Below are 144,179 nucleotides of genomic sequence, written 5' to 3' on the forward strand. Positions count from 1 at the left end.
CCATATTTATAAAAGGTTTTCAAATTGCATTTATAACTGTATATATTTTCTCAATTGCATTTGTTACCACTATATATTTTACACATACGAATAGACAATCCATGTGTCCCTGACACTAAATGTGCTAATTGCTCTGGAAAGCATCCATGTTATAGCTCGTAATGCCCGGTTTATAAAAGACAATTAGAGGCTAGTTCGAACAAACATAAACAATGAATGCAACTAACTCGCTTTATAGCAGAAATTTAAACGGGCACGCTCCACACAAGCTGTCTCTTTTAAGTGATCTAGTAACCAAGCATAGCATAATATGCATTCAGGAACATTTGGTAACAGCCGATCATTCAGTAATCCTTGACCGATTTCAAGGAAAGGACTATTTTTTGCAGCCTGCTATCCGCAACAGCTCAGTTGGAAGGCCGAGTGGTGGAATCTTGATCATTGCAGACTCCAATTTGCAATGTACGCTAATTGATTCATGTGATTATTTTTCTGCCATCAGAGTTCCTGGTCCAAATGGCTTTATAGTCATATCAGTGTACCTCCCTACAAATTATCGTGATGTCCTCTCAGAAAGGCGTTACACTAAGGCTTGTGCGAGACTCGGGAGGTTGGCCGAACAATACAAGTCAGAAAAGATTATTATCTGTGAGGACTTCAACTGTCAGCTTCTAAATGATGATCGTTTTTTCAACATATTAAGGGATTGTCTGCGAGACACTATGGCCCCGGTTCCAAAATCCCAGTCCTTCACGTTTGTCCACAGCGCATCCCTGGCTACATCAGATATCGATAACTTTTTCGTAAATTTCCTAATTCTGACCGGGATTAAAGCCATTGTTGACTCGGAACACAATTGTAGCGATCACCTTGGGATTAGCTTAATGGTACCATTCTCCATCTACAAGCGGTGGCCCCGGGCGATCATGGTTTATCAAGTGAGAAGGTCGAATGAGAGATCAGTACTTGTGCAAAGATATTCTTGACTCAACTGTTGCTAAAACCAAAGTACAGTTCCACCTGCTTACTCATGGCCAAAATCGAGACAGACGAGACCTGACTATCTTTTGCTCTGAAATTGTTAATTTGATGAATCTTGCGGAATCTGCCGCTGTTCCGGTGGCAAAAGTGTACCCCAACACTCGTAAAAAGGGATGGGATAACCCAAATGTCAAGTTTGCCAAGAAGAGATCCAAGTTCTGGTACGAATTGTGGAAGGACTGCGACAAACCCCGCTCTGGAGTAGTTTTTCAGTGCTTTCGACATGCCAAAGGAGAATTCAAACGTACTGTCGAGAATAAGCAAGTCCAGCAAGTGGAGAAGTTGTCTTGTGATTGCAGGAGTGACCCAAACATCTTATGGAAGCGATTCCTATCTAAAAGGGCCGACGCTGATGTGCAAAGTTCCCGATGAAAGTTGGGTAAACCATTACAAGGACGTGTTTGCGCCACCACCCAACGAGCTGGACTCCGTATATAAATCTGAGTTAGATAGGCAATTAATCAGCGCAAAACTCCGCCGCACTGATGTCATTGTTTCCAAATGGCATATTGAGATAATTGTGAGAAAATTGAAAAAGAACAAGTCTCCAGGGCTCGATGGGATCACTCCGAGGCACTTACAGCACGGAACAGAACGTCTACATGAGTACTTAGCCTTACTATTCCAAATGAGCATCGAGCAGGGACTCACACCTGCCAACTTTCATGGTTGCCGCACATCTAATATTCTGAAAAAGAATCGAGACCCCTTGCTTTGTAATAGTTACAGGCCAATCACAGTTTCATCGGTTATCAGCAAAGTATTTGAGAAGGTACTGTTGCCTCATATTACGTTGCACGCTCTAATGGGAGACAAACAACTTGAATTCAGAAATGGGTTGGGCTGTGGACACGCCCATCGGCTACTAAGAAGAATAATGAGGTCTACATCTTTAGTTAAAGAGCCACTCTTTGTCTGCAGTGTCGACATTTCCGCTGCGTTCGATTCTGTCGTCCACTGGCAAGCACTGTGGTGCCTCTTAGATTCAGGAGTCGACCCCCGCATTGTCCTTGTTTTCCATGACTGGTACTCCCACACGCATATTCGTCTAGCTTTGGGATGGGAAACAATCGCCGGTTACCGCAAGCAAAAGCTTTCTGAACCCATTCGGCTCTTCAAAGGAGTTCGGCAAGGATCTGCTCTAAGCCCTATCATCTTTAATTCTGCGATTTACTCTGTAACTAGATTTGTTTGTGGGACCTTCTTTGTGGAGGGCTTGGATCTAAGTTTTATTTCTTATGCAGATGACTTGTTGCTCCTAAGCAGCACGCTGAGGGGTCTAAAAGAGAATCTTCGTCTTTTAGTGACCCTATACAGAAGAATAGGACTACGAGTCAACATAGAGAAAACCAAATTTATCGTTTTTAGCGGCACCAACTCGACCAATTCCAATCTTGTCCTTGACGGTGTCAGAATCCAGCAGTCCCAGTCCCTAAATTACCTTGGTATCACGTATGGCCAGACGCCTAAGTCCACTAGAGGCTTGTTGGCTGAATCAGTCTGTAAATCTATCCGCTCAGCATTTGGAAAAGCTGTCAAATGCAAGTGGTCATTTAATCGATTTATTAAGTCAAAACTATTCAACGCCGTCGTCTCTCCTGCCATCTGGTATATATCACCCTTGTGGGAAATGTTGTACCTCACCGAGCGTCGAAAAATACGAACCACGTACTACAGATTTGCAAAATTTTTGCTGGGACTTCCACTGAGATTTTCTAACACGGAGATCTCATCCATATATGGGATCCTTGATCCATCAACCAAGGTGATTGATCTAGAACGGAGAGCCTCAAGACGATCCCTCAGTAAACTCTACGACTCACCGCTGACTCAACTGTTTCTGTGAATGAAATACCTGTATTTAATTTTTAGTGTTGAACATGTTTTTCTTCTTTTTTTGTTTCATTTTGTACTCCGCTTTTTTTTTTTCTCCATTTCTCCATTGTAAGCGGGCATAAATAAATATATATATATATACATTTTCTTATCTTTGTTTTACAACTTTGGTTCTATTTCGAACCAACTTGTGTCATTAACTGTTTTTAGCTTACTATATGCTTACTATATGCGTGTTTGTTTGTTCCAACTTTTGATCTTTTTAATTCTTTTCGAATTTTTAGGTACTTGAGACAGTTTTATAACGTTTTTGTCTGTAATCTCTCTTTTTCTGCTTTGATGTCCTTTTGGTATAAGGCTCCATTTACAGCTTAGATCTGACATGCTAAAAAATTAGCCATTCGTGTTTTTACCTGTTATGACACTCTCAATTGACTCGTGCCTGCACCCTGAAGGTTTGCATACCAGGGCTTCTATCTAGTGGCTTGCTACAGCGTTTCTAGGGTTTCTCTCATCGGCTACAGCTGAAAAGACTACTTTAAACCTACACCCACAATAATTAATTATTTATAGTATTGCCACACTTTTTGATTTGTGGCCACAGTTTTCTCTTTGGCTATCCTTTTATCAAACAAAGTGGCCCTTCTGCAGAAAAATACCTTTCCTTCATGGGTCACAGTAATTTATTTTTTGACATACAAGTGACAATGATTATTTTCACTTTAACTTCCCAACTTTTATTGGTCTTGTCTTAGGTTTCAACTTCAACTTAGGTTCTTAAGGATATTATGTGCCTAATTTAAATTTTTCATGCCATGCTAGACATTTTTCTGAACACGACTCCCTCCTAAGACAGCAACATTTTTCCTGTCTGCTTGGAGACTTTCTCGAATATTTCTATTCTTGTCGGCCCGAGTTAACCCCTTTCACGGTGGCTCCGTAGTATTAATGCTACTTATTTTGTACTTATCGTTTGGTCAGTTCAATATGCACGTATAACAGAGTTGAACTGACTCCCTTCAATTTCTTTTCCTTTAATTTTGTCTGGCTATATTTTCAACTCCAACCCTTTTATTCTTCTTTTTGATTATTTACTTCAATGAAGCCTAAGGTTTTTTTTCAAGTCTTTTTCAGCTTTTTCGGAATTATAGGTCTCTTCTAAGCCTATATTTATATGTTTCATGTTTTGTTCAATAGCTTTTTCAAGCTTTTATGCTGATTTCCATTGTATGGTCAAATTCATTATCTCCTTATTTTTTTCAAGAGCTGGGTGTTGGTGTCTATTGTTGCAACCTGTATTATTTTTGAAATCATTTAAATTTCCTCGTCCGAGAGTGTTTGTCTTAGAAAAGTACTGTATTTTTCCGCTGATGTTTAGAACAATTTTGATTAAGTTTTGCCCCGCATTTGCCAGTTCTTATTTCTTCATAAGGTTCTAATTTTTACGACATCCTGATTTCCGCAAAATTGTGTGGTTTTCATTGCAAACACAATTCTTTGTCTATGGTACTTCACAAAAAAATAATGCCTAGTTCGTGGCAAATTTTGTTTTGCGATAGGGGTTATCAGTGCTCAATGCGGTTTTCCTGTAATCTCTTATACTATTAGTGTCTGGTATTTATCCTCAGTTTAATTTTCGCCTTAGTTTTATATAGTAAGTGAGTGCAATTGTGCCTGTTTGCTTGTCTATTTAGGGTTTGACTTGTGTGACCGTAGTAGCGTTGGCTTCGCTTTGTTTCTTTTTCAAAGTCACTCCTCACGATCATAATAGTCATACCCAAAATATCTACTTCGATATATTGATTATTACCTTCAACTTAAAGGTTGATTTTATCCAAATTTCTTATATAAATTTGGTATTTGGTGAATCCCACAAACGACAAAACAATCAGCAGTTTTTGTATCTAAATGCTGATCGTTTTGTCGGTTGTGCCTTTCGCCTGCAATTTTCTCGCCCTGATTATTTCTGTTAATGGTGTTTCTGTCCTTATTTGGTAAGTATTCATTTGTTATATCTTCTACTATTTATAAGAAGATTACAGCTAGCTTGTACATGTCGCGACTTAATGTAAACTCTTGCTGTTTTTCCCATTATTATTATTTAAAATTGTTCAAAAACAATTTTTTTCAAATTCGACTTAAAGTGCCACCTCAGAGAGTCAAAGTTCCTTCGCATTTACTTAACAACGAGAGATCAGCAGTGAAGGAGCTCAATTCCAAATGTGCTACCTTCCAATGACCCCATTTCAGTAGACTACCCTCCTTCGTTTTTTTTCGTTTTTTTTTAATTATCCCCCGAATATTTTTACAATGTACATATCAAAAGAATTGCCTTTTAATGCTGATTCTAAATATGTATAAATCAATTAGTTTCACTTCGCCCATTAAAAGTTACGAGTCACCCATTAACGCCCTGTGTAATTGTTTCCGTGATAAGGTTTCTGTTGGCTTCCTAGGCACAATCTATTCGTCGACTAATTGGGATAAAAGGGACTATTTGCTTCACTCTATTTTATTTCTACTATCAGACCGTATTTATTTAATATATTGTGAAGGAAATTTTGACGGCATTAAAATATAGATATTTATTTAAAGGCTCTTTACTCGTTTTACTTTATTTTTTTCCATTATTATTATTTTATTCAAATATTAATCTACTGGGAGCTACGCTTGTTCTCCCTTTCTCCGTTTCCTGGTCCAAATTTTGGACTCCAAATTTTAGTTTCTCTTCCTTATAATATTTGCAAGTTTTTCCGTGGTCTCTATAGTGTGGTTCACAAGGTTCTGAATTCGAGCGCGGTTTTGCTGCCTCGTCAAATATCTTTAATCTTTGTTTCTCATGACGTTTGGTCTTTCTCATAAGTGATTTAGCTACTTGTGCTGCTGAAGAAGAAACTTGTTTCTGTCCTTCTGGTTTCTTTACTTTTCTCCATAATTTCTCTCTTAAGGAGGATTTTCTTAACGATGGCCCAGGTTTAGTTATATCTGTTTCTGTAGAAGAATTATCGGTGTCACATTCTGTTAGCTCGCGTCTGGTAGATGGCTTTTGTTCCAAAAGCTGTTTTTGTGTTAAGACTGTAGGTGAGTCTAATGTATGAAAATCAGATAATTCATTGGTTCCTTCCACTATTTCTTCCTATTTGGATTTCACCTTTGGTTTATCACGTTTTAAACCATTAGGTTTTGTTTGAGGCTCTTCTCTATCGCTTTCACCGCTAGTATCCGATGAGCATCCAATATTTCCCTTTTTCTCTTGTTTGCTTTGGAGAGTTTGTGGCCAAGACTGGACTAAATACTCCTTCCACTCCTCCCAACCGTTGCGGTTGTTAAAAAGATCATAAAATTCATATGGTCTTCTGATATATACTGGTGAAATTGTTTCCTCTATTTCTTCGTCTGAAGGAATAGGCTTTGATTTCCAAGGTTTTGAAAAAAATCCTTTTTTCATTTTATTATGGTGTACTACTTCTTCCTTTTCATTATACTGATGTTTTAGAACATAAGTTAAGTTATTTGGTAGAATTTTTACAATCCTGTAGGGCCCATCCCATTTCGGTTTTAATTTTTTTGTCCCTTCCATGTTGGTTTTGTATACATAGACCAAATCTCCTAAACAATAATTTGTCTTATTTTTGCTTGTTCTGTCATATTTTTCTTTTTGTTCTGTTTTCGTATCTTACAGATTGTTTTTAACTTGTTCCATAGCTTTTTTCATTCGCATCACCATTTCTTCCTTATATGGGGCTAGGTTGTAATACATTCTATCATTTTGTCTTTAATCTAAACATATTCTGGAATCTCTTAGATGTTGTAAAAAAATGGCGTTTCTTTTAATGAACGTGAAAAAGCCTATTTACTGCAAAAACTACGAATGGTAAATGTTCATCCCAATTTTCAATTTCCTCTCTTGCATGTATCCCCAACATGTAAGCCATTTCCCTATGTTTGCGTTAGACCCTACTATCGGAGGACTCGAAAGTAGGGATTCGGCAAACAGGTCATGATAGTAAAAAACGAGTGGATTAATATGATCCATTAAGATCATATTAGGAACTAAAAGAAAATAGTCGTGTTTAGTTCAAAATATTCGAACTGACATTCAATTCGCTGGCCGTCCTCCTCAAAGGAGAATTGTTGAAAGCGTTAATAAAATTTAACCAAAGTCTCGGGTGGTCAAAGCCCTCATTAAATCAAAAAATAAATTACAAGCTAAGATTGAGATTTACAATCTCAAATTAATATAATCTTAATCTTAACTAATCTTATCTTAGTTAATCTTAACTTAATATTAATCTTAACTTTACTAATTATAAGATAATTATGTCTTTTAAGAGAATTAAAAGTATTTTACTGTTTCTTTTATTTATTTTTTAAAATTTGTCTTGCTGAGGACGGCCTTTTGATTTAGGATCAAAATATTCATTTAAGTTCGCATTCCATTGTATTATAGAAAAATCTATACTTTATCAACAAAATTATGAAAATTACAACAAAGAATTATGGGAGGGGGGCCGCCCAGACCCCAAAAGACATCCAATTAAAAAGACATCCAATTAGGTTAGGCTAAATTATTTTTAGGTTACGCATTTAATATAATGCGGTCTGGGCGGCCCCCTTCCCATAATTCTTTGTTGTAAGTTTCATAATTTTGTTGATAAAGTATTAAGTTTCAAAACGTCTTTTGTTTTTGAAATCCCCCTTCCCCCCCAAACTCAAAATTTCCAAAATTTTACTTCAGAAGTTTTTTTTAAATATTTCTAAAGCGCTAAGACATAGAGTATTACAAACATCAGAATCAACGTTAGATAGAAAAGTCAGTTATGGTAAGAAATTTCTAAAGTCCCCCTTCCCCCCAAACTCAAGTTTCCCAATTTTTTTCTAAAGCACTAAGACCTAGAGAATGATGAAATATGTCTATTTCTGCTCCAAAAATCTTCCAAAGGGGTTAAATGATGAATGAGGACAGTGACTTTTCTAGATTCCTCTTCCTTATGATTTTCGTCTGATTAACAACAGGAAATATGCCGTTATTACTGTATATTATTAGATGTTTGAAGGTTTTAGCTCCAGTGCAGGTTGAAATAAAGATTGAAAAAAGTGATGAATACCTCAAATGAAGTCCTCGATTCTTCAATGGCCGATGTAAGTTTAAATAGCTTTTTAAGACATGATAGAATTTTTGAGAATTTCAGTGGAAATCTTCACGGAAAATTTCAGTGGGTTTAGGTCACGAACTCATGAGGTTAGGTTAGGTTACGCAATCATTTTCTCGGAAATCCTCCCCCCTCGAGGGATTCTATGCCCATATATGGACTCCCGTCACGAGCTCATGAGGTTAGGTTAGGTTACGCAATCAATTTCTCGGAAATCCATTTCCCCTCGGGAGTCTATACCCATATATGGTGTGGGGTTACGAACTCATGAGGTTAGGTTAGGTTACGCAATCAATTTCTCGGAAATCCATTTCCAATAGGGAGTCTATGCCCACATATGGTGCCCCGTTCGGAGTTAGACTCAATTGTAGATGGCAGCACGGTGTTCGTCCCGTATTCAATAAGGGGATTAAAAGTATTTTACTGTTTCTTTTATTTATTTTTTAAAATTTGTCCTGCTGAGGACGGCCCTTTGATTTAGGATCAAAATATTCATTTAAAGTTCGCACTCCATTGTATTATAGAAAAAAATCACCAATTGTTCTACTTGTATTTTATTGTTTATGATGGAGAGGCAGTGAGGTATTCGTCGCTATGTAGGTCTAATTAAAATAAAAGGGTAAATACTGGAAATCATCATCACACTTCTATACCATACGAAACTAACCCCTTATTGTCACCAAGGGTGAAATAAGGGAGAGGAGGAGAGGATCTTCTCTAAGAAAAAAACCTTGGAATTTAGATGATGTTTTTAGTTTAATTCAGGCTATGTGTCTGTATTTGTTGGCACACACGACGATTTTGTCGGCACATTCTTTATATCCCTTCTCCAAACTCAGAATCCAAACTGCGCCCCTGATTGTCAATGATGATGATGAGTAAATCGTGGCAATCAAGCAAGTGGGGGTTAACGGGGTCTTTTAAATTGGATTAGAAACTAAAAAAAATTATAAAAAAAACTAACCATTGCCAAAGAAGTACTTTTTTTGTGAAATGCAAAATAAGACTTGAAATTGAAGTTAACTCAATAGCCCAAAGGTAATATTTTTCCATAAATACTAAAAGCTGATTGCAATTAGTTTACTCTATTGCTAATTATGCTTATTTACCTCAAATATTATTCATGATTAATATTACCTAAGGCTAGACATTTATTTTTGTAAAAATGTTACAGTAATTAAATACATTCAATTTAATAAAATTATTTAGCGAATTGATTAATTAACCAGAATTAGTGAATTGATCAAATAGGTAAATTAATTAAATTCATTCACGTATTCCAATCAAATTAACACATTGAATTGAATTGCATTCGTTAAAAATCAAATAGTTCTTGGTAAAAAACTGTAAGTGATACAGTTATGCAGTAATAGTACAGTTCGTGGTAAGAAACTGTAAACTGTAAGTTTAATGTTGCCGATCAACAGCTATGAGCTTGAGAAAATTTGCTGATTTTCGATAAAAGGGGAAAGACACCCCAAAAACACAAGCAATCTTAATGAAAATTACAGGATTAGATTCAACATATCAGAGAATTCTACTGTAGAGGTCTCAAGTTCCTATGAACAAAAAGGTGAAATTTTGGACCTTTTGTCGGAAGAAAGATCACGGATGCGCGTTTATTTATTTTTTTTTTCCACGGGTGATCATGTCGAACCAATGGTCCTAGTAGATCAAGAGAGGGCTTATTTGAAAATTTCAAGTGCCTTTTTTATGTCATCAAAAGAATTAGGGGGCAACCAGCTCCCTCCTCTGCCCTTTTTCCCAAAGAGACATCCAATTAAAATTTTAAGCTAGTCATTGGATTCAACATGGTTGAAAGGTCTAATAATTATGCCTTTGTGGATGACAAGACCCCCCATTGTCCCTGAGGAACAGGCTGTAAGTTACGCAATTTGCCCATTGTTTACATATAGTATTTGATAATTGGAAATTTGCGGATATTTTTTGGGAGGGAATTTTCTGCAGGGAGAAAAGTTTCCTAGAGGATTTTCTACGGTAAATCATTACGCGGGGGGGGGGAGTAAGAAAGACTGCTCAAAAACAATTGCCGTCGAATCAGAAGTATTCTTAAAGAACTTAAAGATTTTAGCATAAAAAGCAAGGGTTGAGGAAGGGGCGGACCCCCTGATAGAAGGAATAATTTCTGTTTGTTTTAAGTTTGAATGTGGCTAATTACTTTCAGCCGACAATACGCTCTTTTTTAAATTTAATATTTTAATTTAATATTGCGGGCAACTTGTATCCATTTAATTGTTTTTTTTTTTGTTTTTTTTTCAAGAATAAATAATTAGAGCATACAGACCTTGGAAAATATACTACCTTTATTTAGTTTTATATGGTAGTAGTAGGATATAAGTACTGCTGAACTTAAAATTCACTTAATGCGTTAAAAGTGTTGGATGTGAAGACCGGAAAATATAAACTACTTTTATTTATTTTTGCATGATCAAGTTGTATAAATAGCCAATATCGCGATTACACTTTGAACATGAGTGCTGCCACTTGTGAGGTTATGTCAGAGACTATAACATTGATGACACTAAAATTAAATAACGCTGAAAGTAATGTAATTCCTTTTCCTATTCTTTTTTCTAGCTTCTTATAAGTACTTACTTAAATACAGCATTTCCCGAAAAGGGATTACACCCTAAGACAGAGTTATTTATATTTTTTTTCTGGAACGGACTTTTTTTACAGAGTTCTCCCCTAAAATAACGATAATTTGACCTAAGAACCTGCAAAATTCAGTACGAATAATGAGTATTGTAAACTGCTCACAGTGGAGGTTTGAAGAGTTGCAGCTCATTGGAAATAAAACTGTGAAAAACTGCGTTTCACTAGAACTCATCTTCAGGTTACTACTTATTGCCCTACTGGCCTATTTGCATGGGTATTTTTATTCCTTACCAAGAAAAGGGAAACTAGAATGGCAGCAGTGACCTGCACATCAGTTCTTCGTCCCAGTTTTCAAGAAAACGCCAAATGTAGACGCGGCTTAAGGAACGATAAGACAAAATTTGCGTTCTCATGGTAGTCAGCACATGAATAGACAGTGACGGTGAAAATGATAGGAACAGGCATATTTCCTTACAACTTAATTACAAAAAGGCACCTTAACAACTACCAACTGTCATTTAAAAACAAACCTTTGATTTAAAATAAAGACAGTCCAACTTACAGTCTCCTAAAATTCAATAAGCCTACTCTTGTAAAGTTCAGTTACAGTGCCAAAACTTATCGGGGCCAAGTTGAATGACAGCATGTACTTCGACTTAAGCACATTTTAAAGTGTACTCACAGGAGTTTTCGAAAATTTACAAGTTTTATAGAACAATATCGCCATCTACTTTTTAGCTGTTTCAAAGTAGATTTGGCTACCAACCACCCTCAAAACTGCTGAAAACTAGGCATTTCACAAATGAAAACTTCGTCGAATGTTCGAAGGGCGCTGAAGATATCTTCGATGACGGTGGTATATGTTGAAAGCACAGTAGAAAGATATAGCAGTAAGTTTACCGCAGATAATTTCTGGCTCTTCATTCTTGGTGCGAACAAACAGCTCCTCCCACTTGTTCTTGCATTCGTGCATACAAACAGCTCCTCTCATTTGATCTGCCATCAGCCGCCAATTACCCTGGAACGCGTATTTTGGCAGAAACTTTCTCAAAATGCCTTTGAAACCAACTTGAGACTTCGAAACCTACTCTTAATTCCTAAAAACATCTAATAATAACATTGCACTACTAATTACCGATTTTCATATATGTATTGAGATATATTAATTTAAAATTGGTTAATAGTGTTCCAACGTTGAAGCCGTTTCTCGCTCAAGAGAAATCTGACTTGTCTACCCGTGAACAGATCTAATGTCGCTTATGTTTCTACGTTCTCTGGAGCACTCGCACCGCGGTCCGGGTTTTTATAATGGGTGAGATAGAGAAAGATCAAACAGCCTATAATTTATATACTATGGTTGAAAGGTATAATTATCTATTGAATAAGCAGTTACTCAGCCGACCAATTTATGTTTATTAGACAATTTTAGGTCTAAAACTAAAAAGTAATCACAAGGAAATTTACAGTTATAAATTTTATTTAATTTTCTTTATATTTTAGTAAAGGTTAAATGTTTTGAATAACCCGAATGAACTGTCTCTACCTCATCTTAAGCACAGTTTAATGTGTAAAAACAGGAAATTCTGAAAATTTATACTGCTTATAGAAGAATGCTGTCATCCAGATTTTAATTGTTTCAAAGTAGATTTAACTACAAACCGGCCTCCAAAACTGCTGAAACTTAGCTTTACACGGGCCCTATCGAATATTAAGCGGACTTAGGAGCTGTTTATGATGACGGTTATGTACGTTTAAAGACAGTATTGTACTGTTTATTGAATAAACAATTGCTTTGTTTTTATTAAGTGATTCTAGGTATGAAATTGAGCAATCTCGGAATTTTGATCGTCGGTCTTTTAGAGGGTAGGGAGAACTGGTTAGAAGAAAGGGTATGGGAGGGTTGCCCTTCAATCACCTTTGGCTCTTCAAAATGACACTAGAAATTCCGATTTTCAATCAAATGACCCCCTCTCTCAAAATTCTAGGACCAAGTCTTTCATATGAAACAGCGCCGGGGCAAAAATGTAACTATGCAAAATACAAGTATTTTACTTTTCAAAATTTTAACGCACCAAATATATTTAAATATACTTTTATTTAGACACGTTAGATTCTTATGCAAAACCGTGCATTTAAACCGTCACGGCAATCCTAAAAAAAGGGAAAATACAGAGACATATTGTGCCATTTTATATGGCTTCTTTATAGTACCAGAAGACCTAGCTTCGCTTGACACAATTTTTCCCAGTAAATTTTACATTTTACATTTTAATACGTTGTTACATATTTCGCTAACAATCAGGCGTTTTCCATTGCAAATACCCTCCAAAATAATTAAATTTTTTGTAAGCATAATTATCGTATTGTTCCTTAGTTTTAATTCCTAGGGTGAAAAATACGTAATTTCAATCGAAAGTTCTCCCGGGAGACGATCGACGGTTTCAGCATTAATATTACTTAATTCAATAAATTCAATTCAATTAATTAATTGACCAAATACACTATTAAATAATTGAAATAAAGTAAAATTGCATAAAATGAATAATTAAAAATAGAAAATTAATTAATAAATTAATATATTTATTCCTTTTACTAATAATAATATTACCTCTTTTTCAATGGTTTGATAATAACACTGTCTTAATTCCATCGTAACTTTAATTAGCAAGGTAATTTCCAAACATTTTTCAATTAAATTACAAGTAAAAATATATAATACGGAGATTTTTCAGCGAAATTCGATTTCAGCAAAATGAAACAAAATATATATTCTTGTCCGAGTGTTTTTTAATGGAATCCGGCTAATATCCTTCGGCAGTCAATCTCCCTCCCCCTTCGGAAAGTTCTGACAATGAAATTAAATTGTAACGATATTTTAAAAATATTTAGTACATAAAAACAAAGAAAACGACGATTAATCTTGTGAAAATAATGAATAACTAGGTGAATAAATAATGAATAATTAGTCTTCAGTGAATGAAACCTAAAAAATATTTTGGATGCATAACTAACAGCCGTCATCAGAAAAAAAAATATTGAATCTAAAATTTCCAACTAAAATTAAAAATAAACTTTGAAAGAGACTCAGCGTGTTTACCTCACAAAGGTTCAGGGAAGACTGATAAAAAACATATTAAATCGTGTTATTTGAACTGACTAGCTCTTCCTACTTATTCTCAAGTCTTTCAACCTTCATGGGTCTTTAATTTCAGTCAGCACACAATTTGGGAAAAGTATTTTGGGGGGTAGGCCGCGAAGACAAATTTTTCCTAAGTCGTGACCTATCTAGAACGCATTTCACAGTTGAAAATGGTAGTATGCCTATTTTTAGAATAAATATAATAAGTTTTTGAAAAAAATTTTTACATGTCTATACATATGTACAATTATTGCTCGCTTAATAAGATAGAGAAAAACCATACAATTTTCCAATCTTCTACAGCCTCAAAATAAAAATAATTAAAACCAAATTTTATACACAAAATGAATAACAAAATAATAGCTATATAAAGTATGTTTTACGATGCTAGTCGTTCATAGAATAATATATACGCAGATGTCGAATGAAGATCACTTATTAATGCCTTTTTAACTGTAGTATCCGAAGTTAAATACCACCTAGAAGAAAAAAAGAATTCAGAGTTACAAGAAAAAGGAAAGCGAAATTAAAACAAAATCTTGGAAAAATAAAACTAATGAATAGAAAAATAAAGACAAAAAAAAATAATTGGGAAAGAATCTGACGTTATAATTGAATGTCACCCGAATGAGCCTATAATTATTGACTTACCCAGCTTCATGTCATTACCCAGCCAGCGCCCATTGGCATAGTTTGGGTGAAGAAATGGTTCTTATATCGGATATATGACGCGAATTATTGTAAATATTGACAAAACGCATAAAAGCTCCAATATCTAACGTTTTTTTTCGATATTTAACGTTAATGATAATTTTGGATTTTAAGAATAGTAACGTTTTTTAGTCGACATTTTAGTATCCGACGTTAAGTATCACCTAAAAAAAAGAATTCGAAATTACAAGAAAAAAGAAAGCGAAAATCAAACAAAAGATTGGAAAAATAAAAAGAATGAGGACATAGAAATTAATATAAAAATTTACTGAATTTTTTCTAAATACACGTCTAAGAGGTGTCAAAGTTTACACTCATTTCAAAAAATGCTAGAATTTTATTCAAGCAACGCCTACATTAATAGTTTATTAATTTAATTAATTAATTTGAAGTCGAAGATACAAATTGAAGGGTTCTTATAGTTATTCTTAAACTCAGAAACATCTTGTGAATTTCAAAAAAAATCTGTTGATTAATTTAATTATTTTTTAATCGATTAATTAGTTTTGATTTTTAATTTTCTCAGTTAATCTCGACAGCACTACCAAAAATTATTATATTTTTGAAAAGAAAACGAAAAGAAAAAGTTTTACAAAACCGCTGTTTTCAGGGGTGGGGGGAAGACATAAAATGGCTCAAGGGGGCAAAAATATTTTGAAGTCTTTGGTACGATTATACTTTAATAATTCTTTAACACAATCGTAACTCTTCAAAAAAAAAAAATGTTCTGCGCAAAAGCACCACAAGAGCCTTGGAAGACAATAGAATTAAAAGTCAAAACGAGGATGGACCAAAAATTGAACTCAATATGAACATACCAAACATAACAAAGCACAAGGAACATACCGAATATCTAAATTACCCATAGAACCTCTAACACCATATGAAAACCGTATCTCAAACAGTAAGCTGTACGAGAAATACGTTCAATCCCAATTTCTCACCCCGAATGGGGTGAGAGGATGTCATAAGGAAAGATTTAAGGAAATGGGATCTTCTTGGGAGGGTGTAAAGAGGGATGCTTTGAATAGATTGGGATGGAGGTAGAGCATCCGTAGATGAGTTGGCTTCAGGCGACTTGGTGCTTGAGTGAACTGTGAATAGTAGAAGCAAGAAAAAATTTCGCGAATATAACCAAACAAAAAAAAATTTCTTTGAGCTTAAAATTTTATATTTGAAATAGAGTAAGAGAAACAAAAAATAATTTTTGACGCAAAGAAGCTAAAACTGTCACAAATTCAAATCCACAAACTACGTGGCTAGCAAACTCCCGGTATATACCAGATAGCTGAAGCACTTTTAAATGTATAATCAGTTGGTTTCAAATCATCACAAGTGAGGATATGTTTCCCTTTCTTTTTAATACCTGAAGCTTGAAAGCAAGCAAGTTTTTCTCATTACAGGTATTACATACAGTTAATAGGCTTTATTAAAATGTGGTGTATTTTATACTCATTTTTGTTAGTGTACCCTTTTTGTCTCAATAGCAGGGAAAATCAAGTTTAAAGTTTCATGATTTTTGGAGAGGGGGGAGGGGAGGCTGGTATAGGGACTCAAAAATATGTGTTCCGGGGAGTTTTTTCTTCGTTTTTAGGCTTGTTGTCGGAAAAGATCTTTGTATATTTTATAAGTGCTAAGGATTTAAGTAAAGGCCTAAAGGGCTAAGTTACAAGTATTGGTTATGCAAAACAATAAACATAGAATGATTAGTCACTATTAATAGTAAATACTATGAAATTGGCGATTTACATTTATTTATAAAGTAATAACATGTGTCTGCTCTATTGTGCTTAATATGTCAAATTAAATTATATAGACTTGAAAACAGGGTTCTAAGCAGACTTATTCACATATGAAAATACTGGCTCAAAACCGACCAAATAAAACTAATAAATTGATTTAAAAAAAAATTTAATTTTATTGTATTAAATAAACAAAATGCATAAAGATAAGAGAGGTATAGTAGATAGAAATAATAAGAGAAACACACCTCGGTTTAGCATTATTATTTGTATCAATCCTGTACGTGAAAAAGTGACCAGAAAAGGCGTCCCCAGAATGCACAACAACAGATATTAGCCTATATAAGTTTCTCATTAGGGGTAGACCATGACTGGAAGACTGCAAAATAGAAAAAAATGGAAAACCAATTAGAAAGAGAAAATTATAAATGTGAATTACCCGACGCCTCTCTAATCATCTTTGCTAGTTTCCTGCTAAGTTAGGATAAGACATTTATTTAAAAAAATCACTATCACAAGCCTTAAAGGGCCGAATTCTGACTTTGGAGTCAAAAATGTCGATAAGAAAACACGAAAAAAATTACAAAAATTTCAAAAAAACAACGAAAAAGAAAAATCAGAATGAATAATCAACCGTAAGTCAATAATTTAACTGTAAAAGTCAATTGAAAAGATAAAACAAAAAAAAAACACCAGGTAATTTAAAGGAAGGCCCAGACATTTCAGGAGGGATATGATTTAGAAAATGGGGCGAAGATTTGAGGACCAAATGGGCATTTTCATGGACTTAGAGGTGTTTACTGTTACGTCGAAGTCCGAGGCTTCGTCTCCAATTTATCTGAGGTTGCTCATAGGGTTGCTTATTAAATTTATGAAGCAAGTTTCAACAGCCGTTAGGTGTTAACTAGTCATTGACTAGTTAACACAAGAGAATTGTATCATACTTTTTTGGATATTTTAACTTGGATACTTGGTAAATTTTCCATTGGCTGTTTTCAGCTCTACCTTTTTGATCCCGCCCACTGTCATCAGTCGCTGCTAGGCATTCATGCACAGAAGGTTTGCGGACGTTTTGAGAGAGAGATTTTGCTTTTTTTTTCATTTTGTCATTTGCCGAAGCTATGCAAGTGGGAAACAGGGCGTTTGCTCAAATTAAATATTACAATCGGTGGACCTGCAAAATTACGCGGGTGAGACCTGTGAAAGATGATGGAAGCAATTTTGAAGTTTTCTGTTACGGAACTGACGAAATTAAAATAGTAGGCCTAATGTCCGAGACTATATGGGCTTACGTGGAGAACTATGAAGAAGCGCTGAGAGATGGCAGAAAAAATGTTCAGAGAGCGATAAGGCTGTGTACAGAGGACTCGGAAGGTTTAGCCGGGGATTTATCTGAGTCGGTTAACTTGATGGAGTCAGAAATTGTTAACCTTCGTGACGGCATACAGGATGAAATTCGTAGGAGAGTGGAAGAGCAGTGCAGTAGATTAGGGAGTTCTCCGGTGACACAGATTAAGTCAGATTTTCTTGATACTGTTACGCAAGCTGTCTATGAGGCGATCGATCTGCAATTCAGGGGTAAATTTGAACTGCTTGAGAAATCACTTGGCGATTTGCGGGCAAGAATTGTCCAAAATTGCGCAAAGCTCCAAAAGCTTGAAACTAAGCTGGATGATATAAACCAGTCTTCTCTTCTGACTAAGGTCATTGTATCTGGGATAGACTCTCCCGCGCGTTATTTGCCTCTCCTTGGTGGGAAAGTATTAGCTCGACTTAACAGTGGAATGGGACTTAATCTTGATAAATCCATTATCAAGGGTGCAAGGCGTTTGGGAGGTGCCTCGAAAATTAAAACTCCGATTGAACTTGCATTTTTTACTGAGGCATCTGTAGTTGAGATCCTGCGCAATCGCAAGAATTTGAAAGGTTCCCGAATCTATGTAAATGAGGCTCTAACCAGGGAAAGGCAAGATATCTACAAGCTTGCGCGCAAGAAGTTTGAATTGAAAAATGTATGGACTTTACGAGGTGTTGTTTATGTCAAGTGCGGTTCGCAAATCAGTCCGTGTAAAACGATTTCCGACGTAGTTCAGATTCGAAATGTGTCATATGAACCTGTTGTCTAAACTAAGGAGCTGTGAATTTTTCTTTTCTTTTTTTGTTTTATGGATCGTTTTCAGTGTTTTCTTGATTCTCGTTTGAAATTAGATGTTATTCTAAATTCAGCTACCGGAAGTGATAAAGATATGCCGTATGTAAATAATCTACCTGAATGTGATTATTCTTCAGGCGAGTTTCTATCGGATAAAACAAAAAGTTGTGATTTTCCGATCAGATCGTTACATGTAAATGCCCGGGGGATACAAAGTGCATTCAATGAACTGAAGCTTTTGCTTGCATCTAGTCCTATAGACATTGTTGGAGTTTGCAAAACTTTTCTGTCTGCTAATACACCCCTTACAATGTTAGATCTGCCCGGGATGAAGTGTTTTTCACGTAAAAGGTGTCAGAATGTGAGAGGAGGTCAGATGCTGTATATTCGTGATGACTGGTCTTTTAGTATTCTCAGTGATTTGTCTGTATTTGATGAAGGGTTATGTGAGACTATTTTTGTTGAAGTTGTACCTTTGGGCTGTAATCCATTTATTTTCGGGTCTGTTTATCGATCTCCGTCGGGTAACCCATAAATATTTTTTAAAGTTTTTGAACCGCTGTTGAAAAATCTGGAAGCGTTGAAAAAAACGGTTATTATTTCGGGTGATTTTAATTTTGATCTTTTGAATCTCGATGTTGGAAATAATAAGGAGTTTTTAACTATGATGTTGTGTTCTAATTTTCTTCCAAGTATTTCTCTGCGGACAAGAGTTACAGCTAACACAGCTACATTATTAGATAATATATTTTTTTCTCCTGTTTTATTTGATGCTGAAAAATCGTCAGTAATTTTGTCTGATATGTCAGATCATTTTCCGGTGAGTGTTCTTTTAAATTTAAATAATAGCAATAAACAACATCGAGATTCAACAATTGATAATTCAAAAAAGTGATATACATGGATTGATTGTAAAGTTCTACGTCAGTTAATTGGTGACCATGATTGGAGTTCGGTTTATGGCTCAGATGACGCAAATTTTGCGTTTTCAGATTTTATTGATCAAATGATGCGTCTGCGGGATTGGGCTTCTTCAACACGAGTTTCGCATGGAAAGTTTGTGCAGAAATTTGACCCATGGATTACTGAAGGTATTTTGGCATCGTTAAAACATAAAAATAGAAAATTTAAGATTTATTTAAAATTACAGACACCTGAGTCGTTTGAAGAATTCAGAGTTTATAGGAATAAGTTAAATTAAAATATCAGACATGAGAAGAGAAAATATTATAAAGAGAAAATTTTTGAGTATAAATCGGATATGAGAAAAACATGGCAATTGATAAATGAAAAGATACGTCCTCATAGTCGTAAGAATATTAGTGTTAATTGCCTTGTTTTAAATGGGGAAAATGTTACAGAGCCCAATGAAATTTTAAATGCTTTTGGAGATTATTTCAGTCATATTGGTTCTAGACTTGCATTGACTATGAATATGCAACTGAATTCCCCTTCTGTTCCAGTTAATGAGCAACATGCGGAAAATTCGTTTTCTTTTTCTGAGATTAAGCCTCATGAGATTGAAAAAGTTATTCTGAAGCTTAAACGGAGTTTTTCTAAGGACGAATTTGGATTTTCGGCTCAAACTGTTAAGCAAATAGCGTCAAGTATTTCACCTTTGCTGGCACATATTTTTAATTTATCACTTATGCATGGGGTTTTTCCTGAGCTTTTAAAAAAAGCAAATGTTATAGCATTACCTAAAGCTGGGAGTTCAACTCACCCTTCAGATTATAGAGGCATTTCTCTACTTTCGGTTTTCAGCAAAATTTTGGAAAAACTTGCAAATAGTCAATTACAATAATATTTATTTGATAGTAAGATTTTACACACGTCTCAATATGGTTTTATAAAAGGAAAGTCAACTGAACTGGCAATTCATGAGCTTTTACTAAATATTAATGATTCACTAGATGATGTTCAACACGCGTTGGCGATTTTTCTCGATGTCGCAAAGGCGTTTGACACCGTAAATCATTCGTTGCTTCTTTTTAAACTAAAGTCTTATGGGTTTTCAACACAAGCTCTTAAACTTTTTTCATCTTACCTTTCTGGGAGACGACTAGATTGTGTTGATAAATCTCGTGATTCCGTTCCGAAACTTTTCCAATTAATTACGGAGTGCCTCAGGGCTTTGTCCTTGGGCCTATTCTATTTATTCTTTTTCTAAATGATTTGCCAGAAGTTTTGCCTCTTTGTAAAATTATGATGTTTGCTGATGATGTAGTAATTTTTGCTTCTCACCGGGACCTATCAGTTCTTTTCCAGAACCTTGAAAGTACGTTACTAACAGTATCTATTTGGTATTCAAGGAATTTACTAGCTCTTAATGAAAAAAAATGCCAGTATATGTTATTTTCGCGAACTGGATCAGTAGTGTCAGATACCTTCTCTCTTTTTTTGAATGGTTATGAATTAAGACGGGTGGATCAGTTCAAATATCTTGGGATTATTTTAGATGAAAATTTGTCGTTTCATAATTATGTAAAAACACTGTCGTTAAAAATTTCCCGAAATATTGGCATGCTCTCTCGTCTTTGTCACTTTTTTCCTAAATCTATTCTAAAATATATTTATTATTCTTTTGTCCACCCATATTTTCTCTATTGCATTTCGGTTTGGGCATCTACCTTTCCGTCTGTTTTCAAATCTCTTCAAATACTTCAGAATAAAGCAATGAGGATTCTTTTTAATATTGATTGCAGAACTTCAGTTAGACACCTATATGGGACTTCAGGAATTTTCTCTTTGGACCAACTTCATTTAATTTCTATCTCTAGTATTTGTCATGATTATCAATATAGTAATTTACCTGTAAATTTCTCTGGCATTTTCTCAACTAATTCTCAATTTCATAATTATCCTACTACGCATCGTTCAGACTTTTCTTGTGAAATTCGCCCGACATCGAGAGCGGGATTCAGCATCCGTCACATTGGCCCAAAAATCTGGAACTCAATTCCTGCATCAGTTCGAGAATGTAGCAACAAGCGACATTTTCTAAGACTGGTGAAGAAATGTCTTATGACATGCTAAGCATTTTTTTCATTAGGATTTTCTTTTTCGTTGTTGTAAAATTTAGTTAGAAAATGGCTGTGTATTTTCGTTGGCAATATTTTCAGCGCTAAAGTATGCCACCAGGCATGTGCGCTGTTTTGTGACATTTATTTATGTACGTGTTATAAATAAAAATATTCTACTCTACTCATTCTACTCTACTCTATGAAAACTAAGTTATTATGCGTTTTATTGTTTTTGTGATGTCCACGTGGTCAAAATCAGGGCATAAAGGAAAAGTGGATCTTCCATGCCTGCCCTTTTAAATCTTATTATTATAGGATTTTCCCCGCGTGTTTAATATAATCCACTTCTTTCTGCTTTATTGATGAATAGCTCCCCCTACCAACAATTTCCGCGTATATACTAGATATAAAGTATGCTAAAAAGTAACAGCTAAAATAATAAACCCTCTAGAGAGGTATAGTAATATCAACAAGTGAAATGACATCATTTTTATTCAATTCTAAAAAAGGCTTATGCCAACTTTGTCTCTCCCTCAGACTATCTGTCTTGGCTTTTTCTTCAATTAGTCACGGCTTGATGGCAACTTGCTTCTAATCGATTTCACTTTATATTCTATTTACTTTACTCTAGAATTACTTTGAATTCATGCATTTCACTTCTTTTTTTACACTACCCAGAATAGTGAAAATTAAACATGATCATTTAAATTGGTGAAGTTGAAACATCCAGATCAATATAGTGAGACAGGGGTCAGAACTGACACGTGTTTTATGCCTAAATTTTTCCTTTTTAATTTTTTTCCCTTATCCAATGTCTGATTTACCCTTTTGATACCCCAACCCGGTCCCAATTTTGCAATGCCAGACACGTGGAACGTTTACAAGAGATAAATTTTGAGCACAAGACATATTGAGTCCGATCCCGGCTCGGCTTTCGAATGTTTTGCCCTTTCAGTTTTAACTTTTAGTTCTACCCTTTTTTACTTTTAATTTTTAATATTAATGATTACCGGCCTCCTTTTTTGGGTTTCAGACATTTTGATAACTAATCCCTTCGCATTTGAAGAAATTCAGGCTTTATAACAATTTCAGCCTTCTAAGATTTTTATTTCTCAGAACTTGGTAACTAAAGCACTGGCTTTTCTGCAATTTATACTTTTTTCATATTTTCATAGTTCCAAGGCTTTTATTTTTCACATTTTCACGACTGAAACCTTCAATTTTTAAGGTACACTATATATTTTGATAATGTCTGACTTCTAAAGTCTTTCGTTTTTCAGATTTCGCTAAATAAATACTTCACATTTAAAAAAATTGAACTTTTTTCATTTTCAGACTTCAGAGCTACAAGACTACTGTCTTTCGAATTTACATAACTCAGCCCATTATATTTCAAGAAATTAAGGTTTCTTAACAATTTCAGAGTTTAAAGACTTTTAATTTTTCAAATTTCAACAAAAAAACTTTACATTTCAAGTTATTCAACTTTTTTCACATTTACGGAGTTCTAGGAATTATATTTTTTCTAGGACTAATAACACTTTTTATTTTAAAATTGTTATAACTAAACCTTTTTATTTTCAAGAAACTCTTTTTTTCGTATTTTCAGTCCTAAAATTTTTATTCTTAAGATATCGAAAGGTAATCTTTACAAAATTCCAAAAATACACTATTTTATCGCATTTTCACAGTTGTAAGACGTGAGGTTCATATTTCACAATCTAAACACTTAATATTTCAAGGAACTCGACTTTCAAGGAACTCTAAACGCTTAAATTCATTATTTCAAGGAACTCTAAACACTTAATATTTCAAGGAACTCGACTTTTTCCAAAATTTCAGAGCTCTAAAAATTTTGTTTTTTTTTATATCGAGACTAAGTATTAGGCGCATTCCTACCACAAAAAGTTTCCCCTCGGTGACAATTGGCCCCTGGAAAATTCTCCTTCCCGGAAAATTCCCCCCACAGGCAAAATTGAGCAGCCAAAGAGAAAGTATGACAAATAAAGATAATAAAAAAAAGAAGAAATTTTGGAATATTCTACCTGTATTCCGAAAGACAGGCAGAACATAAGATGTAGAATATACTATACGGTATACGGTATACTATACGGTTTTTACATTTTCGCGCATTTTCATTTTTTTCCAGGTTTCGGGGGGCTAAGCTATCATAGCAGGATAATACGATCAATACGATCAATTACTTCCATGGGCTTGGTCTGTTACCAACCAGAAGTGTCACAGGCCAAAATTTCGGGCAAATACGGAGCTAGGTTCGGGCAAATACGGGCAAATACGGTTCGGGCAAATAAATTTCGGGCAAATACGGAACTCCATAGGGCAAATACGGAGCTAGGTACCGCAAAATAGTAGACAAGACCACTTTTCTGAGGCATTATAATTTTGGTTACTCTAAAACGGCACTACAACATTTGATTTTCGTTCAAATGAGCCCTCTCCCAATCTTCTATGACTGGGTTAAATACCATCACCCCTGAAAAAAAAAAACAAAGAAAAAAGAAATAAACACGCATCCCTGATCTTTCTTCTAGGAAAAACAAAAATGCAAGATTCTCTAATTTCCTGAATCTAATGGTGCAATTTTTATTAAGACCAGTTGCCATTTTTCACCATTTTTCGAAAATCTGACAAATTTTCTCAGGCTAGAGTTTGATGTATAACTTTAAACTTAAAAGAACTTTATATATTGGGAATCAACATTAAAAGCTAATTCTGATGATGTATACCAAAATTAAATGATGTATATCAAAATTAAATACAAAAATTATGTATATCAAAATTCCTCTTTTTTAGGGTTTCGGTTTGGTCCGAGTCGCTCCTTACTTACAGTTTGTTACCACGAACTGTTGGTTCGTTCACAAACACAGTTTGATTCTACACTATACATTCTATGTACTGAAGTTTATGAAATGATTTTGGAAATTTTTTTGAATGAGTTTAGGATTTTTGAAACCCCTCTGTAATAAAGGTTACAAGAACGACTCCGCTAACTATAACGGCTTTAGCCTGATTTCTGTAGGAAGCATATTACTTAGAATGATGAAACTTTTAAGGCTGATAGATACTGTGGTTAAGTTTTAAGAGAGGAACAATGTGTTTTTAGGACACATCGAAATTGTGTTTTGAAAAACACAATGTGGATGTGTCGACCACATTTTCATCTTGGATTAGTAATTCAGAAGTACCTCAATCATTAAACACCTTTAGTCGTCAGTTTTATAAAGTATGAGCAAATTTTCGATTCTGCTGATGGATAAGTTTTAGCAGAGTTCTTAGCCTTACATTGTAAACCAGAAAAATCCGTTTGATTAGTGCAATATAAAAGAACAGTATAGCAGTGGTTAAGACAGGAAATAAGGTTAGCATCTGGTTTCGTATTTAATCGGGAGTTAAATAGGGTTGTATTCTATCCCCCTTTATACTAATCATTTTGATGGGCTTTGTCTTAAGGAACACAAGAAAGGCAATGGCAAACCACAGAATCAAATGGGGAGGAAGAACTCTCCTTGACTTAGATTATGGCGATGGTTTAAGCATCCTTGATGAAAATATTAGCAAAATAAATGAATATTTGGAGGTTTTCATAGGCCAGAATGAAAAAAACAGGTTTGAAAACTAATGTTAAGAAGACTAATTCGCCAAGACTGTGGGTAAGGGATGGTGAATAGGTGATGTTGGGTAACGCGAAGATCAATCAAGAGGATAGCTTCACTTACCTTGGTAATATTATTAGTAAAGACGGTAGGTGCGGTGAAAATGTTGCAAGCAGAACAGCCAAGACCCAGCGGGTTTATTCTCAGTTAAAAAAGGTTTGGAACAAAAGGAAGATAAGTCTTCGAAACAAGATTAAAATATTGGAAGCTAGAGATGACAGTTGTCAAGTATGGTTCTGAAACCTGGGCGCTCCGAAAGAGGAGTTGCCCTGGGCACTCCAAAAAACGGAAGAGGAGTTGCTAGATGTTTTCCAAAGAAAATACCTACAGATTTTTTTGGAGTACCCGACTAACTCACCATGTCTCAAATAGTAGGCTGTAGGAAAAAAAGTGGTTTAATACCACTTTCTAGGGATATAGAGAAAAGTTGAGATGACTAGGATACTTTTTGCGAATGAAGAATGACAGGTTGCCAAAAAGCATCCTTTTCAGGTCTATCAGGTCTATGGCCAAACGAAAAGCAGGTCATCCCTGAATGGGGTTGAAGGATGTCATAAGGAAAGATTTAAGGGAAATAGGAGCCTCTCGGGGGAGTGTTAAGAAATAGGGCTTTGGATAGAATGGGATGGAGGAAGAGCGTGCGGTTGGCCCCAGGTGGCTTGGTGCTGCAGTGACTTCTTAATAGCAGTAGTGCTAGTAGTATTTTGGAATATAGGTAGAATATTTTAGAAATCTTTCTCACCCTCATTATTTTCTTTGTCATAATTTCCCTTTGGCTGCTCAATTCTACATCTGGAGAGACTTTCAAGGGGGAGTTGTCAGGGGCGGGGAATTTTTCCGACCGAATTTTCCACAAGAGATACGCCGGACGCCAGGGACCAAAACCCTTGAAACTTTAAGGATTTCAGTTTTTTTTCTACATATTTTCAGAGGCGTAAAACTTACTTTTCAGATTTGGGCAACTAAGCCTTTTACATTTCAAAAGGTTTAACTTTTAGTAAGAATTTTAGAGTTGTAAGAATTTTTATTTACAAAAATTGATAACTGAATGATTTCTATTTCAGGGAATAAAATTTTCTTTTGCAATTTCAGACTTCAAAGACTTTTATTTATCAGATTTTGGCAACTAAATATTTCACACTTCAACAAATTCGATTTTTTTTTATATTTTCAGAGTTCAAAGACATATTTTTTCAGACTTCGACATCATAACCCTTTATATTTCAATAAAATTCATTTTTTTTCTATCAGTTTAAAAGTTCTAAAACTCAATCTTCAGATTTTGATAAGTAAGCCTTTCAAATCCCAAGAAATTCCACTCTTTTCATATTATAAGAGTTCTAAGCCTTTTAATTTTAAAATTATGATAAATAAACTCTTGCCATATCAATAATTTCATTTTTTCTCATTAATATTTCAAACCCGGAAAAAACTTAGAACTTCGAAATTGTGAAAAAAGTGCTTTCTCAAAATATATGAAGGGTTTGGTTATCAAAATCAGAAGAATAAAATTATTAGAATCCAGAAACTGTTAAAAATACAGTGTTGCCGAAAGATTTGGTTGCCGAAACCTGAAAGTTTAAAGTCGCAGAATCCTGAAATCGTTGAAAAACTTCATTTGTTTAAAATATGAAGTTGAGCTACCGAAATCCTAAAAATAAAAGTTTTTGAACTCTAAAATTGTTAAAAAACATTGTTCTTCTTGAAATATTAAGGGTTTAGCTGAAATAGCATTACTAATGGCTAATGGATATTTGTCAGCCAACGAGACTCCGAAGGCCAAGGGAAGAAATGGAAGAATCGAAACCTCATGTTTCTTTCATTTTAGGAGGAGCGTACCGACTTCGAGCAAAATCTGAGAAAAGTCAGGGTAAATATATTGCACCTCGGCTTTATACGATATACAGAGGCAGTTTCGACATTACCGAAGACTCTAAAACTGAGGGGCAAAATTAAATAATTAGGACATCCCAGCCATATATAACCTACAAAGGCAGATTCCAACATTGACTGAGATCCTAAAATATGGAATTGAAAAATTGAAGAATTTTTACAAGGATTTTACTTGACAGACGAAGAAAATTTTTACTTTGGCCCAAAATTTCGAATTGGTATAAAGTAAAAAAAAAGGCACTGCTTTGGCCAAAAGTCCCGAAAAAACGAAAGAATTTGCACTCCGTGATTTATGTTACTTACGGAGACAAATATGGAGACCTATGGAGGCCAAATATTTATTAAAAATATTAGAACAAAAATACTTAAATTTAAAAAAATATAAATGTTTTTTTTAATAAAAAATAGTTAAACTTAAGGATTTGTTAGACCATTATTTTTAGTTTTAAACGCCACAACATGTTCAACCTGGGACATTTCGCACAATTCTCGTATAGCTTTTATAGTGCAAATTTAAAAATTTATAAAATGAAACAAAACGGCATTTTGCGGCAACTTAGCCGTTTTCCTTAGGTCCATCAAAATAATCCGTTTATATAGATTATTTTCATAAACGTTGAAAGGAACACGACAAAGACTATGGGAGAACATAAACGTCAAATTACAAGGTAAGTCGCTGCTTGACTTGGATTAATCAGATCAGTTACAAAAACATAACATAAACGTCAACATAACATAAACATAACAAAACATAACAAAAACACAAACGTCAAATTACAAGGTAAGTCTCTCCTAGACTTGGATTAATCAGATGAGTTAAACATTCTAGATACAAATATTCGCCCAATGAACAAATTTTTGCCGTTTCTCACAGTCCAGACCTGCAAAAATTGATTTTAAAAATAGGGTAAGAAGATGAAGTTGCTTAGACCAAGAACATATGAAGAACATATGAGCATATGAGGCAACATACGAGGAACATATGAAGAGGTAATGCTACATATTAGGAAAACCGATCAACTTGATGGCTTCCTTAATTTGGATAGTAATATATTGTGCTAAATCTAATTGATAATCACTATACTAAGTTATATATAGATAGATCATACTACGTTTTACTATTCGCAATCAAAATTGTAGGGTTAGGTACAACCTAGTAAAGAACGAACTCTAGCCAACAGTAACCGAAAATTTAAAAACGTGCTTTGAAAAGAAAAAAACTGTCCGCTGAGAAATAATCGCCATCGATAGCTGATCCGAAAATGTGACTTTTACTCCCATTAATCCCCATTTAGACATTAATCCATAAGAACATTAATCCTCCATTAATCCCATTAATTCTATTTACTCCCAAAAATGGTAAAAGTTAATTGCGAAAGCAAATTTATGGGAATTTCGAAAAACACTTTCGAAATGCAGAGTATTCTCGGTTTTCAGGTTATTTTTCAGAAAACCCATGAAAATGGTGTCTAATCAAAACGAAATCTACACCATTAAAATCACCATTGCTGAAAACCCCATTTCGGAGACTTACATTCCTCAAAGAAGGAAAATAACTTTTTTCCAATGGGAAGCAGTGGTGTGTCTTTCTTTCCTACACTGCTAGTGGGGCACAGAAACATTATTGAGAAATATTAGATTCGAGTGAACTTACGCTCGGCTTTCTCTCTTTGTGTGTAACGGCAGAGTCACCCCAATGACACATATAATTCATTTATTGTTTGTATTCGACAAACTACTATTCCTATTATACCGTCAATACCTAGCCTGATTAGTAATTAGCTGAATAATACGTTGGCTTTGCCTCGTGTGTGGTTCCTAGCACCATTTTGGGATCTTCTGAAAGCCACGGATAAGAAAGAGATTAGAAAACTGTTTTTAAATTTTCTAAGTTCCTTCTTCAACTCCCTAGTTGGTCTCAAAATCGTTTCTTTGATTTTTTTTTTTTATTGCTGAACCTATTCTTATAGTTGATGACCCGGCGTCTAGCCTGTGTAGTAAAGACCATCCCATGATGGGTATCCTTTTTTTTCGTCGGTGTTACATATTTTTGTGTATTTACTCATATTACTTATTTTCTGTCTTTTCGTATTTTATTCATTTACTAAAAAATACAATAGACTTAGCCAAGTACCTTCTTTCCCATTTCCTTTGTGAGAGTATAGTCTCCTAGGTCAATAATCTCAGGAAATCCAATAAAATCTGTTCTCTTCGCCAATGTTCCAAAATCTGTCCAAAAGTTTCGCTGAATATGTAGGCATAGGCATCTTGGCAGCTAAAATTTTATTTATCTTTTATTATATTTATCAAGGTCAAAGTCTTACTTTGTAGGCTACTTGGTGTTTACACAACATCTATGTTTTGGTTTTTCTCCTTGATCTTCCAATAGATATAGCTTTTACCCATACCTCCAAGATTATTTTGCAAAAAATTCACGTTTCTATCTCAAATAGTTTAGCTGTTTATTTAGCAAAAAGAGCGACAGAGACACAAACACACAGGCAAAAAGGTTTTTTTCTAATTTTTAAGACATCTAATAAATGTCAAAACTAAAACTTGAATTGAATAACAAGGAAAAATGAATATGAATAAGGAAAAATGAAAGTAATAATTGAATAACAAGGAAAAAAAATCTCAATCAGTAACAAACTAGCGATTATGAAACAAAATAGGTAAAGATTCACTTAAACCTATTGATTTCTGCAAAATGTTCGAGCACCGAACTTTATTTTGGCCTCTCTTTTTTTGAGGGGGGGGTCGAAGATAAAAATTCTGAAAAAAAAGACATTATAACCTAATTTAAACCTAAATAATTGCCAAAGCCTCGTCTTGATTTACACCATTCACCCTGGCAACAAAAAAGGCAGCATTGACTGGACAGCCAATCATACTCTTCGAAATTTTCGAAGCCTGTGTAATTAAAGCCGGCACCCCAAAAATGATCCACCAAAAACAAATGCTGCTAGCAATATGAAAGATGTAAATCACGTCTAGTCTCAAAGATATATTTCAAGCTACCGATTCGTTAAATCAAAGGGAAATTGATAAAATCAAATCAAAAGAAATGGCCCCCATGTGTTATACTTGTATCCACAAACTTTCCCAACTTCTTAATTCACGTAAAAATGCTACTCCTCCCTATTTTAATTAATATAAATTCCGCCATTATATACCAACCCGGAAAAACGTCGTCCATCAAGTCCGTTTAATTTCTTACAGAAACCCCAAAGAATAAATTAGCTCATTATCCCAATCTCTATAAATTGAACAAAAATAAAGACCAATCTTTAACTTGACCGTTCCCAAACACATTATCACCAAGTGGTAACAAAGTCCCCCTTGCCAACATTATCTAATTAGTTCCACATTATTATCTCTTACCTTAAAATAAAATCCCTCCTCCGTGTTTCCTTAACCATAGAATACGGAGAGAAACATGGGAAAACTGTAATCTCATAATGTCATTTCAAGATTTCCACGTTCTCTAAAATAGTACTTAAGGGACAAACTTGGGGGGACAGTTTTCTCAGTTCTGAAGTGCTTCTAATTGGCTTCACTATTAGAATTTTCTTGAATTTTTTTTTAACATCTTGAATAAAATATTCCCCCTTTTATCAAGGATAGGGGGTCTAAAACAAACAAGGAGGGTTGGTCACCCCCCTACCCTAATTCAATGTGCAACATGACGTAATCAAAGCCACTTGTTTGACTACCACCCCTTTTTCTAGCCCTAATCTTTTTCGTAATCCCACAGCCTAATTTCTGCATAACATCCTAAAATATATCTGACATGGCTAACCCAAGAACCTTGTCTCCTATCACTCAAGCAACCTTGTTATGCTGCCTTTAATAGCCTATATATTCCCTATATAATATAATAGTCTATATATAATAGCCTATATTCTTGTTCAGATACTAAGTTTCTCTCATTACCTAATCATCCTAACTAGTTTATTTACACTTACAAAAACCAGTCCCAAATCGTTCCTTCAAATAATAACTACTACAACTAATAACTCGTTGCGGCACCAAGCCAACATAACTACGCACGCAACCTCCTCCACCCCATCTCTTCAGTCTCCTTTATACCCTGCCAAGAAGTTCACAAGGACTATCTCTGGCAATCTGTTATCCTTCATCCGCAGAACATGTCTTAGCCATCTCAACCTTTCTCTCATTATAGCCCTAGGATTCAACCCCATTTTCGCACAATTTACTGTTTGAGATGCGCTCAGTCAGTCGGGTACCCAAAACAGCCAGTTGGCAATTTTTAAGGAATACATATAGAAGATCCTCCTCTGTCTTTTGGAGTGCCCACGATTCAGAACCATACGTCTGTCATCCTGGCTAAGTTGACGTGCGCTGGGTTGAGAATTATTTTTCCAAGGGGCAAAGGTTCGATCCCTGGCGTGACCAGTTATTCGGTTTGGGACGCGGGTCAGTGGTGTGACTCTGTAAGCTTAGCCAGAGTCGACCGAGCTCTAAATGGGTACCTGGAAAAATCTGGGGAAGGTAAGCAAGAAGGGTATGCGAAAGCACAGGATGGCTGGCCCCCAACACCCCATTGCACTTCCTGGCTGAAGGGCCACGAAACGGAGATCAGCACCACCGGTTTGGACCTTAAGGGTCTAGTGCCGTCATACTTACTTACTTACTTACTTATTGTAGCTTCCAATATTCCAATCTCGGTTCACAGACTTATCTCCTTCTTCTTCCAAAAAATGTAACTGTGAGCAAATGTCCTAGGCCTTGGCTATTCTACTTTTGACATATTAACAACGTTACTTCTCCTTACTCTACATCACCACCTCACCTTAATTTATTCTTAGTCTTAGCAACTTAACCGTCTTAACATTAATTTTCAAACCTGTTCTTGCACCCTGAAAGTTCAAAACCTTTAAAAATTCATTCATTTTGCTCATTCATTCATCATCATTCATTCATGATTCATTGATGAGCTCATTCATTCATGATTCATTCATTCATCTAGGATGCTTAAATCATCAGCATAATCTAAGTCTAGAAGAGTTTTACTTCCCCAATTAATTCCATGTCTTGCCATTGCCTTTGCTGCGCTCCTTAGGACAAAGTCTGTCAAAATGATCCATATAAATGGGGATAAGGCACAATACTGCATAACTCCTGGTTTAATACGAAACCAGCAACTAACCTCATTTCCTACCTTGACTACAGAAATTTTTTTCTCGTACAAATCACAAATCACTTTAATGCGTTTATATGGTATACCGTACAAGGATAGCCCTTCTCTAAAGCCCTTCTATCAGCTGAATCACACACTTGCTCATAATCTATAATACTGAGGACTAAAGAGGTTTGATAAATCAGGCACGTCTCAATTATTGATCTCTATAAGAGTGAGAATATGGTCAACGCATCCTCTAACCTTACTAAAACTTCGCTGTTTATCTCTTAAGACTTTATCTATAGCATCTCCAAGTCTAGAAAGTATTATCATACCAAGTAATTTGCCCAACTAATTTGCTTCCTAGAGAAACCCGACTAATGCCTATATAATTACCATACTCACTCTTATTACTTTTATTATGGAGGGGTTTATTTAGAGTTTTGACACTTCTTATTCAGATTGTCAATTTTTTTTATTGAGTCTCTATATCAAATATTCAATACCTGGATTCTATATCAAATATTCTGTATATAACTTATATAGGCCTAGTCAGTGAGTTACACATATTTATAAGTAGTAGGCTAAATATGTCACTCAGTTATATATTTCTGTATATAACTTAGATAGGCCTAGTCAGTGAGTTACACATATTTATAAGTAGTAGGCTAAATTTGTCACTGAGTTATGTATTTCTGTATATAACTTATATAGGCCTAGTCAGTGAGTTACACATATTTTAAGTAGTAGGCTAAATATGTCACTGAGTTATATATTTCTGTATATAACTTATATGCCTAGTCAGTCAGTTACACATATTTATAAGTAGTAGGCTAAATATGTCACTCAGTTATATATTTCTGTGTATAACATATATAGGCCTAGTCTGTGAGTTACACATATTTATAAGTAGTAGGTTTAATGTGTCACTGAGTTGTATATTTCTGTATAACTAATATAGGCCTAGTCAGTGAGTTATGTATTTTTATAAGTAGTAGGTTAAATATGTCACTGAGTTATTGCCTTTGCAAAACAAAAGTGATCCGTTTATCTGACCTCCCCCAGGCCATTCAGCATGTCCCCAGGTGGCGATAGGGGAAAGCTCCACAGATATGTAGGGTACCTCCATAGGAGGCATGGACAAAGGGGGGACCTTGTCCCTGGGGGTCCATAATAGAATCTGGGGCACCCTTGCCCGGGGTCATAAATACAGGCGGAGGAGGAAGAAGGCCCCTCAAAGGTACACTCAAAAGGGCCCACTTGTTTATCCACAAGTTCCATGAGTTGCAAACCTTCTCCCAGCACTGGGTTAAATTGCATGGTGATGCAGAACACCATCGCGGGAGGATCCTCTATAGGAGGACAACTGTGGCAGGGCGTAAGATCCAGATCTATGGACAACGGCCTCCGCAAAGGGCTCCTCGAACTTTTCGGGCTACCTACAAGACTTGTTACCTTGTCGTGAACTCTATTCCCACTTGAGAAGTGGTACCCCTCGAGGAAATTTTAGCCTAGTAAACGACACAGCATTTGCACGGGATTCGGATGAATGGATGATTTTTCTGGGCTTTGTTTGTTTTGGTGGGCGTTTTTGGGCTGAAAAACCTCTTCCTAGCTAATTTATCTATTACGGGTTGCCTCCCCGTAGTAGCATAATATTTGTAGGCATGAATATATAATGAGTCGGAGGTAATAGGCTTGAGATTGTCTGTGCAGGATTTCGACTCTTGTTGATAGAAGAGCATCGCCAAGCGCTGAAAACCATGTTGTGACCAAGATGTGCCCAGGATTGCACAAAGCCTCCATTCTTGGAGGTCCCAGGGACTTCTTGCTGTCCGGTTCTAAGCCGGCTTAAGCACTTCGGTGTAGACTTGAGAAGATATGTGATTTCCGTCCTGCACTGGTATCTGGCATCATTGCTTTTCCTGAGGCGAAAATAATTTCAATGATTTAAAGAACATGAAAATTGGAACTTGGAATGTTAAAACATTAAAAAATGACTATCGTATCGACATTTTGACTGATGAATTCAGACGATTCGAACTGGATCTATTAGGAGTTTCAGAAACTCATATCCAAGGGGTAGGAAGCATGAAATTAGGTGATATAGAATTTGTTTACTCAGGCAGGAAGGATGGGTTACATAGACAGGGAGTAGGGCTCATGATGAATAAGGAAGCTGCTAAGTCTTGTTTAGGCTATGAAGGTATTAATAATAGAATACTAATTGCTCATTTTATGACTAGTAAGTTCAAGGTATCAGTTATAGTAGTATACGCCCCTGTAGAACCGACTGATGGAGATACTAGTGACTCAGACGAATTCTACTTACAGTTACAGGATCAAATAGACAAGGTCCCACGTAGAAATATGATGTTATTGCTGGGATATTTTAACGCCCAGGTTGGTAGAAATATGGATAGATGGTATCCCAGCTTAGGTAAATTTGGTGTAGGAAAAGAAAACAGTAATGGATACAGACTTTTGCAATTAGTTATAACCAATACGGTGTTTGGTCATAAAATGGCTCATAAGCTAACATGGTATTCACGTGATGGTAAGACAGCAAACCTTATTGATTATGTTATAGTAAATCGAAGACTGGCAGGATCAATACAAGATACTAGGGTATATAGGAGTGCTGTTATTGATGTTAAAAGTAAAGATCACCATCTAGTATTTTCAAGGGTTAATTTAAAGCTGAAATATCGGAAGGGTAAGTACCTCCCGGGAAGTTATGATGTTAGTAGACTCCAGGATGAGAATTTGTGAGAAACTTTCCAGGAACAGTTGAATACTAAACTTGAGAGTTTAAAATTTGAAAATGTGGAAGATGGTTGGAATAATTTTAGAAAAATAATTTGTGAAGTTGCTGAAGGTGTATTAGGGAAGAAAGCTAGAACTGTAGCTAAGAATATTAGTGAAAAAGCTTTAAGTTTAATAGAAAGGAGAAAGGACTTGTACAAGAATTATCTGAGTGATGGATCGCATGAAAACAAAAGAAATGTAAAGAAAGTGGAGAAAGCATTGAAATATGAACTAAGGAGATGTGAAGTTGAGGCTATGGATAAAATTGCCGAGGATTTAGAAGATGCAGCTAGACGGCATAATAGTAAAATATTGTACTGGCACGTTAACAAATTGAGAGGTAGTAGTCAATCAGGACTTGTCCCAGTTAAAGATAGGAATGGGGTGGCAATTAGCGATAAGACAAAAGCTAAAGCGAGATGGGCCGAACATTTTGAGAATTTGCTTAACCGAGATAGAGTTGCAGGAAAAAATATAGAGGAAAATGAAAAAGTTTGTGATACCTTGGATGTGAAGGAAGATTTGTTTTGTGAGGAGGAATTAGAAACAGTACTAAAAGGATTAAGGAATAATAAGGCTCCAGGTGCTGATAGGGTAGTAAATGAGTTTCTTAAATATGGTGGCTCTGAGGTTAGAAATAAGTTATTGGAGATTATGAATATGATTTTTGAAAAGGGGAAGTACCTAACGATTTTAGGAAAACCTTAATTAAGCCACTGTATAAGAAAGGTAATAAGAGTGAGTGTGGTAATTATCGAGGTAATAGTCTGGTCTCTATAGGTCGCACATTACATAGTAATAAGATACTGTTCAGACTGCGAGATGATGTAGACAAATAGAAGAGCAGCGTGGTTTTAGAAAAAGTAGAAGACGTGTCGACCAAATTTTCACTCTTAGGTCAAAAATTGAGAAGTGCCTGAGTTGTCAAACACCTTTGGTACTCAGTTTTATAGATTATGAGCAAGCGTTCAATTCTATTGATAGAAGAGCTTTAGTAAAGGTTTTATCCTTGTATGGTATACCAGACAAATACATTAAAGTGATTAGTGCTATGTACGAGAATAACACTGCTGCGGTTAAGGTAGGAAATGAGGTTAGCAGCTGGTTTTGCATTAAATCAGGAGTTAAGCAGGATTGTGTTCTATCCCCTTTATATGGATTATTTTGATGGACTTTGTCTTAAGGAGCACAGGAAAGGCAATGGGAGACCACGGAATCAAATGGGGAGGAAAAAGTCTCCTGGACTTGGATTATGCTGATGATTTAAGCATCCTAGATGAAAGTGTGAGCAAAATGAATGAAGTTTTAGAGGTTTTGCGAGTTCAGGGTGCTAGCATTGGTTTGAAAATTAATGTTAGGAAGACTAAGTCACTAAGGCTAGGCATAAGTGAATATGACAAGGTGAAGGTGAGTGATTCGAGGAGTGATCAGGTGGAAAGCTTCACTTAAATGTGTAGGATCATTAGTCGACATAGTGGGATCAGTGAAGATGCTCAAAATAGAATATACAAGATACAGGGTGTTTTTTCACAGATAAAAAAAGTATGAAGGATAAGAAGATAAGTCTGCAAACCAAGATTAGAATCTTAGAAGCTACAGTGATGACAGTGGTCAAATATGGCTCTGAAGCATGGACGCTCCGAAAAGCGGATGAAGATTTGCTAGATGTTTTCCAGAGAAATTGCTTAAGGATTGTTCTGGGTACCCGGCTGACTGACCGTATTTCAAACAATAGGCTGTACGAAAAATGTGGTTCAATCCCGCTTTCTAAGGCTATAATGAAAGAAAGGTTGAGATGGCTAGGGCAAGTTCTTCGAATGAAGGATGACAGACTGCCGAAGATTGTCCTTTTAGGCCAACCATCTAGGGTTAAACGGAAAACAGGTTGTCCCCGTCTGGGTTGGGAGGACGTCATAAAGAAAGATTTAAAGGAAATGGGAACTTCGTGGACGGGTGTAAAAAGGGCGGCTTTGAATAGATTGGGGTGGAGGAGGAGCGTGCGTAGCTGTGTTGGCCTCAGGCGGCTTGGTGCTGCGATGAGTTGTTAGTAGTAGTAGTAGTAATACCTGGATGAGGGAGGGAGGGAGATAAAAGGGCCATGAACCCATTTTCTCAAAATCAGAATTTTTGTATGACTTAGACTATAACAAATTCTGAATTCCCACCATTTTTGAAGCAAGTATGAAACTTAGCATTTTTCGATTTTTACGATGTATAATGAGACTCAAATAATTAGACTAAAAAATAACCAATTTCATCCACACTTCAGCGTCTGCTTTGTATCATATCCAGACTTATCCTCGCTACAAGGGGGAGGAGGAACGACTTCCATCTTGCTCTAATTTTTATGATAAATTTAAGCTTATGTATACCGATAGAAGGTTCATTGAACTGTTTTCTATAATTATAGTCTATACAATCCTTGAAATATCGAAACTAAGGCGTAGAAGGGCGATTAGTCTAGATGGCGGCTGTCCCATCCCAATAATTTGAACACTAACTTCACCTTTTATTTTCATCAACTTAGAAAAGACCTTCTACATAAAAAAGTGTTTCACCGAAAAGTAAAGAGCCATATCCACAAAATGAATAGGAAGATAAGCAATATAGTAAGTCGAACTTAAGAATAAAAAAAATCCGTAAGAATAACAAAATCATTAATTGTAAAAATGATCAAATAGGGTTGCCACACCCCCTTACCCTCCAAACGCTAATTTTGAAATGATTTGTGATTCTCATCAAATTCCCACCCCATTTTAGAATTTTTTATCCTTTTTCTAAAATTACACAAAATTCTTATGCAAATAGACATTGGTGAATAAGTTTAAATTTAACAATTTCATATAATGTAATGAGCATTAAACACAGATTTTTTTTAAACATATATCATGCTTGACAGTTTGACACATATGTTCCGGCAGGCTCTTTTGACACACATATGTTATAATATCCCGTCTATTAGAGTTTCAGTTACTACTGCCAAGGTTGAGCCACTTGTCGTTCACTACCCAGAACGGCTTGAAACAAATGTCGATTAAGGGGATGGCAAGTAGCCATGGCATATTGCTACTTGCACATGGCATATGGCATATAATCTTGAGATATCTTCCAAAATGTAAAATTTTGACAACTGAGAATAAAAATATTGGCCTATTTCCCAACAAAGCCAAAAAATAAGGCTTATAGTCAAACAGCAGGAAATACTACTTCAGATTCAGCAAAAAAGCGCTTCTTTCTTATCTAAGATCTCTCCTTGACATACTCATTTGCAATATTAATTATGAAGACAATAAGAAAATTGTCATTTACCTTTGCAATGTATTGACGCTTTACGGACTGTTCACCAATCAGCTTAGTAAATGGCTTTCCTTTGCAGCCTTCACATTCTGCACCAGCGACCGACTCCGGTTCGAAATAGGATTTTATTAAGTCTTGAATGTTAAATCCCATGGCGGTGTAAAACATGCCTTGTGGAGGGAGTGGTAGTGAAAGACTTTCAAAGGCATCGTATCGAAACGGGGTCTGAAAATGATAAAACCACATTAATTGTTTCACCATTAACCATAAAGCACCGTAACGTTTAAGTTATGCTGTCATAGAAAAAGGAAATTGCATTATCGGTGCCTTTTTTCGAGAGAGGCGAAAGCTGATATTTTAAATGGCCTACTGAAAGACTTCATTTCATTTAATATTCTAGTGTCAAATCAAGGCGAGACTGATTTCAAGGGCTTCATTTTAGTTCTGCCTCAGCTCAAGTTTTCCTTTCGTTTCTTTTGCACAGCCCTTGAATGTGGGAACAAAAATGAAAATAATCAAAAACGTAGTAATGACTGGTAATCTTTTATTTGCTTGGGAGGCACAGGTTGTTCGCCCAACTCGGCATCAACGATATATTCTGTCTTCTGCTAATAGTGATACTCAGCAGCCCAAGACAAAATTACATAAATGGTCTTATAATCTCAAATGTAGACAACTCTTCAGCTGTCAAGAAGTTGCCAAATAGGAAAGAGCCGAACGATTTATTGCTTAAACATTCATTTTAAGATATTAGAATTGTCCGGATTCTTAAAATAAATCCCCTTCTAATCGAGAGCTCTCCCTTGTTCAGCAATCAATGCATTTTTGCTGTCCAAAAAGGCATAATTCAAAGCCAATAGTTATCTACAGCCTACTTTTCCGTCTGTTTGTTAGAAAACTGATTCAAAGGATAAGAAAAACTAAGAATTTCAAATCCCGAAAGAAGTAGTTCTATTAATATACACAGAAAAATAGTACAATTTTTTTTTACTACAATACCTTTATTCGGATCACCTTAGCAAGTGCTCCAGATGCTCACAATTCAAGTCAATAACATGGCTTGGAACGTTCTTGCATACAACGTTGGGTTCGACTTATTCTTTGTAAAATGTTTATGCGAATTAGCCCCCAAATGACAAAAAGGGGCTCAATACGTACTTTTACTTTTACTGTCTATTCTTTATATTCGTGAAGCCATCCTTATCTTAAGCCCTAACAGGTGCCATAAAGATACCAAGCTCTCCAAAGGTTACCCGGTTTCCAATGAAGATGGCCGCCCTCCCCAAGTTCCACCTTTCTCTCACTCCCACCTGGCCCCAAAAATTATTGAAAACTGCTTGATTCAGTTGTAAATAAAAAAAAAAAATCAAAAAAGAAATGTTTCAATGAAAATTAAAGGTTGAATAAAAAAAATTAACCAAAGACGAACCGAAATAAAGTAATATAGTAACTCAAGCTTAAAAGGAACATAAATCACTGTCAATAAATAAATAAAACCCAAAACCTTCGTTTTTTATAAAATTAAAATTAAACATTGAATGCTTAGTTTGCAAGACAAAATTCATAAACAAATTATACACATCTCTTTATTACAAGTATGTTGATATGTAAAAACTATTGACAAAGATAAGATAAACTTTTGCTATTCAACTGGCATTCATGCACAAATAATGCTGAAATAGCAGCTGTTATCTTCTAAGGAAGTGGGAAGTTCAAATAATCGAGAAATTAGTCCTAACTGCATTAAGTGCATCAGTCATGACGATCCAATAAGAAAAAGCCACATTACACAAGGCTAAATAGAGATGGATAGGAACCTTTGCTTTGACAAAATTTGTTCATTAACAGATATCAATATCGAGTCTCTAACTCTTCTACTCCTGCACACATATCGTGAACATTTCCCCACTAAAACAGTTTTGGTAAGCGAGAGCGACAATCCTTGGATAACTAAAGAGTTAAAAAACCCTAATTATGGCCCGCTGCAAGCTGCACGTTAATGGTTAAACCGTTGCTGCGAAGAAACTCCGTAACCACGTCGTGGAAGATAACGTTCGTGGGTAAGTTTCAAGCATACAAATTTTTCACAAACATTATTGATGCTCCCTGATCATTTAGAAAATAATTTAACACAACTTGACATTGAAAATAATTCTGATTAATTTATGAATTATATATTTTTATGAAATTTATATACCTACATATATGTCATTACTCATTCATTTTCATTGCTCCTAAGGTTAGCTAATCTTCCTCCAACCTAAAATTGGCAATAATAGCACAAATCGGATACGTTTGTTGCATTTAAACTGTGACAACTTCCATCAGATTTAGGCTTCTGGGTTCTTTAGGCTTTGTCTTCTAAGAAAAATAAATTATCATGATGATGGCCATGACGTGAAAGGTATACGCCAAAAGATCAGTTATGTGTTTTCAACTAGATATTCTATTGCATTTTGGCATATTCCTAGCCATGAAAAAATTAAATATAATGAAATGGCATATAAATTCGCAAACAGGAATGCAGATATCCCTCCCCCAAGAAATGTAAGGACGTTAAATTTTAGAAAGGTTATTAGAGTCTGAACAACTTCCATCAGATTTAGGCTTCTGGGTTCTTTAGGCTTCAGATTTAGGCTTTGGCTTCTAAGAAAAATAAATTATCATGATGATGGCCATGACGTGAAAGGTATACGCCAAAAGATCAGTTATGTGTTTTCAACTGGATATTCTATTGCATTTTGGCATATTCCTAGCCATGAAAAAATTAAATATAATGACATGGTATATAATTTAGCAAACAGGAACGCAGATATCACTCCCCCAAGAAAAGTAAGGACGTTAAATTTTAGAAAGGTTATTAGAGTCTGAACAAAGATTACTTACATGCGTTTTGTGCATCCTCCTTTCAAGTTTAAGGACTTTAATATGCTCTTTGGACTTTAATATGGACTTTAATATGCTCTATGGACTTTAATAAGCTAAAAGCTGGAACTATTTTATTTAATACTGATATTTTTAAATGGGGAATCCACCACACCCCACTATGCAGAAATTGCTATCAGACTTTCCAAAATATACAACATGTTCTCTTTGATCTAAAACCATTGGATGAAGGTTCGAGTAGACTGAGAAATTATTGTCATCAATTGAAGATCCCCATATCATTTGATACTATTATAGTTTCATTAATTGCTCTCTTTCACATGATTCGGAAGCCACAATTTATAGTTTGATGAAAAATTTTTCATCACAATTTATAATTATAATTATATAATTATAGACAATTTATAATTGTCATGACACCACAATTTATAATTTATGAATTATATATTTTTATGAAATTTATATACCTACATATATGTCATTTTTTTTCATCACAATTTTCATCAAAATTTTTTTCATCACAATTTTTTCATCACAAAAATTTTTCATCACAATTTATAATTATAATTATATAATTATAGACAATTTATAATTGTCATGACACCACAATTTATAATTTATGAATTATATATTTTTATGAAATTTATATACCTACATATATGTCATTACTCATTCATTTTCATTGCTCCTAAGGTTAGCTAATCTTCCTCCAACCTAAAATTGGCAATAATAGCACAAATCGGATACGTTTGTTGCATTTAAACTGTGACAACTTCCATCAGATTTAGGCTTCTGGGTTCTTTAGGCTTCAGATTTAGGCTTTGGCTTCTAAGAAAAATAAATTATCATGATGATGGCCATGACGTGAAAGGTATACGCCAAAAGATCAGTTATGTGTTTTCAACTAGATATTCTATTGCATTTTGGCATATTCCTAGCCATGAAAAAATTAAATATAATGACATGGTATATAATTTAGCAAACAGGAACGCAGATATCCCTCCCCCAAGAAATGTAAGGACGTTAAATTTTAGAAAGGTTATTAGAGTCTGAACAACTTCCATCAGATTTAGGCTTCTGGGTTCTTTAGGCTTCAGATTTAGGCTTTGGCTTCTAAGAAAAATAAATTATCATGATGATGGCCATGACGTGAAAGGTATACGCCAAAAGATCAGTTATGTGTTTTCAACTGGATATTCTATTGCATTTTGGCATATTCCTAGCCATGAAAAAATTAAATATAATGAAATGGCATTCAAATTGCTATTTTCGTTATTTGCCAAATTACTGAAATACCTTTTTGAATTTAAAGATTTGTCTTTTCATCGAAGGAGATCCATATTGAGCCTCTATCTTTACAGATATACCAACGTACCTCCGATTTTTAGCTAATCTGAGTGTCAAGGAGACTGGACAACATCAAAAGACGATTGAATTATCGTTCGTCTTCAACTTTTATCTCCAAGACAACGGTTAAGAGAGTACCGTAAAGAGAGTAAATTTATGGAATACCGATAGAAAAATAAATATGCTTGAGATACTTCGGTTCAAGAATTATGTAAATTTCATTTACATAATTCCCACACAGAAATAATTTCATTCACAAACTGAGAGCCTCCCCCAGATATCCCTCCCCCAAGAAATGTAAGGACGTTAAATTTTAGAAAGGTTATTAGAGTCTGAACAAAGATTACTTACATGCGTTTTGTGCATCCTCCTTTCAAGTTTAAGGACTTTAATATGCTCTTTGGACTTTAATATGGACTTTAATATGCTCTATGGACTTTAATATGGACTTTAATATGCTCTATGGACTTTAATAAGCTAAAAGCTTATTTCTGTAATTTTAAATAATTCTTAAATTTTCTATTTTTATGTTTTAACGATCATCATGTAATTGATTTACATAATAAGATTGTAAATCTTACAATCCCTAATCTAAGACAGGACATTATAGTGAAAATTCTCTCATGAGTTATTTACAGCTTTATTATTACTGGTTCTGAGAGTTAAGGGTCCAAAAATAAGTTTGAACATTAATGTTAAGAAGACTAAGTTACATTGAATAAAAATTAATGAAATTTATCCTATGATAATTCAAAACATCCAATCAAAATTTTGAGATAGCCATTTTTTCAACGTAGTTGAAAGTTCTGGAAATTAGGTCTTCCAGATCCTTATATGAAAGCCAGTTTCATTAATTGCTCTCTTTCACATGATTCGGAAGCCACAATTTATAGTTTGATGAAAAACAATCCTAAAAGACGCCATTATTACTAGACGCACGCGGATTGTAATCAACTGGCAGATGTTTTTTGGAACATAGTTGGAATAATCCATTAGCCAGTTAATGTTTTCCTGGAATTCCAAAGAGGAGAATGGACCTCCAACTGGATCCAGAGACCTCGTAAAGTCATGAAAAAGAAGATTTTGAATAATATCATTTATAAGCTTGACTTCTTTCATCTATTTAATTGATAAAATAAATAATGCAAACTCTGTTTTCTAGCTTGAAAATTATATAATGTTTCAGAGGTTATTACTTGGCGAGAAAAAAAATAGAGAGAGAGAGAGAGAGAGAAGAAGAAGAAAAAGACTGTCATCCTAATCCAGCAATTGAGATAAATGCGCACTTGAACGATGTTTTAACCTTACTCATCAATCCAACTACCTAGGACCAAACAGTAATACCGAACCATCAACCAAATAGAAATGTCCAAATCCATGCAAAGTCGTCACGCTAAAGACACATCTTTCAAGATTTCTAAAAGAGGGACGTGCTCTTTTGTCTATGTTATAACTTATTAGAGGAAATTTGTTTGAATGTCATTGAAAAATGTTCAAATCAGGACTTACTTTGAATCCACATTGCAGACAAGTTCGCTGACTAACAACAGCTCCTTTAAAAGGTGATTGCAACAAGCTAACGCGCTTCAGCATATTCAAATTCTTATTTTCGCCTTTTTTATTCACATAGCATCGATCTGATATAGACTGAGCAGGTGCTGCAGATTCAACAGCTGAATTGTGATGCAAATCAACTTCTTTAGGATGATGATGAGTCTGTGCTTCATTTAGAACAGTTTTTACTGATTTCTGACGACATTTTGCAAGCTTATCAGCTACTTCTGAAGAACATTGGGGTGCCATAGAATCGTCAATAACTCCATTATATCGAACATCATCATTTTCGATCTCACCAGCATCTACATAGGCTTCTTCCTGCATGTCTTTTATAGGCTGATCATCATTACAACTTTTATCTAAAGGACTGTAGAGAACTCCAGAGCCTGCCATACCTCTATTACACTGATCATTATCATTAACCATTTCATTGCCAACCCCATGGACGTTTTCTAATATCTTACCGTCCTTTGCAAGGTTCCCATATCTAACAGCTTTATCCGAGCAACATTGAGCTTCTTTAACAGCTTCAACACGAAGATCATCATTTACAATTACATTACCATCCAGCTTAATTCTCTGTAATGGAAATTGATCAACATGATCATCTATGTTCAATTTGATTTCTTCATTTGATTTTTTTATAGAATCTGTCATTTCTTCCTCAACTGAGGAAACAATGATATGGAATAACTCATGACAATCTTGTTCTTCAGAGGGGCGAATTACCCAGCCATGACGACGCAAGGCATGGAGGATAGGAGACGGATCAACAAACTCTTCCAAAGAATCTGCATCTGAACAGTTAACTCCTAAAAAAGAGTTGGGGTGTAAAATTGAGGTAAATGAGCTGGATATAATCAGGGCCGTCCCGAGGGGGGGGGGGTCATGGAGTGGCATTCAGTAAAATTTTCGCCGAAGGCATAAATTTCGGCAAAAATTTTGCAAATTGCCCGAAATTTAGCAAAATTCTTGATTTCTTTAGAAAATTTACAATTTGCGAAGATCTCCCCACCCCCTATGAAATGAGTCTCGGGACGCCCCTGGATATAATAGAGGCATAGAATCCATATTTTTAGGTAGAGAATCAAGGGGTCATCGCTATAGAAGAGGAGGGGATAAGATATTAAAAAGGTGCACTTTTACATACCAGAAATAGACAAAAATGTAAAAATAAAGCCTTATTCAAAGTTTAATTCGATCAGTTATCCTAAAATAAACATCCATAGTTTAGGGAGATGGGTCTCTTTCGTAGATCTGTTCCTTTTTGTAGTAGTTTCAGTTTGTTTCAAGTTTGGTTTTGATTTTTTTCTGTAATATTTCATATATTTATTGATAATGATTTGCTTTGGTTTTAAGGTCAAAATATTATTTGACTTTATTTTTACTAGTCTTTGGTTTAGATTATCTCTTTACTTTTCGTTGAAAAACCATTTTTATGGAAAAAGATTTTTTATTAGTAAATTCTGCTTGCTGTTTACCCAGTTTACTGTTTATCATTTACTGTTAATTTCTTTCTTTTTGTTAACTTAAAAACTGTTCAAAACAAAACAAATATAGTATAAAAAATGATGATAAGACCCTTATATAATTAAATAAAAAAAACAAGTTTTTTAAACTGAAAGTAAGGAGCGACATTAAAACTTAAAACGAACAGAAATTATTCCGTATATGAAAGGGGCTGTCCCTCTCAACGCCTCGCTCTTTACGCTAAAGTTTTTTATTGTTTTAAAAAATAAAGTTGTGAGACAGAGTCAAACTTTAGCGTAAACAGCGAGGCGTTGAGGAGGGGACAGGCCCTTTCATATACGGAATAATTTCTGTTCGTTTTAAGTTTTAATGTCGCTTCTTACTTTCAGTTTAAAAAACTTGTTTTTTTTATTTAATTTCTGATCGTTTTTTTAGTTAATGCAGCTTTATTTTGGCTCGCCGTCATTGAATAAGTAAACAAAATTTGCATAAAAATTTTACTTTTCTTTTGCTAAATGGCTGTCTCTAAATTTGGTTCTGACGTAATTTACAAATTATCTTACGTAACGAACTTCTATATTCGTATATTTTTCTTCTGGCAAAAAATACAAAGTTGCAGATTTTTCCAGATATGAGCTTGAAACCTATGTTATAGGGTTTTCTGATACGCTGAATCTGACGGTGTGATTTTTATTAAAATTCTTTCACTTGTAGGGGATGTTTCCCCCCTCTTTAAAAAATGGGTAAATTTTCTCAGGCTCGTAGCCTTTGATGAGTAATACTAAACTTAATAAAATTCATATATTTAGAATCAGCATTATAAGTCCATTCTTTTGATACATTTATTGACATCAAAATTCCGTTTTTAAAAGTTTCGATTACTATTGAGCCGTATTGCTTGTTTTTTTGTATTATTTTTTTTTATTACGTATATGTTATTACGTATATGAGGGGGTTCTCCCTTTGGTCGATACCCCGCTCCTTAAGCTACAAGTTGATATTTTTTTTAATTCACAAACCCCTGAATCAGAAAGACCGTTTAATTAGAATAGATAGCTGTATTGAAAGCACTAAAAAAAACTGTAGCGTAAAGAACGAGGTATTGACTTGGGGGATAACCCCCATATATACGTAATAATTTCTGTTCATTTTAAGTTCTAATGTTGCTTCTTACTTTCAGTTGAAAAAACTTGTTTTTATTTATTTTATTTCTGATCGTTTTTTAAATAATGCTTGGAAATATGGCGCCCCCTTCATAGAAATGTCCCTTACCCCAAAGAAACATCCTCCACGGAAAGATTCTCCCGAGTAACTGGCCTTGGAAAGGCATAGGGGGTTTTGAGCCCAACTTATATTAATTTCTTTTCGTTTTGAGTTTGACTCTGTTTTTTATTGTAATTTCTGTTCGTTTTGGGTTTCATTTATTTATCGATGCTGATTTGTGGTAGTTTCATGCTTGGTAGATTATTTGATTTTATTTTTGCTCATTTTTTGTTTAATGGAGTTCTTTACTTTTCTTTGATAAACTTATTTTGTGGAAAGTCTTTTTAATTAATCACTAAAAAGCCTTTATGCTTTATTTGGGGATGTTTGGTTGGTTGATTTCATATTGCTCAAATGCTTAACAAAAGATATGTACAAATAGCCTATATAACAAAGCTGTTATAAATAACCTATATAACAAAGCTGTTATACAGGCTATATAAATAGCCTATATAACAGCTTTGCATATTCTATTGCCAATTAAATTACTCAGTGAATAAACTGTAGAGAAAATTCGAGGAAAAAGTTTACTGCCAGTTTTGACCCATCCTTCATCCCTTCTCTAACCTCTTGACTATATTCTTTTGAATTTAGGCAAAATCTAATTCCAAATATCATATTAAATTAGCCAATATGTAGTGTCATATTTAATACTAAATGGTTTGTTCTCCATCAAAGCCAGAATATTGACTGGCTAACTGAAGCATTTGAATAACCAGACATAGGTTCTTTTTATAAGACTTACTTGTGATTACTTTCAGTAGTTGATGTGACAAATCAATATCAGGATATTTATTATTGACATCTTCTAGCCAAGTACAAACTTCCTTGGAGGCAGCCAGACATTGAACCAACGAATTTAAAAAACAGGAATTTCCGACATTTTGCAGACCAAGGATTTGAACTTTCTTTACTGAAAAATTGTTAAATTATAAAATCAAACATCATCCATGTTTTTTAAGGATGAAGAAGAGTACCTATATTTGGTATTCTTCTGTAAAGTTTAACATTGAACATTCTATGCATAATTGCTGACAACAGTGTTTTACATTTGATTCTACTTACAACTAAATTACAACCATCTTTCAAAATACCAAGGGCAGTGACAATGAAATCTGATTGATGAATTGATTCAGAGGAAGCTTGTACAACCATTTATATTTTTCAAATTAGTAAAAATCCAGAATTAATTTTTAATGGAAAGTAACTGCATATGCATTTATGCAGTGTCTGGCAGTAGCAGGTGCAAAATTAAACAAAAGAAAAGAAAGGCAGGTGAAAAATTGGCAAAAATAAGCTAAAACATATGGTACAAAAACAACTTAATAGTATTGTTAAGAACAGCAATATATTGTCAGTGTTTGAATTTTTACAGATGAATAGCATTATCAAATTTAACTAATTATTTTACTTATCTGTTTTCACTATTAAACATAGCAACACTGAGCAAAATGTAGTGCTGTCATAATTACTCCATAATTTTTTTAAAAACCAAAGAAAAATTTTAAAATTTTTATTTTTAAAATTAAAATTTTATTATTAAATTTTAATTTTTTATTAAAATTTTATATTTATTAAATTTTATAAAATTTAAAATTTATTTTTATTAAAATTTAAATTAAATTTAAAATTTTTAAATTTTATTTTTAAAATTTTAAAATTAAAATTTTAAAAACCAAAGTAAATCACGTTTTCCCTGTATAAATAAACTCAAGACGGATCCATGGTTTATTTTTTATTTTGATGTTTTATTTTATTTGAAAAATAAATAAGCTACATCTCAAATGTAAAAGGTTCCATTGCAACTACTACTGGTGCTACTAGCACTGCTACTAAAACCAAGGGTATTAAGGAAAAATTTTGGGCAATATTGAAACTGTTTTGAACTAAATAAAAACACACTATGCCCACACAGGTTATTAAGAGGACAAATTAGCAATGCTTCAGGAATGGTTGATGGTATCAAGCTTTAATTTGAAGCTTAATCAATTTTGTTGAAGCTTTCAAGGAACATATAGGCAGATGTTAAACTAAATCACAACAAACTATGAGTATGTAGATTGTCAAGAGGTTGACAAAGCAATATAGGAGCAGCATATATTACTAAATTAGAACTTTCATGGTAAGTTGTGGTGGACTTTGAACTAGCAGGATGACACTACATGTATACTTTTAATACTTCTTCTACAGTTACTGTAACTAGTGATGCTAAGGGTATTAAGATGAAACTTTAGGGAATGCTTAGGGCATTTCAATTTAACAAAGACTATATGCATGCAGGTTTTCAAAAGGGCATATAAGCAATATCATAGGCAGCACTGCAAAAAAAAATATATAGCAGCACTTTAAAGTATAGGCAGCACTTTAAAGTATTATTAATTTTTGGTTTATTAAAGTTTAAAAAGTTGTAGTCTTTTCGTTAGGTGCAAATTATGTTCTGGTCTTGAGAAGGTATGGGGTTTTTCAGCACTACTCGTGTTAATTTCTGATCGTTTTACGTTTGACTTGGTTATTTATTGTAATTCCTGTTTGTTTTGGGTTTCATTGATTTATTGATGGTGATTTGTGATAATTTTGTGATTTGTAGATTATTCAATTTTATTTCTGCTCATTTTTGGTTTAATGGAGTTCTTTACTTTTCTTTGAAAAACATATTTTATGGAAAATTTATTTTTTAAATTAATCATATAAAAAGACAACTTCATACAAGCTCTTTTTTGTGATACCAGTCAGTGGACAAGTTCAGAATACAAATAGTGACAGCTTCAAGTTTTCAAATTTCACATGTGAGTTGTGCCCCAGAACCATTTTTTGGACAACACCCACAAGATGAGCTTGAACATGCTATAGGGCAGGTCAATGAGCTTTCTGCATTTACATTCATTTTTGAAATAATTTTGTACATAAAAATTAGAAAGCAAAAAAGTAAACATGGCCATTATTTAATTCCTCATTCAACCCTCTTTCCAATGTAACAATTAAGCAGCGTTCACATGCGTGTCTAGCTAGAATCCCATATCTAGACACGTGTCTAGCCAGACTTCAATGTCTTGGCAACGACCATTCACAAGTAAAAATTCGGTGCACGCTAGACAGGGTGCTTACCTAGATTTTGAGTTCTAGACTCTAGAACTCAATGTCCGAATTTTGCTTGCAAATGGTCATTGCCTAGACATTGAAGTCTGGCTAGACATAGGATTCTAGCTAGACATGCATGTGAACACTGCTTTACTGTAATCTTAATTGTGTCCACACCCCCCTTTCCTCAATATCTGTAAGTAACCCAAGACTAGATATATTTAAATTTTTAGTTAAGTTTAGAATTTTGTATTTACTATTATAAAGCAACAGTTGATGTGAAATAATTACTAAAGAATGGAAACCAACAAAGTCAGCAAACTTCTATGCATAACTTAGGATTATTTCCAGGCATCACAAGAGAGGAGGGGGAGAGGTATTTGCAACAGTAGTGACATTACATTATAGTAGTGATATAACAATAGTGATTTGCAACAGTAGTGATTTACAACAGTAGTTATATTGGGAGCCTGATGGTCTCAAATATGGGTCTAGTAATATACTTCTCCATTATTTTGCATCTTGTTATTTATCATGTCTTCTTTGTTACCTGTCTTTTTTTTGCATTCTTAACCTGGTAAAAACATTTCACAAATAAATTTCAATGCAATAGTTATAATAATATATTATTTTAAATGTTTTTAACATATGGATAACAATAGAACAAATTTGATGATGCTATTAATAGAAAGATGCTGCACATTATAAAAACAAAAATTTCATTGCTTTAGTGAATTCTTTCAGATTTTATCTATATAGAACCAGCTTTTAAAAGACACAGTATCTACTGAATCAGCACAGCCATTTAAAAGCAAAATTGACAAAAAGTAGCTACCTTAAGAGTTCAACTGGGAGTTAGCTGAACCCTCAATAAGGAAGTACTAAGCAACTAGAAAAGAAAATCATTCCTATAAATGTCATCACAGAGCATAATAAGGATCTAAAACCTTAACTTGCTCCAATCTGTTATTTAAGGTAAGGCAGAACTATCAGGGAATGATGTGCATTGCCTGAGAAAATTACCATGATATTTGGAAAGAGCACATAAATGGGATGTGATGGTACCACTTTCATTAATTTAGTATGTTTCCTTTACATGTGGCCATGCACTAGATACTTACCCAAAGTGGTAAAGTTCTAGTTGAGGGGCTTCTTGCTACCTTTAAAAGCAGCTGAGTTAGGCAAATGAACCTTTTAGGAATGGTTCCAGGACCTAAAATTTACTCCAGGAAGGAGCTATCAAGTTGCTATCTTTTCCCTTTCCTTATTTCTAGGGCTTAGATGATTGCATAGCCTTGATGACAGATTTATACTTATCAAGAATTTAACAGATAATTTTTTACCTACCTTGATTTGGGATTATCAGTCTCTTTTTCATTTATTAAGATTTGAAAATGCCATTTCTATTGTTTCATCAGGATTTAAAGCCATGTCAAGATATATTTTTCTAAACTTAAGAAATAGATTTCTAAATCTTTCATACCTTATAAATTACAGTTAAGCAAGGATATGAGTCTCAAAACAATTTTGTTACATATTTATTTCTTGAGCTTTTACTTTTATAATAAAAAACTGGGAAATGTCATCAAAGGTCACTGCTCTTTGGAGGGAGAAGAGGCAGAGGTAGGTACTTCTAAACACCCTTGCAGGAGATTATTGGGGCTTGGGATTCATTGCTGAGAATTTCATTTATCTTCATTAACTGCTTTCCAAAATGGTCAAAAGCCTCTTATCTAGAAGTTTACCCCCAAATCCCAAAGATACAAAAAATGATAGAAGAATGAGTATCAATTTAGTGATTTGCCCAATTGAAAGAAACTACATTTAGGTTCAAAAAATTTCTTTTAAAGAATTTCAAAAACACCAAATCATATAATTCCTTAAGGGTGCTTCACTTTTCTTACCTGTAACCACTAACCCACCCTAACAGTCAACATATAACAGCCACTCTAACAGTCACCCTAACATAACAGCCACCCTAACAGTCAACAGTTATCCAGTATAGACCTTAAGTTTGCTCCAAAGTACAAATTAGGGTAATTTTTCCATATGTTACTCTTTTGTTCAAAAAGGCTCAATGGCAAAGAAGCAATGCTAACAAAATCAAAAACCAGAAAAAAAGCATAGGCCAGAGGGTGGCCAGCATTTACCCCATTTGGAAAATACCCCCCCCCCCCAGAAAATACCCTCCCGTGGAAAATCAGGCTTTCCAAATTTGAGAATTTTATTTAACCCAAATTATATATTTTCTGTAGATTTTCCTGTTACTTGATGGGATTGATGTTGCTTGTTTGCTGTGAAACTAATTTCAAAAAGGAATCACAAAAATAGGGACTAATTTACAATCCAAGCACTGGAAATTACAAAAAAATTACTTATGAAAACAGAGAAGGAGGTAATTGTTCCCCTTCCTCCTGAGAGGAGGAGGAGGGGCTTCCTTAGATGCACCAATTATAAAAACCAAAAGTTATATATACCAAGAAATCCCTCAATTCTTCCATCCAAAAGCCTTTTCAATGATAATCCAATCCTACATACAAGGCTGTATTCAGGGGAAGGGATAGGGTGTTTGAACTCCTCCCAACCAGCATTTTTGTTCGACTTGAACAAACGTTACAAAAATAAATAAAAACACATTTTTCATGCTTTTTTAAGTTTTTTGTAGCCCCCCCCCCCCTTCCCGAAACTCAGAATAAAGCACTTTAAAATTTTAAAAACAACTAAAAAGACTCAGAGCACTACATTTTACTTTACCCTCCCCTTCTAATGGTCATGTATATTGCCCAAATTATACAAACTCTTTCTCAAAATATAGATGGTCATTACAGGCCATACCTATCTTGTGGTCACTATTACCAAGTGGGCTTAAATGGCATATTTCCAGTAGAGCTCTTTTACATCATGTCACTGGACCCTAAGACAGAGAAAAAAATTTGACCATCCTCAACACCCTCCCATGGAAAATACCCTCCCATGGAGAATAAGGCTTTCCAAATTTGAGAATTTTATTTTAGCTTTTTTTTTTATTTCTGCAGGGGGAAGGAATTTTGGTACTTGTGTATTATGGGCAACTTATCAAGTTTATGCTGTGTAAAACTCAAGAACAGACCAGTTTTTGTTTTTTTTTTTTGTTTTTTTTTAGCTTAGTGCAAGACAAGACAAAGATAAGTGACAAAATATATGGGAAATATATAATCTGGGCTATATATTTGAACATAAGGGGGGTAAAGTATTTGGACAGTTTGAAGTCAGAAAACAATTCTTTCTAGGTATAGCCACTATAAAGTAAATGTAATTTTTCATTTAAGTGGGTTTTTTTCCAAGTGTTAAGTGTTTTTTTCCTATGACCATTTTTCCAAGCATTAAGTACAATTATTAGGTTAGTGTAGTGCTTGCTTCCTTTAAGTGTTTTATTATGATTGTTGATCAAAGTTTATGTTATTTATGCCTTTCATGGAAAGGTAAACGCCTAGAACCAGCCTAGAGATACATAACTTGGCTATATATGTCCCGCGGCCCTATCATCACTAACTGGCGTACACTGGACTCGTCCATATCGCTAGCAAGTGCGATTTAAGGTAATTTAAGGTAATATATCTCACCATTAAGGGATAAGGATGGTAAATTTTGATACATTTCCAATATTTAGCTATGAATCAGGTGGAGATACTACTTGCTACTTGATGCCTTTTCTTAATATAAAAACAGTTTTACTTAGAAAATCAATTTTAAGCCCTTTATGCATCCTTAGAGATGATACCTTTCTTCTTATTTTTGGCAATAGAAAAGGGTTAAAAACTTATAATTTGATTATAGCTCCATTTTGTTAAATTTTTATATCCCAGAGGCATTGCTTCATCATGATCTAATATACTCTGTTTATTGTAAGCCACTACCATTAATCAGTACCGCATTGGAAATATCTTGAAATTTGCTAGGAGATTAGAGCAAAGTGAGTACATATTCAGCAATTTATATAAAGGTCCTACAAATAAAATGAGCATACCATTTGATGGCTTTTTAATTCTCTTTCCAAATATAATAATTGTTTTTGTGACAAATTCAATTTTAAGCCATTTATGGACCCTCAAAGACAATAGCTTTCTCTCTTATTTTAGATATGGCTTATATACCTCTGTTAGCATCAATCTTATTAAAATTGGTTTAACCATAAATTGAATTGATGGTGACAAAATCAAGAATCAATAAATACAAACAAGATATATAATGTGGGATATGCATCTCAGTAGGTCTAGAAAGGTTAGGTTAAAATTAAATTTGCAACAAAAACAATTATTATATTTGGAAAGAGCATAAAAAAAGCATCAGATGGTACATTCACTTTATTTGTAGGTCATTTATGTGAACTGCTCAATATTTAATGGGTAAAACTCTAGTTTAGCTACTTTTTGCTATCTTGGAAATAGGTTAGATTAGGAAAATCAAACTTTCAGTAAGGAATCCAGGGCTAAAAATATACTCTGGGAAGGCATTGCCAAGCTTCCACATTAACCCTCTTCTGATGTCCAAGTCTTAGAAAATTTGCCTACTGACAGATCTTGGCAGATCATACCTATTGAAATTTTGACAAGACAACATTTAACTTAATTTTCAGTTAACAGTTTCTTTTTCTCTGGTTTTAATTCTGAAAAATGCAATTCCTGCTATTGGAGTAGAATTTTAAGCCATATCAATGTTTCTTTTTCCAAATTTTGGAAATATATTTTCAGATCTTTGAAACCTTGTAAATTGGGATTCAGCAAAGTTGTGAAGCTAAAAAGGTTCCTTGTATTTAAAATTAAGCATAAGATCTGTTTTCAAGATTTCACATTTATAACACTAAGTTTTTAAAGGTCATCAAAGGTCATTGCTTTCTAGAGGCAGAAAGAGTAGAGGTGGGTACTTCAAAATACAATCCTAGGACATACTTTAGTCTGTAGACCCCTACCTGAAAGTTTCATTTTTTAACCTAACCCCTTTCAAGATAGCAAAAATTAGCTAAACTAGAGTACCATTTCATTTAAAGTGAAATGGTTTTAGAGATGATATAAGAATGTATATTATAATTTGTTAAAGTTGTTTTCAGAATAGTGTATTCTTTGGTAAATTTGTAGGTGGGACTATAATTTAGCTAAGATAAAATTGAAAACATCATTTGATGCTTTTTTATGCTCTTTCTTGATACAATAATTGCTTCTGCTGCAAATTGCATCTTGAGCCCTTAAAGGGGCCCATAAGACATTTAATATGAATTATGAAAGAGCATAAAAAAGCATCCAATGATGTTTTCACTCTCACCCTAGCTAAATTATAGGGCCCATGGCAAATTTACCATGAATTTTATCCCCCCCCCCCACACCCCAAATGTGCAAATATATACCCTGAATTGGAATATACCCTGAATTATCAACAGCAAAGTTTTTGAATTGCAAAATTCAGCACTATTTTTGTCAACAGTATTTAAAAAACTTGAAATGATAGGAAAACGGTTTGAATTGAAAATTAAGTATTTTGCAGGTTACGCTGTAACTTACTTGTGTGGTTACAAAAATGAAATATCTTTTGGGTCCCTTTTAGGACTCAAGATGCAATTTGCGAAAAAATCGATTACTGAATTATAAAAGAGCATAAAAAAGGCAGCAAATGATATTTTCACTTTTATCCTAGCTAAATTATAGCACCACCTAGAAATTTACCTATTCTTCTAATAAGGAAACTAGGCCTATAAAAAAAAAGAAACACAAAATAGGCCAGAGCTGTTTAGGAGTATATCTAGCATGATTAGGGAGGTGGGGGGGGGGGGAGTGGGTCCAATACCACAAATGCAAATACAACATTTCCAAAAGAGTTGGAATGTTCCTAAAATCACCTAAAAAAGGGCATCCAGGGAGCAAATGCTAATCTAGGCTTTAGTTAAACAACTATTTTTCTCATTTCTCTAGGGTGAAGTTTTGGACATTCTCATTTCTTTTGGAATACAATCATAGCCATTGCTGTAAATATATACCAAATCATATTATTGAGTTAGGAATAAAGGGAATACATTATTTGATGCCTTTTATATGCTGAGTACAAATATAATAATCATTTCTATCAGAAATGAATTTCAGCCCCCCCCCTGCTATATATGCCAAGTCAGGGTACATATTTTTACGTTTGGGTGGTGGAGGTAAAGTTTAAACTTACCTCCCATACACACCAGAAATAAAGTTCTCCCCCACCCCTAATGCAGAAATATATACCCTGAATTGGCATATATAGCAGGGGGCTGAAATTCATTTCTGATAGACATGATTATTATATTCGTAATCAGCATATAAAAGGCATCAAATAATGTATTCACTTTATTCCTAACTCAATAATATGATGGTAAAGTCCTATGAAATCATATTATTGAGTTAGGACTAAAGTGAATAGGCCTACACCATTTGATGCCTTTTTTATGCTGATTACAAATATAATAAGCATTTCTATCGAAAATGAATTTCACCCCCCACCTATATATGCCAATTCCGGGAGAGGGTAGGTTGGGTTAGGTCTAACCTTAATAGGGGGGGGGCTGAAATTAATTTCCGATAGAAATGCTTATTATATTCATAATCAGCATAAAAAAAGGCATCAAATGGTGTATTCACTTTAGTCCTAACTCAATAATATGATTCTGTAGAACTTTACCAATATGATTTGGTATATATTTACCGCCATTGCTATAAGTCTAACTTGAAGTGAGTTAAAATACCGAAGGGCAGCAAAGCCTGAGCTAGCTATAGAAAATTACATTGTATAGGTTTTTTCTTATGCTTTCCATTATCTTGATATTTGGAGAAACAGCTATAAGCGTAGTATGCACCACATCCCGCCAATATTGCTGACGCAATACACAAATCATTTCTAGAAAATAAATGTGTCCATTTTTCAAATTCTATCATCATTTTTTGCACGTTTCACAGTTTCAATTTTTTATGGCATTGATTATTGAGTTTGAAATCTATGTCGCGCATACTAATTTCAGCCGAATATAAAAATCCTGCCAAATATTCCGTAGTCCATGCGGTTACATGAGGTTCCATAATCCATGAGGTAACAGAGACAAAACGAATAACCTGTTACCAGCAGCTAATATAAAAAGAAAAGATTTAATTGATATAAATTTAGTGTGATTTGCAATCCGTAATTCGATATGAAAAGAGATATTCCTTTAATAAGTGCACCTACAAGAAACTTTGATGATTAAAAAAAAATATATAAAAAAAAAAAATATATATATATTTTTTGTTATTTCCCATTGTTTTTGTTTTGATTAGTTATTTCCCACTGCCACTAATTCCTATATACAGGGGTCTAACCTAAATGGTTTCGCGGGAAGAAATTACCCTCAGGCTGCATTGATGAAAATGGCAGTACATTATAAAAGACTATACATGTTTATTGCCTGGAACTAAAAAAGTTACTTTTTGCTTGTGATTGAGAAAGATTTCACATGCGGCATAGGAACTGAAATGGATTTTATATATGTTAGAAAAGACTATTTCAAGTGTTCCTACCAAGCTTTCATCTTTCTGAGCCATGATTCTGTTTTTGAATTTAAAGCTCTACTTAAGCTGAGAAGAAAGCAGACCCCATGTGGACCTTTATTAAAGTGATGTACAAGCTTTAGAAGTTGACCTGACACACTTCACATTAGAGATACTTTAAATGTCCTGTAGATACCTAAAATTCTATGGATCATTTAAAATTGAATTTGAGGTTTGAGTTTAATATATTTCTACCGTTGGGATTTAGCGTGTTAATCGAATTACATTGCGATAGATTACAGCTTGAAAATTAGAGATTGTAATTAGAGTGTTGTATGTTCAGTCCCCTGGCTGAATGAAGGTGTCATATATTTGTATTAATTTAAAAAACTATCCATAGAATAAGTTCTCAAAGAAAAGTAAAGAGCTCTATTAAGCCAAAAATGAGCAGGAATAAAATCATATAATTTTCCAAGCGTAAAACTACCACAAATCACTCTCAACAATTAAATGAAACTCAAAACGAACAGAAATTATAATAAATAGCCGACTCAAACTAAAGATGAGCAAAAATTAATATTACTCGGACTGACAACCCCCGTGCCTTCTCAAGACCAGAACATAACTTAGGCTTTATTGAATAAAGAAATGACCGTCAATTGTCAGTTTAATATACGTATACTGATATTTATTCCTTAAAATAAAAATGGGTAAAAACAAGTAAGGAAAAAAGGTTTTTTACTTATTTAAGTTAAATAAATGAAAACATTTAAACATGTTTTGATTTCTGTAAAGCGCAAATCTTGTTCTGGTCTTGATAAGGCATAGGGGTTATCAGTCCTACTAATGTTAATTTTTGCTCATTTCGAGTTTGAATCGGCTATTTATTCTAATTTCTGTTCATTTTGAGTTTCATTTATTTATTGATAGGGATTTGTGGTAGTTTTATACTTATGCTTGATGATTACTTGACTTCATTTCTGCCCATTTTGGCTTAATGGAGCTCTTTACTTTTCTTTGAAGAACTTGTTTCGGGAAAAGTTTTTTTAAATGAATTTCTGTTTGTTTTTTATTGACAAAGTCATTTTCATGAAAAAAAAGTATATCTTTTTGTTTTTTTTGTATAAGAATCCATAGTTTGGCATATTTGTAAGGGTTTGACATGCCCAATATCCCTAAAGACATAGTTGCTGGACCGTTCTACTATGCTGAACAAAATAGTTGTCTCAAAATTTCGACTATATGTGTTTTGGAAATAAATCGGTTTGAGAGACGGGCTGATTGCCTTCCAATCTCTCTAATGGGGGGGTTTTATAGAAATAAGTTTCAAATGGGGGTTTTATGGAGATAGGTTGCTTGTTCTTATCTTATCTGGTGTTTCTTCATATGGGAAATTTCAAATAATTAAATCAATGAGTAAAATTAGTTAAACTTTTAGCTGACGGTTCGCATGTGGCTTACCTGAGTGGAGGCGGAACTTCTAGTGTGGGGAGCTTAAACTAGCGGTGCAAATAGGGAGCTTATATTAACGGTCACACTGAGTCGAAATCAGATTAAAAAGTTTCAGGTCCCCTTGAGAGCGAGTGGAGCCACAAGGACTAACTATCTTGAGAAATACTAACATAGAGAGAATAAAATAAGAAAGTAATGTGTTTATTCTTACTCACATAATCGTTGCAGAGTTCTGGTGGTAATATCAAAGACACTTTACAGTCAAATGCACTTAGGCTAAATGGTTCACTTGGGCAATACAAATAACGTTCAATAAAACTGTTTTAGGTTTGCATAATGTTCACATAATAAACTGACAATGAGTCTGTAATAAGATTCTGCTATGACTGAAAAAGACTGCAAAAGACTCCTGTAAGACTGGCGCAAAATTGCTAAGTCTCAACTATCTACTCTCTGCATTTTCGCCGGAGGTTACGTTTAGGCGTTACTAAAAAGTATATTTTACAGTTTCTATGGTTGCACTATTTGTCCTATATTACTATTGGACGGGTATACACCAATGGGCTACTTGGGTTTAATTAAAGTTTATGACTTTTAAGATATCACTTTGGAATTTTTCTAACAACTCAAAGTTTTACACTGTAACATTTTCCTAGTATGGTGTCTTTTAATTTTCAGGAGACTTGTAATTTATTTCTGTGGAAGTTGGCATATGATAAAACGATTTAAATATATTGAGATAGCCAGTTTTGAACCTAGTCTCAAGAAAAATGTAAATAGCTTATAACCAGATATTTATCATCTTGAGTGACTATTTTTTTTGTATAATAAGTCTTACCCTCTTGACATCTTGGTATTTTCAGCTCTTAAGATTCAAATTACATTGTTCGTTGCCTGTCATATAAGATTTGGTCAAGCAAATATTTATTGCATAAATTGTTGATTCAAAAGTGGATTTATTTATTAGATTTTCTGTGAGAAAGATTCTTGTAATATATTATTTAATAAGATACATTTGTTTCGCTATTTTAAATTGGAACGCTTGTGACTTGGTTACTTGAATTTTTAGATTCATATTTTTGGATGGTTTTATTTTTACTTGGGTAACTTTAATTGGGGAATTTTGATGTTTCTTTTTAGAATTGATCCCATTACTCTTAGAAAGGACCCTAGAACTTTTAATTTTGAATCGAATTAGCTTCTTCAAATGTTTCACTGATATTTTTAGCTATTATAAAGTGGTGCTGCCTATTATATTGTTATACGCCTTTTTGAAAACCTGCATGTATACAGTTTTTTCGTTTAATTGGAACGACTCCTAAACACTTCCTAAAAGTTTCCCCTTAATACTCTAAGCGTCATTAGTTACAGTAACTGTGGACGTAGTACTAACAGTATCCACATAGCGGCTTTTGGATAGTTCGAAATCCCACACAACGTGCTCTTAAAAATCGAGCTTAATAATACAAGTTGCACTCGAGAGATTGCATTGTCACCTTTTTGAAAATCTACATGCTCATTGTTTGTTTTGTTTTAGTTCTATGTCCGACTCAATATTTCTTCTATTTGATTACTGAAGACACTGCTATATTCTCTTTGGACTATTGACTACAAAATAGCTGTCTCACAATTTCGATTGAATGAGTTTGGGGAAAAGAGTAAATCAGCGAGAGGGGGCTATTTTCTCTCCATCCCACTTGATTCTTAAAATGGAACTAGAAGTATGCATTCCCAATCAAATGAGCCTCCTCTAAAGTTCACAAGACCCCCTCTTTATAAAAACCTTACATCCCCCCGGGGGCATAAGTTAAAACTCGTATCCCCACACTTTGGGGGGCTGTGTCAACCCCAAAGGCCGTGCTATGAGATCTTTGGACTATTTTTGAAAAAATCGCTCTCTTAAAATTTTTATCGGGTGCATTGAGGGATATGACGTGGGGGGGGGGGTTATAGCTGTCCTCTGATAAATTTAACTGTTAAAAATGGCTCTTCAACTTCCGATTTCCAATCCAATGAGCCCCCTCCGAAGTTTATACGACCACCGTTTCCATAAAAACCTTAAATGCCCTCGGGGCATACCGTAAACCCTTGCCCTGAGGACTGTGAGGGAGTTCTCATCATCAAAGACATAATTTCTGGACTTTTAAACTACGAAAAACAAAATAACTATCTCAAAATTTTGACTGGAAGTGTTTGGGAAAATGATGGGCGTGGGGGGCGTTTGCCCTCCAATTACTTTTGACTATTAAAGAAGGTAATAGCCCTTTCAATTATCAACCGACTGAGCCCTTCTCGAAGTTTCTACGACAACAAGTGGCCATCTTAAAATTTCTATCAAATGCATTTTGGGAAAACACGACGTGTGTGGGGGGGGGGGGAGAAGGCTATTTGCCTTCTGATCACTTTGACTCTTAAAAAGAGCACTATAACTTCTGATTACCAATCCGATGAGCCCTCTTTGAAGTTTACACGACCACCATTTCTATAAAAACCTTATATGCCCCCAGGACGTAATTTACAACCATTGACCTGATGGCTATATGGGAGGAGGGGGGGGAGTTATCCTCAACGAAATAATTTATGGACCTTTCAACTACACTGAACAAAATGGCTATCTCAAAAATTGTGATTGAATGTGTTTGGGGAAATGATTGGTGTGTGTGTGGGGGGAGGCTGGATGACCTCCAATCACATTTGACTGTTACAAAGGCCGATAGAACTTCTGATTACTAATCAAATGAGCCCCGCTCTGAGGTTTATACGACCACCCTTTCTATAAAAAAAACCATATCCCCAAAGGGCATCACTTACAACCTTTGCTCTGAGGGTTGGGGGGGCTGTCATTCTCAAAGTCCTAATTTCCGGACCTTAAAACTACACTGAACAAAATTGCTATCTAAAAATTTTGATTGGATGTGTTTGGGGAAGTGATTGACGTGGGGGGGGGGGGAGCTGGTTGCCCTCCATGAGCTCTTTTGAATATGCTATGACATTTCTTTCTATAAGAAGTGCCCTGGTCTAAAAAAAAATATATATTGTGCCCACGTTGCTCATTACTTAGGCAGCGCTATCGCGCTGTCTATGATATTTTGTCTTGAGATTTCAGTTATACAGCACTGAAAGTGCCGATTAGACCAGGTAACCCCCCCCCCTGAAATTCAGTCTATGGACGCCCATGTTAGTGAACCGCCTGAATTTTAGGATTTTTCATTCATAATAGGTTCGGTGAATGCAGGCACCGGTTTTTATGAAATTTTATGAAAGTTTAGTTTGCTTAGGTGCAGCAGAAAGTAGATCGATAACGCTCAAATTTAAAAATGTTGTAGAAATAGTGAATTTAAAAGCACTGATTACACAATATTATATTACTAAAGACTTTTGGTTATACGAAAAACAGGGTCGGTCGAAAACAGGATCAGCCGCTTTGTGGCATGTTTGAAACAGGTTTGATGTGGCATGGCCGCATAGAAACAAAAATGAATTCTTGTCGAAAAGGGGCATGTTTAAGAGCTGACGTCACAAGACTTGTTTTGTTTCTTAAGCTAATACGAAGGTGATGACATGCCAATTCTAAACCAAAAATGACTCTATGGAAATGTGGCACGTATAGGCATCATGTCAAAAAACTTGTTTTTGTTCTATAAGCTAATATGAAACCAATGGCAAAAGTTCATTTGCATTGACTAATTAAGGGTTTGCTGGAATTCAGTGGTAGAGTAAGTACTTTGAAATAAAGATGGCAGTGAGAGATAAGCCCCTTTTTCAAAAATGGACGTCTTTTCAACTTAGGATTTATAAATACCTACTTCTAAGGTGTAGAATGTACAAAAATAAAAGTAGACATTTTATTTGTAAATATATTTGTTTCATTTATGTATAAATTATATTTTTTGGAAGGAGATTGTATAAAACATTTAGTTAAAAATTTTAATGGTTTTCGTTCAAATAAGAAATTTTGTTTATCACTGATTTCATATCAAGTGGGACTCTTGTTAAAACGGATTTAAATGGCCATGTTCACTGGAAAAGGGTGATTCTAACCCTCTAAATAGCTCCCTCTGGAGCTATTGTTTTATCCTTATATCTTTTCACTCTATACCTTCAACTCTGTTTCTACTTAGCCTTTTGTGTCATTCCTATCTAGTATTCATTCATATAGAAAAAAAAATTACAAGAAACGTTGAATCGATAAATACTTTATTTTAAATAAGAGATTATTTTATAAATTACATGGTTGTGTCTTCTTCCACTGTCAAATCCATAGACACTTTGAGTGTCTGTTTTGTCGTTGTCGGGTAAACTTCGAAACGTTAAATTTTCGTTGTTTTTTTTATTCTTTCTTTTTTGTTTATCAATGAGGACAGCTTGAGGGAGGTCCTTGTAGAAATATTTGCTTGTTTCTTCGTCATCATGGTTTGCCACTGGCTGACAAAATCCTTGTTTTCTCACCTCTTTTGATTTTATTTTTCATTTTATTATTTTCTGATTAGAGAGCCTAAGTGTAGAAGTTTCAACTCCTATTTTCTATCTAAAATCTTGAATTTTGTACTTTTTCCTTGAAGAGATACGGTTTTATATGTTTCGTTCCCCATGCCCAATTGTAGCAAACCAAACCTAGAAGATTAGAAGAGGGCTTATTTGATCGTGAATCACAAATATTAATGACCTTTGAGAATAACCAAAAATTGGAGGGTAGCTAGCAATTGTTCCACTCCTCTTTTTACCCATATAATGACATATCAAAATTTGGCATTATTAATTTGATTTAAACAGTAGAAAGGTCCAATAATTTATCTTTGGGGAGGAAATGATCCCTTATAGTCCAAGAAGAAGGAACTACAAGTTACGCAGTTTGCCCACCGTTCACATATAGTATTTTTCATTGCAGAATAGGAAAAAAATTATAATGGGAAGTGGTATTTTTTGGTGGGAAGGGGGTCCTTGAGTGGTATAAAGCCCTTCCGGGGGAATAATTTTTCATGGTAAGATTCAGGGAAATTTCTGAGCCAAATTTTACACAGAAAGCAGGAAAGGATTTCTTGTCAAAATTTGAAAAACAATCAGAAATTCCATTTATAAAACCAAGTTTTAAGCTTAAGAGAAACAAGAGCCATTTTAAATATGAGTGGAGCGGCTCCTTTTCTCAACCCTTGCTCTTTAAGCTAGTCATATTTCGTTATCGTTATATGACTCGTTCCCTTAGTATTGAGTCATAGAACACACGGGCTGTTGAATTTTAAGTATTTTTTAAATAACTTGCTTTTCCAACAGTTCGTGGCAACGAACTGTCAGTAAGGAGCGACCCGGCTCAATGGTAACCGAAACTCTAAAAAACGGAATTTGGTACAAATAGATACATCAAAAGAATCAGACTTTAATTCTGATTTCAAATATATAAGTTTCATCAAGTTTAATATTACTCATCAAAAGTTACGCGCCTTAGAAAATTTGGCTGGTTTTCGAAAAAAGGGGGAAAGACCCCCTAAAAGTAATTGAACCTTAATGAAATTCACACCATCATATTGAGCATATCAGAAAACCCTAGTGTAGAGGTTTAAAGCTCCTATCTACAAAAATGTGGAATTTTGCATTTTTTGCCAGAAGAAGGATCACGGGTGCGTGTTTATTTGTTTTTTTTTTCCAGAGGTAATCATATTGACCCAGTGGTCCTAGAATATCGTAAGAGGGCTCATTGGAATGGAAATTAAAAGTTCTAGTCCCCTTTTTAAGTGACCAAAAAAATGGGAGGGCAGCTAGGCCCCCTCCCACGCTCATTTTTTTTCTCAAAGTCACCCACTTAAAATTTTGAGATAGCCATTTTGTTCAGCATAGACGAAAATCTAATAAATATGTCTTTTACGATGTCTTAAGCCCCCCCAGTTCCCCAGGTAAGGAGTGCAATTTAGTACAGGGGCAATGGTAGTAAATAGTTGTGGTTTTAGTGTGCAGTTTCACGCAATTTTCCCGCCGAATTTTTTTCTGGTGGGGGGGGGGCTGGATGCGGGGCGCTAACTTATCAATATTAGGCCTGGTGGGTTAATGGATTTGTAACAAAAAAAGTTTTTAAATACTATAGGCATGATCGTTGTATTTACTAAGGGGAGAACCCCATCATATAAGTAATAAAAAAAAACCAATAAAAAAAAACAAGCGATATGGCTCAATAGTAATCGAAACTATTAAAAACGGAACTTTGACGTCAATAAATGTATCAAAAGAATGGGCTTTTAATGATGATTCTAAATATATGAATTTTATTAATTTTAGTATTACTCATCAAAGGCTACGAGACTGAGATAATTTACCTGATTTTTTATTGAGGGGGGAAACATCCCCTAAAAGTGAAAAAAATTTAGTGAAAATCACACCGTCAGATTCAGCGTATCAGAAAACCCTATAACATAGGTTTCAAGCTCATATCTACAAAAATCTGCAACTGTGTATTTTTTGCCAGAAGAAAAATATACGAATATAGAAGTTCGTTACGTAAATTAATTTGTAAATTACGTCAGAACCAAATTTAGAGAGCCATTTAGCAAAAGAAAAGTAAATTTTTTATGCAAATTTTGCTTTCTTATTCAATGCCGGCGAGCCAAAATAAAAGCTGCATTAACTAAAAAACGATCAGAAATTAAATAAAAAAAACAAGTTTTTTAAACTGAAAGTAAGGAGCGACATTAAAACTTAAAACGAACAGAAATTATTCCGTATATGAAAGGGGCTGTGCCCGATTTTCGACTATGTTGAACAAAATGGCTATCTCAGAATTTTAATTGAGTGACTTCGGAAAAAAATGAGCGTGGGAGGGGGCCAAGTTGCCCTCCAATTTTTTTGTTTTATTTCATTAGAATTAATGACACTCCACTTCTCGCGTGTGTACCTAGATTCTAAACAAGTACCGTTGTTTCTTATGAAAAAGAAAGCACGAACTTGACAGCTGACAGTTAAAATTTGGGATTTGCAGGTTGCACAAAATATCTTCAAAGTTTTCCAATAGCAAATCCTATCTGTAAGCAGTGGACAAATTATTAACTTAAAAAGGCACTTCAACTTCTACAATAGAATCCTGTGAGTATTCTGCAGTTTGGGAGGGAGGGGGATATCTCAAATGGTGTATTTTAATGCCAAAACATCACAGTTCTAATTGAACCATCAGATAAATACAGAATTAGTTCTAAGTGAGAGACAAGGGCATTGCGGGAGTAAAAAACGATGTATAATCACCAGGGAAATAACCAGAATTTTATTTTTTGGGGGATATGTTTTGTTTGAGGAGGGGACAAGAGAACATTTATAAAAAGAATTAAAATTTGATTCTATTGATGTATCTATTGGTATCAAAAATCTGTTTTTTAGAGTTTCGGTTACCATTGAGCCGGGTCGCTCCTTACTTACTGTTCGTTACCACGAACTGTTTGATATATTTTTTGGGTTATTCAACTATGCTGGACAGAATGGCTATCACAAAATTTTGATCAGACGAAATTGGGAAAAAAAGGGCGTGGGAGGGGGCCAAGTTGCCCTCCAGCATTTTTAGTCCCTGAAAAGGGCACATTAAATTTTAATTTCCGTTCTAATGAGCTCTCTATCTATGTTATAGGGCCAATGGGTAGGTATAATTACCCCAGAAAAAAAAATAAACACGCCTCCATGATATTTCTTCTGGCAAAAAATACAAAGTTGCAGATTTTTGAAGATATGAGCTTGAAACATATGTATTAGGGCTTTCTGATAAGCTAAATCTGACGGTGTGATTGTCTTTAAAGTTATTTCACTTGTAGGGGATATTTCCCCCTCTTTCAAAATTCAGGCAAATTTTCTCAGGCTCGTAGCCTTTTATGAGTAATACTAAACTTAATAAAATTTATATATTTAGAATAAGCATTAAAAAAAGTTTTTAAAAGTTTTGATTACTATTGAGCCGTTTCGCTTGTTTTTTTTATTGTTTTTTTTTTATTAAGTATATTTTATTAAGTGTATGAGGGGATTCTCACAATACTCAATACCAAGCTCTTTAAGATAAATTTAAAAATTTGTTTAAATACCAAATCCCTGAATAACAAAGGCTGTTTAATTAGAATAAATAGCTCTTTTGAAAGCAGTAAAAAAAAACTATAGCGTAATGAGCAAGGTATTGACTTGGGGATGATCCCACCCATACACTTAATAATTTCTGTTCGTTTAAAGTTATTATGCTGCTTCTTACTTTCAGTTGAAAAAACTTTTTTTTTTTTAATTTAATTTCTGATCATTTTTAAATAATTCTGGAAATCCGGCGCCCCCTTCCGAGACATTTCCCTTACCCCAAGGAACCATCCTCCACGGACAGATTTTCCCGAGTAACCCCTCCTCCTGCCCCCCCCACCAGAAAAAAATCCTTCCTGAAAATGGCTGTAAACTTCATAATAACCAAAACTATATCTAAACAACGGGCAAGGTTCATGACTTGCAGCCCTTCCCCCGGGAACATTGGGGAATTCAGTCATCTTAAAAGACATATTTATTAGATTTTCGACTATGTTGAGCAAAATGGCTATCTCAAAAATTTGATTGGGTAACTTCGGGAAAAGAAATGAGCGTGGGAGGGGGCCAAGTTGCCCTCCAATTTTTTTGTTTTATTTCATTAAAATTAATGACACTCCACTTCTCGCGTGTGTACCTAGATTCTAAACAAGTACCGTTGTTTCTTATGAAAAAGAAAGCACGAACTTGACAGCTGACAGTTAAAATTTGAGATTTGCAGGTTGCACAAAATATCTTCAAAGTTTTCCAATTACAAATCTTATCTGTAAGCAGTGGACAAATTATAAACTTAAAAAGGCCCTTCAACTTCTACAATAGAATCCTGTGAGTATTCTGCAGTTTGGGAGGGAGGGGGATATCTCAAATTGTGTATTTTAATGCCAAAACATCACAGTTCTAATGGAACCATCAGATAAATACAGAATTAGTTCTAAGTGAGAGACAAGGGCATTGCGGGAGTAAAAAACGATGTATAATCACCAGGGCCATAACCAGAATTTTTATTTTTGGGGGATATGTATTGTTTGAGGAGGGGACAAAAGAAACTTTAAAAAATATATCTGGATTACTTTTTGGTCTGCATTCTGTGAATATTTCTGGTCTACGCTGTTATCATGAAATGAAATTAGAGTATCATTAAATCCCAAAATAAGCAGGGATGTATTACACATGGAAGGGGGACTGCCCTTCGTCATCTGCAACTCCACCTTGTGATCACTGATACTTCTGGAGGATGCTGATTAGATCAGCAATTGAGAGCTCTAGTCCAGGGGCGGATCGATAGCAAAATATTGGTGGGAGGGGTGGGGCAATGTGACAAAAGCGCCAATGAGCAAAATTTTTGGGGGGGGGCAATTTGACAAAGGGGCCAATAATTGACCAAATATACAAGTTTATTCTAAAGGAAGAGTGAAAAAAACAGGGAAAGAGGACGCCAGAAAATCGTGGGGGGGGATGGTTGACTTCAACAAAAATTTTACACGGGGGAAGTTTGCCTGAATTCATAAGCAAAATTTACTCATTTACCTCATGAGAAGTACTCCATGAAGAACTATCATCAATAATAATTCTCTGCTGTAAAATTTTCCACACAAGAAACTTCCTGTTGGAGGGGAAGAACCTTTGAAAAATTTTCAACATAGAGGTGATTTTTGGTATGAATTAAAAAAACGATCATAAATAAAGTTAAAAACAAGTATTTTTTTCGAGTTAGATTATGTTCAGAAGAATTTTTCGTCCAGAATAGTGAACAAGATTTTTTTTTTTTTGGGGGGGGGGATGGGCATTTGCAGTACGCATGAAATGGGAAGAGGTAAAATTCATGGGGGTACGATCTTGCGCGTGGGAACTCTCCTTGGGGGAGTTTTTCTTTGGGAAATTGCCATGAATGGGGAGGTGTGTGTCTCGTTATTATTCGAAAAAAGATCTGAAATTAAATTTTAAGAAAAACTATTTTTCAACTGAAAGCACGGAGCAACACTAAAACTTAAGAAAAAAACAGAAATTAATATATTTGTGCGGTGCCTCCTCCTCAAGACCCTGCTCTTTACGCTAAAGTTAAACCTTTTTTCCTAAGTCTTAAAAAGGGCCTCCTGAGTCAACTTTCCCAGTTAATAGTGTGTGACATGTGAAATTTTGCTAAGCAGTAGAGATTTTCAGGGCAAGTTTATTCAAATTTTTAATTAAGAACTACTTTTTAACCAACCCTCTAGATTAATAAAAATACCGTTTTCAAGAATTCTTATTGAAACAACCTGTTTTGGTATTTTATTGGAACAACACAAACAGTGGAAAATATCCCCCGCCAAAATTTTCATAAATTGGTGCTACCGGTCACTGATTTTCGCTGTAAAGGACACATTAAAACCTGTATATGGGATAATCTGCAGTACCTGCAAATATTTATCTAGATCTGTGAACGTTTGACACATCCAAAATTAGACTTCAAAATAGCACTTAAAAATAAGAGATTCGCGTCTCATATGCCATCTTCTATTCAAAGTACAAACTCCATAACTCGTAATTAGCAGACCCATATATACGATGGATATGTCTTTGTATCCTTGGCAAAAGCCAAAACAAGAGACATTCAAATTTGTGACAGAAACCAGTTTCTTACGTAATGCCTAAACGTGCCGCATTTCAATAGAGTAATTTTTGGTTTAGAATTGGCATGTCATCACCTTCGTATTAGCTTAAGAAAGAAAACAAGTCTTGTGACGTTAGCTCTTAAACATGCCCCTTTTCGACAAGAATTCATTTTTGTTTCTATGCAGCCATGCCACACAAAAACCTGTTTCAAACATGCCACAAAGCGGCTGATCCTGTTTTCGACCGCCCCGAAAAACAAACCAATTACCCACAATCAATTAGCCTGTAACTAAGATAATTCTAAGATTATTTGCAATCTTTGAAATGTATATTAAACTTTCATTCTCGTTAAATTTCTGACCGTATGGGGTCTCATGTGTGAAAATAAATTTTGTAGCAAAGCCTTTGTGGGGATCAATGCATTGCATTTGTTGAATGATTTTTATTTTTCTGGAAAACATAAACCATCTAAATTATCTTCTAGCTTTTTTATCTTCTATCTTAACTATCTTCTATCTTCTATCTTCTACCTTTTCTATCTTCTATCTTAACTATCTTCTAGCTTTTCTATCTTCTCTCTTAACTATCTTCAATCTTCTAGCTTCTATCCTTTCTATCTTCTATCTTAACTGTCTTCTATCTTCTATCTTCTATCTTTTCTATCTTCTATCTTAACTATCTTCTATCTTCTATCTTAACTATCTTCTATCTTCTAGCTTTTGTATCTTCTATCTTAACTATCTTCTGTCTTCTAGCTTTTCTATCTTCTATCCTAACTATCTTCTATCTTCTATCTTCTAGCTTTTCTATCTTCTATCTTAATTATATTCTATCTTCTAGCTTTTCTATCTTCTATCTTAACTATCTTCTATCTTTTCTATCTTCTATCTTCTATCTTCTATCTTATAGCTTTTCTATCTTCTATCTTAACTGTCTTCAATCTTCTATCTTCTAGCTTTTATATCTTCTATCTTAATTGTATCCTATCTTCTATCTTCTAGCTTTTCTATCTTCTATCTTAACTATCTTCTATCTTCTAGCTTTTCTATCTTCTATCTTAACTATCTTCTATCTTCTATCTTCTAGCTTTTCTATCTTCTATCTTAACTATCATCCATCTTCTATCTTCTGGCTTTTATATCTTCTATCTTAACTATGTTCTATCTTCTATCTTCTAGATTTTCTATCTTCTAGCTTTTCTATCTTAACTATCTTCCAGCTTTTCTATCTTCTATCTTAACTATCTTCTATCTTTTCTATCCTTTATCCTAACTATCTTCTATCTTCTATCTTCTAGCTTTTATATCTTCTGTCTCAACTATATTCTATCTTCTATCTTTTATATATTCTATCCTAAATATCTACTATCTTCTATCTTATACCTTTTCTATCTTCTATATTAAATATCTACTATATTCTATCTTCTAGCTTTTCTATCCTTTATCCTAACTATCTTCTATCTTCTATCTTCTAGCCTTTTCTATCTTCTATCTTAACTATCTTCTATCTTCTATCTTCTAGCTTTTCTATCTTCTATCTTAACTATCTTCTATCTTTTCTATCTTCTATCTTAACTGTCTTCTATCTTCTATCTTCTAGCTTTTCTATCTTCTATCTTAACTATCTTCTATCTTTTCTATCTTCTATCTCAACTATCTTCTATCTTCTAGCTTTTCTATCTTCTATCTTAAATATCTTCAATCTTCTATCTTCTAGCTTTTGTATCTTCTATCTTAACTGTCTTCTATCTTCTATCTTCTAGCTTTTCTATCTTCTATCTTAACTATCTTCTATCTTTTCTATCTTCTATCTTAACTATCTTCTATCTTCTATCTTCTAGCTTTTCTATCTTCTATCTTAACTATCTTCTATCTTCTATCTTCTGGCTTTTATATCTTCTATCTTAACTATGTTCTATCTTCTATCTTCTAGATTTTCTATCTTCTAGCTTTTCTATCTTCTATCTTAACTATCTTCTATCTTCCAGCTTTTTTGATGCTTTATAAAAGCTTTCGGTGTTTGTTTGCACTGAGACAGCGATTTCCATGATCTAGTGACAGCTAATCAACTGAGAGATCTGATAGAACAATAGGTATCTTTGAAAAATCCAAGAAGATTTATTGAGCGGGGATGAGTTAGACACAGTTGTAAATAATAACAAACAGTATAATTAAAAATATACTATACTGAATTGGATTGAATTTATTTATAACCGTTGAAATACAATGATGAACGGAGTATAAAAAAAAGAAAAAAGAAGAAGAAACGAAAAAGGAAAAGAAAAAGACGGATAATGACAATTAAAACGAAATTAAAACTCATAGAACAATCACATAAGCATAGAAATAAACCAGAAAATGACAACACAAGCCAAAGTAAGAACCACATAGACAAGCACGAATAAAACAAAGATAAAACTTGTGGAACAAGCACACAAGCATAATAATAAACCGAACAATCATACGGTATATATAACACACAAAAACAGTAGACGTGAAAGACCTATTGTTTTAAAATGGAACACCATGGGTGTCTATTTATTCCCCTACTATTGTAAGCTGCAATGCATATGCCGATGGCAGCATTGGGGTAAATTAGGCCGTATTTCCTATTGGCCCAAGAATTACTTGCCCGGGGGGGGGGCTGAGAAGATATTTAGAATACCGGTAATAAATTTGTCAGAGTTGCTTTTATTCCGTTGCCGAAAAGGTACGCCAAAAAGGTGCAAGGTATAAAAAATTTGGGAGCGTATATGAGTTATATAATTTAGCTAGCAGCTGGTGATTAAAACGAAGTTTATTGGAAACTATGCCACCGTAGGCACTGGCCGTCCGGCGCTGGAAATGGCAAATGAGAAGCTTTTTAGTTGCTTTAAAGGAGTTACCGATTGGGAGGCCAAGATAATTCATTTCCAATTTAGGAGCAACCAATAATCCATTAAGATCAATATTAAATCCTTTGGGAACTGGGCCCCAGTTGAATAGTAATACTTCCGACTTTTCAGCGTTAAATTTGAGACTTATTTTTGAATACTCTCGACTCAAAATGGTAAATTTTTTCTCAAACGCCAATACCGTTCGGCTGGGGTTAAAGACATCGTCCGCATAAGGAATAAGAGACACGTCTATCCCTTCTACAATACAGGAAGAAACTGCTTGAGATTGTGCGTCGAGAATACAGTTGTTAAACACAATTGGGGATGTAAGGGCGTCTTGCCTTACTCTGTGACGAACAGGCATGGTTATCTTTGTAATTACTCCATGAGGCGGATTCACAGTGACAGTTAAATCATTATACATATCATACAAAGCACGAATAATACAGGTACTGACCTCGCGTTTATAAAATTCAGTGAGGATATCCGCGCGAATTATCGAATCAAAAGCACGACTAACATCATGCCTCCCTAGAATAAGAGGCTCTCCAGATTTATCAGCATCAATCAAGACCGACGACAGTACCGTCAGTGCATGAGCGCACCCTATTCCTTTCTGGTTCCAAATTGGTGTGGGGGCATATAGCATTTATCAACCAGCTCAGGCATTATCAACTTCTCACAAATTTTACAAAAAGTTGTAGCTACCGTTATTGGCCAATATGATGAGCACTCATTTAGGGTTTTATTTTTTTAGGGACAGGATTAAGACGGCCAGTTGAAAACGTGGCAGGAACTATGCCTTTTATAAACACCATTTGGAAAAGTAGGGCAAGGCGGGAAAAAAGAATAGGGGTTCCATATAGGAGGTGCTTGGCGCAAACGTGATCTGTACCTCTTGAAAAAGGTTTCTTAATTTTACGAATTATATTATAATCATCCAAAACTGTTACAGTAAACATTGATTTGTCCCCTATCGAAAGTATCTTTTCGAGTGTAACTTTGGAGGGATTTTCTATTAGTGGGCCTGGTTCAGAAAACTCTCTGGAGAAATGTTGTTCCCATAGTTCGGGAGAGATATTAAATGATTGGTTGGACTTTTGTTTTTTTTTATGTGTTAAATTTTTACATAAAAATCATGCGTTGTTAAAAGCCTTTTTAGAAAAATTAGATCAAATAGTAGTTCTATGTTTCTATAGCTCTTTTGAAAAACGACGTTCGCTGTATGAATGCGTATGGTTTACGGTACGAATGATAGGGTGGCCATAATCTATCCAGACATTTATCCAGAATTGTGTCCTTTTATAAGCCTCAAAAAGTGAAGGAACCTGGGACCAGCAGATTACTTGGAATCCGACTTGTACTTTAGTGCAAGGGACAAAACTGCTTTTCTGCTTGTAGTAAAGCAAGTGAAATAAGTGACGCATATATATTTAACTTAATACTTTTTTCATTAATTGAAGACGGAACCGAATTCTGGAGAAGCTCAAATGATATTTTTATCTTTGCGAGAACATTATCAATACAATGCTTGTACTGGAGTATATCAATCATATTCCGTTCTACCACAGCACACCACTTAGAATCTTGGATTACCCATGCACTGTTAAATGGAGCCAAAATACTGAAAGACAACGCCAAATTGTCAGATACTACAAACTCATTTAGCACGCTTACACTTACTGCAGGACTGGCAATACTACCGGAAACAAGCACATGATCAAGGTTTGACGCTGATCCTGACGGTGTATATCTGTGAAATCAGCAGATTTTGGTAAGAGAGCACTTTCATTTGGAATCAGGCTAAGAAGCACAGCCGCACGTGGATTATCACTTTTCAATAAGTCACAATTAAAATTCCCCGACAGAAACCAATGGAGGTGCGAGGCTCTGATTTTACTCAAACATTTACCCAATTTACTGCATGCTAGAGCAGACTTCACTTCAGAACTTTCGTCTCTACAGTCTGTTGGCAGATATATGTTTGCAATGAAAGTATCACCCACTTTAACTGCAAGGAAATGGTCAGATTTTGCAAACAGTTCGGAGTTAGTATGTCGATCTATTATTGTAGCAAGTCGACCTGAGGGGCGGCCTCGTTTTCTGGGCCTTTTAGCGGCTACAACGTGGAGCACATGTGACGGCACTATATCCATTAGTTTCATATTATCAGCAGAGAGAAAATGTTCCTGAAAGCATATGATTTCTTTAGTAAGGCAAAGTTGTTCCACCACGGCAATTTTTGCACTGAGATTACCATTTACGTTCCATGACAAGAGGCTTGTTTTAATATAGGGCTCAACCATTTAGAACAGATTGGCTTTTTGGTTTCAGAGTCTTGTTCAACGGGCAGTTAGCACAGTAGTACGTGTGTTTGGTGCTTTGACAATTCAGACAGCAGATCGGGTTCTGGCATGGGATTTCTTTCGTCGCACCCTGGTAATTTTGGGCACAACTTCCGCATTTCTTGGTATTTTTGCACAGTGTCGACAAATGACCGATTTCCTGACAATTAAAACAACGTTTCGGGAGAAAAATAAATTCTTCTATTTTGAAACGCTCGAAGTCAATTTTAATCGTCATTTGTGCGGCGGTATCAAAAGCATCTCTACTTGAAAAATACAGCTTGAAGGTGCGTGATTTCCCACATTGTTCGACTTTCTCACAGCCGGCTATTAATCTTTGTAATCCTCAGCACTAAGAGACTCGGGAATCCCTTTAACTGCTTTTTATACTGCTTGTTCAGCCTTTAAATTTCCTACTGAATCTTATGTTTTGAAAGAATATATTTTCCAACATTCTTAAAAAGTGTTAGCTCAACTCATTAATAAGCTGTTAGAGCTTACTTCCAATTTCAATGCTACAAGTCTTTTCCAGAACTTTCAGAAAGCGGATTTATAAGCAGATATGTAATTTTCTGGAACTTAAAAGATTTCTGAATATTAAAAAATTATTTATGCAGGGTAAAGTAAGTTTTATTAAACTGTGAGGTTAGCTCTCTCTGTGGTTTTGAAGTTCCCCGAAATCAGAATATAAATTGTAGGCAATTTCGATGTTATAAGTCTTTTTTTTAAATTTTCAGAAAGCGGATTTATAAGCAAATATGTAATTTTCTGGAACTTGAAACATTTCTGAATATTAGACGATGAGTTATCCATGGTAAACTAAGTGTTATTAGAATGTGAGGTCCCTCTATGGTTTTGAAGTTCTTCGATATCACATTATTAGTTGTAGGTAATAACAATTAACTTTCTCTACTGGTAAATTTTGGGCTTGAAATCCCTATAGTAGGATTCTCTGGTGCGCTGAATCAGATTTTCATGAAGATTCTATTACTTTTAAGGGGTGTATCCCCCATTTTTTTCAAAAATAAGGCAAATTTTCTCGTAGCCTTTAATGGGTAGGACTAAACGTAGGGAAACCTACATATTTGAAATAAGCAGAAAAATCTGATTCTTTTGATATATCTATTGGTATCAACATTTCTTTTTTTAGAGTTTCGGTTATAATTCAGCCGGGTTACTCCATACTTATAGTTCGTTACCACGAACTGTTTGATTATGTATCTTCTGATAACGTGAACCATTGAAGAAAATCACAATTATTCATGGTGCTGGATAGAACTATCCGTCCTGAAAGGGTTAAATAAGCTAGTATTTTTTTTCCAAATTACAAAAATAGAGTTAACCCTAGCACGGACCGCCAACATTTTACCGACTCATTTTTTTTTTATTGAGCCCCACAAATATTTCGGAAGGGCAACTCCCTACCAGCATATGTAACACCCCTGTTTTACTTAACTGTCTATATACCCTTTTAGATGGAAAATCAAGGTACTCGGATTAAGTACTGAAAATCTCCAAGTTTAATGAAAAGAAATAGATATTAACATATCTAGTTGGGTTATTAAAATGGCTTCATTTACCAACTCAGATTGGGATTTCAGAAGGATGAGGTTTAAGCGATTGTGTAGTCAGTATTTTTCATCTTCGTATCTTACAAAAATTATTCTTCCCATTTATTGAGTCTAAGCGACGAACTAGTAAAACCTTATTCTTTTCATGTCTTGAGTTTAAATAATTAGCTCGTAAGGCCGTAGCGCAGATCGCTGACATTTTTCAGACTCAATTTCTTTTCATTGTGTCCCCAGAAATATTTTGTATGAACATCTCCCTTCCCCCATACGTAACACCTTTGTTTTACTTAATCGTTTACACACCCTTTTACGCGGTAAATTGAGGCACTTGGAATAAGTACTTAAAATCTCCATGTTTTACAAAAAGAAATAGATAGTAACGCTGACACCCTAACAGATGTTTGCATTCTCTTTGTTGCATTCTCTTTGAGTGGTTTGTTTGCATTCTTCTTTGGGAAATTTACTATGTTATGAATTTTGAAAAATGCCCACTTTTTACCTATTTCAGACTAGTACAATATGAGTGTTTTTTCAAACACAGAAAAGGTTCGTAAGACCTTGGTTATGTAGCGTTTATAGATTTGGTGGTTTTTAAAAAAAACCGTTGGGTGGGTATGGGGGAATGGGAGTTAGAAAAATTCACCATTCATCACTCACCTGGTGGGGTCCCAATCTATATCATTGGTTTTGTTCTTCTTTTTCTTCTTCCTGGGATACCTTATAAATATATCCCAAGAAGGAATATGTACCGGAACCCATCTGCAAATAACGAATCTTATTCTCAAGATTGTGTATTTTATATGGATATGCCTCACATTTAAAATCTTCCAAATTGAATATTGGAATATCCGACCTGCACTTGTCAATTAAAAGTTTATCAGTGGGTACATTGCCCTTTACGTATAGGGCTATCACTCCAAAAAACCACATATTTCTTCAAACTGTATCTCTTGAACTATCTCTTGAACTGTAGACAGATCCTTCCCACCTTCGTGGAATGGGGGATCACCCTCTCATAGAAGCCTAGTTTGTTTATAAGGCGTAATGTCGTACTCCACATCTCTCTTTTTTAAGCCTAGATATTATAGTTGATGTGACAGTGATAACAGGACACTTCACTATAGTCTGTATTCAACAATAAAATGCGCATTCAAAAATTACCCCACAAGCTGACTTCTTTAAACTAATGATTTCGCAATCGAAAACACCATAAATCTTTGAAAATTCTGTAATATCTTGGTTCAACTGATCAATTTTAACCAATGTTCAGAGTATATATAGAATAGCACTGATGCCTAAAAACAAAACTAAGTGTAAAAGGAGGCTCCATTTGTCTAAAAAAATTAACTAATTTAAAAAAAAAACTTTTCCAAGAAACATATTTTTTAAAAGTATTGATAACTCAAAGCTAACCAGTGTGTAGAACCACACCCGCCCTAAAAGCAATTAAATAGTTTAATGATATTTTCCAAAAATCATATTTTTTAAAAGCATTGAGAGTTAAAAACAAACCAGTGTGAAGAATCACACTCGTCTAAAAAGCTACTCGGCCTACTACAATGCCGACCGCATCCGCCTAAAAACAATTAACTAACTGAATGAACTTTCCAAAAAACCTCATTTAATGGTTCATTGATTCCTATAGCTGTCATAGAAATACAACTTAGGACCGATACGGTTCACTGATTCCTATGGCTGTCATAAAAATATAACTTAGGACCCTACTCATACAAATTTAAGCATAGACCACTGCAGCTAAAGACCGGTGCATAAAAAGAAAAAAAAATATGAAGAACAACAAAAAAGCCTTGGATAAGGGTCACTTCTAGATTAAGGGGAGAGCCTGCGAGAAGATGGTGGCCACAAATAAAGAGTTTGGTTAAATAACTATTTGTTGCGTACAGGTTCATAATAACCCTTTCAGCCGTAGCAGTATGACAAGATTCTATTGAGCTACCAAAAGCAGCCTGTGGTAAGCAAATCTCTGAGTAAAAGCACAAATACATTGAAAGTGTCATAACAGGTAAAAAGTCGAATAACTAAACTTTGAGCCTTGTCAAGTCTAAGCAATAAGTTAAGAGCTTAATGTCTAGGGCTAAACGGAAAGCAGGTCGTCCTCGTCTGGGGTGGGAGGACATCATAAAGAAAGATTTAAAGGAAATGGGAGCTTCGTGGGCGGGTGTGAAAAGGGAAGCTTTGAATAGATTGGGATGGAGGAGTGTGCGAAGCTGTGTTGGCCTCTGGCGGCTTGGTCCTGCGGTGAATTGTTAGTAATAGTAGTATTTAGCTATTCTTATAGTCATAGAAGTAATTAAATGCAAATCAACGCAGAAATTCATTGTTTCCTTCCGCTCGTATACTGTTCAAAGTAAGGCTTTTTCTGGAGAGCGGTTTAATTACTTTTATCTGGGGCTATTCACTTTTTCATAACGTGATTTTACTCAGGGAAAAATTGTATCCACTATTTATATATGAAGGAAACATTGGCCTAAGAAAAATCTGCAACTAAAACATTAAGAAAATTTCAACTCTAACAAATAAATTTTAAAGACTATAACAGAGAAGTGAGATTAGCCTCTATTTAAGGGTTAAGCAACAGTTCTTACAACACGACTTTGTTATTAGAATTTATACATATGGTTTATACATTAGAATTTATACATATATCTGAATGATAATAATTCCATAGTTATTAAATGCTATCAAAATACATATATGATTATATATTTTTCTCCATAACACTAGTTACCACGACTATATGCATTAATTATTCGCATTTTTGGAATCTTTGTTTTCCAACTTTTTCTTTTTTCTATATTGAACAAACTTTTTTCACACTCTGTTGTTGAACACACTCTGTCAGTAGCCTATGTTCATACCAACTTCTTTTTTTTCAAATTTAAAGCAAGAGATGTGGATAGAAAATCAGGATTCTAATAATAGCCAGAAAATAACAGCAGCAGTGTAAATTTGCACTAGAATACATAAAATTGAAGAGTCCCACCAAATACTAATAAGACCAACACCCTCTTTACCAGCAATAGATATTTCATTCGTTATGCGACAGCGTGTTTCACCGTTAGAAATACTATAGGTGGAAAACTGAAATTGAGGGGGGCGGGTATATCTATTCTCCAATCCCTATTTGCTTGGAAAAAGGGTAACTAAACTCGTGACTGCTGTTTGAATGAAACTTCTACCCAAAGTCTCCTTTGACTGGGTCAACTATATAATTTCTAGAGAAAAAACAACATTGGATTTTGCACAAAAAAAAACTACCAAAAAAAACCCAACTAGAATTAATATAAAATTAATATTTTTTTGAAGTATAGAGTATATTTTTTTAAAAACTTGTGCATTTTAGAGTTTTGTTTACTGTTGCCAGGTGTGGCTGTTTACTTACAGTTCCTAGCCATAAACTCTCTGATTAATGTATAATTTAATAAATCTTGTAAACAAAAAAACAGAAAAAAAATGTAAAAACAACCAGATGTCATTATTTTACCAAACTAATTTAACTAAATACTAGTTAACAAAATTAAAATATATTCTGGCAGTTGCTGAAAATGACTGAGTTTGATAGAAAATAAATATCAGAAATTTAGGTATCTTGGTATTATTTTAAGTGCAGTTTCGCCTCATACACCAATATCAACACATATTTCTCGTTTAACTATTTATGCTGAATTAAAAATGGTATTAGATATTTTCTACTGCTTCTTGTCAGATTTTATCCAATTTCTTTCGTTTTACATTTCTACCTAAAATGTATTATTATGAATAGCGGAAAAACAAAAAGATGACAGAAACAATTTTACCAGTATAACCTATATTTTCAGATCAAGCGTAGCCTGTTTTTTCAATGTGTAAGATTCAGATAATCCTAAATTTCTAACAAAAAGAAAATTTCAAAAGCTATAAACTTTCAGATTAAAAAAAAAAAACGAATTCAGTCCTAAATGTACCACACTGAATCACATTATTATGAACACAGCTGAACATTTAGCTTTGTACAAAAAAGGGGGAGGGAGGAATTCCCGATTATTGCAAATATATTTGCTGTGAGATATTTTTTTTTTGCTTTTTTTCGTTTTAGGCCTTAGAACTGGTCTTTCTTTACCTTAAAAAATTCGTTTCCCCCCTTAATTAATGTTAATTCGTTGGTTAACTGCATTTGATTTAAAACAGCCCAATTGTAGTAATATTAACAATGTAGTTTTTTACCTTTGTCAGTTAAAAGCAAAAAACACAAGAATAAAAATTAAATTCCTGTGAAATTTGTACATGCAATGAAAATTTCCAATCACGCTTTACACCCAGTCAATCCAAACAAGGGATCTTAAAGTTCCAACTTGGAAATAGCTTGTTCGATCCAATTCAGGACCCTGGTCAATTTTACACTGAATCGAAACTTAGCTCATTTTTGAACCGAGTAACTCAACAGCAATGCTACGAGGCTCCATAGCTAGAAATCCACTCGTTTTAAGAATTTTAAAGACTTTGCTCATTTTGGCATTGATTCATTCCACAGCAATGCTGTGAAAGTCCGTACCGTGGACTTACCAACCTTTTGTTAAGTTAGGAATCAGCTGGTCTCAGTACTGGCTTCTTGGAATCAGAACTTGGATTGTTGTTGCATCGAGTCAGCTTATCCATTCATATTTTCAGCTTAGATTTAGCTCAGTTTTGCCTTTAGTGAGTCCGTAGTTTTCTATCAAGGAAGTTAACTTTGAAGGGGGGTGGGGCCACTTTATACCCTCAGCACTGTAAAATGAAAGTTCCTGGACAACCCTGGCTAAAGATGATGCAACAAGCCTAACTTTCTGCTAACAAGTTAGCAGTGGAAGGGAAAGGGCCATGGGCACAATTTGTGCCTCAAATCGTGCATAATTAAATGGCTTGCATGATTACTGTTTTAACAAAGTGAAAGGTTTCCACTATCTCTATTACCGCGTATCTGCGAAGAAGAAGACAAAGTGGAAATTAAATGGTAATCAGGAGCTGGATACAAACTTAAGGGAGTAAAAAAACAGGACTCTATAATTGGATTTCAAAGATAGGTGGTGATTTTCAAGTGAAAAAATACTTCCATGGCTAGTTTAGGAGACTTATAATAGAGTAGCCTAGTGCAATTTGCCTATCCTACACAAATTGAACATTTACCCTTGTACAGCAGAGCATTAAAACAATCCATCACAATGAAAGATATCCAGGGTAACTTGAATGGAATGACTTGAAAAATACAATTGAAAACCACGATATACAATCTTACAATTAGGCTTTCAGCAACACTAATTGTATTTTTCAATTCTGAAATAATTGCACAACTCAAAAACTTACCCTGAGCCAACAGTTTAACAGTCGGATATGTGGGAAAAGGCTAAGAAACCGATCGGTGCTATGGGAAAATCGATCGGTTTATATCAGCATATGTATATTAAAATGACAATTTAGTCTTTTTTTTCAGTAAAGTGCAAATAATGTTCTGGTCTTGAGAAGCCATGAGAGGCAGAAGGTATGGGGCAAATGCAATGAATTTGGCCTAAAAATGCTAAATTTTCCATTTCAGCCTTCCATAAGGAATGGCGTAGCCCCAGGGTTGCAACCCCTAGTGAGTTTTCCCTATTTCTAGTGATTTTAATCCTTAAACTGGGGATTCTTTCCTAAATCAAGTGATTTCTTATGATATAGTGCGTAAGGCGCAAATTCAAGCGATCAAATCACCCAGGAAGCTAACTATCGAAAGCAAAAGGGACTTTTTGTGCAAAATTTACTGACAACCATTGAAAACCCAAAACTATTGTATTTGTTCGGTCTCAGAATTCAAAATTGATAAATTAGAGAGACTGGGATTACAGAATTTGTACGCACCGATTTGCATAGACTAGTGTTGCATAACCCATTTGCACAGAAAGATTAAGCAAAACTGATTGTTTTTTTTCTGATTTTAGTTTAATAGCAATATCTTTATGAAATTTCAGTTACAGCTTTGACATTTAGTAGTTATATATTGGGTTATATATAGTTATATATATATATATATATATAATATAATATATATATATATATATATATATATATATATATATATATATATATATATATATATATATATATATATATAGTATATACATATATATATATATATATATATATATATATATATATATATATATATATATATATATATATATATATATATATATATATATATATATATATTATATATATATATATAGATTATTATAGTTATATATATATTATATATATATAATATATAGTTATATATATATAAAATTGGGCTACTCCCAAGTTTTCCTCTTTGCTTACTTAAAAAAGCATCCTTTCCTCAATCCGTCAACATGTTAGTAGAGATGACCCTAAAGCTCGTGACGGGGCTCCTTATTTGGGCATAGAACCACGTGGTTTATGGTTTTTGTCAGTGAGAATGCAAAAACAGTACTTTTCTCACTTGAAAAAACAGGAACTTTCTCACTTTAATGGATTTCAACAGCAATTCATGTATGTTTTATGGTTTTTGTCAGTGAGAATGAAAAAACAGGAACTTTCTCACATTTATGGATGTCAACAGCAATTTATGTTGTTTGGCTAGCCTAACCTGAGAAATTGATTTACATAATCGGAGGGGAAATTATTGGTTCACGAAAGAGGAATTAAGAAACAAACATGGCTTCATTGTTGTTTGGCTAACCTAACCTGAGAAATTGATTTACATAATCGGCGGGGGAATGTATTGGTTCACGAAGGGGGAATTAAGAAACAAACATGGCTTCTTTGATCTTTAGGCGAACCTAACCTGAGAAATTGATTTACATAATCTGCGGGGGAATTATTGGTTCACGAAAGGGGAGTTAAGAAACAAACATTATGGCTTCTTTAATCTTAGGTCTGAGGGATAAACGTTCTTTAGGTCAGAGAAAAAATTAATATTCTATTTTTAATAGGGCTTCATTGATCTTTAGTGTCAGAAATTAGAAATGACATCACTTGTTATCTTGGAATTATGCGGGAGTCTAAAGAGATAGAAATTCTATTTTTAAATACGGCTTCACTGAGCTTTAAGTCGGAGAGATAAATTGATATTCTAACGAAACCTTAATAGTGTAGCTAGGAACATTTATGAGATGAAGAGATTAGCGCGCGAAAGGGTTTCTTTCTAATTTCAAATGTGAAAGCACAGAGATGCCAAAACAAAAGGAACTCGCTGAAATTACGTTTAGGGATTATTTGGGCGATACCGTTTTAGCCATTTTAGGGAATTATTTCGGCGAAACAGTTAGAGGCATTTTAAAGGATGATTTTAGAAAAGGTTTTAGAAGAGAAGTTGAGGGTAAAACTCTGTGGTCGTTAAAATACACAAGTTGTATTTTAACAGTGTCGTGAGGTCCCATACCCCAACCCCAAAGGGTTCCGATTCCCCTACCCCAACCCCAAAGGGTTCCAATCCCCCTACCACAACCCCGAAGGAAGCCCCCGGTCCTCAAAGGTCCCCCAAGCTCCCAAAGGGCCCCCGGACCCCCAAAGGCCCTCACCCGGGCCCCAAAGGTCCCCCGGACCCCCAAAGGCCCTCCCCCGGTCCCCAAAGGTCCCCCAGGCTCCCAATGGGCCCCCGGACCCCCAAAGGCCCTCTCCGGGCCCCACAAGCCCTCCCCCGGCCCCCAAAGGTCCCCGGGCTCTCAACAGACCACCCCGCCCCCAAGGGCCCCCGGACCCCCAAAGACCCTCTCGAGTCCCTAAAGAGTCTCAATCCCCATTTGTTAATACTTTTTTGTGCATTTGAGACGCAGACGGGTCCCCACATTTCAAAAGGCTTTATTATTTTTTTTCAGAACAAGCTTTTTTCTTAATGTCCTTCAAAAACCAATTTTACAACTTGAAGTAGTTATCTTTTCCCCCACAACTTTACTATAAGGCTTTTTGAATTACCCAATAACAAGGAATACTTTTCAATGGCATTTCAGAACAAGTTTTTTTCTTAAGGTCCTTCCTAAACCCATTTTACAAGTTTAAGTACTTATCTTTTCTCTACAACTTTACTTTACGACTCTTTTGCACACCCAAACATCAATCAATACTTTCCAAAAGGCTTTATTATATCTTTTCAGTACAAGTTCTTTTCTTACTATCCTTCTTAACCCAATTTTACAAATTCTAAATTTTTCCTTAGTAGAAGAAAAAGCTATATCATAGTTACGAATATTTTCTCGGAAGATAAGCAGTTCTATTTCAATTTTAAATTTTATCAATGAAGTTAAGAAAAGTTAAAGTTCTCTTCTGAATTTTCTCAATGAAAAAGAAATTAGTTATTAATCAATTCTATTTTTTCCAAATAATATAAAAATTTTTCACTTCGGATCAAATTTTTATCAAAGAGATGAAAAAATTTTAAATACTGTTCCTAATTTTTCACGGAAGATAGAAAAGTTCAAGTTCTCTTCTGGATTTTACCAAAGAACACACTCCAATTGTAATTTCTCCAGAGAAAAAAAAAATCTTCCACTTCAGTTTTAAGTTCACCAAAGACATAAAGAAATTTAAAGTTCTATTCTAAATTTTTCCGTAGTAGATAGAAAAAGCTATAGCATACTTGTGAGTATTTTCCCGGAAGATAAAAAGTTCTACTTCAATTTTTAATTTTCTCAATGAAGTGAAGAAAAGTTCAACTTCTATTCTGATTTTTTTCAATGAAAAAGAAATTAGTTATTGATCATTTCTATTTTTCCAAATAATATAAATATTTTCCAACTTCAAAATGGGCACGCACAAAAACATACACAAACACACACACACACAAACTTACACACACACACACACACACATAAAAACTTACACACACACACACACAAACATACACACACACACACACACAAAAAAACTTACACACACACAAAAACTTACACGCACACATAAACTTACACACGCACACAAAAACTTACACACACACAAAAAAAATTACACACACACAAAAAAACTTACACACACACAAAAACTTACACACACAAAAACTTACACACGCAAAAAAAAAACTTACACACACACACACACACACAAAAATTTACACACACAAAAACTTACACAGACAAAAAAACTTACACACACAAAAAAAATTACACACACACACAAAAACTTAAACCCAAACACAAAAACTGACACACACACACACACACACAAAAAAAATCACAAACTAAAAAAAACTTAAATACACAGAAACAGTATTAAACCCACATACATAAACTTACACACACGCACAAAAACTTACACACACACACAAAAACTTACACACACATACGAACTTACACACACACACACACACACACACACACAAAAACTTACACACACACAAAAACTAACGCACACACAAAAACTTACACACACAAAAAAATTACACACACACACAAAAGCTTACACACACAAAAAAATACATACACACACACACACACACACACAAACAAACTCACACACACAAAAAAACTTACACACACACACAAAAACTTACACACACACACAAAAACTTACACACACACACAAAAACTAACACACACACGCCAAAACTTAAACACACACAAAAACTTACACACACAAAAACTTACACCCACACACACAAAAACTTACACACACACACAAAAACTTAGACACACACACAAAAACTTACACACACACAAAAACTCACACACACACACAAAAACTTACACACACACAAAAAACTTACACAAACAATAACAATAACAAACACGATATAAAAATAACACACACGAAAAAAAACTTACACACACACACACACACACATACATACACAAACACACACACATTTACACACACACACACAGACACAAATTTACACACACACAAAAACTTACACACATGACGGCTAAGTATGTTAAAGGCTAGCTATTTTCTTGCAAAAATACAAAAAATCAGAAAAAATGGTTATTGTTCCTTTAGTAGCCACGCAATTAGACTAAAATTACGATATATATGCAGAGTTTCAACTAACTACGGCTAAGTATATTCAAGGCGAGCCATTTTCTTGCGAGAACACAAAAATCAGAACACACACACACAAAAACTTACACACACAAAAAAACTTACACACACACAAAAACTCAAACACACACAAAAATTAACACACACACAAAAACTAAAACACACACAAAAACTTACCCACACACACAAAAAACCTACACACACAAAAACTTACACTCACACAAAAACTTACACACACACACAAAAACTTACACACACACAAAAACTTACCCACACACACAAAAAACTAACACACACACACAAACAAACACAAAAACTTACACACACACACACACAAATTTACACACACACAAAAAACTTACACACACAACGGCTAAGTATGTTAAAAGCTAGCTATTTTCTTGCGAAAACACAAAAAATCAGAAAAAATGCTCATTGTTCCTTTAGTAGCCACACAATTAGACTAAAAATTACGAAATTTATGCACAGTTTCAACTAACTACGGCTAAGTATCTTAAAAGGCGAGATATTTTTTTGCGAGGACACAAAAAATCATTAAGCGGTATTAATGAAAATGATGATACATTAACCAAAAACCATCAACGTGAACTCCAATTAACCATCACCAAGGTGTCACAATACCGTAAGTGTGTCAACATCCCTCGGAAAATAGGGAGGTAAAGGTCAACTGCAAAGATATTTAGCCTACAGAAAAAATTGCTCATTGTTCCTTTAGTAGCCACGCAATTAGACTAAAAATTATGATATTTATGCACAGTTTCAACTAACTACGGCTAAGTATGTTAAAGGTGAGCCATTTTCTTGCGAGAACACAAAAATCAGAACACACACACACAAAAACTTACACAAAAGCTTATACTGATTTCTAAAACTTCAAAACCCTGAAATATACTAACCTAACGGTTATCTATTTGCGAAAATCGTACTAGGTCACGCTCTTAGAACAATAATTACCTTTCTATCTATCACTTAACACTCGCGGGAATTACCACATCACTCACGGGGAACGGATTCAAAACAATACTTCTAACATCATATAGTCTAATTGCGACAAACGAGGCATATTCAATGCAGATTAAAACCAGAAAAGAACAGAAACACATAAAAATAAGAAAAAAGGGAATTGCAACCAATCATATGCCGAAGCGCTAGTGCTACTTAAGTAAAGAACGATGTGGGCAAAATATGTTGTTTTTGGTTTTTTCTTCATAGCCAGGGCACTTCGTATAGAAGGAGTCGTCACAGAAACTTTGAAAAGGGCTCATTTGATTGGAAATTAAAGTGGCTAATGCCCAATTCACAGGAAGGGGCATGAAAACTATGGTTTTTAACTATGATATGCAAGACTAGAAAGAAAAGTCTTTAGGAGTTGCCCCCTCCCCTTCCGCCTCAACCCTCGCTTTTGTAATCACCACACCCCCTGCCCCCAAACTCAAATTGTACATATTATTTTAAATTCCCCCCCCCCCCAAACACAAAATTTGTAGGAACGTATCTTCTTCATATTTAAATATTTTCGTTGGAAAACCCACATGCCGAAGCGCTAGTGCTACCTAAGTAAATAAGGATGTGGGCACAATATGTTGTTTTTGTTTTTTTCTTCAGAGCCAGGGCACTTCGTATAGAAGGAGTCGTCACAGAAACTATGAAAAGGGCTCATTTGATTGGAAATTAAAGTGGATAGTGAGCAATTCACAGGAGGGGGCGTGAAAACTATGGTTTTTAACTAAGATATGCAAGACTAGAAAAAAAAGTCTTTAGGAGTGGGGCTGCCCACCGCCTCAACCCTCGCTCTTGAAATCCCCCCTAAAGTTGAAGTTTAGTCTAAACTAGCATAACCACAAAATTACACAATATTGCATAGAAATACCAAAACCCTAGGTTAGGCTAGGTCAGGTTAGGTTTGAAGTTAGGTTTCTCCAGGAGGGGGCGTGAAAACTATGGTTTTTAACTATGATATGCAAGACTAGAAAGAAAAGTCTTTCGGATTTGCCCCCTCCCCTTCCGCCTCAACCCTGGCTCTTGAAATCCCCACACCCCCTGCCCCCAAACTCAAATTTTCCAAAGGATTTTACAATTCTCCCCCCAAACAAAAAATTTCTAGGAACGCATTTTCATCATATTTAAATATTTTCGTTGGAAAACCTGCATGCCGAAGTGATAGTGCTACCTAAGTAAAGAACGATGTGGGCACAATATGTTGTTTTTGGTTTTTTCTTCATAGCCAGAGCACTTCGTATAGAAGGAGTCGTCACAGAAACTTTGAAAAGGTCTCATTTGATTGAAAATTAAAGTAGATAGTGGGCAATTCACAGGAGGGGGCATGAAGAAGATGGTTTTTTAACTAATATAGGCAAGAATAGACAGAAGTATTTAAGAGTGGGGCGGCCCATCCTCTTAACCCTCACTCTTTAACTCCCCCCCCCCTAAAGTTGAAGTTTAGTCTAAACTAGCATAACCACAAAATTACACAATATTGCATAGAAATACAAAAACCATAGGTTAGGCTAGGTCAGGTTAGGTTAGGTTAGAGATTAGGTTTCTCCACGTTTAAGTTAGGTTAGCTTATCATGAGCGCTCATGATAAGCTAACCTAATCTAACCTAACTTAAACGTGGAGTAACCTAACTTGAACGTGGAGGTAATTATTGTTCTAAGAGCGTGACCTAGTACGATTTTCGCAAATAGATAACCGTTAGGTTAGTATATTTCAGGGTTTTGAAGTTTTAGAAATCAGTATAAGCTGAAATATAGAACAATATATAAAAATAATGGATAGTTCTTCAAATGTATGCTCTCCAACGTTTGATGTAAGTTCAAATAATATGACCTTTCAGTGTGTTTTCCAACCAGAAATATGTAAAATACGATGAACTATGGCCCATTGAATAGAAAGGTTTGTCTAAAAGTGAATTTTCAGTGAAAACTCAAAAATTTTGTCATTAATCTGGTTTTTCGGTGTTTTTTCAAAACGAAAATGTTAAAAACAAAATGGAAATATTTCCCCCCCCCAGACATTTTGAGTTTGGGGGGGGGGGAGATTTTAAATTTCTTTTGAATTGCTTTTTTTGTGTGCATTTTTTGTCTATAAAGTTTGAATTAAGCCCTTTTGGGTCTGTGGTTGGTAGTACGTCGACACAGAATTTGCTTTTTACTCCAATTGCAAAATCAACGGTTAGCTGTAAGAGAAAGTTTTTGAAGGAAAAGACCACCGGTCCTACAAACAACATACCGTAATCAAGTTTATTATGCTTGAAAAGTCTAGAAAGAATGTTTGCTGTTAGAATCGAACCGGTACTCAAATCGATTTAAAATGATAAGTGAGGGTATATTCAAACGGATATTTATGGCGTGATTTGAAAAAATGGTAAAACATCAAATTAAAAAATAAGTTTTCAGTTGAAAGTAAGAGGCAACACTAAAACTTCTCGCTCTTTGCGCATAAGTTTGACTTTTATGCCAAATCCAATGTGAACGACTCCTCACTCCTGAAAAGGTAAGATCGTTCACTTAGAATAAAACCTTGAAAATACGTTCCCCCAGAAATTTTTGAGTTTGGGTGGGGGGAGATTTTAAACGACTATTATATTTGCTTTTTTTTCTGTGCGCACTTTTTAACTCTAAAAAGTGAATTCTTTCATTTGTTTAATTTAGTGTTCAATCTCAAATCTCTCCAAGGCTGAGTTTATTATGTTTGAAGGATGTTTGCAAGGAATTGTTAAAATTAGAAATGATTATCAAGTTATCATGTTGCAACAGTAGTTGCACTGTAGTAAATAGCGAACAGTAGTTCATCTGCGTTTGAGTTCTTGGTTTTCACTAGTTATTAGCGAAGGGTTGTAATGTCATATTCTAGTTTCTTGGGCTAAATATCTTCGCAGTTGACCTTTACCCACTATGTTCCGAGGCGTGTTGACACACTGACGGCATTGTGACACTTTGGTGATGGTTAATCGGTGTTCTCGTTGACGGTTTTCGGTTGATTATCATCATTTTCATTAATACCACTTAATGATTTTTTGTGTTCTCGCAAGAAAAATACCTCGCCTTCTAAGATACTTAGCCGTAGTTAGTTGAAACTGTGCATAAATATCGTAATTTTTTGTCTAATTGTGTGTGTGTGTGTAAAATTTTGTGTGTGTGTAATTTTTTGTGTGAGTATAAGTTTTTGTGTGTGTGTAAGTTTTTTTTGTGTGTGTGTGTGTGTGAGTTTTTGTGTGTGTGGGTAAGTTTTTGTGTGTGTGTAAGTTTTTGTGTGTGTGGGTAAGTTTTTGTGTGTGTGTAAATTTTTGTGTGTGTGTAAGTTTTTGTGTGTGTGTAAGTTATTTTGTGTGTGTAAGTTTTTGTGTGTGTGTGTTCTGATTTTTGTGTTCTCGCAAGATAATGGCTCGCCTTTAACATACTTAGCCGTAGTTAGTTGAAACTGTGCATAAATATCATAATTTTTAGTCTAATTGCGTGGCTACTAAAGGAACAATGAGCAATTTTTTCTGTAGGCTAAATATCTTTGCAGTTGACCTTTACCTCCCTATTTTCCGAGGGATGTTGACACACTTACGGTATTGTGACACCTTGGTGATGGTTAATCGGAGTTCACGTTGATGGTTTTCGGTTGATGTATCATCATTTTCATTAATACCACTTAATGATTTTTTGTGTTCTCGCAAAAAAATATCTCGCCTTTTAAGATGCTTAGCCGTAGTTAGTTGAAACTGTGCATAAATATCGTAATTTTTAGTCTAATTGTGTGGCTACTAAAAGAACAATGAGCATTTTTTCTGATTTTTGTGTTTTCGCAAGAAAATAGCTAGCCTTTAACCTACTTAGCCGTTATGTGTATAAGTTTTTGTGTGTGCGTAAATTTGTGTGTGTGTGTGTGTAAGTTTTTGTGTTTGTGTGTGTGTGTGTAAGTTTTTTGTGTGTGTGGGTAAGTTTTTGTGTGTGTGTAATTTTTTGTGTGTGTGTGTAAGTTTGTGTGTGTGTGTAAGTTTTTGTGTGTGTAAGTTTTTTGTGTGTGTGTGTAATTTTTTGTGTGTGTGTGAGTTTTTGTGTGTGTAATGTTTTGTGTGTGTGTAAATTTTTGTGTGTGTGTGTGCAAGTTTTTGTGTGTGGGTAAGTTTTTGTGTGTGTGTGTTCTGCTTTTTGTGTTCTCGCAAGAAAATGGCTCACCTTGAACATACTTAGCCGTAGTTAGTTGAAACTGTGCATAAATATCGTAATTTTTAGTCTAATTGCGTGGCTACTAAAGGAACAATGAGCATTTTTTCTGATTTTTTGTGTTTTCGCAAGAAAATAGCTAGCCTTTAACATGCTTAGCCGTCGTGTGTGTAAGTTTTTGTGTGTGTGTAAATTTTTGTGTGTGTGTGTGTGTGTGTAAGTTTTTGTGTGTGTGTGTGTTAGTTTTTTTTTGTGTGTAAGTTTTTGGGTTTGTTTAAGTTTTTGTGTGTGTGTGTAAGTTTTTTTGTGTGTGTTAGTTTGTGTGTGTGTGTTTAAGTTTTTGTGTGTGTGTGTGTAAGTTTTTGTGTGTGTGTAAGTTTTTGTGTGTGTGTGTACGTTGTTGTGTGTTTGTGTTAGTTTTTGTGTGCATGTTTTATTTTTTGTGTGTGTAAGTTTTTGTGTGCGTGTGTTAGTTTTTTTTTGTGTTTTTAAGTTTGTGTGTGTGTGTGTAAGTTTTTGAGTGTGTGTGTGATTTTGTGTGTGTGTGTGTAAATTTTTGTGTTTGGGTGTAAGTTTTTGTGTGTGTGTGTAAGTTTTTTTGTGTGTGTATGTTTTTGTGTGTGTGTGTGTGTGTGTAAGTTTTTGTGTTTGGGTGTAAGTTTTTGTGTGTGTGTGTAAATTTTTTTGTGATTTTTAGTTTTTTTGTCTGTGTAACTTTTTGTGTGTGTATATTTGTGTGTGTGTGTGTGTGTGTGTGTAAGTTTTTTTTTTGCGTGTATAAGTTTTTGTGTGTGTAAGTTTTTGTGTGTGTGTAAGTTTTTTTTGTGTAAGTTTTTTTTGTGTGTGTGTAAGTTTTTGTGTGCGTGTGTAAGTTTTTGTGTGCGTGTAATTTTGTGTGTGTGTGTAAGTTTTAGTGTGTGTGTTTGTGTGTGTGTAAGTGTGTGTGTGTGTGTGTGTAAGTTTGTGTTTGTGTGTGTGTGTAAGTTTGTGTGTGTGTGTGTGTGTGTGTGTTTAAGTTTTTGTGTGTGCCCATTTTGAAGTTGGAAAATATTTATATTATTTGGAAAAATAGAAATGATCAATAACTAATTTCTTTTTCATTGAAAAAATTCAGAATAGAAGTTGAACTTTTCTTCACTTCGTTGAGAAAATTAAAAATTGAAGTAGAACTTTTTTTCTTCTGGGAAAATATTCACAAGTATGCTATAGCTTTTTCAATCTACTACGGAAAAATTTAGAATAGAACTTTAAATTTCTTTATGTCTTTGGTGAACTTAAAACTGAAGTGGAAGATTTTTATTTTTTCTGGAGAAATTACAATTGGAGTGTGTTCTTTGGTAAAATTCAGAAGAGAACTTGAACTTTTCTATCTTCCGTGAAAAATTAGGAACAGTATTAAATTTTTTTTCATCTCTTTGAGAAAAATTTGATCCGAAGTGAAAAATTTTTATATTATTTAGAAAAAATATAATTGATTAATAACTAATTTCTTTATCATTGAGAAAATTCAGAAGAGAACTTTAACGTTTCTTAACTCCATTGATAAAATTTAAAATTGAAATAGAACTGCTTATCTTCCGAGAAAATATTCGCAACTATGATATAGCTTTTTCTATCTACTAAGGAAAAATTTAGAATTTGTAAAATTGGGTTAAGAAGGATATTAAGAAAAGAACTTGTACCTAAAAGATATAATAAAGCCTTTTGGAAAGTATTGCTTGATGTTTGGGTTTGCAAAAGAGTCGTAAAGTAAAGTTGTGGGGAAAAGATAAGTACTTCAACTTGTAAAATGGGTTTCGGAAGGACCTTAAGAAAAAAAACTTGTTCTGAAATGCCTTTGAAAAGTATTGCATGTTATTGGGTAATTCAAAAAGCCTTATAGTAAAGTTGTGGGGGAAAAGATAACTACTTAAAGTTGTAAAATTGGTTTATGAAGGACATTAAGAAAAAAACTTGTTCTGAAAAAATATAATAAAGCCTTTTGAAATGTGGGGACCCTTCTGTGTCTCAAATGCAAAAAAAAGTATTAACCAAATGGGGATGGGGCTCTTTGGGGACCCGGGAGGGCGTTTGGGGATCCGGGGGCCCTTGAGGGCGGGGTGGTCCCTTGGGAGCCCGGGGGACCTTTGGGAACTGGGGGAGGGCCTTTGGGGGTCCGGGGGCCCTTTGGGAGGTTGGGGGCCCATTGGGAGCCTGGGGGACCTTTGAGAACCGGGGGAGGGCCTTTGGGGGTCCGGTGGACCTTTGGGGACCGGGTGAGGGCCTTTGGGGGTCCGGGGGCCGTTTGGGGGGTGGGGGGACCTTTGCGGCCCGGGGGGTTCGTGGGGGGTGGGGTGCGGGGGATGGCAACCCTTTGGGGTTGGGGTAGGGGGATCGGAACCCTTTGGGGTTGGGGTGGAGGACCTCACGACACTGTTAAAATACAACTTGTGTATTATAACGACCACAGAGTTTTACCCTCAACTTCTCTTCTAAAACCTTTTCTAAAATCATCCTTTAAAATGTCTCTAACTGTTTCACCGAAATAATTCCCTAAAATGGCTAAAACGGTTTCGCCCAAATAATCCCTAAACGTAATTTCAGCGAGTTCCTTTTGTTTTGGCATCCCTGTGCTTTCACATTTGAAATTACAAAGAAACCCTTTCGCGCGCTAATCTCTTCATCTCATAAATGTTCCTAGCTACACTATTAAGGTTTCGTTAGAATATCAATTTATCTCTCCGACTTAAAGCTCAGTGAAGCCGTATTTAAAAATTGAATTTCTATCTCTTTAGACTCCCACATAATTCCAAGATAACAAGTTATTTCATTTCTAATTTCTGATACTAAAGATCAATGCAGCCCGATTTAAAAATAGAATATTAATTTTTCTCTCTGACCTAAAGAACATTTATCGCTCAGACCTCAGATTAAAGAAGCCATAATGTTTGTTTCTTAACACCCCTTTCGTGAACCAATAATTCCCCCGCAGATTATGTAAATCAATTTCTCAGGTTAGGTTCGCCTAAAGATCAAATAAGCCATGTTTGTTTCTTAATTCCCCCTTCGTGAATCAATACATTCCCCCGCCGATTATGTAAATCAATTTCTCAGGTTAGGTTAGCCAAACAACAAGGCAGCCTTGTTTGTTTGTTAATTCACCTTTCGTGAACCAATAATTAGCCCTCTGATTATGTAAATCAATTTCTCAGGTTAGGCTAGCCAAACAACATAAATTGCTGTTGACATCCATAAATGTGAGAAAGTTCCTGTTTTTTAATTCTCACTGACAAAAACCATAAAACAGACATGAATTGCTGTTGACATCCATTAAAGTGAGAAAGTTCCTGTTTTTTCAAGTGAGAAAAATACTGTTTTTTCATTCTCACTGACAAAAACCATAAACCACGTGGTTCTATGCCCAAATAAGGAGCCCCGTCACGAGCTTTAGGGTCATCTCTACTCATGTTATTATCATGTCTCTATTCATTTGAAATGAAAATCTACCAATAACTAATATAATTTGTCAAGACAGTTAAAAATAAAAATACGTTTCAACAAAAAATCGTAATAAAAGTCCAAACATTTCGGCTTCGCATTTGGAAGCCTTTATGAACGTCAAAAAAATAGCTATGCAGAACACGAAAAAAAACAAAGGAAAAGCTCAAACGCTATACAAAAAAACAAAAAGAATGATGAAAGGATATTCACATTTAAACAAAATCCAATCACGCAACAATGAACAAGGCACATGCAAGGGACTGATCAGAGTGCAACTATCCCCACACGTTCTCTTTTCTCCTGATTCATCCGATCAAAAATTAAAAATAGCTATTTTGTTCAAAATTGTTCAAAGATCATACAAAAATGCCTCCGGGGTTGACAAAACCCCAGCATATAAGTTTTTTATGGAAGGGGCGGTCTTGTAAACTTTGGAGAAAGCTCATTTGGTTGGAACTGAAAGTTCATGTTCCCTTTTTAAGAATCCAAAGTGATTGGAGAGCATCCAACTTTCCCCCTTATACCCCTTCCCCCCACATGGATCGGATCAAAATTTAGTGATAGCCATTTTGTTCAAAATAGTTCCGAGGTCAAATAACTATGCCTCCAGGGTTAAAATACCCTCCTCAGCCTCTGAGCTAGGGTTATATATTATTCAATTTGTCCATTGCTAAAATATAAGGATTTTTATTGGAAAGAGGGCATATTTGATCCTGGGTCTCCAAAAAGACTTAAAGTATTAAGGTGAAATTTTTAAGAAATACTGAGAAGGATGCCAAACACAATCAAAACACTATTTGCTTGCTGGCTGTGAAAAGAGAATATCAGCAATATCTACAGAACAACTAAGGGTATTAAGTTGAAAATTTCATAATATGTTGAGGAGTTGTTTTAGAGAGATTATAGGGTAAGCAGCTCCTCGCTGTGTCCTTGTACTTTCTAGGTACTGCCCCTGACCAACACTAATCCAAATTTCGGTATTGTCATTTTGTTCAAACTCGTCAAAAGGTCTAATAACTGTATTTCCAGGAATGCCATACCCTCATAGCCCCAGGGCAAGGATTGTAAGTTATGCAATTTGCCCATTGTTTGCGTGCTGAATTTGTCATTAGGAAAATGGGAAATATTTGATTCTGGGTGCATCTGAAATGGCCATGGGCATTAAGGCTGAGGACATTGAGTTGAAACTTTCAGGGTATGCTGGTGGGGGAATGGGGGTGTTGAAACATGATAGAAGGGCCACCGCTCCCTTCCAACCCTTTTTAATTGCAATCCCTCTAAAAATATTTAATAAAAATTTTAAAAAGGGTACTTAAAACAATAAAGCACACCACGTGCGTGATTATTGTCAGAAGGATAATAATATCTAATATCTAAGTTGCGGCTGAGGGTTCAATCATAGGAAACAAACATTCAACAGGTGCTAATGTAGATGAATAAATAAATCTTAAAACGAGTAAAACTTTAATAGTAAAAGATTTTTCTTCGTTATAAGCTTGATTCGCACATTTAATTCTCACCCGTTTTAAGACTTAGTTATTCATTTATATTAGTACTTGTAGGTTTTTTTTCGCTATGATTCTTTTATTCAATTTCTGTTCCTTTTGGGTTTCATTTATTCTTTAACAGCAATTACTGGTCGTTTTGAGCTTGAATTATTATAGGAATTATTTCTGCTGATCTTAGATTTAATATGGCATTTACTTTCTTTAAAAAAACTTCTTTTTCGGAAAGTTTCTTTTAATTAATAGTATTAAAGGTATATCAAGTATTAGCCTGTTTTTCTTATTAAACTGTTGTAAATTATCTAATCGATATTGACATTTGTCTCCATTTGTACTAACTCTTATTTTTATTTAATTTCTATAGTTTTATAAAAACTATATAACAGTCCAATACGATTATTAATTAATTTTGCTTCTTCAAACGTAAAATTATGGTGCAGAAGATCAAAGAAACGTTCCACAACTGCTAAATCGGAAGTTTCTGATTTAAAAAAATTGTACTTTAAGGAATGTTTATATTAGAATAATTCTTAAAACTCCAACAGCATGAAATTCTAGAATTTCATGCTATTGGAGTTCATGTTCTAAAATTTGTTTGTTTCTCCCTACATAATATTTTTAATATTATTTTTAATATATTTTTCTTATATTATGAAAAATATATTATGAAAAATATATAATTATATATTTCATAATATTTTTCACAAGAACAAGTTATTCTATTCACACAACTTAATGGGTTTTTTGGAATTTCCTCTGCTTGAATTTCCTAAAAATCTTATCGAAAGGTTGGCTTTGAAGGCAACTTTAATATTGTTTTGAATTCTTTGGTTCATTTTCGTGATAAATCTGTGACAACAAGGTATATAGTTTGTTTTCCTATCAGTTTCGTTTGTATTTTTCAAAATATTCGCTGCTGTTCCAGTAATTATGCCAGCCTAATGAGAGGAAAAGAAAATGGTTTTTAAATGTGTAGAAAAGAACCTGGTTTAAAATGGACAGGCAAAAATTTATAATAAATAAAAATAAATATTTCAAATAAACTACCACTAGCCAAGCCAACATTCAGAGATTGGGAAAATAGGCCGAGTACGCCAATTCAGTAAAATGCTGCCTGTGGGGCAAGGATTTTTTTCGATTCTGTTTAAGGGTGCAAAGAAAGTATTTAAAAAAAAAGGAATTTTTCACCAAAATAAAGATATTGTTTCGCCAAAATTTGGGAAGATAATCCATCCCTCCCCATCACCTCCTCATTCGTGCCCTGTGTTGATATAAAAAAGAAACAAGTTAATCATATTTATAAAACGGTAGTAAAAGCCTAGAAACAACTAAAACCGGCGATTTTGAACTGCCAAAGCCAATTCAGTAAAATTCGGGCTGTGGGGCAAGGATTTTTTTCGGTTCTTTTTAAGGTGCAAAGAAAGTATTTTAAAAAAAGGAATTTTCCACCAAAATAAAGATATTCTTCCGTCAAAATCTAGGGAGATGATCCATCCCTCCCCATTCGTGCCCTATGGTGATATAAAAAAGAAACCAGTTAATCATATTATAAAACGGTAGTAAAAGCCTAGAAACAGCTAAAACCGGTGATTTTGAACTGCCAAAGCCAATTCAGTAAAATTCGGGCTGTGGGGCAAAGATTTTTTTCGGTTCTTTTTAAGGTGCAAAGAAAGTATTTAAAAAAAAGGAATTTTCCACCAAAATAAAGATATTCTCCCGTCAAAATCTAGGGAGATGATCCATCCCTCCCCATTCATGCCCTATGGTGATATAAAAAAGAAACCAGTTAATCATATTATAAAACGGTAGTAAAAGCCTAGAAACAACTAAAACCGGCGATTTTGAACTGTCAAAGCCAATTCAGTAAAATTCGGGCTGTGGGGCAAAGATTTTTTTCGGTTCTTTTTAAGGTGCAAAGAAAGTATTTTAAAAAAAGGAATTTTCCACCAAAATAAAGATATTCTCCCGTCAAAATCTAGGGAGATGATCCATCCCTCCCCATCACCTCCCCATTCGTGCCCTGTGTTGATATAAAAAAGAAACAAGTTAATCATATTATAAAACGGTAGTAAAAGCCTAGAAACAACTAAAACCGGCGATTTTGAACTGCCAAAGCCAATTCAGTAAAATGTGGGCTGTGGGACAAAGATTTTTTTTCGGTTCTTTTTAAGGTGCAAAGAAAGTATTTAAAAAAAAGGAATTTTCCACCAAAATAAAGATATTCTTCCGTCAAAATCTAGGGAGATGATCCATCCCTCCCCATTCGTGCCCTATGGTGATATAAAAAAGAAACCAGTTAATCATATTATAAAACGGAGGTAAAAGCCTAGAAACAACTAAAACCGGCGATTTTGAACTGCCAAAGCCAATTCAGTAAAATTCGGGCTGTGGGGCAAAGATTTTTTTCCGTTCTTTTTAAGGTGCAAAGAAAGTATTTTAAAAAAAGGAATTTTCCACCAAAATAAAGATATTCTTCCGTCAAAATCTAGGGAGATGATCCATCCCTCCCCATCACCTCCCCATTCGTGCCCTGTGTTGATATAAAAAAGAAACAAGTTAATCATATTATAAAACGGTAGTAAAAGCCTAGAAACAACTAAAACCGATGATTTTGAACTGCCAAAGGCAATTCAGTAAAATGCGGGCTGTGGGGCAAGGATTTTTTTCGGTTCTTTTTAAGGTGCAAAGAAAGTATTTAAAAAAAAGGAATTTTCCACCAAAATAAAGATATTCTTCCGTCAAAATCTGGGGAGATGATCCATCCCTCCCCATTCGTGCCCTATGGTTATATAAAAAAGAAACCAGTTAATCATATTATAAAACGGTAGTAAAAGCCTAGAAACAACTAAAACCGGCGATTTTGAACTGCCAAAGCCAATTCAGTAAAATTCGGACTGTGGGGCAAAGATTTTTTTCGGTTCTTTTTAAGGTGCAAAGAAAGTATTTTAAAAAAAGGAATTTTCCACCAAAATAAAGATATTCTTCCGTCAAAATCTAGGGAGATGATCCATCCCTCCCCATCACCTCCCCATTCGTGCCCTGAGTTGATATAAAAAAGAAACAAGTTAATCATATTATAAAACGGCAATAAAAGCCTAGAAATAATTAAAACCGGCGATTTTGAACTGCCAAAGCCAATTCAGTAAAATTCGGACTGTGGGTCAAAGATTTTTTTCGGTTCTTTTTAAGGTGCAAAGAAAGTATTTTAAAAAAAGGAATTTTCCACCAAAATAAAGATATTCTCCCGTCAAAATCTAGGGAGATGATCCATCCCTCCCCATCACCTCCCCATTCGTGCCCTGTGTTGATATAAAAAAGAAACAAGTTAATCATATTATAAAACGGTAGTAAAAGCCTAGAAACAACTAAAACCGGCGATTTTGAACTGCCAAAGCCAATTTAGTAAAATTCGGGCTGTGGTGCAAGGATATTTTTTCAGTTCTTTTTAAGGTGCAAAGAAAGTATTTTAAAAAAAGGAATTTTCCACCAAAATAAAGATTTTCTCCCGTCAAAATCTAGGGAGATGATCCATCCCTCCCCATCACCTCCCCATTCGTACCCTGTGTTGATATAAAAAAGAAACAAGTTAATCATATTATAAAACGGTAGTAAAAGCCTAGAAACAACTAAAACCGGCGATTTTGAACTGCCAAAGCCAATTCAGTAAAATGCGGGATTTGGGGCAAGGATTTTTTCGGTTCTTTTTAAGGTGCAAAGAAAGTATTTAAAAAAAAAGGAATTTTCCACCAAAATAAAGATATTCTTCCGTCAAAATCTAGGGAGATGATCCATCCCTCCCCATTCGTGCCCTATGGTGATATAAAAAAGAAACCAGTTAATCATATTATAAAACGGTAATAAAAGCCTAGAAACAACTAAAACCGGCGATTTTGAACTGCCAAAGCCAATTCAGTAAAATGCGGGCTGTGGGGCAAGGATTTTTTCGGTTCTTTTTAAGGTGCAAAGAAAGTATTTAAGAAAAAGGAATTTTCCACCAAAATAAAGATATTCTTCCGTCAAAATCTAGGGAGATGATCCATCCCTCCCCATTCGTGCCCTATGGTGATATAAAAAAGAAACCAGTTAATCATATTATAAAACGGTAGTAAAAGCCTAGAAACAACTAAAACCGGCGATTTTGAACTGCCAAAGCCAATTCAGTAAAATTTGGGCTGTGGGGCAAAGATTTTTTTCGGTTCTTTTTAAGGTGCAAAGAAAGTATTTTAAAAAAAGGAATTTTCCACCAAAATAAAGATATTCTCCCGTCAAAATCTAGGGAGATGATCCATCCCTTCCCATTCGCGCCCTATGGTGATATAAAAAAGAAACCAGTTAATCATATTATAAAACGGTAGTAAAAGCCTAGAAACAACTAAAACCGGCGATTTTGAACTGCCAAAGCCAATTCAGTAAAATGCGGGCTGTGGGGCAAGGATTTTTTTCGGTTCTTTTTAAGGTGCAAAGAAAGTATTTAAAAAAAGGAATTTTCCACCAAAATAAAGATATTATTCCGTCAAAATCTAGGGAGATGATCCATCCCTCCCCATTCGTGCCCTATGGTGAAATAAAAAAGAAACCAGTTAATCATATTATAAAACGGTAGTAAAAGCCTAGAAACAACTAAAACCGGCGATTTTGAACTGCCAAAGCCAATTCAGTAAAATGCGGGCTGTGGAGCAAGGATTTTTTTCGGTTCTTTTTAAGGTGCAAAGAAAGTATTTAAAAAAAGGAATTTTCCACCAAAATAAAGATATTCTTCCGTCAAAATCTAGGGAGATGATCCATCCCTCCCCATTCGTGCCCTATGGTGATATAAAAAAGAAACCAGTTAATCATATTATAAAACGGTAGTAAAAGCCTAGAAACAACTAAAACCGGCGATTTTGAACTGCCAAAGCCAATTCAGTAAAATGCGGTCTGTGGGGCAAGGATTTTTTTCGGTTCTTTTTAAGGTACAAAGAAAGTATTTAAAAAGAGGAATTTTCCACCAAAATAAAGATATTCTTCCGTCAAAATCTAGGGAGATGATCCATCCCTCCCCATTTGTGCCCTATGGTGATATAAAAAAGAAACCAGTTAATCATATTATAAAACGGTAGTAAAAGCCTAGAAACAACTAAAACCGGCGATTTTGAACTGCCAAAGCCAATTCAGTAAAATTCGGGCTGTGGGGCAAAGATTTTTTTCAGTTCTTTTTAAGGTGCAAAGAAAGTATTTTAAAAAAAGGAATTTTCCACCAAAATAAACATATTCTCCCGTCAAAATCTAGGGAGATGATCCATCCCTCCCCATCCCCTCCCCATTCGTGCCCTGTGTTGATATAAAAAAGAAACAAGTTAATCATATTATAAAACGGTAGTAAAAGCCTAGAAACAACTAAAACCGGCGATTTTGAACTGCCAAAGCCAATTCAGTAAAATGCGGACTGTGGGGCAAGGATTTTTTTTCGGTTCCTTTTAAGGTGCAAAGAAAGTATTTAAAAAAAAGGAATTTTCCACCAAAATAAAGATATTCTTCCGTCAAAATCTAGGGAGATGATCCATCCATCCCCATTTGTGCCCTATGGTGATATAAAAAAGAAACCAGTTAATCATATTATAAAACGGTAGTAAAAGCCTAGAAACAACTAAAACCGGCGATTTTGAACTGCCAAAGCCAATTCAGTAAAATGCGGGCTGTGGGGCAAGGATTTTTTTCGGTTCTTTTTAAGGTGCAAAGAAAGTATTTAAAAAAAGGAATTTTCCACCAAAATAAAGATATTCTCCCGTCAAAATCTAGGGAGATGATCCATCCCTCTCCATTCGTGCCCTATGGTGATATAAAAAAGAAACCAGTTAATCATATTATAAAACGGTAGTAAAAGCCTAGAAACAACTAAAACCGGCGATTTTGAACTGCCAAAGCCAATTCCGTAAAATGCGGGCTGTGGAGCAAGGATTTTTTTCGGTTCTTTTTAAGGTGCAAAGAAAGTATTTAAAAAAAGGAATTTTCCACCAAAATAAAGATATTCTCCCGTCAAAATCTAGGGAGATGATCCATCCCTCCTCATTCGTGCCCTATGGTGATATAAAAAAGAAACCAGTTAATCATATTATAAAACGGTAGTAAAAGCCTAGAAACAACTAAAACCGGTGATTTTGAACTGCCAAAGCCAATTCAGTAAAATGCGGGCTGTGGTGCAAGGATTTTTTTCGGTTCTTTTTAAGGTGCAAAGAAAGTATTTAAAAAAAGGAATTTTCCACCAAAATAAAGATATTCTCCCGTCAAAATCTAGGGAGATGATCCATCCCTCCCCATTCGTGCCCTATGGTGATATAAAAAAGAAACCAGTTAATCATATTATAAAACGGTAGTAAAAGCCTAGAAACAACTAAAACCGGTGATTTTGAACTGCCAAAGCCAATTCAGTAAAATGCGGGCTGTGGGGCAAGGATTTTTTTCGGTTCTTTTTAAGGTGCAAAGAAAGTATTTAAAAAAAGGAATTTTCCACCAAAATAAAGATATTCTGCCGTCAAAATCTAGGGAGATGATCCATCCCTCCCCATTCGTGCCCTATGGTGACATAAAAAAGAAACCAGTTAATCATATTATAAAACGGTAGTAAAAGCCTAGAAACAACTAAAACCGGCGATTTTGAACTGCCAAAGCCAATTCAGTAAAATGCGGGCTGTGGGTCAAGGATTTTTTTCGGTTCTTTTTAAGGTGCAAAGAAAGTATTTAAAAAAAGGAATTTTCCACCAAAATAAAGATATTCTTCCGTCAAAATCTAGGGAGATGATCCATCCCTCCCCATTCGTGCCCCATGGTGATATAAAAAAGAAACCAGTTAATCATATTATAAAACGGTAGTAAAAGCCTAGAAACAACTAAAACCGGCGATTTTGAACTGCCAAAGCCAATTCAGTAAAATGCGGTCTGTGGGGCAAGGATTTTTTTCGGTTCTTTTTAAGGTGCAAAGAAAGTATTTAAAAAGAGGAATTTTCCACCAAAATAAAGATATTCTTCCGTCAAAATCTAGGGAGATGATCCATCCCTCCCCATTAGTGCCCTATGGTGATATAAAAAAGAAACCAGTTAATCATATTATAAAACGGTAGTAAAAGCCTAGAAACAACTAAAACCGGCGATTTTGAACTGCCAAAGCCAATTCAGTAAAATGCGGGCTGTGGGGCAAGGATTTTTTTCGGTTCTTTTTAAGGTGCAAAGAAAGTATTTAAAAAAAGGAATTTTCCACCAAAATAAAGATATTCTCCCGTCAAAATCTAGGGAGATGATCCATCCCTCTCCATTCGTGCCCTATGGTGATATAAAAAAGAAACCAGTTAATCATATTATAAAACGGTAGTAAAAGCCTAGAAACAACTAAAACCGGCGATTTTGAACTGCCAAAGCCAATTCAGTAAAATGCGGGCTGTGGGGCAAGGATTTTTTTCGGTTCTTTTTAAGGTGCAAAGAAAGTATTTAAAAAAAGGAATTTTCCACCAAAATAAAGATATTCTGCCGTCAAAATCTAGGGAGATGATCCATCCCTCCCCATTCGTGCCCTATGGTGACATAAAAAAGAAACCAGTTAATCATATTATAAAACGGTAGTAAAAGCCTAGAAACAACTAAAACCGGCGATTTTGAACTGCCAAAGCCAATTCAGTAAAATGCGGGCTGTGGAGCAAGGATTTTTTTCGGTTCTTTTTAAGGTGCAAAGAAAGTATTTAAAAAAAAGGAATTTTCCACCAAAATAAAGATATTCTTCCGTCAAAATCTAGGGAGATGATCCATCCCTCCCCATTCGTGCCCTATGGTGATATAAAAAAGAAACCAGTTAATCATATTATAAAACGGTAGTAAAAGCCTAGAAACAACTAAAACCGGCGATTTTGAACTGCCAAAGCCAATTCAGTAAAATGCGGTCTGTGGGGCAAGGATTTTTTTCGGTTCTTTTTAAGGTGCAAAGAAAGTATTTAAAAAGAGGAATTTTCCACCAAAATAAAGATATTCTTCCGTCAAAATCTAGGGAGATGATCCATCCCTCCCCATTTGTGCCCTATGGTGATATAAAAAAGAAACCAGTTAATCATATTATAAAACGGTAGTAAAAGCCTAGAAACAACTAAAACCGGCGATTTTGAACTGCCAAAGCCAATTCAGTAAAATTCGGGCTGTGGGGCAAAGATTTTTTTCAGTTCTTTTTAAGGTGCAAAGAAAGTATTTTAAAAAAAGGAATTTTCCACCAAAATAAACATATTCTCCCGTCAAAATCTAGGGAGATGATCCATCCCTCCCCATCCCCTCCCCATTCGTGCCCTGTGTTGATATAAAAAAGAAACAAGTTAATCATATTATAAAACGGTAGTAAAAGCCTAGAAACAACTAAAACCGGCGATTTTGAACTGCCAAAGCCAATTCAGTAAAATGCGGACTGTGGGGCAAGGATTTTTTTTCGGTTCCTTTTAAGGTGCAAAGAAAGTATTTAAAAAAAAGGAATTTTACACCAAAATAAAGATATTATTCCGTCAAAATCTAGTGAGATGATCAATCCCTCCCCATTTGTGCCCTATGGTGATATAAAAAAGAAACCAGTTAATCATATTATAAAACGGTAGTAAAAGCCTAGAAACAACTAAAACCGGCGATTTTGAACTGCCAAAGCCAATTCAGTAAAATGCGGGCTGTGGGGCAAGGATTTTTTTCGGTTCTTTTTAAGGTGCAAAGAAAGTATTTAAAAAAAGGAATTTTCCACCAAAATAAAGATATTCTCCCGTCAAAATCTAGGGAGATGATCCATCCCTCTCCATTCGTGCCCTATGGTGATATAAAAAAGAAACCAGTTAATCATATTATAAAACGGTAGTAAAAGCCTAGAAACAACTAAAACCGGCGATTTTGAACTGCCAAAGCCAATTCCGTAAAATGCGGGCTGTGGAGCAAGGATTTTTTTCGGTTCTTTTTAAGGTGCAAAGAAAGTATTTAAAAAAAGGAATTTTCCACCAAAATAAAGATATTCTCCCGTCAAAATCTAGGGAGATGATCCATCCCTCCTCATTCGTGCCCTATGGTGATATAAAAAAGAAACCAGTTAATCATATTATAAAACGGTAGTAAAAGCCTAGAAACAACTAAAACCGGTGATTTTGAACTGCCAAAGCCAATTCAGTAAAATGCGGGCTGTGGGGCAAGGATTTTTTTCGGTTCTTTTTAAGGTGCAAAGAAAGTATTTAAAAAAAGGAATTTTCCACCAAAATAAAGATATTCTCCCGTCAAAATCTAGGAGATGATCCATCCCTCCCCATTCGTGCCCTATGGTGATATAAAAAAGAAACCAGTTAATCATATTATAAAACGGTAGTAAAAGCCTAGAAACAACTAAAACCGGTGATTTTGAACTGCCAAAGCCAATTCAGTAAAATGCGGGCTGTGGGGCAAGGATTTTTTCGGTTCTTTTTAAGGTGCAAAGAAAGTATTTAAAAAAAGGAATTTTCCACCAAAATAAAGATATTCTTCCGTCAAAATCTAGGGAGATGATCCATCCCTCCCCATTCGTGCCCTATGGTGATATAAAAAAGAAAACAGTTAATCATATTATAAAACGGTAGTAAAAGCCTAGAAACAACTAAAACCGGCGATTTTGAACTGCCAAAGCCAATTCAGTAAAATGCGGGCTGTGGGGCAAGGATTTTTTTCGGTTCTTTTTAAGGTGCAAAGAAAGTATTTAAAAAAAGGAATTTTCCACCAAAATAAAGATATTCTTCCGTCAAAATCTAGGGAGATGATCCATCCCTCCCCATCCCCTCCCCATTCGTGCCCTGTGTTGATATAAAAAAGAAACAAGTTAATCATATTATAAAACGGTAGTAAAAGCCTAGAAACAACTAAAACCGGCGATTTTGAACTGCCAAAGCCAATTCAGTAAAATGCGGACTGTGGGGCAAGGATTTTTTTTCGGTTCCTTTTAAGGTGCAAAGAAAGTATTTAAAAAAAGGAATTTTCCACCAAAATAAAGATATTCTTCCGTCAAAATCTAGGGAGATGATCCATCCCTCCCCATTTGTGCCCTATGGTGATATAAAAAAGAAACCAGTTAATCATATTATAAAACGGTAGTAAAAGCCTAGAAACAACTAAAACCGGCGATTTTGAACTGCCAAAGCCAATTCAGTAAAATGCGGGCTGTGGGGCAAGGATTTTTTTCGGTTCTTTTTAAGGTGCAAAGAAAGTATTTAAAAAAAGGAATTTTCCACCAAAATAAAGATATTCTCCCGTCAAAATCTAGGGAGATGATCCATCCCTCTCCATTCGTGCCCTATGGTGATATAAAAAAGAAACCAGTTAATCATATTATAAAACGGTAGTAAAAGCCTAGAAACAACTAAAACCGGCGATTTTGAACTGCCAAAGCCAATTCCGTAAAATGCGGGCTGTGGAGCAAGGATTTTTTTCGGTTCTTTTTAAGGTGCAAAGAAAGTATTTAAAAAAGGAATTTTCCACCAAAATAAAGATATTCTCCCGTCAAAATCTAGGGAGATGATCCATCCCTCCTCATTCGTGCCCTATGGTGATATAAAAAAGAAACCAGTTAATCATATTATAAAACGGTAGTAAAAGCCTAGAAACAACTAAAACCGGTGATTTTGAACTGCCAAAGCCAATTCAGTAAAATGCGGGCTGTGGGGCAAGGATTTTTTTCGGTTCTTTTTAAGGTGCAAAGAAAGTATTTAAAAAAAGGAATTTTCCACCAAAATAAAGATATTCTCCCGTCAAAATCTAGGGAGATGATCCATCCCTCCCCATTCGTGCCCTATGGTGATATAAAAAAGAAACCAGTTAATCATATTATAAAACGGTAGTAAAAGCCTAGAAACAACTAAAACCGGTGATTTTGAACTGCCAAAGCCAATTCAGTAAAATGCGGGCTGTGGGGCAAGGATTTTTTTCGGTTCTTTTTAAGGTGCAAAGAAAGTATTTAAAAAAAAGGAATTTTCCAACAAAATAAAGATATTGTTCCGTCAAAATCTGGGGAGATGATACATCCCTCCCCATTCGTGCCCTATGGTGATATAAAAAAGAAACCAGTTAATCATATTATAAAACGGTAGTAAAAGCCTAGAAACAACTAAAACCGGCGATTTTGAACTGCCAAAGCCAATTCAGTAAAATGCGGGCTGTGGGGCAAGGATTTTTTTCGGTTCTTTTTAAGGTGCAAAGAAAGTATTTAAAAAAGGAATTTTCCACCAAAATAAAGATATTCTTCCGTCAAAATCTAGGGAGATGATCCATCCCTCCCCATTCGTGCCCTATGGTGATATAAAAAAGAAACCAGTTAATCATATTATAAAACGGTAGTAAAAGCCTAGAAACAACTAAAACCGGCGATTTTTAACTGCCAAAGCCAATTCAGTAAAATTCGGGCTGTGGGGCAAAGATTTTTTTCAGTTCTTTTTAAGGTGCAAAGAAAGTATTTTAAAAAAAGGAATTTTCCACCAAAATAAACATATTCTCCCGTCAAAATCTAGGGAGATGATCCATCCCTCCCCATCCCCTCCCCATTCGTGCCCTGTGTTGATATAAAAAAGAAACAAGTTAATCATATTATAAAACGGTAGTAAAAGCCTAAAAACAACTAAAACCGGCGATTTTGAACTGCCAAAGCCAATTCAGTAAAATGCGGACTGTGGGGCAAGGATTTTTTTTCGGTTCCTTTTAAGGTGCAAAGAAAGTATTTAAAAAAAGGAATTTTCCACCAAAATAAAGATATTCTTCCGTCAAAATCTAGGGAGATGATCCATCCATCCCCATTTGTGCCCTATGGTGATATAAAAAAGAAACCAGTTAATCATATTATAAAACGGTAGTAAAAGCCTAGAAACAACTAAAACCAGCGATTTTGAACTGCCAAAGCCAATTCAGTAAAATGCGGGCTGTGGGGCAATGATTTTTTTCGGTTCTTTTTAAGGTGCAAAGAAAGTATTTAAAAAAAAGGAATTTTTCACCAAAATATAGATATTCTTCCGTCAAAATCTAGGGAGATGATCCATCCCTTTCCATTCGTGCCCTATGGTGATATAAAAAAGAAACCAGTTAATCATATTATAAAACGGTAGTAAAAGCCTAGAAACAACTAAAACCGGCGATTTTGAACTGACAAAGCCAATTCCGTAAAATGCGGGCTGTGGGGCAAGGATTTTTTTCGGTTCTTTTTAAGGTGCAAAGAAAGTATTTAAAAAAGGAATTTTCCACCAAAATAAAGATATTTTTCCGTCAAAATCTAGGGAGATGATCCATCCCTCCCCATTCGTGCCCTATGGTGATATAAAAAAGAAACCAGTTAATCATATTATAAAACGGTAGTAAAAGCCTAGAAACAACTAAAACCGGCGATTTTGAACTGCCAAAGCCAATTCAGTAAATTGCGGGCTGTGGGGCAAGGATTTTTTTCGGTTCTTTTTAAGGTGCAAAGAAAGTATTTAAAAAAAGGAATTTTCCACCAAAATAAAGATATTCTTCCGTCAAACTCTAGGGAGATGATCCATCCCTCCCCATTCGTGCCCTATGGTGATATAAAAAAGAAACCAGTTAATCATATTATAAAACGGTAGTAAAAGCCTAGAAACAACTAAAACCGGCGATTTTGAACTGCCAAAGCCAATTCAGTAAAATTCGGGCTGTGGGGCAAAGATTTTTTTCAGTTCTTTTTAAGGTGCAAAGAAAGTATTTTAAAAAAAGGAATTTTCCACCAAAATAAAGATATTCTCCCGTCAAAATCCAGGGAGATGATCCATCCCTCCCCATCACCTCCCCATTCGTGCCCTGTGTTGATATAAAAAAGAAACAAGTTAATCATATTATAAAACTGTAGTAAAAGCCTAGAAACAACTAAAACCGGCGATTTTGAACTGCCAAAGCCAATTCAGTAAAATGCGGACTGTGGGGCAAGGATTTTTTTTCGGTTCCTTTTAAGGTGCAAAGAAAGTATTTAAAAAAAGGAATTTTCCACCAAAATAAAGATATTCTTCCGTCAAAATCTAGGGAGATGATCCATCCCTCCCCATTTGTGCCCTATGGTGATATAAAAAAGAAACCAGTTAATCATATTATAAAACGGTAGTAAAAGCCTAGAAACAACTAAAACCGGCGATTTTGAACTGCCAAAGCCAATTCAGTAAAATGCGGGCTGTGGGGCAAGGATTTTTTCGGTTCTTTTTAAGGTGCAAAGAAAGTATTTAAAAAAGGAATTTTCCACCAAAATAAAGATATTCTTCCGTCAAACTCTAGGGAGATGATCCATCCCTCCCCATTCGTGCCCTATGGTGATATAAAAAAGAAACCAGTTAATCATATTATAAAACCGTAGTAAAAGCCTAGAAACAACTAAAACCGGCGATTTTGAACTGCCAAAGCCAATTCAGTAAAATTCGGGCTGTGGGGCAAGGATTTTTTTTCGGTTCTTTTTAAGGTGCAAAGAAAGTATTTTAAAAAAAGGAATTTTTCACCAAAATAAAGATATTCTTCCGTCAAAATCTAGGGAGATGATCCATCCCTCCCCATCACCTCCCCATTCGTGCCCTGTGTTGATACAAAAAAGATACAAGTTAATCATATTATAAAACGGTAGTAAAAGCCTAGAAACAACTAAAACCGGCGATTTTGAATTGCCAAAGCCAATTCAGTAAAATGCGGGCTGTGGGGCAAGGATTTTTTTCGGTTCTTTTTAAGGTGCAAAGAAAGTATTTAAAAAAAAGGAATTTTTAACCAAAATAAAGATATTCTTCCGTCAAAATCTAGGGAGATGATCCATCCCTCCCCATTCGTGCCCTATGGTGATATAAAAAAGAAACCAGTTAATCATATTATAAAACGGTAGTAAAAGCCTAGAAACAACTAAAACCGGCGATTTTGAACTGCCAAAGCCAATTCAGTAAAATGCGGGCTGTGGGGCAAGGATTTTTTTCGGTTCTTTCTAAGGTGCAAAGAAAGTATTTAAAAAAAGGAATTTTCTACCAAAATAAAGATATTCTTCCGTCAAATTCTAGGGAGATGATCCATCCCTCCCCATTCGTGCCCTATGGTGATATAAAAAAGAAACCAGTTAATCATATTATAAAACGGTAGTAAAAGCCTAGAAACAACTAAAACCGGCGATTTTGAACTGCCAAAGCCAATTCAGTAAAATTCGGGCTGTGGGGCAAAGATTTTTTTCAGTTCTTTTTAAGGTGCAAAGAAAGTATTTTAAAAAAAGGAATTTTCCACCAAAATAAAGATATTCTCCCGTCAAAATCTAGGGAGATGATCCATCCCTCCCCATCACCTCCCCATTCGTGCCCTGTGTTGATATAAAAAAGAAACAAGTTAATCATATTATAAAACGGTAGTAAAAGCCTAGAAACAACTAAAACCGACGATTTTGAACTGCCAAAGCCAATTCAGTAAAATGCGGGCTGTGGGGCAAGGATTTTTTTCGGTTCTTTTTAAGGTGCAAAGAAAGTATTTTAAAAAAAGGAATTTTCCACCAAAATAAAGATATTCTTCCGTCAAAATCTAGGGAGATGATCCATCCCTCCCCATTCGTGCCCTATGGTGATATAAAAAAGAAACCAGTTAATCAAGGAGGCACACTTGTGCCTCTATAAAGAGGCGACCCACCACAATTTTAAGCGATTTCAGGTCCTAGAGGTCGCAGAGAGACGGCGGTAATCGCATTTTGTAGCCCAAGCTCAAACTAAGAAACTTGCGAAATTTCATCCTCCTCCGACTTTATCTTCATGGGGTAAACTGGGCCGGAAGTTTGGACCCACCCACCACAGCCCCCCTTTAACGTTGTCCGATTGGGCTGAAATTTGGAGGTTAAGCTTTCCTAGGGCCCGGGAGATTATCCTCGAAATTTCAGCTTAATCCGATCACTCCTCAACGCCTCAACTCCTCAACGCCTCGCTCTTTACGCTAAAGTTTTTATTGTTTAAAAAAATGAATTGTGAGAAAGTCAAAATTTAGCGTAAAGAGCGAGGCGTTGAGGAGGGCACAGCCTCTTTCATATACGGAATAATTTCTGTTCGTTTTAAGATTTAATGTCGCTCCTTACTTTCAGTTTAAAAAAACTTTTTTTATTTAAAGGCTGCGAAAGCGGGGGTTTGGGGGCGGCAGCCCCCAACTGTGCCTCCTAATCCCTGTACGTTTTAAGGTTCGACCTTGTAACTCAGCCTCTTTAACTCTTTAGAAAACGTAGTTTTTTTCAAATAATCATATTATAAAACGGTAGTAAAAGCCTAGAAACAACTAAAACCGGCGATTTTGAACTGCCAAAGCAAATTCAGTAAAATTCGGGCTGTGGGGCAAAGATTTTTTTCGGTTCTTTTTAAGGTGCAAAGAAGGTATTTTAAAAAAAGGAATTTTCCACCAAAATAAAGATATTCTCCCGTCAAAATCTAGGGAGATGATCCATCCCTCCCCACAACCTCCCCATTCGTGCCCTGTGTTGATATAAGAAAGAAACAAGTTAATCATATTATAAAACGGTAGTAAAAGCCTAGAAACAACTAAAACCGGCGATTTTGAACTGCCAAAGCCAATTCAGTAAAATGCGGGCTGTGGGGCAAGGATTTTTTCGGTTCTTTTTAAGGTGCAAAGAAAGTATTTAAAAAAAAAGGAATTTTCCACCAAAATAAAGATATTGTTCCGTCAAAATCTAGGGAGATGATCCATCCCTCCCCATTCGTGCCCTATGGTGATATAAAAAAGAAACCAGTTAATCATATTATAAAACGGTAGTAAAAGCCTAGAAACAACTAAAACCGGCGATTTTGAACTGCCAAAGCCAATTCAGTAAAATTCGGGCGGTGGGGCAAAGATTTTTTTCGGTTCTTTTTAAGGTGCAAAGAAAGCATTTTAAAAAAAGGAATTTTCCACCAAAATAAAGATATTCTCCCGTCAAAATCTAGGGAGGTGATCCATCCCTCCCCATAACCTCCCCATTCGTGCCCTGTGTTGATATAAAAAAAGAAACAAGTTAATCATATTATAAAACGGTAGTAAAAGCCTAGAAACAACTAAAACCGGCGATTTTGAACTGCCAAAGCCAATTCAGTAAAATGCGGGCTGTGGGGCAAGGATTTTTTTCGGTTCTTTTTAAGGTGCAAAGAAAGTATTTAAAAAAAAGGAATTTTCCACCAAAATAAAGATATTGTTCCGTCAAAATCTAGGGAGATGATCCATCCCTCCCCATTCGTGCCCTATGGTGATATAAAAAAGAAACCAGTTAATCATATTATAAAACGGTAGTAAAATCCTAGAAACAACTAAAACCGGCAATTTTGAACTGCCAAAGCCAATTCAGTAAAATTCGGGCTGTGGGGCAAAGAATTTTTTCGGTTCTTTTTAAGGTGCAAAGAAAGTATTTTAAAAAAGGAATTTTCCACCAAAATAAAGAAATTCTTCCGTCAAAATCTAGGGAGATGATCCATCCCTCCCCATCACCTCCCCATTCGTGCCATGTGCTGATATAAAAAAGAAACAAGTTAATCATATTATAAAACGGTAGTAAAAGCCTAGAAACAACTAAAACCGGCGATTTTGAACTGCCAAAGCCAATTCAGTAAAATGCGGGCTGTGGGGCAAGGATTTTTTTCGGTTCTTTTTAAGGTGCAAAGAAAGTATTTAAAAAAAAGGAATTTTCCACCAAAATAAAGATATTTTTCCGTCAATTTCTGGGGAGATGATCCATCCCTCCCCATTCGTGCCCTATGGTTATATAAAAAAGAAACCAGTTAATCATATTATAAAACGGTAGTAAAAGCCTAGAAACAACTAAAACCGGCGATTTTGAACTGCCAAAGCCAATTCAGTAAAATTCGGACTGTGGGGCAAAGATTTTTTTCGGTTCTTTTTAAGGTGCAAAGAAAGTATTTTAAAAAAAGGAATTTTCCACCAAAATAAAGATATTCTCCCGTCAAAATCTAGGGAGATGATCCATCCCTCCCCATCACCTCCCCATTCGTGCCCTGCGTTGATATAAAAAAGAAACAAGTTAATCATATTATAAAACGGCAATAAAAGCCTAGAAATAATTAAAACCGGCGATTTTGAACTGCCAAAGCCAATTCAGTAAAATTCGGACTGTGGGGCAAAGATTTTTTTCGGTTCTTTTTAAGGTGCAAAGAAAGTATTTTAAAAAAAGGAATTTTCCACCAAAATAAAGATATTCTCCCGTCAAAATCTAGGGAGATGATCCATCCCTCCCCATCACCTCCCCATTCGTGCCCTGTGTTGATAAAAAAAAGAAACAAGTTAATCATATTATAAAACGGTAGTAAAAGCATAGAAACAACTAAAACCAGCGATTTTGAACTGCCAAAGCCAATTCAGTAAAATGCGGGCTGTGGGGCAAGGATTTTTTTCGGTTCTTTTTAAGGTGCAAAGAAAGTATTTAAAAAAAAGGAATTTTCCACCAAAATAAAGATATTCTTCCGTCAAAATCTAGGGAGATGATCCATCCCTCCCCATCACCTCCCCATTCGTGCCCTGTGTTGATAAAAAAAAGAAACCAGTTAATCATATTATAAAACGGTAGTAAAAGCCTAGAAACAACTAAAACCGGCGATTTTGAACTGCCAAAGCCAATTTAGTAAAATTCGGGCTGTGGTGCAAGGATTTTTTTTCAGTTCTTTTTAAGGTGCAAAGAAAGTATTTTAAAAAAAGGAATTTTCCACCAAAATAAAGATATTCTCCCGTCAAAATCTAGGGAGATGATCAATCCCTCCCCATCACCTCCCCATTCGTACCCTGTGTTGATATAAAAAAGAAACAAGTTAATCATATTATAAAACGGTAGTAAAAGCCTAGAAACAACTAAAACCGGCGATTTTGAACTGCCAATTCAGTAAAATGCGGGATTTGGGGCAAAGATTTTTTCGGTTCTTTTTAAGGTGCAAAGAAAGTATTTAAAAAAAAAGGAATTTTCCACCAAAATAAAGATATTCTTCCGTCAAAATCTAGGGAGATGATCCATCCCTCCCCATTCGTGCCCTATGGTGATATAAAAAAGAAACCAGTTAATCATATTATAAAACGGTAATAAAAGCCTAGAAACAACTAAAACCGGCGATTTTGAACTGCCAAAGCCAATTCAGTAAAATGCGGGCTGTGGGGCAAGGATTTTTTCGGTTCTTTTTAAGGTGCAAAGAAAGTATTTAAGAAAAAGGAATTTTCCACCAAAATAAAGATATTCTTCCGTCAAAATCTAGGGAGATGATCCATCCCTCCCCATTCGTGCCCTATGGTGATATAAAAAAGAAACCAGTTAATCATATTATAAAACGGTAGTAAAAGCCTAGAAACAACTAAAACCGGCTGTTTTGAACTGCCAAAGCCAATTCAGTAAAATTTGGGCTGTGGGGCAAAGATTTTTTTCGGTTCTTTTTAAGGTGCAAAGAAAGTATTTTAAAAAAAGGAATTTTCCACCAAAATAAAGATATTCTCCCGTCAAAATATAGGGAGATGATCCATCCCTCCCCATTCGCGCCCTATGGTGATATAAAAAAGAAACCAGTTAATCATATTATAAAACGGTAGTAAAAGCCTAGAAACAACTAAAACCGGCAATTTTGAACTGCCAAAGCCAATTCAGTAAATTGCGGGCTGTGGGGCAAGGATTTTTTTCGGTTCTTTTTAAGGTGCAAAGAAAGTATTTAAAAAAGGAATTTTCCACCAAAATAAAGATATTCTGCCGTCAAAATCTAGGAGATGATCCATCCCTCCCCATTCGTGCCCTATGGTGACATAAAAAAGAAACCAGTTAATCATATTATAAAACGGTAGTAAAAGCCTAGAAACAACTAAAACCGGCGATTTTGAACTGCCAAAGCCAATTCAGTAAAATGCGGGCTGTGGGGCAAGGATTTTTTCGGTTCTTTTTAAGGTGCAAAGAAAGTATTTAAAAAAAGGAATTTTCCACCAAAATAAAGATATTCTTCCGTCAAAATCTAGGGAGATGATCCATCCCTCCCCATTCGTGCCCCATGGTGATATAAAAAAGAAACCAGTTAATCATATTATAAAACGGTAGTAAAAGCCTAGAAACAACTAAAACCGGCGATTTTGAACTGCCAAAGCCAATTCAGTAAAATGCGGGCTGTGGGGCAAGGATTTTTTTCGGTTCTTTTTAAGGTGCAAAGAAAGTATTTAAAAAAAAGGAATTTTTCACCAAAATAAAGATATTCTTCCGTCAAAATCTAGGGAGATGATCCATCCCTCCCCATCACCTCCCCATTCGTGCCCTGTGTTGATAAAAAAAAGAAACCAGTTAATCATATTATAAAACGGTAGTAAAAGCCTAGAAACAACTAAAACCGGCGATTTTGAACTGCCAAAGGCAATTCAGTAAAATGCGGGCTGTGGGGCAAGGATTTTTGTCGATTCTTTTTAAGGGCGCAAAGATATCTAAAAAAATAGAGTTTTTCACCAAAATAAGGATATTCTTTCTTCAAAATTTAGGGGGATAATCCATCCCTCCCCATTCGTTCCCTGTGTTGACATAATAAAGAAAAAAGTTAATCATATTTATAAAACGGTACTAAAAGCCTAGAAACAACTAAAACCAGCAATTTTAAACTGCCCAAGCACGTTGTTTATTGAAAAAGCTGATTATAATTTTAGTGATTTTGTTACTAATTTAGTGATTTTTCTCAAGATTCTAGTTATTTTTTTTTGCTGATTTAGAGCTTAATTTTCAAGAATCTAGTGATTTATTTTTTAATCGGGTGGCGACCCTGGTTAGCCACCTTTCTGGCGACCTTCCAATAGCACACTGATGCAGTAGGCCCTATTGGAATACCATCATTCATTAAAATCTGTATCTACAAATATTTTGGTTCTAGGCGAATACCCCCCGAGAAAATACCCTCCATGGAAAATGAAGCTTTCCAAACTTGAGAATTTTATTTGAGTTGTTTCTTTTTAATTTCCGTAGGGGGAAGGAATTTCGGTACTTGTGTATTATGCGCCACTCACTCACGTTTACGCTGTGCAGAAGTCAAGAATACACCGTTTTTTTTTTTTGTTAGTTTCTTAGTTACTTTAGAAATAAATTTGCGCTATAGATTTGCATATTAGGGGGGAGGGGTAAGCATAGCGGGTCTGCATTCAAAATTTGTTTGGTACAATTATTCTCCATATTAGATAGATAGACAAATAAGTGTACTTTAAAGCCAAATATACTGCCATAAACACAGTAAAATAACATAAATGAAAGGCATAACTAACAAACTTTGATCAGCGATCAAACAGTTCGTGATAACGAATTGTAAGTAAGGAGCGACCCGGCTCAATAGTAAATAGCTCAAAACTCTAAAAAACGGAATTTTGATACCAGTAGATACATCAAAAGAATTGGATTTTTATGCTGATTTCAAACATATAAGTTTCATCAAGTTTAATTTTATCCATACAAAATTACGAGCCTGAAAAAATTTGCCTTATTTTCGATAAAGGGGAAAAAACCCCCGAAAAGTGATATAATCTTAATGAAAATCAAACTCTGAGATTCAGCGTAACAGAAAACCCTACTGTAGAGGTTTCAAGCTCCTATCTGGAAAAATGTGGAATGCTGTATTTTTTGCAAGAAGAAAGATCACGGATTGTGTGTTCATTTGTTTGTTTTTTCTTCCCAGGGGTGATTGTATCGATCCAGTAGTCCTAGAATATCGGGAGAGGGCTCATTTGAACGGAAAATAAAAGTTGTAGTGCCCTTTTGAGTGACCATAACAATTGGAGGGCAACTTGGCCCCCCTCCCACGTTAACTTTTTCCCGAAGTCACCCAATCAAAATTTTGAGATAGCCATTTTGTTCAGCATTGTCGAAAATCAAATAAATATGTCTTTGATGATGACTTAATCCCCCACAGTTCCCGTTGGAAGGGTTGCAGGTTATGAACTTTGCCCATTGTTTACATACATTATTGGCTATTGGGAAGCATACAGACGTTTTTGGAGGGATCTTTTCTGGTATGCGGGAGGAGGGAAGGGGGGTCAAAGGGGGAGGGGGGTTAAGTGGGAGGATCTTTCTATGGAGGATGTTTCCTTGGGAGAAGGATAATTTCTATGAAGGGGGTGCCGGATTTTCCAGCATTATTTAAAAAACAATCAGAAATTAAATAAAAAAAACAAAATTTATCAACTGAAAGTAAGAAGCAACACTAAAACTTAAAATAGACAAAAATTATTACGTATATGAGGGGTTCCGCCCCCAAGTCAATACCTCGCTCTTTACACTAAAGTTTTTTTTGTACTTTCAAGAGCTATCTAGTCTAATTAAACGGCCTTTGTGATTCAGGGATTTGTGATTCGAACAAAATTCGAACTTTGCCGTATAGAGCGAGGTATTGACTAGGGGGCGAACTCCCTCATATTCGTAATAATTTTTGTTCGTTTTAAGCCTGAACAAATTTTTCAGGCTCAGACGAGCCTGAAAAATTTGCCTTATTTTCGAAAAAAAGGGGGGAACACCCCCTAAAAGTGATAGAATCTTAATGAAAATCAAACCACAAGATTAAGCGCAACAGATATGTTTCAAGCTCCTATCTGCAAAAATGTGGAATTTTGTATTTTTTGCCAGAAGAAAGATCACGGATGCGTTTTTTTTCCAGGGGTGATCGTATCGATCCAGTAGTCCTAGAATATCGTGAGAGGTATCATGTGAACAGAAATTTAAAGTTCTACTGCCCTTTCAGAGTTCCAAAAAATTCAAGGGCAATTTGACCCCCTCTCACGCTAATTTGTTTCCCGAAGTCACCCAATCAAAATTTTGAGATAGCCATTTTGTTCAACATAGTCGAAAATTTAATAAATATGTCTTTGAGGATGACTTAATCCCCCATAGTTTCCGGGGGAAGGGCAGCAAGTTATTACCTTTGCCCATTGTTTACATATAGTAGTGATTATTGGGAAGTATACGGACGTTCTTTACTTAAGACGCTGCCTAAGTAAAGAACGATGTTGGCACAATGTATTATTATTTTTTTCTTCTTCCATATCAGGGCATTTCGTATCGAAGAATTTGTCGTAGAAACTTCGAAAAGGGCTCATTCAAATTGAAATTGGAATGGCTAGTGCCATATTTAATAGTCGAAAGTGATTGGAAGTCAGCTAACACCCCTTCCACGCACATCATTTCCCCAAACACATCCAATCAAAATTTTGAGATAGCCATTTTGTTCAGCGTAGTTGATTTCCACATAGAAATTATGTTTTTGAGGAAGACACTCCCCCAAAGCCCTCAGGGCAAGGGTTGTAAGTTATGCCATGGGAGCATATAAGAATGATGTTGGCACAATGTATTATTTATTTTTTTTTTCTTTAGACCATGGCACTTCGTATCGAAGAAGTTGTCGAAGAAACTTCAAAAACGGCTCATTCAATCGGAAGTTGGAGTGGCTTGTGCTCTTTCCAATAGTCGAAAGTAATTGGAAGGAAACCAACACCCCTTCCACGCCCACTATTTCGCGGAACACATCCAATCAAAATTTTGAGATAGCCATTTTGTTCAGCGTAGTTGATTTCCAGATAGAGATTATATTTTTGAGGAGGACACTCCCCCAGAGCCCTCAGGGCAAGGGTTGTAAGTTATTCCCTGGGACATTTAAAGTTTTTTGTAAAAATCGTTGTTGTAAAAACTTCAAAAAAGGCTCATTCGATCGGAAATTCAAAGGGCTAGTGACCTTTTTAATAGTCGAAAGTGATTGGAGGGCAACCAACCTCCCTCTCAAGCCTACCTTTTCACAAAATACATCCAATCAAAATTTTAAGATAACCATTTTGTTCAACATGGTTGAAAGTTCTGGAAATTAGGTCTTTGAGGATGACAACCCCCCACAGCCCTCAGGGCAAAGGTTGTAAGTTATGCCGTGGGGGGATATAAGGTTTTTATAGGAAGCATTGTCGTAGAAATTTCAACAAGGACTCATTCGATTGGAAATTAGATCTTTGATTTTAAAGTATTATTTTCTTTTTCCCTGAAAAGACTATGTCAATACAAAACGAACAGAAATTAATTAAAAAAAAACTTTTTCCACAAAATAAGTTTTTCAAAGAAAAGTAAAGAACTCCATGAAACCGAAAATGAGCAAAAATGAAACCCAAAACGAACAGAAATTACAATAAATAACCGAGTCAAATTCAAAACGAGCAGAAATTAACATGAGTTGGGCTCACAAGCCCTATGCCTTCCCAAGGCTAGAACATAATTTCACTTTACTGAAAGAATACAAATAATGCGCAGTGTCAGTTTAATATACAAATACTGATATTTAGTAATCAAAATGTAAATATTATTTGATTTATTAAAGTTATAAAAGTAAAAATATTTATAATTTTTTAGTAATATGCAAATTATGTTCTGGCCTTGGGAAGGCATAGGGGTTGTGAGCCCAACTCATTTTAATTTCTGCTCGTTTTGAGTTTGACTCGACTATTTATTGTAATTTCTATCCGTTTTGGGTGTCATTTTTGCTCATTTTTGGTTTAATGGAGTTCTTTACTTTCTTTGAAAAACTTATTTTGTGGAAAAAGTTTTTTAATTAATTTCTGTTCGTTTTATATTGACATAGTCTTTTCAGGGAAAAAGAAAATAATACTTTAAAATCAAAGATCTAATTTCGAATTTCCAATCGAATGAGGTTTCATTTTTGCTCATTTTTGGTTTAATGGAGTTCTTTATTTTTCTTTGAAAAACTTATTTTGTAGAAAAAGATTTTTTTAATTAATTGGATAAAAAACAAGCTTTTTCAAATGAAAGTAAGGAGTAACAATAAAATTTAAAACGAACAGAAATTATTATTTATATGAGGGGGTTCGCCCCCTAGTCAATACCTCGCTCTTTACGCTAATTTTTTTGAGTAATTTCAAAAGAGGTATCTAGTCTAATTAAACAGGCTTTGTGATTTAGGGATTTGTGATTCGAAGAAAATTTGAACTTTAGCGTAATATTTGAACCCATAATACACAAGTAACAAAACTCCTTCCCCCTATAGAAATTAACAAAATAAAACTCAAATAAAATTCTCAAATTAGGAAATCCTTCTTTTCCACGGGGGGAGTATTTTCTGGGAGGTAAAGTATTTGGACAGTTTTAAATCAGAAAACAATTTTCTAGGCATATAGCCACTAAAAATTACAAAAGAATAGCGAGGTATCTGCAAATTTTGTTAACTAAAAAAAAAAAAATTAAGTGTTTTTTTTCCAAGTGTTTTTTTTTCAATGACCGTTTTTCCGAGTATTAAATACTATTATTAGGTTTATGTAGTGTTTCATTTAAGTGTTATATGATGATCGCTATGGGCGCTGGCAAGAGGGAACTGACATATTTATTCCATTGCCCTTAAAAAAAAATTCGTCTCTAAGCTACATTAAAAAAAGTTTTTTCAACTAAAAGTAAGGAGCAGCATGCTGGTAGACATGGGAATGTAACATTTTAGCTGAATAAAGAAACAACTTAATTAATTCCAACTCCCCAACATTTATCTTTCAACATTTATATGAAGCCTCAAGAAGAGAAACCAGTTTGTCCATTAAAATGGACTTTTTTAGGAATCTACCTTACCCCCACCCAAATAATGACTCACCCACCTCATTATAGCTGATACGCAATTATAGATCACCGAACTTAGCCTGTTTTCATTACAAATAAAGCGAATCAACTTGGTTGAATCCAGTACTGCCACCGTGTGGCATTACTTGTTTTGCAACTGAAAGGCCTAAAATGTAATTATTGATACTTTTAAATCAATTACCTGCTCAGAATTTTAAATTGATTGTAAATTTATCCTCTTCGGGGTAAAGTCGTAGTTTGGTGCCCTAAAATCATAGGCAGCACAATCGCACTAACTGAGTAAAGAACGATGTTGGCGCAATGTATTATTTATTATTTTTTTTCCATACCAGAGCACTTCCTATCGAAGGAATTGTCGAAAAAACTTGGAAAAGGGCTCAATCAATTGGAAATTGGAATGGCTAGTGTCTTTTTATTAGTCGAAAGTGATTGGAAGGCATTTAAGACCCTTCCACGCTCACCATTTTCCTAAACACATCCAATCAAAATTTTGAGATAGCCATTTTGTTCGGCGTAGTTGATTTCCAGATAGAAAATATGTTTTTGAGGAGGACACTCCCCCACAACGCTCAGGGCGAGGGTTTTAAGTTATGCTCTGGGGGCATATAAGAACGATGTTGGCACAATGTATTATTTATAATTTTTTTCATTTAGACCAGGGCACTTCGTATTGAAGAAGTTGTCGTAGAAACTTCAAAAAGGGCTGATTCAATTGGAAATTGGAGTGGCTAGTACCCTTTTTAATAGTCGAAAGTGATTGGAAGGTAACTAACGCCCCGTCCACACCCGCCATTTCCCGAAACACATCAAATCAAAACTTTGAGATAGCCATTTTGTCCCACGCAGTTCAAAGTTCAGGAAATTATACCTTTGAGCAGGACACTCCCCCCACAGTTTTCAGGGCAGGGGTTATAATTTATCTCCTGGGGGCATATAAGGTTTTTGTTGAAATCTTTGTCATAGAAACTTTAAAAGGGGTTCATTCGATTGGAAATTCAAAGGCCTAGTGCCCTTTTTTATATTTGAAAATGATTTCAGGGAAACTAACCCCCCTCTCACGCCCACCTTTTCCCAAAAAACATCCAATCAAAATTTTTATATAGACATTTTATTCAACGTAGTTGACAGATTCGAAATTAGGTCTTTAAGAAGGACAACCCCTCCCCCCCCCCACAGCCCACAGGGCAAGAGTTATAAGTTAGGCCATGGGGGCATATAAGGTTTTTATAGATAGCGATGTTGTAGAAATTTCAAAAAGGGTTCTTTCAATCTGAAAATCAAAGGGCTAGTTCCCTTTTTAATAGTAGAAAGTGATTGAAGGGCAACTAACCCCCCCCCCCCCCTATCACGCCCTCCATTTCCCCAAACACATCCAATCCCAATTTTGAGATATCCATTTTGTTCAACGTAGTTGAAAGTTCTGGAAGTTAGGTCTTTTAGGATGATAACCCCCTCAGAGCGCTCAGTAACAAGGGTGGTAAGTTATGCCCTGGGGGCATATAAGGTTTATATAGAAAGTTGTTTTAGAAATTTCAAAAAAGGCTCATTTGATTGGAAATTGAAATCGCCCATTCTAATAGTCAAAAGTGAGTGGAGAGTAATTAACCCCCCTCTCACGCCCACCATTTCCCCAAAAACATTCAATCAAAGTTTATAGATGGCCATTTTGTTCAATGTAGTTGAAAGTTCTGGAAATTATGTATTTAAGGATGACAAACCCTCCAGATCCCCCAGGGCAAAGGTTGTAAGTGCCCTAGGGGCATATAAGGTTTTCATATATAGAGTTGTTGTAAAATCTTCAAAAAGGGCTTATTCAATTGGAAATTGAGAGGGCAGTAGTATCCTAGGTGCTGATTTGACGAGCACATTGACGAGCACAAGAATTTACACTACAGTTTCAATTGCACAAGGAATTGCACAAGAATATACAGTACAGTTTCAAAAATACATGAAAATATACATTGAATTGCGCAAGAAAAACCCATGGTTGTGTCATTAAACTCACGCGTGAATACTCTAAAAGTTGGCAAGGTTTTTGTTTTTGATAAGAATTGCACAATGAATGTATCGTTTGACGTTTCCTAAACATTGCAAAAAAGAAACACGCTTTTACAATCGGAATTCATTGATTGACATTTGCAAAAAAGGGGTAATTAGTGATTGGATAATTTTTTAACGTGAGGGGTCAATTTTGGAGGGAAAATCAAAAATACTCAGAATTGAAAATAAATGAGAACTGCCTCAAGGGGACGGCTCAGCGGCCCGTCCGGCCCCCAGGACGGAAGGCAGGCTAGAGAGGGGGGTCAATAGGGGATGTACATACAAAAACACTAATAGTCGAAAATAACCGGGATTTGGCCCAAGGGGCGGGCACAGAGGCCATGCCATCCCCCAGGTCTGAGGGCAGGGGAGGGGTCAATTTTGGAGTGAAAACCAAAAATACTCAGAATCGAAAATAACCGGGATCTGCCTCAAGGGCAAGGCTCAGAGGCCCTTCGTTCCCCCATTTGTGAGGGCAGGGGAGGGGGTCAATCTTGGAGGGAAAATCAAAAATACTCAGAATCGAAAATAAATGGGATCTGCCTCCAGGGGAAGGCTCAGAGGCCCTTCGTTCCCCCATTTCTGACGGTAGGGGAGAGGGGTCAATTTTGGAAGGAAAACCAAAAATACTCATAATCGAAAATAAATGGGATCTGCCTCATGGGAAAGGCTCAGAGGCCCTTCGTTCCCCCATTTCTGAGGGAAAGGGAGGAGGGGGTCAATTTTGGAGGGAAAACCAAAAATACTCAGAATCTAAAATAAATGGGATCTGCCTCAAGGGGAAGGCTCAGAGGCCCTTCGTTCCCAAATTTCTGAGGGCAGGGGAGGGGGCGGGGGAGTCAATTTCAAAGGGAAAACCAAAAATACTCAGAATCGAAAATAAACGGGAATCTCTGTTTACATGTCTGATTCTTTTTGTTTGTCTGCCCAGGGTGGTGTATGCAAGTCCAAGTTTGGTTTTAAGACCTACGTTTCTTATGTTTTTGTGGGTGTTTGCGCCACGGTCTGTATTATTTGAGAAGTTAACTTTACTAGTTCGTGTATTAACTTGTCTAAAATCATGAATTAGAATGGTTAATTAGCCGTTTGGGTTTTAAGACTTAGTTTTTTAGATTTTCGTGGGTGTTAGGTTCCTGGGATTTATTATTTGAGAAGTTAACTTTAGTATTTCATAGTTTGACTTGCCTGAAATCATGAATTAGAATATTTAATTGGCTGTTTGGGGATTTTCAGACCTAGGTTTTTTAGATTTTCGTGGGTGTTTGGTTCCCGGGGTGTATTATTTGAGAAGTTAACTTTAGTATTTCGTGATTTTACGTGCCTGAAATCATGAATTATAATAGTTAATTATCTGTTTGGGTTTTCAGACCTAGTTTTTTTTAGATTTTCGGGGTGTTAGGTTCCTGGGATTTATTATTTGAGAAGATAACTTTAGTATTTCATAGTTTGACTTGCCTGAAATCATGAATTAGAATATTTAATTGGCTGTTTGGGGATTTTCAGACCTAGGTTTTTTAGATTTTCGTGGGTGTTTGATTCCCGGGGTTTATTATTTGATAAGTTAACTTTAGTATTTCCTGATTTGACGTGCCTGAAATCATGAATTAGAAAAGTTAATTAGCTTTTTGGGTTTTCAGACCTAGTTTTTTAGATTTTCGAGTGTGTTAGGTTCCTAGGATTTATTATTTGAGAAGTTAACTTTAGTATGTTATGGTTTGACTTTTCTGAAATCATGAATTAGAATATTAAATTGACTGTTTGGGGATTTTCAGACATAGGTGTTGTAGATTTTCGTGTGTGTTTGACTCCTGGGGTTTATTATTTTATAAGTTAAATTTAGTATTTTGTGGTTTTACGTGCCTGAAATCATGAAATAGAATAGTTAATTAGCTGTTTGGGTTTTCAGACCTAGTTTTATAGATTTTCGTGGGCGTTAGGTTCCTGGGATTTATTATTTGAGAAGTTAACTTTAGTATTTCGTATTTGACGTGCCTAAAATCATGAACTAGGATATTTAATTGGCTGTTTGGGGATTTTCAGACATAGATTTTTTAGGTTTTTGTGTGTGTTTGACTCGTGGGGTTTATTATTTGAGAAGTTAACTTTAGTATTTTGTGGTTTTACGTGCCTGAAATCATGAATTAGAATATTTAATTAGCTGTTTAGGGTTTTCAGACATAGGTTTTTTTAGATTTTCGTGGATGTTTGACACCTGGGGTTTATTATTTGAGAAGTTAACTTTAGTATTTCGTGATTTGACGTGCCTGAAATCATGAATTAGAATAGTTAATTAGCTGTTTGGGTTTTCAGACCTAGTTTTTCAGATTTTCGTGGGTGTTAGGTTCCTGGGATTTATTATTTGAGAAGTTAACTTTAGTATTTCATAGTTTGACTTGCCTGAAATCATGAATTTGAATATTTAATTGGCTGTTTGGGGATTTTCAGACCTAGGTGTTTTAGATTTTCGCGGGTGTTTGGTTCCCGGGGTTTATTATTTGAGAAGTTAACTTTAGTATTTCGTGATTTGACGTGCCTGAAATCATGAATTAGAATAGTTAATTAGCTGTTTGAGTTTTCAGACCTAGTTTTTTAGATTTTCGTGGGTGTTAGGTTCCTGGGATTTATTATTTGAGAAGTTAACTTTAGTATTTCATAGTTTTACTTGCCTGAAATCATGAATTAGAATATTTAATTGGCAGTTTGGGGATTTTCAGACCTAGGTTTTTTAGATTTTCGTGTGTGTTTGACTCCTGGGATTTATTATTTGAGAAGTTGACTTTAGTATTTTGTGGTTTTACGTGCCTGAAATCATGCATTAGAATAGTTAATTTGCTGTTTGGGTTTTCAGACCTATTTTTTTTATATTTTCGTGGGCGTTAGGTTACTGGGATTTATTATTTGAGAAGTTAACTTTAGTATTTCGTATTTGACGTGCCTGAAATCATGAATTAGAATATTTAATTGGCTGTTTGGGGATTTTCAGACCTAGGTTTTTTAGGTTTTCATGTGTGTTTGACTCCTAGGGTTTATTATTTGAGAAGTTAACTTTAGTATTTTGTGGTTTTACGTGTCTGAAATCATGAATTAGAATATTTAATTAGCTTTTTAGGGTTTTCAGACCTAGGTTTTTTAGATTTTCGTGGAGGGGTTTGAGGGACTCTGTTGTTTTATTCCGTGTGATTTTTTCTTTACTTGGTGGTCATTCAAAAAGCGAGGATTTCTGTTAAATAAATTATTCTTATACCTTTTAAAATAGCTTTACGGGGTTTGATGGACTCTGTTGTTTTTATTCCATGTGATTTTTTCTTTACTTGATGGTCATTCAAAAAGCGAGGATATCTGTTAAATAAATAATTCTTATACCTTTTAAAATAGCTTTACGGGGTTTGAGGGACTCTGTTGTTATATTCCGTGTGATTTTTTCTTTACTTGATGGTCATTCAAAAAGCGAGGATTTCTGTTAAATAAATAATTCTTATATTTTTTCCGTTCAATTATTTTCAGTGTAAGCCAATATAATGCTAGGGGGAGTAAAAACGGTAGTTATTTAGTACGCGGTAACCAGGTGACTTGATATGCTTCATTAGAAATAGGTTATTGCTAATGATACCTCCTCGACAGATATTTTCATGGCTCAAACAATTGTACTCTATGCTTGCCCAGAGACACAATGTGGCTCTCCCGTTATTGCTCTATGGCCAGTTATCGACACTACCTAGTTTATTGCATGTATTAAAGCAGTATTTTTTACACAGTGGAATGATAAACAAGTAACTAATATCTCTAAAAAAGTGAAGATGAAGCATTTCAAGAAAGTGTGTTCACATGATAGTGTTATTGTAGCATTGAATGCTGAGAAGGAGAAGTATTTAAATTATGAAACAAGTACAAGTGGTAGCACTATCGGAAACGTATGCGTGCATTGTTATGACAGTAAGGAATTGAATTTCTTTGGAGTACCAAAAAATTCAACTCTTATGATGGTGGATATGCGAGATTGAGATCTCCGGAGATTATTGCACTCAAAGAGAATGCCAAAATAAAAATAGTAGTTGATAAAGAGGGGTATCTTCTTGCTAGTGCTTGTGGTAACATGTTACCCAGTGTTAAACCATATCGTCAGCTTTCGGGTATTAGCATTCAAATGAAAGCAAAGACGAAAAGAAAGGTCTACTCTTCTACTAATATCATAAACCATATCTTGTCTACATGCCGGAACTCTTACCTTTGTAAAAAATGTGATAATAGACAGTGAATTGCCAGAAAATTTAAAAGGGCATTGGCAGAAAATATCAATAAGGAATAGAAAGATGAATCGATGAAAAACAAAGTACCAGCAAACGTTACTACCATTGATCAAACAGGCAATGAATCAAATAATACCAAAGACGAAAAGCATATTGACCCTGTCAATGACACACCTATAAAATTATGTGTGAGTCGAAATGAAATAATGATTATTCTACTGATTACGAACTAAGAGAAGACAATAGCTATAGTATCAAGAGAGAACATGGTGAACCATTTTATGGAACAGATTCAAAATGTCCAAAGTTGTTCATTGATAATAATGCATAATAATATATATTTTTTGTATTAATATTCTACATGACATTATTTCATTAAAAATATATTATGCCTTACATTGTTATGTATTCATTATTTTTAGAGTAAGCTAGCATATCGAACGTTTAGAATGTCTATTACAACATCGGAGATGTAAGAAAAGGAATTTGAATACATCATATATCGGATAGATAGGTTAACATAGAGAAAATCTAAGTATAAGAATGAATAAATTCTCTATCAACATCTATTGACAGATACTTGGGATAGAATTAACAAAATCAAAGTTTCGTAAGTAGCAAACTCTTTCTTGATTTCAACTCATGGGATTTCTCGAATTAAATATCAAAACAATGGAGAGTTTATTCCTTTCTTACGATTTTATCATGATTTATTGAATTAAATATCTGTATTGTGTGTCCAGGAAGTGAATTCAAGAAAGCAAGTGTTACTTAAAATTTCTTCACAATTTAATGAAAAGAATAGAACTATTCTAAAGAATAAAGACGGGTTAAGCTTAAAGATATTTATTGCTTAAACGAATTAACAGATTTTTTTTTTGAGAAAAAAAAACAAAAAAAACAAAACACAACAACAAATGTTTACATAAAAATAGTACTTAAGAGTTCACTCTTAAACATCCACAAACGATGGTCCCATGATATAGAATAGTTTTTACCATGTCTTATGGATTTATCACGATCAGGTATGTTCTTAGGTATCCACTGTGCGAAGAACCTAACCTCGTCTTCAGGACGGTTATAACCCCCTTCAAATTTAGGACACTTAAACTCTTCTAGATTGAAAAGTGGAATCTTAGGATCACACTTTTGAATTAAAACTTTATCTGTATGTACATTGCCCTTTACGTAGAGTGCTTCAACCCCGAAAAAGCTGCAAATTTCACTGACTTCCTCCTGAACATTTCTCAGTTCCTGACCAACATTATTAAGTGGTGTAATCACTCTATCGTAGAACCCCAGTCTGTTTATATGACGTAATGTAGTACTCCACAAGCTTTTATCATACTCAAACATGTTAAAGTTCACTATCCAATGATAACAGTCAATTTCTTCGAGGTCCATAGACAAAAATAAAAATGCACATTCAAATATAACACCACAAGATGATTTTTTCAAACTGATAAATTCTGTGTCATACAGTCCTATCATCTTGGAAGTTATTAATATAGTTGTTAAGTAGAAAAATACTTCATCAAACTTTTATACCTTCGATCAAGGTTGAATGGAGTTATGGCTAGGGGGATGAGTCCTAAAACCATTTGAATTCATTGTGGGGAGGAGTCATAAAACCCTTGGAAGTCATCGCGGGGAGGAGTCATTGAACTCTAGGTATCTATCGAATGTAAATGAAGTCTGGAAATTTCAATAACAGAACAATTCTTTTTTTTTCTCTTTATCACAAACACTTTTCGGTTAGCTAAACGATGTAGAAATTTAATTTAAGAAATTATGAAAAAATTATCAGTAAGTAGCAATTTCTTTCTTGAAGTCTACTCTTGGATATACAATACGGAAATTTCATTCAAGAAATTATGAAAATATTTGTAAGTAAGTAACAAGCTCTTTATTGATTTCACCTCTTGAATATACAGTACAGATACTTCATTCAAGAAACGTGATTAAACACGTTTTGAAACTACATACTATTTGCTTGCCTTTCCTTGGCACCTTTCCAAACGAGCGAGGATTCCCCACTGGTTCCTACACATTGCAAAAAAGTGAGCAGTACGAAAACACCACGTTTTCAACCACTGTTTTTTTTTCTCTTTATCACAAACAATTTTCACTTAGCTACACGATGTAGAAATTTAATTCAAGAAATTATGAAAAAATTCTCAGTAAGTAACAATTTCTTTCTTGAAGTCAACTCTTGGATACACAATACGGAAATTTCATTCAAGAAATTATGAAAATATTTGTTAGTAAGTAACAAGCTCTTTATTGTTTTCACCTCTTGAATATACAGTACAGATACTTCATTCAAGAAACGTGATTAAACACGTTTTGAAACTACATGCTATTCGCTTGCCTTTCCTTGGCACCTTTCCAAACGAGCAGGGATTCCCCACTGGTTCCTACACATTGCAAAAAGTGAGCAGTACAAAAACTCCACGTTTTCAACAATTCACAGCAACTGAAGGTCAGTAAATAATTCCATTGTTTTTTTTTGTTAAACACGATTGGTTGAAATAAAAGAGGAACTTTTAAAATCACAACAACTGAAGGCCAGTAAATAAAAAAAAACCAAAATAATGTCATGAAATCAACATGCAAAGTCGACATAGCTTTATTTCATTTTTTAATGTTCATTTAGACGAGGTTACGTGCGCGCACGTAACCTCGTGGAGTTTTCGTGGAGTTTTCGTACTGCTCACTTTTTGCAATGTGTAGGAACCAGTGGGGAATCCCTGCTCGTTTGGAAAGGTGCCAAGGAAAGGCAAGCAAATAGCATGTAGTTTCAAAACGTGTTTAATCACGTTTCTTGAATGAAGTATCTGTACCGTATATTCAAGAGGTGAAATCAATAAAGAGCTTGTTACTTACTTACAAATATTTTCATAATTTCTTGAATGAAATATCCGTATTGTGTATCCAAGAGTTGACTTCAAGAAAGAAATTGCTACTCACTGAGAATTTTTTCTTAATTTCTTTAACTAAATTTCTACATCTTTTAGGTAAGTGAAAATTTTTTGTGATAAAGAGAAAAAAACAGTCTGGTTGAAAACGTGGAGTTTTCTTACTGCTCACTTTTCTGCAATGTGTAGGAACTAGTGGGGAATCCTCGCTCGTTTGGAAAGGTGCCAAGGAAAGGCAAGCAAATAGTATGAATGTGTATATTATAAATAGTATAATGTGTATAGTATAAATAGTATATTATATTTGAATGTGCATTTTTATTATTGTCTATGGAACTAGAAGAAATTGACTGTTATCATTGGATAGTGAACTATAACATGTTTGAGTATGATAAAAGCTTGTGGAGTACTACATTACGTCATATAAACAGACTGGGGTTCTACGATAGAGTGATTACACCACTTAATAATGCTGGTCAGGAACTGAGAAATGTTCAGGAGGAAGTCAGTGAAATTTGCAGCTTTTTCGGGGTTGAAGCACTCTACGTATCGTGATAAATCCATAAGACATGGTAAAAACTATTCTATATCATGGGACCATCGTTTGTGGATGTTTAAGAGTGAACTCTAAGTACTATTTTTATGTAAACATTTGTTGTTGTGTTTTTTTTTTTTTTTTTTTTCTCAAAAAAAAAATATATTAATACATTCAAGCAATAGATATCTTTAAGCTTAAACTGTCTTTATTCTTTAGAATAGTTCTATTCTTTTCATTAAATTGTGAAGAAATTGTAAGTAACACTTGCTTTCTTGAATTCACTTCCTGGACACAATACAGATATTTAATTCAAGAAATCATTATAAAATCGCAAGTAAGTAATAAACTCTTTATTGTTTTGATATTTAATTCAAGAAACCCCATGAGTTGAATTCAAGAAAGAGTTTGCTACTTACGATACTTTGATTTTGTCAATGCTATCCCAAGTATCTGTCAATAGATGTTGATAGAGAATTTATTCATTCTTATACTTAGATTTTCTCTATGTAAACCTATCTATCCGACATATGATGTATGTGAATTCCTTTTCTTACATCTCCGATGTTGCAATAGACATTCTAAACGTTCAATATGTTAGCTTGCTGTAAAAATAATGAATACATAACAATATAAGTCATAACATATTTTTAATGAAATAACGTCATGTAGAATATTAATACAAAAATATATATTATTATACATTATTAATATCAATGAACAACTTTGGACATTTTGAATCTGTTCCATAAAATGGTTCATCATGTTTTCTCTTGATACTATAGCTATTGTCTTCTCTTAGTTCGTAATCAGTGGAATAATCATTATTCCATTTCGACTCATACACAATTTTTATAGGTGTGTCATTGACAGGGTCAATATGCTTTTCGTCTTTGGTATTATTTGATTCATTGCCTGTTTGATCAATGGTAGTAACGTTTGCTGGTACTTTGTTTTTCATCGATTCATCTTTCTATTCCTTAGTGATATTTTCTGCCAATGCCCTTTTTTTTCTAGCAATTTCACTGTCTATTATCACACTATTTTTACACAGGTAACACTTCCGACACGTAGACAAGATATGGTTTATGATATTATTAGAAGAGTAGGCCTTTCTTTTCGTCTTTGCTTTCATTTGAATGCTAATAACCGAAAGCTGACGATATGGCTTAACATTCTGTAACATATTACCACAAGTACTAGCAAGAAGCTGGTCCTCTTAATTAACTATTATATTTATTTTAGCGTTTTCTATGAGTGAAATCATCTTGGGAGATCTCAATCTTTCATAGCCACAATTATAAGACTTAAATTTTTTTGGTAATCCAAAGAAATTCAATTCCTTACTGTCATGACAATACACGCATAAGTTTCCAATAGTGCTACCACTTGTACTTGTTTCATATTTTAAATACTTCTCCTTGTCAGCATTCAATGCTACAATAACACTATCATGTGAACACACTTTCTTAAAATGCTTCATCTTCACTTTTTTAGAGATATTAGTTACGTATTTATCGTTCCACTGTGTAAAAAATACTGATTTAATACATTCAATAAACTAGTTAGTTCCGATAAATGGCCATAGAGCAATAGCGAGAGAGCCAAATTGTGTCTCTGAGCAAGCATAGAGTACAATTGTTAGAGCCATGGAAATATCTGTCGAGGAGGTATCAATAGCAATAACCTATTTCTAATGAAGCATATTAAGTCACCCGTTTACCGGGTACTAAATAACTACCGTTTTTACTCCCCCTAGCATTATATTGGCTTAAACTGAAAATAATTGAACGGAAAAAATATAAGAATTATTTATTTAACAGAAATCCTCACTTTTTGAATGAATAACAAGTAAAGAAAAATCAAAAGTAATAAAAAAGCAAAGTCCCTTAAACCCCGTACAGCCATTTTAAAAGGTCTACGAATTATTTATTTAACAGAAATCCTCGCTTTTTGAATGACCATCAAGTAAAGAAAAAAACACATGGAATAAAAACAACACAGTCCATCAAACCCCGTAAAGCTATTTTAAAAGGTATAAGAATTAATTATTTAACAGAAATCCTCGCTTTCAATTCAATGGAAAAAATATAAGAATTATTTATTTAACAGAAATCCTCGCTTTTTGAATAAACAACAAGTAAAGAAAAAATCACAAGGAATAAAACAACAGAGTCCCTCAAACCCCTCCACGAAAATCTAAAAAACCTAGGTCTGAAAACCCTAAACAGCTGATTAAATATTATAATTCATGATTTCAGGCACGTAAAACCACAAAATACTAAAGTTAACTTCTCAAATAATAAACCCTAGGAGTCAAACACACACGAAAACCTAAAAAACCTAGGTCTGAAAATCCCCAAACAGCTAATTAAATATTCTAATTCATGATTTCAGGCACTTCAAATACGAAATACTAAAGTTAACTTCTCAAATAATAAATCCCAGGAACCTAACGCCCACGAAAATCTAAAAAGCTAGGTCTGAAAACCCAAACAGCTAATTAACTATTCTAATTTATGATTTCAGGCACGTAAAACCACAAAATACTAAAGTTAACTTCTCAAATAATAAACCCTAGGAGTCAAACACACACGAAAATCTAAAAAACTAGGTCTGAAAATCCCCAAACTGCCAATTAAATATTCTAATTCATGATTTCAGGCAAGTCAAACTATGAAATACTAAAGTTAACTTCTCAAATAATAAATCCCAGGAACCTAACACCCACGAAAATCTAAAAAACTAGGTCTGAAAACCCAAACAGCTAATTAACTATTCTAATTCATGATTTCAGGCACGTCAAATCACGAAATACGAAAGTTAACTTATCAAATAATAAACCCCGGGAACCAAACACACACGAAAATCTAAAAAACCTAGGTCTGAAAATCCCCAAACAGCCAATTAAATATCCTAATTCATTATTTCAGGCAAGTCAAACTATGAAATACTAAAGATAACTTCTCAAATAATAAATCCCAGGAACCTAACACCCACGAAAATCTGAAAAACTAGGTCTGAAAACCCAAACAGCTAATTAACTATTCTAATTCATGATTTCAGGCACGTCAAATCACGAAATACTAAAGTTAACTTCTCAATTAATAAACCCCAGGAGTCAAACATCCACGAAAATCTATAAAACCTAGGTCCGAAAACCCTAAATAGCTAATTAAATATTCTAATTAATGATTTCAGGTATGTAAAACCACAAAATACTAAAGTTAACTTCTCAAATAATAAACCCCAGGAGTCAAACACACACGAAAACCTAAAAAACCTAGGTCTGAAAATCCCCAAAAAGCTAATTAAATATTCTAATTCATGATTTCAGGCACATCAAATACGAAAAACTAAAGTTAACTTCTCAAATAATAAATCCCAGGAACCTAACGCCCACGAAAATCTAAAAAACTAGGTCTGAAAACCCAAACAGCTAATTAACTAATCTAATTCATGATTTCAGGCATGTAAAATCACAAAATACTAAAGTTAACTTCTCAAATAATAAACCCCAGGAGTCAAACACACGCGAAAATCTAAAAAACCTAGGTCTGAAAATCCCCAAACAGCCAATTAAATATTCTAATTCATGATTTCAGGCAAGTTAAACTAAAGTTAACTTCTCAAATAATAAATCCCAGGAACCTAACACCCACGAAAATCTAAAAAACTAGGTCTGAAAACCCAAACAGCTAATTAACTATTCTAATTCATGATTTCAGGCATGTCAAATCACGAAATACTAAAGTTAACTTCTCAAATAATAAACCCCGGGAATTAAACACCCACGAAAATCTAAAAAACCTAGGTCTTAAAATCCCCAAACAGCCAATTAAATATTCTAATTCATGATTTCAGGCAAGTCAAACTATGAAATACTAAAGTTAACTTCTCTAATAATAAATCCCAGGAACCTAACACCCACGAAAATCTAAAAAATTAGGTCTGAAAACCCAAACAGATAATTAACTATTCTAATTCATGATTTCAGGCACGTCAAATCAGGAAATACTAAAGTTAACTTATCAAATAATAAACCCCGGGAATCAAACACCCACGAAAATCTAAAAAACCTAGGTCTGAAAATCCCCAAACAGCCAATTAAATATTCTAATTCATGATTTCAGGCAAGTCAAACTATGAAATACTAAAGTTAACTTCTCAAATAATAAATCCCAGGAACCTAACACCCACGAAAATCTAAAAAAAACTAGGTCTGAAAACCCAAACAGATAATTAACTATTCTAATTCATGATTTCAGGCACGTCAAATCACGAAATACTAAAGTTAACTTATCAAATAATAAACCCCGGGACACAAACACCCACGAAAATCTAAAAAACCTAGGTCTGAAAATCCCCAAACAGCCAATTAAATATTCTAATTCATGATTTCAGGCAAGTCAAACTATGAAATACTAAAGTTAACTTCTCAAATAATAAATCCCAGGAACCTAACACCCACGAAAATCTAAAAAAACTAAGTCTGAAAACCCAAACAGCTAATTAACTATTCTAATTCATGATTTCAGGCACGTAAAACCACTAAATACTAAAGTTAACTTCTCAAATAATAAACCCCGGGAACCAAACACCCACGAAAATCTAAAAAACCTAGGTCTGAAAACCCAACTTGGACTTGCAAACAACAGCCCGGACAGGCAAACAAAAAAAATCAGACTTGTAAACAGAGATTCCCGTTTATTTTCGATTCTGAGTATTTTTGGTTTTCCCTCTGAAATTTACTTCCCCTCCCCTGCCCTCAGAAATGTGGGAACGAAGGGCCTCTGAGCCTTCCCCTTGAGGCAGATCCCATTTATTTTCCATTCTGAGTATTTTGGGTTTTCCCTCCAAAATTGACCCCCCCCTCCCCTGCCCTCAGAACTGGGGGGACGAAGGGCCTCTGAGCCTTCCCCTTGAGGCAGATCCCATTTATTTTCGATTCTGAGTATTTTTGGTTTTCCCTCCAAAATTGACCCCCCTCCCCTGCCCTCACAAATGGGGGAACGAAGGGCCTCTGAGCCTTCCCCTTGAGGCAGATCCCATTTATTTTCGATTCTGAGTATTTTTGGTTTTCCCTCCAAAATTGACCCCTCTCCCCTGCCCTCAGAAATGGGGGAACGAAGGGCCTTTGAGCCTTCCCCTTGAGGCAGATCCCATTTATTTTCAATTCTGAGTATTTTTGTTTTTCCCTCCAAAATTGACCCCCTCCCCTGCCCTCACAAAGGGGGGAACGAAGGGCCTCTGAGCCTTCCCCTTGAGGCAGATTCCATTTATTTTCGATTCTGAGTATTTTTGGTTTTCCCTCCAAAATTGACCCCCCCCTGCCCTCACAAATGGGGGAACGAAGGGCCTCTGAGCCTTCCCCTTGAGGCAGATCCCATTTATTTTCGATTCTGAGTATTTTTGGTTTTTCATCCAAAATTGACACCCTCCTCCCTTGCCCTCAGAAATGGGGAAACGAAGGGCCTCTGGCTCCTTCCCCTTGAGGCAGATCCCATTTATTTTCGATTCTGAGTATTTTTGGTTTTCCCTCCAAAATTGACCCCCCTCCCCTGCCCTCAGAAATGGGGGAACGAAGGGCCTTTGAGCCTTCCCCTTGAGGCAGATCCCATTTATTTTCAATTCTGAGTATTTTTGATTTTCCCTCCAAAATTGACCCCCCTCCCCTGTTCTCACAAATGGGGGAACGAAGGGCCTCTGAGCCTTCCCCTTGAGGCAGATCCCATTTATTTTCGATTCTGAGTATTTTTGGTTTTCCCTCCAAAATTGACCCCTCTCCCCTGCCCTCAGAAATGGGGGATAGAAGGGCCTTTGAGCCTTCCCCTTGAGGCAGATCCCATTTATTTTCAATTCTGAGTATTTTTGGTTTTCCCTCCAAAATTGACCCCCCTCCCCTGCCCTCAGAAATTGGGGAACGAAGGGCCTCTGAACCATCCCCTTGAGGCAGTTCTCATTTATTTTCAATTCTGAGTATTTTTGATTTTCCCTCCAAAATTGACCCCTCACGTTAAAAAATTATCCAATCACTAATTACCCCTTTTTTGCAAATGTCAATCAATGAATTCCGATTGTAAAAGCGTGTTTCTTTTTTGCAATGTTTAGGAAACGTCAAACGATACATTCATTGTGCAATTCTTATCAAAAACAAAAACCTTGCCAACTTTTAAAGTATTCACACGTGAGTTTAATGACACAACCATGGGTTTTTCTTGCGCAATTCAATGTATTTTTTCATGTATTTTTGAAACTGTACTGTATATTCTTGTGCAATTCCTTGTGCAATTGAAACTGTAGTGTAAATTCTTGTGCTCGTCAATGTGCTCGTCAAATCAGCACCTAGGATACTACTGAGGGCTATTTTGAACCACATACAGCCTATTGTTTAAAAGCACTTATTAATCTAAAATCTGAAAACTGGATGAATGTTTACAATCCAACCACATTATTGGCGTTTAGAGACAGTATTAGGAATTAAATGCTGAATTCCCCTTTGAATAATATATTTCCCTTGACTTGTATTAATCGCTTAATATTGCCTATTGTGTTTCAAGTCTGTTTTATTCTTTCATTTTCTAAGACCAAAAGGGATAGAGATAAAAAAAAAAACAAAGACTCGAGAACTGCGGGGGAGGGCATGGAAGGTCGGGGGGGGGGGATTAAATTCAAATTTCATTTTTTAAGATTAATACCAAGGGATTAGGGCAAGGGGGGCAAGGATACTTTCTTGGGGCAGAGCCAAGGCTAAAAAAATTCTTTCAAACATAATTTGAATACATCCTTTCATTAGGGGACGTTAAAAAAACCCTTATTGGGATGAGTTATCCCGTCAATATTTTTCATGAAGAGCATGTGCAATGTAAGTGAAAGTCAGAGATGGCTCGTAAGAGGCCTTTATTTTATTAAATTAATTCAATTAGACAAATTAATTAAAACAAAATAAATTAAAGCTAAATATAAATCGGTGAAACTTAATTTTGTATTGTGGGTTTCATCACATTTGTAACGATTTATTTATCTATTCCTGTAAAATCTCTAAGTTCCTCGGCCATTCTGGCAAATAAGCATGTTTTTTGTACGTTAAGTTCCTCTTGGCCTGAGGGCTTCGGGTCATAAATTTTGAAATGCTAAGACACAAAAAGTTTTGGCCCAATACTAGGCCACCTTATCGGACCCCCTGTATGATATTTTAAACCAGTAAAAATAAAGAAAAGTCTACATTCCATCTGATTGATTCCCCTCTGTAAAAATTTAAGTCATAAAAAAGAACGAAATGTGTATGAGTCAGAGAATTTTTTAAAGTAGGCTTTCAGTTTTTCTGGTGTGTTAGTAGATTTTACTTGTAAAACTGATTTTTTCTTTTTTTGTGATCTCACTAGCCTAGCTAGAATTATAATAGCTAAATTATTGAATTAGAAGAATTAGAATAGCTAGAATTAGAATAGCTAAATTCTCAGATATTTTTCTCCATTCTTCTTGTGCTTTTTTTTATAGTAAAAAGTAAACATAAAAGCCACTGCTTTTATTGCTGTTTTGTTTTATAAATATTATTTAATAAAAGCCATTTTTTTCATTTTTATTCTTATTTTTTTGTTTACTAATGTGTCTTATGGTTAAATTAATAGTTTTATAAGAAGACTTATGGGACAGCAATTGAACGGCACTGGAAGTAGCCCTAGTTTAAGTGTAGGTGAAAGCACAGGATCCTCGCGTCGTCGCATTCAGAGCAGTGTTTCAAGTGATGAATCTAGCGCAAAAAAACTTTGAAAAAGGTCCTCTCGCAAGGCTGAGTGTGATAGTTCAGATTCTGGCCCTAGCCTGGGTTGGAAACGTTTGTTGTGAGGGGTACAAGTTTGTATAATCCATCTTTTTTTTGTTGGGGGGGGGGGTCTCATAAGAATCGCTTTTTGTTTGGGTCTTTTAATTATTGTTTTTTTTCTCTCTCTCTTCTTTGTTTTGTGTGTGTGTGTGTGTTGAGTCTTTGAAAGGTTGAAATGCATTATATTGAAAATACTTTCATTTATTTATTTTTTTGTATTTATGCCATTTCTGTTTTCCCCTGTTTTTTTCCTGGCCATAGAAAATTATCGAATAAATACTCGTAAATCTATTGGTTGAATAAATTGATTGATTGATCATAGGATAGTCCACGCGGAATAAATTGATTGCTTGGTAGTCCCCTGCTTGGTTTTTGATTTTTTTTTTCTTCTTCTTTTTTTATGCGGATCATTGTATTTTATGATTTTTTTTTCTTGTTTATTTTTTGTTTATTTTATTTTTTTTTCTCTTGTGTTGAGTCTCTTAAAGGTGTGGATGTAAGATGTTGAAAGTGTTTTGTTTTTTATGAATTTGTTTCATTTTTGTTTGTCCCCTGTTTTTTTTCCTGGCCATAGAGCCTTACGGGGGAATTTATATTGAAGTGTATTTTGCTGAGTTTATTGATCGATTGAATTGATTGATTGAATAAAATTTGAAATATGAAGTCTCTTCGTCCCTTTTATCGCATAACTTGATGCGTCACTAGCTTATGAAATTTTTCTTTGTTTGAGAATTTTTCGACGCCGCTATTGTAATATTAACGTAATAACATACAAAAAAAGCTAAATAACAAAAACAAAAAATAAAAGAATAATTTAAAAATAGTTGGTTTTTTACCACTTGTAACCTATACACAGATAATTCCTGAAAACACCCTACCTTTCCATGTTTAACTGAAAGGAATAAAATACTGAAAAGCCGACTTAACTTGAAGTTGCCAAAAAAATCAATCAAGAAGATTCAAGTACACATTTATTGTTGTTATTAAATTTGGTCCCAGGATATGAGCATAGTACGAACAGGGAATGTACGTTTAGAGTGTACATTTGCCGATGCTTTAACTGAGAGTATCACGCTAATATCATTGAGTCAATTTGAAACCTATTGGGAAATCACACCCGGCGGCAGTGTTCTACTAGACTCAGCACCATGAACACAAATCAACTAATCAGCGTATTTAGTATGGATCCATACATGTCCCAGTAAAAGTCTTATTGCATACCATCGGACTTCATTGGAAAAATTCGAAGTGTTAACTATACCCTAATCATTGATAATAGCAGTCCATTAACTTTGAAGACTGGCCATTGGCTATACATCTTTCAAACAGCGAAGAATATCGAATTTTTTGATCCTCTTGGCCTATCGTATAAATTCTACACTCCTTACATCAGCAACTTTACTGAAAGCAGTGGGAAAACTATTATTCAAAATCAACAAAGAGTACAGGATTTAACGACTAAGACATGTGGTTTTCATGCACTACTCTTTTTCATGTTCTGATTTCGGGGCTATACCTACAAACAGTTTCTCGACATCTACGTTGACTTACCTCGATTGAACAACTTTCTAGTTGAAAATATACTTACAAGCGTATTTAATATTGATTTTAGTGCCCTAATAATAAAATGTTCTAAAAATGTATGTGAAATTTTTTATTAATAAAAATAATGTATATACATTATAAAAACGACTTTTCTACTCTTTAGATTTCATTTTCTACTAGGTATTTGTCGATAACAATTAATGCAGGTAGATTATCTGAATTCACAGTATACTGATCCTGATGTACTGCAATGTCAGGGTCTTATTTTCTACAGTAGATTGTAACTTCATTCTTGTCATATCTCCTTGTATAGTCAATGATACTATTCTCATTCATTTTATAGAATTCACATGTTTCAATTTGTTTATTTGAAACAATTTCACAAACAGTGTCCTCAAGTGGCGAATCACATTTGGTCACAGTCAAATAAAAATCAGTGGGTTTATAATCATAGTAGTCATTGTCTTCACAACGATGACGTAGAAACCAAATTCTTTTGTTGTTCCAACAGTTGAATCGCTGACCTGGCTCCTCCTCCCAGAAAAAATCTAAAACCACGACGATACCAATCTCGTAGCAATAAACTAAAATCACGCTTAGGATTCTTTCCAATCATTCCGGGATATGTGTTCTCCCACTGATTACATTTATCATAGTGGCAATTGGATCATAGGTGCCCTCTAGGATGAGTCACACACCTCTTCAAGACAGGAATTACAACCTTTCATTTTTACAGCATATCCTTTATGCAATTTACACGGGTTGCATAATCTGCGCTTTTTATCATACTCATTAATTATTGTGCAATTCTCACATGATGACCAGCTGCCCAGTGTGTACTGCATAACGGGCATGAATTGAACATTTTTTCCTGTGTTGACACTCTCACTGCCACAATGAAACTGAGCTAGCAACAACAACAAATTGAGTGGGGTAGAGAGAGAGAGAGAGAGAGAGAGAGAGAGAGAGAGAGAGAGAGAGAGAGAGAGAGAGAAGTAAATCATCCTTTAACTCCATCTTTCTCTGATTGGCCCTAAAAAAAGGTGTTGCCTCAAAAACCAGTCAGGTTGAAAAACATGGAATTGAAACAAAGTTGTGTGGGGAATCCCCGCTCATACTGCTCACTTTTTTGTAATGTGTAGGAACCAGTGGGGAATCCCCACTCGCTTGGAAAGGTACCAAGGAAAGGCAAGCAAATAGCATATAGTTTCAAAACATGTTTTTAATCACGTGTAGAGGTCCCATAGAATAACATTGGAAGGAACATAAGGCAAGCAAATCCATAAGTACATGCTCTGGAAATGTTTTTCCTATACGTCTAAGCAAATAGCATGGTAATTCTTATACGTGTAAGCAAAGTATAAGTTAGCACTCTACTGAAAAACCCCCCAGAGCCCCCAGGGCAAAGGTTTTAAGTTATGCCCTGGGGGCATATGAGGTTTTAATATATAGAGTTGTTGTAAAATCTTCAAAAAGGGCTTATTCAATTGGAAATTGAGAGAGCTATTTTGAACCACGCCTATTGTTTAAAAGCATTTATTAATCTAAAATCTGAAAACTGGATGAACGTTTACAATCCAACCACATTATTGGCATTTAGAGACAGTATTAGGAATTAAATGCTGAATTCCCCTTTGAATAATATATTTCCCTTGACTTGTATTAATCGCTTAATATTGCCTATTGTGTTTCAAATCTGTTTTATTCTTTCATTTTCTAAGACCAAAAGGGATAGAGATAAAAAAACAAAGACTCGAGAACTGCGGGGGAGGGCATGGAAGGTTGGGGGGGGGGGAATAAATTCATATTTCATTTTTTAAGATTAATAAAAAGGGATGAGGGCAAGGGGGCAAGGATACTTTCTTGGGGCAGAGCCAAGGTTAAAAAAAATTCTTTCAAACATAATTTGAATACATTCTTTCATTAGGGGACGTTAAAAAAAAGCCTTATTGGGATGACTCAATATTTTTCATGAATAGCACGTGCAATGTAAATGAAAGTTAGAGATGGCTCGTAAGCGGCCTTTATTTTATTATTTAATTTTGTATTAAATTAATTCAATTAGACAAATGAATTAAAACAAAATAAATTAAAGCTAAATATAAATCGGTGAAATTTAATTTTGTATTGTGGGTTTCATCAGATTTGTAACGATTTATTTATCTATTCCTGTAAAATCTCTAAGTTCCTCGGCCATTCTGGCAAATAAGCATGTTTTTTGTACGTTAAGTTCCTCTTGGCCTGAGGGCTTCGGGTCATAAATTTTGAAATGCTAAGACACAAAAAGTTTTGGCCCAATACTAGGCCACCTTATCGGACCCCCTGTATGATATTTTAAACCAGTAAAAATAAAGAAAAGTCTACATTCCATCTGATTGATTCCCCTCTGTAAAAATTTAAGTCATAAAAAAGAACGAAATGTGTATGAGTCAGAGAATTTTTTAAAGTAGGCTTTCAGTTTTTCTGGTGTGTTAGTAGATTTTACTTGTAAAACTGATTTTTTCTTTTTTTGTGTGATCTCACTAGCCTAGCTAGAATTATAATAGCTAAATTATTGAATGAGAAGAATTAGAATAGCTAGAATTAGAATAGCTAAATTCTCAGATATTTTTCTTCATTCTTCCTGTGCTTTTTTTTATAGTAAAAAGTAAACATAAAAGCCACTGCTTTTATTGCCGTTTTTGTTTTATAAATATTATTTAATAAAAGCCATTTTTTTCATTTTTATTCTTATTTTTTGTTTACTAATGTGTCTTATGGTTAAATTAATAGTTTTATAAGAAGACTTATGGGACAGCAATTGAACGGCACTGGAAGTAGCCCTCGTTTAAGTGTAGGTGAAAGCACAGAATCCTTGCGTCTTCGCATTCAGAGCAGTGTTTCAAGTGATGAATCTAGTGCAAAAAAACTTAGAAAAAGGTCCTCTCGCAAGGCTGAGTGTGATAGTTCAGATTCTGGCCCTAGCCTGGGTTGGAAACGTTTGTTGTGAGGGGTACTGAGTTTGTATAATCCATCTTTTTTTTGTTGGGGGAGAGGGGGGGTCATAAAAATCGCTTTTTGTTTGGGTCTTTTAATTATTGTTTTTTTTCTCTTTCTTCTTTGTTTTGTTAGTAGAGATGACCCTATAACTCCGATCCCTCACCCCTGCTGCCACCTACAACTTTTTTTACATAATTTATGTCTGTTTGTTGTCAGTGAGAATGAAAAAACAGGAATTTTCTCACATTGATGGTTGTTTTATGGATGGTTATGTGTATTGGTCAGTTTATTTGATGTTTTTCATGGATGTCAACAGTAATTTATGTCTGTTTTATGGTTTTTGTCAGTGAGAATGGAAAAAAAAGTATTTTTCTCACTTGAAAAACAGGAATTTTCTCACATTGATGGTTGTTTCATGGACGGTTATGTGTGTTGGTCAATTTATTTGATGTTTTTCATGGATGTCAACATCGATTTATGTCTGTTTTATGGTTTTTGTCAGTGAGAATAAAAAAACAGTATTTTTCTCACTTGAAAAACAGGAATTTTCTCACTTTTATGGATGTTTTTATGGTTTTTGTCAGTAAGAATGAAAAAACAGGAACTTTCTCACATTTATGTCTGTTTTATGGTTTTTGTCTGTGAGAATGGAAAAACAGGAACTTTCTCACTTTTATGGATTATTGAGTCATTAATCAAATTGTTTCCGGGGAAGTTAATTAATGTCTGACAGATGACGTCAAGTTAATTAATGTCTTTGATGTATTTCCAAAGAGAATGTTTCCGGGGCAAAGTTTAGATCACACGTGACAAATGATGTCATGATTGATTGATTTGACACGAAAGAGGAATTAATTTTTTGCTTCTAAGGGGAATTATCGATTCACGAAAGGGAATTATTTAGTTGTTTCTAAAGAGAATTGTTTCCGAGCGAATGTCTATTAATGTCTTTGGAGTTCTACCAAGAGAATTGTTTCCGAGTGAATGTTTTGATCTTAGCAATGAAGAGATTGATTCACGAAAGGGTTTCCAAATAATTTGAAATGTGTCAGCAAAGAAATGACAAACAAAAGGAATACTCTGAAATTACGTTTAGGGATTATTTGGGCGAAAGCGTTTTAGACATTCTATGA

The 144,179-nt window shown here is 34.9% G+C and overlaps 2 protein-coding genes across 2 annotated transcripts; both read right to left on the minus strand.

Annotated features, from left to right (window-relative positions):
• Positions 1-14,111: 14,111 nt before the first annotated feature.
• On the minus strand, positions 14,112-56,765 carry LOC148948132 (ubiquitin carboxyl-terminal hydrolase 30 homolog). The gene is made up of 7 exons (XM_089095201.1): positions 56,611-56,765; positions 47,500-47,667; positions 43,974-44,833; positions 38,244-38,456; positions 29,118-29,258; positions 16,490-16,620; positions 14,112-14,267 (listed from the first exon to the last, which is right to left on the minus strand). Exons 1-7 carry the CDS (start codon positions 56,762-56,764, stop codon positions 14,168-14,170), a joined length of 1,767 nt encoding a protein of 588 aa, XP_088951327.1. The 5' UTR covers position 56,765; the 3' UTR covers positions 14,112-14,167.
• A 15,337-nt stretch (positions 56,766-72,102) lies between these two features.
• On the minus strand, positions 72,103-72,936 carry LOC148948133 (uncharacterized). The gene has a single exon (XM_089096108.1). It carries the CDS (start codon positions 72,934-72,936, stop codon positions 72,103-72,105), a length of 834 nt encoding a protein of 277 aa, XP_088952234.1.
• Between the last annotated feature and the right edge of the window lie 71,243 nt (positions 72,937-144,179).

This window comes from Artemia sp. Qi Xiang Cuo, chromosome 10 (genome assembly GCF_049724085.1).
Source record: "Artemia sp. Qi Xiang Cuo chromosome 10, ASM4972408v1, whole genome shotgun sequence".
NCBI lineage: Eukaryota > Metazoa > Arthropoda > Branchiopoda > Anostraca > Artemiidae > Artemia > Artemia sp. Qi Xiang Cuo.

Bases quoted from the DNA above. Each gene is read 5' to 3' on its own strand.
- LOC148948132 (XM_089095201.1), bottom strand. From the start codon at position 56,764: ATGATGATAGAATTTGAAAAATGGACACATTTATTTTCTAGAAATGAT. The intron at 44,834-47,499 runs GTAAGTCTTATA...ACTCTTTTTTAG, and splicing joins ACTACTGAAAGTAATCACAA to GAGTTAACTGTTCAGATGCA. The intron at 38,457-43,973 runs GTAAGTCCTGAT...TATCATTTTCAG, and splicing joins GTCTGCAATGTGGATTCAAA to ACCCCGTTTCGATACGATGC.
- LOC148948133 (XM_089096108.1), bottom strand. From the start codon at position 72,936: ATGCTATATGCCCCCACACCAATTTGGAACCAGAAAGGAATAGGGTGC.